General features: G+C 40.5%; 4 protein-coding genes across 8 annotated transcripts in view; 3 read left to right on the forward strand and 1 right to left on the reverse strand.

Moving 5' to 3' along the window:
- Positions 1–2,984: 2,984 nt before the first annotated feature.
- Positions 2,985–19,096, forward strand: podxl2 (podocalyxin-like 2). 2 transcript variants are annotated; one of them, XM_062050666.1, is made up of 13 exons: positions 2,985–3,094; positions 5,548–5,708; positions 5,771–5,993; positions 6,214–6,269; positions 6,344–6,473; positions 6,541–6,698; positions 9,758–9,832; positions 9,906–10,062; positions 10,130–10,191; positions 10,938–11,117; positions 11,185–11,343; positions 12,417–12,470; positions 17,663–19,096. In XM_062050666.1, exons 1-13 carry the CDS (start codon positions 3,031–3,033, stop codon positions 17,717–17,719), a joined length of 1,536 nt encoding a protein of 511 aa, XP_061906650.1. In that variant the 5' UTR covers positions 2,985–3,030; the 3' UTR covers positions 17,720–19,096. The 2 variants fall into 2 exon arrangements, with proteins under 2 accessions (XP_061906650.1, XP_061906658.1); XM_062050674.1 differs by lacking the exon at positions 12,417–12,470.
- A 51-nt stretch (positions 19,097–19,147) lies between these two features.
- blcap (bladder cancer associated protein) lies at positions 19,148–21,878 on the forward strand. The gene is made up of 2 exons (XM_062050696.1): positions 19,148–19,304; positions 21,169–21,878. Exon 2 carries the CDS (start codon positions 21,249–21,251, stop codon positions 21,510–21,512), a length of 264 nt encoding a protein of 87 aa, XP_061906680.1. The 5' UTR covers positions 19,148–19,304; positions 21,169–21,248; the 3' UTR covers positions 21,513–21,878.
- Positions 21,879–26,192: 4,314 nt separating this feature from the next.
- ripor3 (RIPOR family member 3) lies at positions 26,193–75,400 on the reverse strand. The gene is given in 25 exon segments (XM_062050709.1): positions 26,193–29,304; positions 29,379–29,469; positions 29,539–29,622; positions 34,295–34,497; positions 34,647–34,814; positions 34,894–35,064; positions 38,176–38,305; positions 38,388–38,534; positions 38,537–38,692; positions 38,781–38,993; positions 39,064–39,154; positions 39,285–39,464; positions 39,541–39,686; positions 39,850–39,976; positions 40,052–40,197; positions 40,276–40,401; positions 40,486–40,529; positions 40,591–40,654; positions 46,205–46,354; positions 46,432–46,485; positions 46,566–46,589; positions 49,410–49,488; positions 49,784–49,939; positions 50,060–50,158; positions 75,068–75,400. Coding segments are annotated over 24 exon segments (2,949 nt in total). The 5' UTR covers position 50,158; positions 75,068–75,400; the 3' UTR covers positions 26,193–29,203.
- Positions 75,401–97,718: 22,318 nt separating this feature from the next.
- The window catches only part of chd6 (chromodomain helicase DNA binding protein 6), a 135,119-nt gene continuing 88,658 nt past the window's right edge, over positions 97,719–144,179 (forward strand). For 3 of the 4 annotated variants that reach the window (XM_062050739.1, XM_062050719.1, XM_062050725.1), the window contains exons 1-2: positions 97,719–98,122; positions 138,287–138,336. In XM_062050739.1, the coding sequence (XP_061906723.1) occupies positions 138,307–138,336 (30 nt within the window). In that variant the 5' untranslated portion in view covers positions 97,719–98,122; positions 138,287–138,306. Of the gene's footprint in view, positions 98,123–138,286; positions 138,337–139,985; positions 139,995–144,179 lie in introns of those variants that run through there. The other variant, XM_062050731.1, reaches the window with a different exon arrangement.

The raw sequence follows: 144,179 nt of genomic DNA on the forward strand, positions 1-144,179 counted from the left end.
TTTTAAATAACTTATAATCAATGTGTTTTTAGGCTGAAGGAGTGATGGTTCATCGGCTGCACCGGGAGATGACCAGCCTGGTGAAAAGAATAATGGGAAGATTTCTCCCTGCCGGCCTTATTGCTGATGTCCCACTGAAGGACATCAAGTTCAAGGATGCCAGCCTACAGTTGCCAGACAACGAACTCTTTCTTGGAGAAGCTGAACAAAATTTCTTGGAGGACAACATGGATGAACTTTCCTCCTCTGTCCCAATGATGATGAAGTAAACATGATTATTGTGTTATCCAAAGCTAACTAACTGATATCCCATCATACAATGGCTGTAATTTTTGATCTGATCATGTGTCACAGGGCAGTGAGAGACTTTTTTGTAGCTGTGACCACAAAGATGATGACTGCATTCCCCCTCGACAACATCATCCTCCAAAACCTGATTGTGTTGGACCCAGAGTCACGGCATCAATTTTCCACAAACTCAGGTGCATCCCCTTTTTTAATTGATGGCAGTAGTTGTTTAATAATCAACTTCAGAAGTTATAGAGCAGGGGTAGGGAACCTATGGCTCTAGAGCCAGATGTGGCTCTTTTGATGACTGCATCTGACTCTCAGATAAATCCTAGCTGACATTGCTTAACACGATAAGTAATGGACCCCGACTTAAACAAGTTGAAAGGACCCCGACTTAAACAAGTTGAAAAACTTATTCGGGTGTTACCATTTAGTGGTCAATTGTACGGAATATGTACTTCACTGTGCAACCTACTAATAAAAGTCTCAATCAATCAATCAATCAAGTAATTCCGCTGGTCATCACAGTGTTAAAAATAACCACGTATCAACCAGACTACAAAACCATGCAGCATTAATGGTAAGGAGTATTTAATTTATTATTGGTTACCTTCAGAATAACAATGTTATTAAAAAGAAAAAGAGACTTATTGTACTCTAAAAATGTTGGTCTTACTTAAAAATGCACGCACTTAGTTGTATTCAGAGTTAAAGAATATTATATGGCTCTCACGAAAATACATTTTAAAATATTTGGCTTTCATGGCTCTCATGGCTCTCTCAGCCAAAAAGGTTCCCGACCCCTGTTATAGAGGATAAGACTAGAGAAAGCAATTATATCCCAAGCTCACTTGTGCTTAATTTGCTCATTTTCATTTGCAGTTATGGAGCTAGGAAAAAGTCTGCCGCAGCTGCGATTGGACCTGACCAGCCTCCGGGTACAAGTACTGGAGTACCAATTGCTTGCCAGGGAAGATCTTCCCCAGGAAGCAAGGATTGACCGGTTTTGGGCCATGCTAGGGAGAGATGGAAGATTCCCCACACTCGTGCATTTGATGAAAGCACTTTTGTGCGTGCCACACAGCAATGCATCATCAGAGAGGGTGTTCAGTATGGTTCGAAAAATAGTGACAGAGAATAGAAAGAGGATGGACAATTCAACCCTTAACTCACTCCTTTCCTGCAAAATAAATTTCACAGATGCTGCCCACAGCTATATTCCTTCAAAGGCTGTGCTTCTGGCTGCAAAGCATTGTACTTTCAAGTACAACAATGAGTAGATGAGTGTCGTGTGTGTGTGTATATATGTGTATATAAATGAACACTAAAATTCAAGTATTTCTTTTATTTATATATATATATAATAAAATAAATATATATATATATAGCTAGAATTCACTGAAAGTCAAGTATTTATATATATATATATATATATATATATATATATATATATATATATATATATATATATATATATATATATATATATATATATATATATATATTGAAATACTTGAGTTGGTGAATTCTAGCTGTAAAATACTCTCCTCTTAACCACGCCCCAACCACGCCCCCCCACCCCACCTCCCGATATTGGAGGTCTCAAGGTTGGCAAGTATGCCGTGAGTACAGCTTTGGCTTCCAAACATTTGATCGCTTGCCCGTACGTGCGTGCCGCTATGTGCATGTCACGTACGTAACTTTGTGGAAATATATGTGCTGTATGAACTTTGCGGAGGTGAACGGTACTTTGGGCTGTGGGATTGAGTGTGTTGTGCGGGTGTTTGAGTTGTATTGGTGGGTTATATGGACGGGAGGGGGGAGGTGTTCGTTATGCGGATTAATTTGTGGCATATTAAATATAAGCCTGGTTGTGTTGTGGCTAATAGAGTATATATATGTCTTGTGTTTATTTACTGTTTTAGTCATTCCCAGCTGAATATCAGGTCCCACCCGCCTCTCACAGCATCTTCCCTATCTGAATCGCTTCCACTGCCCTCTAATCCTTCACTCTCACTTTCCTCATCCACGAATCTTTCATCCTCGCTCAAATTAATGGGGTAATCGCCGCTTTCTCGGTCCGAATCGCTCTCGCTGCTGGTGGCCATGATTGTAAACAATGTGCAGATGTGAGGCGCTCCACAACCTGTGACGTCACGCTACTTCCGATACAGGCAAGGCTTTTTTATCAGCGACCAAAAGTTGGGAAATTTATCGTCGATGTTCTCTACTAAATCCTTTCAGCAAAAATATGGCAATATCACGAAATGATCAAGTATGACACATAGAATGGACCTGCTATCCCCGTTTAAATAAGAACATTTCATTTCAGTAGGCCTTTAACTTTGAAGTGGCGTTAATGCAGCATCGTCCTAACAGTTGTGAAAACGAGCCGCACTTGAACGCCATCAGTGGCGCCCTCTAGCGGCGCCCTCTAGCGGCAAAAAGACGTTTAGGCCACTACTTTCTTGACTGCAACTTGAATGGCTGTCAATCTTAAATTTGTAACAACACACACTCGAAAAAAATTAAAACACTTTAAACGCCATAAAAGAATGAGAAAAGCCAAAGCTCGTGCTCGTGAGCGTGTATGCTTGTGGAAAAGCTCAAATAAACGGGGCACCTTTGAACGCAGCCCTCTAGTGGCCGCCAGTGTAACGACACACGGCGACCACGCGCATAGGCGGAGTCTCGCCTGTGCGCGTGACACCATTGCCATCCTGCTGTGTCCACGGGAGGATGAAGATGACGACTGCAGCGGACATGACGGGGTTGCGCCTCTTCATCTTCATCACGCTGATCGGTCAGGCTTCTCGCACGCACACACACACATGCACACACACCACTTAGGCGGGACAATATGACACCCCTCCACCCAACCATCCCCCCACCACCCCACAATGTTGTCTGATATTAATGCTGTTTATGTGTGCACGCACGCGTGGGAGGCGCGCTGCAGCGTCGTGCGCGCGCACACGTGTTTTAATGAAGTGATATATTCATGTTGCGTCATGATTTGAATGCTTGCGTGATGATATGTTTGACTTTATCATCAAACCCTGAACGTATCACTTAAGGGACACTTTATTAGGCACATCATTCAATACCAATGTAATAATGATTGACAGTCACAGACATGAAATGTTCATCATTGTGTTATTATTTCAACTGTTCCTAATATGAAAACGTGTATATAAAGTATCAGTATGATGATGTTTCCTAGTCATGGGGTGGAGGGGGGGGGGGGGGGGGGTTGTGAAGTCAGCAGATTTGAAGTGAGACATCATGCAGCTCATTTAAAGGAGCCATATGTAGTAATGTGGCCAGAAAAGGTACTGCAATTACGGTCAAAATTCTCTAGTGCCCTCCCACTCTCCATGACTGAGGTTGCCAGATACGCAGCCGAATCCGAATTCTACTCTAAGGAACTTCAAATGGCAATGAAAAGTCCTACTCTGTAGGTTTCTCTTGTTTATGCTTCTTGCAAGATGGTTTACTAAGTAATTATGCCACATTTTACTGATGTCGACTAGCCAAATGTATTTGTAAAGTTACGCAGCAATATTTTAGTCGGGAGTCGGGACAGATTGTTGGCATTACCCTGCTAAAATGTCTAGTTTGACCGCACGGACCACCATCAAAATAACTACATATAATAATATATAATATATTACGCACATCACCTTCTTTTAGTGCAGAGTGCAATTCTATGAGCCAACCCACGTTACGCATAAATCATATAGCCTACTACCATGTCAATACACAAAGTAGAAAATCATTACATGTAATGCATTATATTGTGTCAAGCTAATACCACCCCATATGTGTTTGATGCATATACAGTGCCAGAAACCGCAATTAGCCGTGCTAATGTTGGAACGCATTTCCTCAGCGTATCAGCATATTGAGAAGGAAATAGGCACTGACACTACCCATATCCACATAGGTTTTATTCGTCAAAAATATATTTTGCCCTGTCAGTTGGATGACACATCAACATACAGGCTAACGGTATATATTTACCCCGTTAACCTATATGTCAATGTGTCATTAGCATGCTAAGCATTACACTAGGAGCTGAGCATCACACTAAGCATTCGTTGACGGACATACTACCTTTGTTAGACAAGATCATAGACTGTATTGAACAATATTGTTTACATATGAAATGTCCATTGCCATTTATTACAACTAATAAGTAAATGTAAATGGCTTACTTACCTATCAAGGAAGGAATTAGCAAGTTTGGCGTCAGATGAAAAAATATTTTCCACCTTCAATCGTCTCCATCTTTTAAAGGCATCCCGATACAAATCCTCGTTTTGTTCCTGGCTTTGTCATGAATAAGTTGAGAAACGTAACGAGGCCTTTTAGATTTACTAAGGTCTGACATGTTTATTAACTTTACTAGTGGCAGTAGCTCGACGAAGATGGTGGTGCGTAACTGGCAACCTGGATGTGACACACTCACTGACTTTCTAATTGGTCAAACGATGGAGGGCGGGACAGCGAAATAAAAACAATAACAATATTTCATTTTTTTGAAATGAGCATATCCTGGCTGAACTACTGTTATCAGTTATAGAAGTATTGGGAAACAACATGATTTATTAATGCCTTTTGACATATCAGGGCCATTTAATTATGACTTGACATGACATTTCTACATATGGCACCTTTAACATCAGTAATCAATGTAGATCACAATCGGCTTATTGACTTTGAGTCTAGGTTGGTACAATCCATCTATTTATTTAGAGTCAGAATTAGGATTAGTACAGTCCATTTATTAATTTTGAGACCTGATCAATACAGTCTATCTATTCATTTTGAGACCGGATTGGTGTTGTACATCCATCCATCCATTTTCTATCGCTTGTCCCTTTCGGGGTTGCGGCGGAACTGGAGCCTATTCCAGCTGCACTCGGGCGAAAGGCAGGGTACACCCAATCATTCACATCTATTGATTTAGAATTAGATCAATGCAGTCCGTCTATAGATAGATTATACATTTTGGAGTCACGATTAGTAAGTCCATCCTTTGATTTTAAATCAGCACTGGGAGAAACCATCTATTGATTTTGAGTCAGGGTTGGTACAGTCCATCTATTGATTTTGAGACAGGGTTTGTGTATATCTATTGATTTTGTGATTTTAAATCAGATGGGTGCAGTCCATTGATTGATTTTGTTATCATCCATGTTGTTTTAGTGGCGCCTGGGTGGGGGCTCTCACGGATGTATTTTTCCTCTGTAGTGTTCCAGCCGTCTTTCACGATGACTTCGCCACATCCTCAGGACCAACATCCAAGACCACTTCAGGACTTAGTCTCACTCAGATCCCAGCTGGTCCAAAGGAGTCCAGAACAGATCCAGCAGAAATCTGGGACCAAGATGGACGGCCGGCAGGATCCACTGGTAAGAACATTGATCCTCCCGGGAAGGCTGTCCAACTTCTGCTCCTTCTCTTCTGTCCTCAGGACCCAGAGGGGAACTGGACACGTCCATCTGACCTTAAGACCCCCCAAGTAGTCGCCACCGAGGAATCTTCCATGGAGGCTTCTGGCGTCTTTGGATTGGACGCAGATGAGCGAGATGGAGGTGAGGAGGGCGGATTGGCCCGAGACAGAAGAGACGAGTGGACGGACCTCCATCCTATCTTCAAGAGGACAAGTGCTACACTGGACCTGGACACCATGATTGGTTGGTGGAGATGACGTCATTGTGCGTTCACTGGCCACTTCATTAGGCACGCCTTGGAATGACATCATTATGTTGATTCGGGATAGACCAAAAATTGACACTGGAACAGATACATTGATTGTGAAAGGAGAACAAATGTGTACCTAATGAAGTGGCTGTCAGTGTCCTAACCTGCTGGTGTTTTTAAACATGTGATTGTGACATGGATGGCGCTCTGCAGGCTACAGTCCCTCCTCACCCGCCCTCGATGCTGGGCCTCGGCAGCACCGTGAGCAGGTGATGACAGCTAACTGGCTAACTAACTAGTAACCAGTTAGCTAACTAAGTCAGGCCCTGTTTATTGACGCCAGTTATGGGAGGCAGATTCTCACTCCAGCGGTTTTGGTGCCCTCCGCACCTCCACGGCTTCTGGCATCGTCACGGCAACGCCTCCCCCCGAGTCCGACACAGGCACAGATTTTGGACTATTGGGGGTCAAAGGTAAAGCACGCTTTTAAGGATTTTTTGCTCAACTCCTTCCATTGACCTTGTTTTCGTGTCCGTGCAGGCGAGGACGAAAGACGCCTCAACGTCCCCGTGGACCGTGTCGACAAAGACGAAGACGGCAGGAAGCAGACCAGGAGACCTCCCACCCATGTTTCACCCAGCGGACACTTGGCTGAGGCCACCTGGGACTGGCTGGCCACGCCCCCTCAGCAAGCACAGGTGCATTTTTTTTAAACAAAATACTAGCAGGGAATCTACTGTCTGCACACGAGGGATGCGATTCTTACAACAATTCAATATTTAAATTGATTCCAATATTTTAATTTAATTGATTAACTTGAATGTTTTTATTTATATAATTATATCTAATACATTTGTATTTTTTTAAATTTATTTTTTGTAAATAATTCCATTATGATGTTTTTTAAAGGCCTACTGAAACCCACTACTACCGACCACACAGTCTAAAAGTTTATATATCAATGATGAAATCTTAACATTGCAACACATGCCAATACGGCCGGGTTAACTTATAAAGTGCAATTTTAAAATTCCTGCCACACTTCCGGTTGAAAAACTCCTTTGGATATGATTTATGCGCTTGACGTCACAAAATCCACGGAAGTGGTTGGACCCCATCGAACCCGATACAGAAACCTCTTGTTTTCTTCGACAAAATTCCACAGTATTCTGGATATCTGTGTTGGTGAATCTTTTGCAATTTGTTTAATGAACAATGGAGGCTGCAAAGAAGAACGTTGTAGGTGGGATCGATCGGTGTATTAGCGGCTAAGTACAATACTTACAGCAACACAACAAGGACTACTTACTACGCCTAGCCGATGCTTGCCGCCAAACCCACGGATGAAGTCCTTCGTCGCGCCGTTGATCGCTGGAACGCAGGTGAGCACGGCTGTTGATGGGAAGATGAGGGCTGGCTGGCGTAGGTGGAGCGCTAATGTTTTTAGCATAGTTCTGTGAGGTCCGGTTGCTAAGTTGCTAAATTAGCCTTAGCGTCGTTAGCAACAGCATTGTTAAGCCTTACCAGGCTGAGAATTTTTAACCGTGTAGTTACATGTACATGGTTTAATAGTATTGTTGATCTTCTGTCTATCCTTCCAGTCAGGGGTTTATTTATTTTGTTTCTATCTTCATTTGAGCACGATGCTATCACGTTAACTCAGTAGCTAAGTGTGTCACCGATGTATTGTCATGGAGATAAAAGTCACTTTAAATGTCCATTTCGCATTCTCGACTCTCATTTTCAAGAGGATATAGTATCCGAGGTGGTTTAAAATACAAATCCGTGATCCACAATAGAAAAAGGAGAGAGTGTGGAATCCAATGAGCCAGCTTGTACCTAAGTTACGGTCAGAGCGAAAAAAGTTACGTCCATCACTGCCTCTCTAGTCCTTCGCTGTAACGTTCCTCATATACGAATCTTTCATCCTCGCTCAAATTAATGGGGTAATTGTCGCTTTGTCGCTCCGAATCTCTAGCTCCATTGTAAACAACGGGGAATTGTGAGGAATACTAGCTCCTGTGACGTCACGCTACTTCCGGTACAGGCAAGGCTTTTTTTATCAGCGAGCAAAAGTTGCAAACTTTATCGTCGATTTTCTCTACTAAATCCTTTCAGCAAAAATATGGCAATATCGTGAAATGATCAAGTATGATACATAGAATGGATCTGCTATTCCCGTTTAAATAAAAAAAATTCATTTCCATAGGCCTTTAAAATAAATAAACGCATATTTTTTTATTAATTAAGAAAATTTGTATTATTGTATTATCGATTAAGAACATGTCACATTTTCTAATATATATTTTAAATCATGATTAAAAAAAAATATATATATATATATATTTGTAATATTAAAAATAAATATTTAATGTATTGTTTTATGTATTTTTATTAATTAACACATGTTTTATGTATGTGTTTTGGGGGGTGGTAAAGTGTACATTAATGAACAATAGTATAAGATTGTTGAGACATTTTTTTATTTGATCTTATTATTCCCAAACATATATTTTACTTTAGTTTGAAATTATATGATAAAGTGTGTTTTATGTTTTTGCGCTTATGTTTTCCTACATTTTGACTTGTTTGTTGGGGATAGGTTGATTGACAACACTAAATTGGCCCTAGTGTGTGAATGTGAGTGTGAATGTTGTCTGTCTATCTGTGTTGGCTCTGCGATGAGGTGGCGACTTGTCCAGGGTGTACCCCGCCTACCGCCCGAATGAAGCTGAGATAGGCTCCAGCACCCCCCGCGACCCCAAAAGGGACAAGCGGAAGTAAATGGATGGATGGATGTTGTCTACAGCTCTTTAACCAAAGAAGCCAAATCATATCATTATTACCAAATTAATTATTTTAAATACATTCTAAAATTAAATATAATTTCATTCTTTAGAATAAATTTTAAAATCAAATATATATATTTTTTAAATATTATTTTTAATTAAATCAAATTTTTTGTTGATTTAACTGAATCATTTATTAATTAACATATTTTTTAATTTATGTACAGTATATATATTTTACTTTAATTTGAAATTATATGATAAAGTGTGTTTTATGTTTTTGCTCTTATGTTTTTCTATATTTTGACATGTTTGTTGTCTATAGCTCTTTAACCAAATGAGCCAAATCATATCATCATTACCAAATTAATAATTTTGAATACATTCTAAAATTAAAAATATAATTGAATTCCTCAGAATAAATTCTAAAATTAAATATAATTTAAAAAAAATTAAACATTATTTTTAATTAAATCAAATTACATTGATTTAATTGAATTATTAATTAATAAAATAATTTTTATTTATGTATTTTTTTGGGGTGAATTGTACATTAATGAACAATAGTATAAGATTATTGAGACATTTCTTTTAATTTGATTTTATTATTCCCAAACATATATTTTACTTTAGTTTGAAATTATATCATAAAGTGTGTTTTATGTTTTTGCTCTTATGTTTTCCTATATTTTGACTTGTTGTCTACAGCTCTTTAACCAAATGAGCCAAATCATATCATCATTACCAAATAATTATTTTAAATACATCCTAAAATTAAGTTTAATTTAATTCTTCAAAATAAATTCTAAAAACAAATATAATTAGATTTTTTTAAATATTATTTTTAATTAAATCAAATTACATTGATTTCATTGAATTATTTTTTTAAACATTCTAAAATTATTGTAATTTACAATTTTACAAACTAACTATGTTATGTTTGTGATGAACATGTCTGCATGTGTCAGGTAACATGTGTGGACTGGACGCAACCTGCTGGACACGGCTACGTCATCCTCAACATGACGCACAACCTCAACTGTGTAAGTACACTTTATGCCTCCCCCCACCCCCTCATGTACTCACCTCAGTGTCTAACGAGTGTGTGTGTGACAGGAGGAGTTCCGTGTGGATGGCGGTGTGCTCCTGCTGAAGACGATGGAGCGCCTGTTTGCCCGCAGGATGAAGAGCCCAGAGGGATCATGGCGACTTTACCTGAGCAAGCCGACACACCAACAACGGCAGATGCTCATGCACGTGGCATCTGAGCAAGGCACGCGCACACTAAAATCTTCCTTGTGTGAGAGGATTGATATGATATGTTGTGATGTGTCCTCCAGGAGTGATCCCCACCAAAGACCTTCTGAGCATGCTGACAGAAATGAGGATAAGTTTGAACAAGGTAACTTTCTGCTGTTTTTGATAGAGAGAATTGGAACAAGCCTTGTATTGATTTTGATTTATGATCAGTGCAGACCTATTGATTTTGAATCAGGATCAGTGCAGACCCTCTATTGATTTTAAGTCAGGATCAGTGCAGACTTTCTCTCGATTTTGAACCAGGATCAGTGCAAACCCTCTATTGATTATGAATCAAAATCAGTAAAGATCTTCTATTGATTGTGAATAAGGATCAGTAAAGATCTTTGTGGAGGGAGGTGTGGCCAGCGCTGCCTGCAGGAGCAAAGGTCACCGCCTCTGTCTATGGTGTTGAGGGCAGAGCACCATCAGATAGGGGCGGGACAAGTGCATACGGCGAGACACAGCTGACATAAGTGGCCGGGAACAGGAGAGGAGAGAGGTTACGGAGGTGACTGAAAAGTCACGTCCTGCTGGAGAAACTTTGAGAAATTCTATGTACATTAAAACCTTGCTAAAAACTGCACGCTTGGCTCCTGTGCCATGTCTAACAGTGGAACTGCTAGGAAGCAATTTCTACAATCTTCTATTGATTGTGAATCAGGATCAGTAAAGATCTTCTATTGATTCTGAATCGGGATTAGTAAAGATCTTCTATTGATTCTGAATCAGGATTAGTAAAGATCTTCTATTGATTGTGAATCATGATCAGTGTGGTCCATTCATCTAGGATAAATTTAAATAAATTAACTTTCTGGAACTTTCGCCCTTCCACTGCCGTACCCTCAGGTGGGCGTCCAGGGCTACGGCAAGCCCAGCCCATGTCCGCCTCGGCCGAGTCAGACGCGCAGCGACTACAGCAAACTCTTTGTGGTCCTGGTCATCATCGGCTCGGTCTGCATGGTCATCATCGCGTCAGGCTTCATCTACATCTGCTGGCAGAGACGCCCGCCAGTCACCAAGAGCACGGTAAGCTAGCCGGGGAGCGACTCTTAACAAGCGTACTAAAAAGACAAATGCGTCCGTGCCGTGGCAGTTCCGCGCCGAGGAGCTTCACTTCGTGGAGAACGGTTGCCACGACAACCCCACACTGGACGTGGCCGGCGATAGCCGTCCTGTGACGCGGGAGAAGACCAGCGCCAACGGGCTGGCGGGTGCAGGCGAGGCGGGCGGAGACGAGAGCAGTCGCTGGCAGGTGAGTTGGCTGCCATGTTGCTTTTTTTTTTTACTCTTCCTGGCAGTTACTGCCTTTTTCACGCAGTTTTGGCACAGGGACCCCATCAAGTCATAAAAATGGGGTCCCACTTTTTTGTAACCGTTTTGAAAACAAATGATAAATGTATGCATTATCCTGTTATACATTATATTGCCAAAAATATTTGGCCACCCATCCAAATGATCAGAATCAGGTGTCCTAATCACTTGGCCCGGCCACAGGTGTATAAAATCAAGCACTTAGACATGGAGACTGTTTCTACAAATATTTGTGAATAAATGGGCCGCTCTCAGGAGCTCAGTGATTTCCAGCGTGGAACTGTCATAGGATGCCACCTGTGCAACAAATCCAGTCATGAAATTTCCTTGCTCCTAAACATTCCAAAGTCAACTGTCGGCTTTATTATAAGAAAATGGAAGGGTTTGGGAACAACACTCAGATTCCCCTCACTTCATAGCGTAAGGTAGAGAGCCCCCTTAGTGCGTCGGTATCCAATCCATTCCACTTGTTCATATAGAAAATGCCCACATCACTCAAAATCCAGTCCACATTTTCGCTGCGACCTTGCTTGCGGTCCTGGCTTTGAAGCACATAGCGCTGCAGAACAAGAATGTGAACGGATGCAAAATGGACATAAGAAACTTTTTCAAAAAAGTAAGTTTTCATCACTGCTTGTAGTAAAATGTATTAGCTCCACTTTACACCAGGTCTGTGTTTGACAAATAAAAACCTGTCTAGCACACTATAGACAGCCTCTATGCACGTCGTACATTTGTTGTTTTGCAGGCAAAAGTTACATTCCCGCTCTAAAACAATGCTGCTATTTAGTTAGCTAGTTAGCCTGAAATGCATCATGAAGGTCCTGGTTATTTATCAAGTTAAATGTGCACTATTTTTTACCATTTGCTATCTTTGGGTTTTACTTTCTTCTGGGGCATCAGCTGTGTTTCTCACTTTACACATGGAGGAGAATAGGAACTGAGCTCATTCACATATGACTATCATCAGTAGATAATAATAATAATCACTCCACAATCCCTATTGACCTCTAGGAGTCAGGGCAGAGGAGCACAGAAAGTGAGAGGGGAGAGGCCTCTACTGGAAAGGTGAGTAGGAGAATAATGATACATATAAATAAATATTAAAAACATTTTTTTTTTAAATGACTTATCGATAAGCCATTTCTTTTATTTATTTCTGGGTGGATCATGTTGACTATTGGTCCTCCTAATTGTCAATCATTCTGGTGATGTTACGTAAGGACTTTTATTTATTACAATGCCAAAATAGGCCTAACAACCCCCTTAGTTGTAATTCTGTAGCACATTGAGATTTGGAATCAAATGTAAAGTAGATAAATAAATAAAATAATATATATATATATATATATATATATATATATATAATATATATATATATGTTAGGCCTATTTTGGCGTTATATATATAATATAATATATATAATATATATATATATATATATATATATATATATATATATATATATATATATATATATATATATATATATATATATATATATATAATTTTATTTATTTATCTACATTTGATTCCAAATCTCAATGTGCTACAGAATTACAACTATTGGCGTTGTTAGGCCTATTTTGGCGTTGTAATAAATAAAAAATGGCTTATCAATAAGCCATTTGTTTTATTTGATATATATATATATATATATATATATATATATATATATATATATATATATATATATATATATATATATATATATATATATATATATATATATATATATATATATATATATGTCCTTACGTAACATCACCAGAATGATTGACAATTAGGAGGACCAATAGTCAACATGATCCACAACATCCTCTAGTATATCTTTAAGTCTTTCATATATATACAGTATATATATATATATACACTACCGTTCAAAAGTTTGGGGTCACCCAAAGAATTTTGTGGAATAGCCTTCATTTCTAAGAACAAGAATAGACTGTCGAGTTTCAGATGAAGGTTCTCTTTTTCAGGCCATTTTGAGCGTTTAATTGACCCCACAAATGTGATGCTCCAGAAACTCAATCTGCTCCAAGGAAGGTCAGTTTTGTAGCTTCTGTAACGAGCTAAACTGTTTTCAGATGTGTGAACATGATTGCACAAGGGTTTTCTAATAATCAATTAGCCTTCTGAGCCAATGAGCAAACACATTATACCATTAGAACACTGGAGTGATAGTTGCTGGAAATGGGCCTCTATTCACCTATGTAGATATTGCACCGAAAACCAGACATTTGCAGCTAGAACAGTAATTTACCACATTAGCAATGTATAGAGTGTATTTCTTTAAAGTTAAGACTAGTTTAAAGTTATCTTCATTGAAAAGTACAGTGCTTTTCTTTAAAAAATAAGGACATTTCAATGTGACCCCAAACTTTTGAACGGTAGTGTATATATATATGTATGAAAGACTTAATATGTATATATATATATATATATATATATATATATATATATATATATATATATATATATATATATATATATATATATATATATATATATATATAAGAATTAGCCCACGTACAGTACACAGAGAGCTTCATGGAATGGGTTTCCATGGCCGAGCAGCTGACTCTAAGCCATACATCACCAAATTCAATGCAAAGCGTCGGATGCAGTCGAAAATTCCTATAAACACACTCCGCATCCTTGTGGACAGCCTTCCCAGAAGAGTTGAAGCTGTAATAGCTGCAAAAGGTGGACCGACATCATATTGAACCCTATGTATTAGGAATGGGATGGCACTTCAAGTTCATACCTGAGTCAAGGCAGGTGGCCAAATACTTTTGGCAATATAGTGTATCTCACATTCTATATTGTGTTTTAGAAAAAGGTTGTCATAAACGTTACTTAATTCTTTAAAAATAATACAAAGGAAAACAAATGTTTATGCATATGTAAATGTATTCAGTCATAAACATTCATTCACTTTCTTCTTTCCTTCATGGATCTAAACTTTACCTCTGCCGGTATTTTTTCTTCTATATTTTCATTTAATAAGTTGTATGTGTATTTATTTCAGTATAAAAGTGTAAAAAGTTTTTTGCTTCGGTCATGAAATGATGATAGTGTGCCAGGGCATACATTCATATGACAAATTTAATTGATTATTCTCTGTTACGTGTACAGGGAAGAAGACGGCACAGACAGCAGGGATGTCGTTTAGCTATATATTTATTATTAAACAATACTAATAAACAAAGGAATGGAATGTGACTAATCCAAAAGGTGTATGGGTGTGATTATGTGTAGCGAGTATCTGTAGTGTGTTACCAGAAGTGTTGAGCAAGTCCAAGAGGGGGCAAGGCAGGCTCGGAGGTCTGTGGGCAGGCGTGAGGTCAAGTGCAGGAGCGAGGCATCAAAATCCGTGTCCAGGCGGGAGGTCGAGTTCCAAGAGGGGCAACCAGGGAACCAGAGGGGAACAAGGGGAGACGAGACACAGATCGTAACACGAGCACAGAGGAATGGTACTGGAAGACGCAAAGAGGACACGAGACCAATGAACATGGAGGGGGAGAAACACAGAGAGAGAGAGAGAGTGTGCATATAGCATAGAGATTTTCAGCTTACTGTACAGCAGTGGTTCTCAAACTTTTTTTGTCACCCCCCACTTTGGACAAGGGGGAGTTTTCAAGCCCCACCTGCCCCCATCGCCCCAACAGAACGCTAATGCCAAGCTTAACATTTTCAAATTTATCGAACATCAAGTAACATCAAGTTTTATACATTCAAACTCAATAACATAAAATAAAATCAAGTTCAATAATAAATAAAATAACTGTGCAGCTGTGGTATAACTTGCATCAAGTTCAATATCAAATAAAATAACTTGCATCAATTCAATAATAAATAAAACAAAAGTGTTATAACTTGCATCAAGTTCAATAATAAATAAAAAAAAGTGTTATAACTTGCATCAAGTTCAATAATAAATCAAAAAAGTGTTATAACTTGCATCAAGTTCAATAATAAATCAAATAAAAGTGTTATAACTTGCATCAAGTTCAATAATAAATCAAATAACTTGCATCAAGTTCAATAATAAATAAAACAAAAGTGTTATAACTTGCATCAAGTTCAATAATAAATGAAACAAAAGTGTTATAACTTGCATTAAGTTTAATAATAAATCAAAAAAAGTGTTATAACTTGCATCAAGTTCAATAATAAAACAAATAAAAGTGTTATAACTTGCATCAAGTTCAATAATAAATCAAATAACTTGCATCAAGTTCAATAATAAATGAAAATAAAAGTGCCACTTTGCAATCTTTGCCAAAAAAAGGAGGACAGGGCAAGAGAACATGAGTTTTACAGTACTCCAGCATTAGTGGCTGCAATGAGCCTGTTTTGCACTGCACAGCTTTTCAAATCGGGGCTGCAGGCTTGACACTGCCACTGTTAAAACCTCATTGAATTCGGGGCTGAGCTGCCTTGACGCGAGTGTTTCCCGGTGAATGACACATTGTGTCCAATGCGCATTTGGCGCAACCCTCTTTATTAGAGCCTGCAGCCCGTTTCTTGACTTTGCCATGCGCGCCATCAGAGCAAAAGCCCACACAGTTTTCCCATTTAAGGTCGTGTTCTTTGAGGAAACTGTCCATTATCTTGAACAGCTCATCAGCAGTGGCTCTATTTTTTATGTATTTGCAAAACAGCAAATCCTCGCACAGTGACTCGCCATTCACAAAGCTTCCGCTTAGCCCCGCCCCCATTAGTTACTGTTGCTGTCTGTCAAACTTTCGCTCCTACCTAGAAATGTAAAGCATACAGGAAAAATAAGTAATTTACATTTATCTATATAGCGGATTTCACAGACAGAATCACAAAGTGATTTCCAGTGTGTATAGAAAATGAAAGCATAGTAAAAAAAAAAATCAAAGAATATAATAATAAAAAATAAAATAAAATCAAAGTGAAATTTCCTCCCGTTCCTCGCGCCCCACCTGTCATGTCTCTATTCCCCACCAGTGGGGCGCGCCCCACACTTTGAGAAACGCTGCTGTACAGGAACAGGTCGTTAGATAGAACTTTATTGATTCCTTACGTTCTTGCCCGGAACGCAGGTTTGCACAGGCTTAAGAAGGCGAGGAAGCTCATCAGCGACATGTGTGTAGAGTGCTGATTGAGCCGATTGAATGCAGCCGCCTGCTGTAGCTGGAGTGGCGCACCCGGGCCGTGACATTCTCACCTGTATATAGATCATCAGTCGTTTAAAAACTGCCACATCTACACTTTCATGGCAAATAATGCCAACAAACTTAGAATTTTGCAAGTTAGTTTCAATGTCATTTAATACAGTGGCACTCAATGCCTCTAGCATTTCATCTCTAGCTTCGTGATGGCCATAAGCTGTGTGTTCCCCTTTAAGAATGGCGGTATGTGGGGTGAGTGACGTGTGTAAGTGAGTGGGCAAGTTAGGAGAGGGAGCGCTAGCATGTTCAGGAGTGTTAATAGCATGGTGGATGTCTTTGTGGAAAACATAAGTAAAGAGTTGTAACAAATCGACGGCCTCGTCATTCCCTGCGCTCCTCGACCACGGTCTGGGAGCAGACAAGCAGGAAAGGTGTAACATGATGTTTCTTGGTGCCTGGTGAGGCTGCATCTTTGAAAATCAGTGCACCCGGTCGTAAAGGAGTTCTTTTTATTAGCCCGTTTACACGGCGTGCAAAACATCTTTCCATCGTCATAATTGATTGATTTTTGATTGAAACTTTTATTAGTAGATTGCACAGTCCAGTACATATTCCGTACAATTGACCACTAAATGGTAACACCCGAATAAGTTTTTCAACTTGTTTAAGTCGGGGTCCACGTTAATCAATTCATGGTAATCAAAGAGGGGCAGCCATTTGCTGAAAAGTGGCTCCTGAAGCTTCAATTCTTGGGTTTATTGCTCGCCATGACGAAAACAATAACACACGGGAGTCCTGATACCGGAAATGCAATATTTGTGATCGATAAAACTTTCGGCGAATCCAAATTTAAGAAATTCTACCGGAAAGTGCATTACTTTCAAGTCGACCAATAATTAATAATCAATCATTTGACCCGGCAAATAAAAACAAAACAAAACACCGGCGGAAAGCGATAATCGATTAAAAAAAAATAAAACAAGCAAACCGGGTTGGTAAAAAAATAAATAAATCTGCGTCCGGGGGACACGCGGACTTCCGGAAAACTTCCTTTCTGATTTCAATGCGTAAAAAGACACAAAAAGTGTGTTAACCCCAACACTGTCCCACCTACAGGTGTTTGTCAATCAAGCAGCGGCGGAAGAGGAGGAAGAGCAGGACACACACCTCTGATGGCATCATCGCAAGGACTTCATCGCTTTGATGTCAAAGTCGGATGGAAATGAAGCACTTTAACGCTACTTGTACGCCAAACATTCATGTATTTCAGTGCTACCGTTAGTTTAGCACGCGGCCTTGTGCGTATGTGTGTGTTAGCGGTGTGCTACGCTAACTCGCAGTAATGTATGTGAAATAATTAAATACGTGTAGGAAAATATGAATTTTGCGTCGACCAACCGAGATATGATATACAGTACAAGATGGCCATTATTAACGATTTTTTACATTTTTTTTAAATGCTGTTGTTTCGACATGTGTACAGCAACACTAATGGACATTGGAGTGTTACTTTCAAAGTATTGCTAGAAACATAATTTTATATGGGACTTTATTGTATTATATGTATAGTACATGTTCCGAAAAGAAAAAAGCATAAAACACCACCAGAATTAGAGATATTACAAGTCAAAGTGATGAAGCTTAGTGTTACGCTCATGACTTGGTGTAACTAAACATTACCCTATAAGATGACGCAATTGCATTTTATTGATATTTGAAATGTATTCAATGTTTATAAATGAATATTTAAATATACTAAATGTAAAAAATGGAATAAATATTCTAAATAAGATCATTAAATGAAATCTAGTTTGGTTACGCCATCATGAGAGCAACACAAGGTTGTAAAAGTTTCAACTACAATTCTAAATAAGATGTCAAAAGCAAACTGAAATCAAATACACACAGCTTAAAGATTGATCAATACCTATTTAAATTTAGTAATACATAAATATGATTGATCAAAATATAAAAGAAATAGAACAGAACGCTCATGATGGTTACACCAAAAAGTAACGCTATGAATCACGTTTTTCCAAGTTTTTGGGGCATTTTTATGCTATTTCCAAGCATCTCCTTTTTATTATCGTTGATTTTAAATGGTCAAACTAATGCATATTATATATGCATGCCCTAGTAAACAAAAAAAAAGTCATATTTATTTGGATTGTTACATTTTGAAGTACATTTGTGCAGGTGGGTGCGAATGTACCCATTACCAGAGCTGTACACACACATGGGAGTTGAGGCTTGAAGAAGGATGTAAAAGGGCTTGAAGCAGAAATGTGCATGACAACAAAGCTAATTAGACTACAAGCTAATACTGGACTGCAAATAGTCTTATAGAGGCCTCTTCATCCTAAAGGTCATTGTTGTCAATGCTGTCCAGTGTCCAAGGAGCATGTTGCTGCAACAAATAAACAAAATAACGTCAATAATTGTTAATTTATTAATTGTTTGGTAGCTTTGTCAACGCACGTCAAACATGTATGCAGTGTGGCTCACTTGTTTACTTGGAATCATTAAAAAGTGTGGAATAAAATAAAATGTCCAAACTATTTTTGTTGTTGATTTTTGTGTTCAGGCGCTAAAGCCCAATGTGGTATTCTTGTTCAGGCACATTCACAAGCACCTCTCGGGGTCCTTATTATTCGCTAGCCTACGAGCTGCCAAACACGTACGCAGTCGCTCGCTCAATAGAAACAAAACATGACTTTTGTGGCTCTTCTACCCAGAGAAGGATGATAAAAGATGTCAGGTTTGTCCACACGTTTGCTACCTCAACTGTTGCCGTCGGCGCGATACGTCCGCCGCGCTGCTTTTATTAAGTGTTGGCGTGATTTAGCGCTAGCCTCGCTAAGCTAGCTTACCAGCGAGCCATGTTTGCCCGGCCTCAATAGCAGCCACCACTACTGCCAGTGTCACCATATTAAACATTTATTAAATAGTGTATTACCGTTTGAAACCAAATTATGACGCGTCGCATCGTGTCGCACGTAACAGTTGCAGTCGTTGCGAATTCCGCTAGTTTACGTGGCGCTTTGGTCAGTGGAATCGATCTGAAGGCTCGAAATGACCTAATGTGCGTTTGAGCTCATAAAGTCTCATTTAATAATCCTCGCAAGCGGTGGGACCTCAAAGTAGACACTTGTTTTAAACGGAGTTTTGTTTCAAAAGATGCTTTTTGTATGCTTTATGACGAAGATGTACCACTTTATTGTATACAACAACAGGATGTAAGTGTATGTCAAGTTATTGTTATTCTTTTGGGGCTCTGCAATCATTTGGAAGCTATTTAGCTAAGATGATGCTAATTTACAACCAGGAAATAACTCTGTGGCACACCTGTACAGGCAATGCCGAAGAACAAGTTTAGTGCCTCAATGTAGTAATTAATTCAATGGAATCTTGCAGGCAATGTTCTCTCTAATTTTTCATGTGTGTGAGCAAACGCAAAAACTCCCTGAGCATTCTGTGGAGCCCATGTGAGCAACATCAGACGTGCACACTGTGGCTACACCAGCAGCACACCTGTCCCAAACCTGACTAAATAACAAGTTCAATCTCCATCCATCCAGCCATCCATTTTCTACGGCTTGTCCCTTTCGGGGTCGCGGGGGGTGCTGGAGCCTATCTCAGCTGCATTCGGGCGGAAGGCGGGGTACATCCTGGACATGTCCCCACCTCATCGCAGGGCCAACACAGATAGACAACATTCTCTTATTATTATAATCAAATGACAGCAGTCATTTCCATGAGGTTATTTTCTAATATAAGTGTTTAAGCCCACTTACAATGACAATAACAAAAAATATTGTTTTTCATGAACTGTGTACTTGTATTGTTTGTCTGGGTGGAGGTCCTGCTTTGGAAATAATTTGTACCCCTTTCAGACATTGCATTTAGTTCCCATTAAAACATTCACATGTTGCACAATGAGATGTAAGCAGGGGATCATGTGTACATTCCTGCAACTTCCTGTTGGTAAAAAATACATTTTTATTAGTTTTTATTTAATATACTAACAGCATTTCATGATTAATATTTATAAATTAAGATTCCTAATAAATGACACTAGAATAAGCACATATTTGATTGGTAAATCATAGTGTAACGACCTGGAATTACACTTTATGTGTGGTGTTGGAGTTGTCCGACTTTTTGTGTGGCTGTAAACGCATCACTGGCTAAGTGCCATATGTGCATGTGTTGGCGCAAGTGAGAAAGAGCGAGCGGCTGCTGTTGATATAACAAAGTTGCTTTTGGTCTGGTTTGTACTGCAGAAAATGACCAGTTTTGCTAGATATAATTTTTTTTACTAATGTTTTGGTGATGTGTTTATGACCGACAATAAAGAGTTTTGCTAAGTAAAGTGATGGATGGAATTTATGTCCTCAAAGCGTCTCGACAGACGTTAGAATATTTGAACAATGATGACGAAAACTGTTTTCTCTGTCGTGTCGAAAATTGTTATGTGCTTATTTTTTTATTTGATTTTGTGCGTGGCATAGATTTGCCGTGCGCAGAGGACGCTTGAGCAGTGCGCAATTGCACAGGCGCGCACCTTAGAGGGAACGTTGCTTGCAGGTTGATTTTCTCAAGGTAGTGTGTCTTCTCTGCAGGGATGAGCTGACCGCAGCGACTTTTGGCCTCTTCTTCCACTTCCTGGCGAGCGCAAGCCTCCGCTGAGACAAGCGCGACCATGTATTGCCTGCAGTGGCTGCTGCCTGTGCTGCTCATCCCCAAGCCGCTGAACCCGGCGCTGTGGTTCAACCACTCCATGTTCATGGGCTTCTACCTGCTCAGCTTCCTGCTGGAGAGGAAGCCCTGCACCATCTGTGCCTTGATCTTTCTGGCCGCCCTCTTTCTCATCTGCTACAGCTGCTGGGGCAACTGTTTCCTGTACCACTGTCAGGACGCCGCCCTGCCCCACGCCGCCCACGACCCGGCCATCGTGGGCACCTAGAAGGGGCGGGATGACGCTACCGATGCCGCCGCCGTGCTGGATGGACTACAGGTTGGCGGCAGGGTGGCGACGCACGCTTTGGGAACGGCGAGTTATGCTGTAAAGACACAATTGAACTTGAGACGAAGGGGGCACGCAAATGGCGGAAGTATTTGTGAAGCTGCACGTGACCACCATATTTCCTCGTCTTTCAATTTTTCTCACGCTCCTCCCTCCAATCACAGGACAATCCTCCCTCTTCCTCTCTTCATCTCAAGCTTTTTAATCAACTTTACACCAAAAGAAGACAACTTGTTTTTCAGTCTTGTTGAGCTTTTTGTGTGTGCTTTACAGCTTTTTAAATTAAATAAATTTTGTTTTCCTCTCCATCTATGGGGTTATTTCATCAAGCATCACCAAGCAAACACTTAGTGAGGAAGATCTTTTATGAAAAAATAATTGATGTCTGCATAATTTTACAATAAAACATTGATAGACGACAATCAAGGGTCACTTATATAGCCCTTAGTCACAAATGTCTCAAAGGGCTGCACAAGCCACAACGACATCCTCGGCTCAGATCCCACGTCGGGGCAAGAAATAACTCAACCCAATGGGAACAACGTGAAACCCTGGAAGGGACCGTAGATGTGCCCCCACGCCCCGGGTGACTGGTGCAATGGATGCTGAGTGGATACAGTTAATGTGAGAGTCCAGTCCATAGTGGGGTCAGCAGGGGATCATCTTGCATGGAGACACATCAGAGCGCATAGACGTTACCGACTGATGCATAGGGAGTGGTCACCCCGGGTCCTGAATTTATGTGCAAGTCCAGTCCATTGGGAGACCAGCAGGGGATCATCTTGAATGAAGACAACACAGCAGCGCAGAGACGTCACCAACTGATGCAAAGAGTGGCCCATCCTGGGTTCCGACTTTGAACAGCTAACGCGTCATCCGTGGAGGCTGAACTGTGGTCATCTGATAACCTCGCCACACAGGAGAGAGAAGCAGAGCAGAAAAGAGAGACAGCAGATCAATTGTTCTAAAAAGGGGTCTATTTCTAAGGCTAAAATGTTTCTACTGAGGTAGCATCACTAACTGTTACCGGGAGGGCATTCCAGAGCACTGGAGCCCGAACAGAAAACGCTCTAAAGCCTGCAGACTTTTTTTGGGGCTCTGGGAATCACTAATAAGCCGTAGTTCTTTGAACGCAGATTTCTGGCCGGGACATATGGTACAATACAATCAGCAAGATAGGATGGAGCTAGACCGTGTAGTATTTTATACATAAGTAGTAAAACCCTAAAGTTGCATCTTAAGTGCACAGGAAGCCAGTGCAGGTGAGCCAGTATAGGCGTAATATGATCAAACTTTCTTGTTCTTGTTAAAAGTCTAGCAGCCGCATTTTGTACCAACTGTAATCTTTTAATGCTAGACATAGGGAGACCCGAAAATAATACGATACAGTAATCGAGACGTAACGAACGCATGAATAATCTCAGTGGCGGTGGTGGACAAAATGAGACAAATTTTAGCGATATTACGGAGATAAAAGAAAGCTGTTTGAGTAGCACTCTTAATGTGTGACTCAAATGAGAGAGTTGGGTCGAAGATAATACCCAGATTCTTTACCGAGTCGCTTTGTGTAATTGTTTTGTTGTCAAATGTTAAGGTGGTTTTATTAAATAGGTGCCGGTGTCTAGCAGGACCGATAATCAATATTTCCGTTTTCTTAGCGTTCAGATGCAAAAAGTTGCTGGACATCCATTGTTTAATTTTATTTAGACACGCCTCCAGCTGACTACAATCTGGCGTGTTGGTCAGCTTTAGGAGTTGGTGTCATCAGCATAACAGTGAAAGCTAACACCGCATTTGCATATGATGTCACTTAGCGGCAGCATGTAGATGCTGAAGAGTGCAGGGCCAGGAACTGAATACTGTGGAACTCCACACGTTACCTTAACACCTCCGAGGTCACATTGTTATGGGAGACGCACTGCATCCTGGCAGTAAGATAGGAGTTAAACCAAGACAAGGCTAAGTCTGACACACCAATACGTGTTTTGACACGTTCTAATAGAATGTTATGATCGATGGTATTGAAAGCAGCGCTAAGATCAAGTAGCAACAACATGGATGACACATCAGCATCCATAGTTAGCAATAGATCAATAGTCATTTTTGCGAGGGCTGTCTTGATTGATTTGCCCTTAAACTGGACTGAAAGGGTTTGTTTAGCTGCTGAACAACAATTTTTTCGAGGATTTATGAGATAAAGGGAAGGTGGCACACCGGCCGGTAGTTTACCATGAGGTCAGGATCATGGTTAGGTCTTTTGAGCAAAGGATGAATAACCACTTTTTTAAATGCTAGGGGAACAGTACCAGAGGAAAGTGATAAGTTAATAATATTTAGCACTGATGGTCCTAATGTTACAAACAGCTCCTTGGTAAGTTTAGCAGTAAGTGGTCAAGTAAACGTGTTTGTTTTGTCCCATTTACAAGTCACAGGAGTTCCTCTAATTTTATTTCTTCAAAAAGAGAGAGATTATTTTGGAGGGCAATATCCGTCGTACATACATTTGTATCTGCATTAATAGACAAAGAATGTTTTTCATTTTGGTTCAGTTCCTGACCAACATAAATAAAAATGTACAAATGTGGTACGTACGTGGACCCCGACTTAAACAAGTTGAAAAACGTATTCGGGTGTTACCATTTAGTGGTCAATTGTACGGAATATGAACTGAATTGTGCAATCTACTAATAAAAGTTTCAATCAATCAATCAAACATTAATTAATATTGGTGAAATGTTTAAAGTTGTTCCCAAATCCTCAGCTTTTTACATATTTTTTAAAGAATTTCCTTTAGTGTAGGTTTCAGACTCCCTGTCCTTTTGTCACAATACAGCTGTCACACCGTGGTGAGGGAAGTCCTGTTTTGGGGTTGTCTGGCACATTTCCTGTTTTATTTTGAAAGTTCTAATCCTCCTCTCGTTTCAGGCCACTTGCCCTTCCTCCTGTGTCACTGGTCTGATGTCTCTCCTGATTGCCTGATTGTGCCCACCTGTGTCACCCTCCCTCATGTGTATATAGTCCTCGTCTTCCCCTGTCTTGTTGCCAGAGTATATCGTCTCGCTACGTACCTCCAGCCTTGTCCACAGCCTTGTTCACAGCCACCAACCAAGTTTGATAAGTATTGTCTCGCTTTGTTTATTGATTCCTTTGTTCCCTCTGAGAGAGTGATTTTCTTTTGCTAAGTTTTTTTGGTCAAGTCTAGTGATGGGTTGATGAGGCCTCATGAAGCGTTTCGACACATTGCAAAACTGTATTGATACTGTGTCGATACTGTGTCACTAAATACTGCCATCTGCTGGACATTAAAAATCCCTACAGGCAACCTATGGACCGACTCAACTGACACTGATATTATGACCTAGTATATACAATAATATAAACCAAGTCATTGTATTTCATTTAGGATTATTTCATATCTTCATTTAAATAAAAATATATTTTTTAGATACTGTCAAATAATGTGAACATGTATCATGACTAGGATGGTAGAAGGTGGGGATTGAACCCCAGTAACCAATTGCTGGCACAGCCACGCTACCAACTTCGCCACGCCGTCATTCCTGTACTTTCTCTAGTAACAGTAGTGATGGGTCGTCACAGATGCATCGGCGCATGCGTCGAGCTCATAGAGCGAAACCCTGTGTCGGTGCGCGTACCGCTTTTAGAAAGTCACGTGACCGATCATGAGCTGCTTTGGTCACGTGACCGATACGCGAACTGTATCGCACTGACGCCTCCTCTGTGCCCTGTGAGCAACGTTCCCTCTAAGGTGCGCGCCTGCGCAATCGCGCAGTGCTCAAGTGTCCTCCGCGCACACCGTGCGCCGCACAGCCAATATATGCCGCGCACCAAATCAAACCCATCTGAATTCTAAACAAAATAAACACATTTATTCTGTGTAATTTTGAAATGCAACTTTGAGTGACAGTGACAACAAGCGGCCCTAACGGTGTTCGTCAACAACACGCATTGCGCCGCTTCCTAATAAACACAGTTTGGCGCGCAGGCGTCAGTGCGATACAGTTCATGAGCGGTCACGTGACCAGAACAGCTCATGAGCGGTCACGTGACCAAAACAGCTCGTGTTCGGTCACGTGACTTTCTAAAAGCGATACGCGCACCGACACAGGGTATCGCTCTATGAGCTCGACGCATGCGCCGATGCATCGGTGTTGCCGGACCCATCACTAGTCAAGTCTTTTTGTATCAATTTTCATAGTGCCTTGTCTTCCTTTTTTTCCCTCCTTCTGGAGCGCTTTTAGTTTTCAGGCTTCTCAAATACTTTATACATACTTTCTGTTTATAGCGTCTCAACTTTTTAGCATGAGAGAATTTCCTTTTTGTAGATCATTATAGATTGTTGGTTTTTTTGTGTATTCGACTCATAGAACTTTTTGGCTATTGCCCGTTCCTCCTTATGGAGTGATTTTCTGTTTATTGCCTTATGTCCTATGCTAATACCCTATAGGTGCTTGAATATATCTTAGATAGATTTTGTAGCCACTTTCTTTAATCACTCTGTCCTAGAGATAGCAAGGAATTATTTAAATAAAGGTCTGAGTCAATTGTCACTCCTCTGCATCTGAGTCCTCATTTACGCCTAGACATAACAGTGGACAGACTTAGCCGTTCAATAAAAAAAACGTTGTTTTTTATACTGATACATAACATGTAAGTGTGTCTATTATTTGATACTACACAATAATACAGGAAAAGTGCCTAGTAGCAACACATGGTAACACTTAGCTTGTTAGCTAGCTTTTTACGTTTTATAAAGAATCACTTATTTTAAGTTGAAATGTAAAAAAAAAAAATCATGTGGCACCTATTTTTTTTCATGAATGGAAATTGATAAAAAATCAAAACGATTGGTTAATTTGAATTTTATTTTAAAATATAATTTTTCTTTAGAACAAATCCTTTTTTTCAGAGTCGAAAACAATAACTTGTAAAAAACGGTTTTATTTTCATTTTATAAATTTCACACAACAAAATAAGAAGTCAGCAGTAACAAAAATAAACTTAATTTCCCCTCTGAGATTATTAAAGTATTTCTAATTCTGAAACAGACCAAAAACAAATGACACACCCCGAGTGTTCATTCATATCATAACAATGGAACTCGAAGTTGCTATTTGCAGACCGCGGACTGGCCTGTAGAGAAAAGTTCTTCGATGTTCTTCAACACTGTAGTTTTTTTCACGTGCCACACATTTGGCTTCAAATAGTAACTTCCGGTGTCAGGGTCATGAGAACTCATCTATTTTTTGACTTTTTGTTGACTTATATGATGTTCATTTTTGTTAAAAATAAGATTTTTTTAAAAATGATTATTTTAGGATGAAAATGAGGTTGGAGGTGTTTAACCTTCAATTAATATTTTTGCGCTTAAAAAAAGCGTCCAAAACCGTTTTTTTGTTTTTCACTTACCATTCATGAAAATGAAATGTAATGACCCAAACGGTCCGTGTACCTTCCGTTCATTCTAGTTCCAATTCTTAAATGCAAATCAAAAAACACATTTCGGGCCATTTCTCTATTTTCCTTTCTGAAACAAAAGTTGGACAACTATTTAATGACACTTTTTTAAAACGACAATAGGACTATTGCCGAACAAAGATGTTACCATCCATCCATTTTCTACCGCTTGTCCCTTTCGGGGTCGCGGGGGTGCTTGAGCCTATCTCAGCTACATTTCGCCGTTATGCTAAAAATATGCTAAACGCAAAGGAAAAGCTAAAATTCTGCTTCCGGTTTAATTTGTCATCACACAGATAACCACGCATTTTTGCATTTTGGATGAACATATAATCGATGTTTGTGTTTATCTGGAAAAATTAAAATCCATAAAAGGAAAACAGCACAAAATCCAATTTTATGGCAATATTTTAATGAAAATCAACTCTTTTTTTGTTTGTCTTAAAATCTGCCATATATAATAAAAATTGAAAAACAGCTCTAATTTAGTTTTTTGATTTGGGTTTTAGAATTGGAAATCGAATGACCACGGACCATTTTCATTAAAATATTGCCATAAAATTGGATTTTGTGCTGTTTTCCTTTTATGGATGTGTATTTTTCCAGATAAACACAAAAATCCAATATACGTTCATCCAAAATGCAAAAATGCGTGGTTATCTGTGTGATAATTTAAACCGGAAGCAGTATTTTAGCTTTGCCTTTGCGTTTAGCATGTTTTTAGCACAACGGTTACATCTTTGGTCCGTGTACCTTCCGTTCATTCTATTTCCAATTCTGAAACGCAAATCAAAAAATAAAATTAGGGCCGTTTTTTGCTTTTTATTATATATGGCAGATTTTAAAACAAACTAAAAAGGGTTGATTTTCATTAAAATATTGCCATAAAATTGGATTTTCTGCTGTTTTCCTTTTATGTATTGAACATTTTCCAGATAAACACAAAAATCTAAAAAAAAATGTTCATCCAAAATGTGTTTATCTGTGTGATGACAAATTGAACCGGAAGCAGTACTTTATCTTTTCCTTCGCGTTTAGCATGTTTTTAGCATAACGGTAACATCTTTGTTCAGCAGGAGTCCTATTGTCGTTTTAAAAAAAGTGTCCTTAAATAACTTTTGTTTCAGAAATGAAAATAGAAAAAATGGTCCGAAATGTGTTTTTTGATTTGCATTTAAGAATTGGAAATAGAATGAACAGACCGAAAATCAACCCTTTTTTGTTTGTTTTAAAACCTGCCATATACAATAGAAATCAAAAAACGGCCCTAATTTAGTTTTTTGATTTGCGTTTCAGAATTGGAAATAGAATGAACGGAATGTACACGGACCATTTTAGCTTTTCCTTTGCGTTTAGCATGTTTTTAGCATAACGGTAACATATTTTTTCAGCAGGAGTCCTGAATTCTGAAACGCAAATCAAAAAATAAAATTATAGCTGTTTGTCGATTTTAAAAAAAAATTATATATGGCAGATTTTCATTAAAATAGTGCCATAAAATTAGATTTTGTGCTGTTTTTCTTTCATGGAGTTTAATTTTTCCAGAAAAAGACAAAAAAAAATAAAAATGTTCATCCAAAATGCAAAATGCGTGGTTAACTGTGCGATGACAAATTGAACCGAAAGCAGTATTTTAGCTTTTTGTTTGCGTTTAGCATGTTTTTATCATAACGGTAACATCTTTGTTCAGCAGGAGTCCTATTGTCGTTTTAAAAAAGTGTCCTCAAATAACTTTTGTTTCAGAAATGAAAATAGAAAAAAATGGTCCGAAATGTGTTTTTTGATTAGCATTTAAGAATTGGGAATAGAATGAACGGAAGGTACACGGACCCCAAACACACACCTACCCATCCATCCCATCCATTTTCTACCGCTTGTCCCCGTAGCTTCCACATTCAACGTGACTAAGTAACTTTCGACAGTTATTTTCTGTATCTCTGCGATGTCAAAACCCAAGTGTTCCTTTTTGTCAGGCTTTCAAAATACACTTTGGGTTTAACAAGAAGTGTCAAAATAAAAAGCCTATAAATAGTGTTTGACAAAAAAAATAGCATGCTGTTAATCATCTTTAAAAATGCATCCTTTTTGCTCTCATGTGCTTGTTGTTCTTTGTCAGTCCACACAAACACAGAGGAAACACAAGAAAGTTGTTCCTATAGGACGGTGATCTCGGTCTCCAGGTTCTGGTAGAACTCCTCCTGCATTAACATGTCCATATGCTCCAACCTCTGGAAGGCCTCGTGACCTTTGCCACCTGCCACAAACACACCAACACATGACGTCATGCTTTAAACAGCCAGCCAGACAATTCAGGGACGCGCCCCATACCAAAAGACAGAATTGCCTCCTTGACGGCGCTACGGACGTCATCATCAGCTGACCTCCACAGCTCTGCGATGTGGTCCACGCTCTCTGTGGCCTGGCAACACACGCACACGCACAGTGAGGGTGAAGCAACAGAGCACTGATGTTGATGCCGCTCACTCACCATCAAACGTTTGAGCGCCAAACAGGAGCTTAGCTGGATTTGAACGTCGGTGCTCCTCAAACTCTCCGTGTAGTAAACCACCGCCTGGACACAAAGGTCAAAGTGCTCAAAACATTTCTTTATTCCTCTTTTAGGAATGTTTCACTTTACACTCACCACTCGCCAAAACTGATACCAGACTGATACTTTTGTATTTGAAATGTCATTAGAATTTTGTCACTACAGTAGTGTAAAAATCATGACCAAAAAAATAACAATAAAAACATGACACACAACCTACAAAAATATGAATGTTTATTCGGGTGAATATTAATTCTTAACATAGTTTATGGTTCACGGTTTGTGAAACATTTCAACAATGTGAAAAATTAGAGCTGTCAAATTTAATGCATAGGATTCAACACAAAAATGATCACATGTATAAACACAAATGAATCATGCAGTATATTTTGAGCACGCATAAATTGAAAAAACAAACAAAAAACGCTACCACTGTTATTTTTAGAGTAAAATTCTGACGACTGAGCTGTCAGTTTAGTGTTTTCTTTTTACCAGAAAAAATATATAGTTGTTGTTGTTTTTACAGTGCATTACTGTAAATAAAAAATGGCAGGCCTACCACTTTTTTTTTTTAACGGTGAAATTATGGAGACTCAGATACCAGTTTTTTTTTGTTTTTACCATATATTTTTTTTATGATATAAATGATGTGCATTCAAGTAAAACATTTAGTTTTTTCCTGTATGATATTGACTATAACATTTAATTTGTGTCAAAATATGGTGATGAATTACATTTTTTAAGTTGAAGTAATTAAGTTGTAAAATATTTGCACACAAGTAATTTACTGCGATTAATCAGATTGAAAAATGTAATTGCTTGGCAGCTATAGTAAAAAAAAGTCACATTAAACCCTTTTTTCACCATGAAGACCACATTATTCAGGTGCAGATTGAAAACTACTGTACTTAAAGTTCTCAAATCTAAAAGAGATTATCCAACAGACACTGAAGAAGAAAAAAACAAATTGTGATTAAAGAAACTCTTTGAAATTAATGGGATTATTTTTTTTTAAATACAGCTGGCTTGCTCTGGGATGCATTGTCAGACGCGTGTAACTGGAATTTGTGTTATTGGTATGATCACTGGCACTGCATGAAAAGAGACATGTGATTGATCAGGTTATTATGAATACAATAATATAATTTAAATATATTTTAAATATATATATATATATATTAGGGATGTCCGATAATGGCTTTTTGCCGATATTCGATATTCCAATATTGTCCAACTCCTTAATTACCGATACCAATATCAACCGATACCGATATCAACCGATACCGATATATACAGTCGTGGAATTAACACATTATTATGCCTAATTTGGACAACCAGGTATGGTGAAGATAAGGTCCTTTTTAAAAAAATGTATAAAATAAAATAAGATAAATAAATTAAAAACATTTTCTTGAATAAAAAAGAAAGTAAAACAATATAAAAACAGTTACATAGAAACTAGTAATTAATGAAAATGAGTAAAATTAACTGTTAAATGTTAGTACTATTAGTGGACCAGCAGCACGCACAATCATGTGTGCTTACGGACTGTATCCCTTGCAGACTGTATTGATATATATTGATATATAATGTAGGAACCAGAATATTAATAACAGAAAGAAACAACCCTTTTGTGTGAATGAGTGTGAATGAGTGTAAATGGGGGAGGGAGGTTTTTCGGGTTGGTGCACTAATTGTAAGTGTATCTTGTGTTTTTTATGTTGATTTAAGAAAAAACAACAACAAAGAAACAAAAAAAAAACATACCGATAATAAAAAAAACGATACCGATAATTTCCGATATTACATTTTAAAGCATTTATCGGCCGATAAATAAGATAGATAAGATAAGGCCAATATTATCGGACATCTCTAATATATATACATATATATATATATATATATATATATATATATATATATATATATATATATATATATATATATATATATATATATATATATATATATATATATATATATATATATATAGTACAGCTTGGACACACCTTCTCATGCATTGCGTTTTCTTTATTTTCATGACTATTTCCATTGTAGATTGTCACTGAAGGCATCAAAACTATGAATGAACACATGTGGAGTTATGTACTTAAATGTAATTAAAATATGTCTTGTCAACAAATTAAAACAATTATGTTTTTGTTGTTATTTTTGCACTACAGTAGTGACACAATCATTCAATGATAATGACATTTCAAGTAAAAAGCATCAGTCTGGTATCGTCTGTCACTGTCGGCCACCATTCGAAACAGGAATCTTTACTAAAAGTTCAGATTTTTGTGTTCCTGCTTCACACAGAATTGAATTTGAATACGAACGCACAGATTTGTTTATTCCTTATACACACACAAAGCACAACATGGACGCACATATTTTTTTTACACTCATAAATTAGAACACACAGATTGAGATAAGCATTTGCAAATAGTTTTTCTGCAATTAAATTTTTCAGTCCCAAAACTTCTGTACCAACACTTTTTTTTTAATTAATTTGAAAACATTTTATGATTAATTTTCTAATCAAGCTTGAATTGAATTTCATGCATGTTTGGTACTAACACCAATGAATAAGAAATAAATAGTTAAATTGTTAACAGTCATGGATTTGGGACAGCACTGCCCTGTCAAAATGTGCACACTTACAGTAGATAAGGTTGTATTTTTGCCTCATTCTTGTGAGAATCCTGCATCTGAGTAAAATATTAAGGAGTGGGACTTTCCAAGACTAGCTTTAGTGTACTTAAACAACTGCTGGTTAGCATCTGTGAGCAGATCATACTGTGTCATCTCATTTTCTTTCAGACTTATCATGTCCAGTGGTTAGAGTGTCCGCCCTGAGATCGGTAGGTTGTGAGTTCAAACCCCGGCCGAGTCATACCAAAGACTATAAAAATGAGACCCATTACCTCCCTGCTTGACACTCAGCATCAAGGGTTGGAATTGGGGTTGAATCACCCAAAATTATTCCCGGGCGTAGCCACCGCTGCTGCTCACTGCTCCCCTCACCTCCCAGGGGGTGATCAAGGGTGATGGGCCAAATGCAGAGAATAATTTCACCACACCTAGTGTGTGTGTGACAATCATTGGTACTTTAACTTTAACTTATCAGGTGGGCAGTGTATTCTTTACACTTTTTTCACTCATACTTTAAGTGACGAATGAGGCAAAAACTAACCCAGACCCACTGTAGGTACTAAGTGCAAAGTGTCCACAGCCTTTTTACCAACATCGCTCAATAAAATACCGTATTTTCCGGGCTATAAGGCGCACTTAAAATCCTTTTTTCCCCCCGCAAAACTCGACAATGCGCCTTATAACACGGTGCACCTACTGTACGGAATAATTCTGGTTTTGCTTACCGACCTCGAAGCAATTTTAATTGGAATATGGTGTAAAAATAAGTGTGACCAGTAGATGGCAGTCAAACATAAGAGATACGTGTAGACGGCACTATAATGGTAATATGATTGAAGTAAACAACGCCAACATTTTATATGTTCCATTGAAAATATAGAAAACTACACACGGCGCTCAAAAATCTATCAAAATGTTTTAGTACGACTTTGGTAAGCTATGAAGCAGCATCGCTTGATGAATTGTTGGCGCATTAAGCATACAAGTATTATTATGGTGTGTGTATAAGGTAAGACATGTTATCTGGCGTTTTGTTTCGCAATATTATACAAAAGCAACTTTTTTTAATCTTCTGGTACCTGCTGATCTGTATTTGGGATCTGCATAAATCCTGAAAAATAGAGCGCATCCGCCTTTGTAGTCCGTGCTGACACCGAAGTCGATAAGCTTCTTCTCATTCTCTATCTTCTTGTTATGGGACATTCATCCTCCGTTATTGCCATTTCTAATATGTAAATTTCTTACTTATATCTGTCAGTAAACTCGCCATGAAAGCGCTAAAACATACCAGTGTAATGAGATTACATTATTCACCCAAGGAACTTTAGTTATTAGAGAGTTCCGGTTAGACGGTTTTTCACGAAACACATTTCCTGTGTTGTCGTTTCCGGATGAGGAGATGCTGCTCGGTTATTGATTGAAGTAAAGTCTGAATGTCATTAAAACAGTTAGCTCCATCTTTTGACACTTCTTCCACTCCCGTCCTTGCACGCTACACCGCTACAACAAAGATGACGGGGAGAAGACGCTGCCCAAGGTGAGCCACGTAAATAAGACCGCCCACAAAACGGCGCATCCGGAAGCGACTGTCAGAAAGCGGCTTGAAGATGATCTGTAAAACATAATCTATGCAACATTTTGACCAAAGAACCACCATCACATGTTATGTAGACCACAAGGAAGTGTTTTCCATTTAGAAAAAAAAATAAAACTAGTATGACTCCTTTAATGCGCCCTATAATCCGGTGCGCCTTATGTATGAAAAAAGATTGAAAATATTCATTCATCGGCAGTGCGCCCAATGGTCCGGAAAATACGGTATACATTTTCTTGCTAATTGATTGAACAATATTGTAAAAATACCTGGTTATTACTTATTCTCGTTTGTGTGTCGTCCCTGCTTAGAATGAGACAAATGTTACATTATTGCTTTATGTATGTAATCCCTCCCCTTCACTATCGCACACTCACGATCCTGAGTGCAACATTTGAGTACCGACAGTGCACTGCATTTTTACGTAATAAACACAAAGTCGCGTACCTTAGAGCGGAACGCGCCGCAGCCGGCGCCCCGTCGCAGGCACTCCGCTGCAGCTTTGCACACTTTGTTGTTGGCGTCCAGCTGCAGCCCTGCAAGCGTCTGCAGTGTGCGTCCCAGTGGGAGGAGCTCTGCGATGCCACGCCCCCTCATCCTGTTTAACGCTCGCCTCCGCTTGGGTCCCCTCATGGCGGACAGAAAGTACTCTGAAACATCGTGGATGAGGCCATGTTGGATGATGCGATTGACAGAAAACAGAGTATTTGTTGTGTTTAAGGCTGCTGGTGAATTAGAAATAGCTCTCAAATACTCAAAAGTAAACAAAAAAACATGGCTGGCGTGCTCATTCATTCACCTTCCTTGGAGAGGCGGGTCACATGTTCTCCCAGCGTGCTGATGTTGCAGCGTCGCAGGTAAAGAGACAGCTGGAAAACGCTCACCTTGTCCGAGCTGCACAGCAGCTGGGGAGGCCACAGCGCCGCCCTGCTGGCCGCCTGTACCTCCTGCACCAGCCCACTGAACACTGCACACACACGTTAATATACTTCCAGGTACACTTCAAGAATGCGTGTATTTTTATTGAGGTTTTTTTTTTTCTTTACCTCTTTCCGAGTGTCCTGGCTGCTTGACCCTGACCTTGGACTTGACTTTGTGAGAGTAGTTCTTCTTGAGCGCTGTGACAAAGTCGTCCGAGCGGCAGCAGAATGGCGATGTGGTGTCACTAAGGCAGTCCTCCCAGAAGTGCAGCAACCCCCTGTCAGCCTCCAGCAGCACTGAAGATGAGATGCTTGTGTTACCTCTGCCAAGGCCAAATGTCATTTCATCAACTTTGACTGTACATGCTAATGTGCTACATGCTAAAGTGCTACAGGCTACACATCCTACATGTCACGTATTGAGGCATGCTACATGTGCTACATGTTGATACATGTTACATGTCCTACATGCGACATATTGATGTAAGCTACATGTGCTACGTGTTTGTACATGTTGATATAGGTGAGGGCGGACCTACGTCACTTCCACCTACCAATCCCCTAGCAACCGGGAATTCGTTGAAAACAAACCAGCTCACAGCGAACACAGCATTGACAGAAAAAGCATTTAACGAGCGTTGTGGCTTGGAAGTCGGCGTTAAATCCTTCATTTACGCATTTTTACTTATTCGCATATCGTGTGAAAAAACGAAAATGTATTATTTGCGTCAGACTCGTCTCAGGCTTAGCTTAGCTTGCTAGTTAGCGTAGCCTGCGCGCTACTAAGAAAGAGACGCGGATGTTATCAACAACAAGATCAAGTGTTAGTGTATAAAATATTGAGAGATTTGAGGGCTACATGTATTGTTTAAGTACAACAAAGGAGAGTTTAAACAGAGAAGGGGGAGGTGGCAAAATAACCTAATAAGGAAAGTAATACCAAGATTACGAGTAAATAATACTGGAATGTCCGGCAAAAAACCCCAAAAGAAAGCAGACTGACCCCTAGTAGCCCGGTCCTTGTAAGTTGTAGCCTAATGAAGGCACAGTACAGCAGGTGAATAATGTACAAAATATATGTCTTTGTATTGAAAAGTCTTGCAGACAGCATTTTGCGACTGTCTTGAAAAGTTGATTAAATGGCAACATGAAAATTATAGGGTTTATTGGTTTTTAAAAACCCAACTGTTAAGTGCAAATTTAAACGAAACCGGTTTTCGAAAATAGATAGCTAGGCTATAGACTATATAGTATATACCGCATGTTATTTTTGTACAACAACAACTTCAGCTGTCGAACGTTATAAGGTACAAATTCAACAAGTACAACGTTAGCACGGACGGTATAGCCAAGTTGTGGTTAAGAAGGTGGATTTTTGTTCCTTATATTTACCAGAAACGAAGTGATCCGAACACACGACCCGGGACTTTGGGGGACTCCAGTGAGAACCGTCCTCGTTTTCCCGGTGTAAAGCTGCGAGCCATTTGTCTCGTCTCTGAGGGATTTTTTCACGCTTTGGCAGAACAAAATACAACCTTTGTTTTCCCTGTTTCCAGTTGTGGTTAGCACAACCAAAAACAACACAGTTTTTCGGCATTTTGGAGGCAGAATGACGGGTTTAACCAGCGTAGGTCGACAGGTTAAAGAGTAATGGCAACGGTTTGTTTTCAACGCCAGTCTGGTTGCTATGGCTCGAAGAACCCGTAAGTAGCTCAGTTGCCCGGATGTCGGCCCTCACCTATATACTACATGTTAATATATACTACATGTTAATACATGCTACATGTGCTACGTGCTACATCTTGATGCATGTTACGTGTAACCACATATTACGTGTTAATATACCTGTATGCTACATGTTAATACATGCTACATGTTAATACATGTTGACACTCCTATTGGCTACACGTCTTACATGCTTCTTATTGATGCATGCTACATGTGATACATTTTGATAAACGTTACACTTTCTAATGCTACATATTGATTCATACTACATGTGATACATATTGATACACTGATATATTGTTAATAATAATAATGTTACATGTTAATACATGCTACATGCTGAGCTGATGCATCTTACATGTATACTTGCCAACCTTGAGACTTTCAAATTCGGGAGATTTGGGGGCGGGGGAGTTTGGTGGTAGCGGGGGTGTATATTGTAGCCCGGAAGAGTTAGGGATGCAAGGGATTCTGGGTATTTGTTCCGTTGTGTTTATGTTGTGTTACGGTGCGGATGTTCTCCCGAAATGTGTTTGTCATTCTTGTTTGGTGTGGGTTCGCAGTGTGGCGCATATTTGTAACAGTGTTAAAGTTGTTTATACGGCTACCCTCAGTGTGACCTGTATGGCTGTTGATCAAGTATGTCTTGCAGTCACTTTCGTGTGTATGCAGAAGCCGCATACAACGTGTGACTGGGCCGGTACGCTGTTTGTATTGTGAAAAAGCGGACGTGTCGACAGGTAGTAGAGGACGCTCAAGGCAGTGCCATCACGGCACGCCCTTAATATTGTTGACCGGGTGAAAATCGGGAGAAATTCGGGAGAATGGTTGCCCCGGGAGATTTTCGGGAGGGACACTGAAATTCGTGAGTCTCCCGGAAAAATCGGGAGGGTTGGTAAGTATGCTTACATGTGCTACATGGTAACACATGTTGATACATGCTACATGTTGATGCATGTTACATGTACCACATATTACGTGTTAATTTATGCTACATGTGCTACATGTTGATGTATGTTAAGTGTACCACATATTACGTGTTCATTTATGCTACATGTGCTACATGTTGATGCATGTTAAGTGTACCACATATTACGTGTTAATTTATGCTACATGTGCTACATGTTGATGCATGTTAAGTGTACCACATATTACGTGTTAATTTATGCTACATGTGCTACATGTTGATGCATGTTAAGTGTACCACATATTACGTGTTAATTTATGCTACATGTGCTACATGTTGATGCATGTTAAGTGTACCGCATGTTACATGTTAATACATGCTACATGTTAATACATGCAGCATGTTAATACATGCTACATGTTGATGCATGTTACGTGTACCACATGTCACATGTTACGTGTTAATATATGCTACATGTTGATACATGTTACATGTTGATACACGTGTTACATGCTACATGTTGATACATTATACAAATATTACATTTTACCGTACGTTTGTTTAATGTTAGAAGTGTTATATGTTGATAACTGCTATGTGTGCCACATACTACATCAAAGGCATCTTTCCCTCTGCGACCTGCTTAGAACCCTGTAGCCAATTGGGGGCCCCCAGACACTAAAATCATTATCGTCATCAAGAGGCCAAATTACTAAAACTGCTACTGTGTGTTCTACATGCTACAATGAATAGGAGACGTTTATGAAACTAACACTCTCTTGTAGAGATATCGTCTTTCTTCTCCAGCAGCAAACAGCTGATTTGCTGCACAATGTCGGCCTGAAGAGACACGTCCTCTAGTAGATCTCTCCTGGCGGCACTTAAGTGGCTCCTCTGGAGCGTCTGAGGAGTTAAGAACATCAGAGGAGCCTTACAGGAGGTGCCTGTTGCACCAGTGTGCAATCCCAGCAGGCAGGAGATGTACCTGAAGTAAGATGCAGCAGGTGTCCAGGTGAATCTCCAGAGCCTGATCTAGACCACAGTTCCCACAAGTCAGAGGAGCAATGAGCAACTCTTCCTCACAAGCCCTACTTAGACAAGTCACAATGTTTGAGGAGAAAAAGGTTTGCTGCGTGTTTGTTGCTTTTTAATGCCTCCTTGCGCAGCAACTCACCCAGAAGTTTCATCGTCCGCGTTGACGTCATGTGACAGGAAGTCAAAGCTGCAGAGAACTTCCGCAACAGCCAAGGTGTCTTCTGATGACGAGCTTCTCATCAGAGACAGGTCATTCTGAAGGAGACATTATTCGGACTTGGACCTACATCAGATCTCACACCCCAGGACTTGGTAAGGTAAAGTAAGGTAAGGCAAGGCTCACCCTCAGTATGGTGGCCAGGTGAACTATCTGCTGGTTCAGGACTCTTAGCTCCTTCTCATAGCTGGACTGGTTCTGCAAGGTTCCCTCAAGGTCCGCAATCAGCAATCCCAGTCGCAGTGCCTGCTCCTGGGTTTTGCTCTGACCCTCCCACTCAGGCGCCTCAGCAGCTGCCGGGGGGTGCGTGGCAGCCGGGGGCGCGGCGGGGGAGGCGTCCTGCACATCATGTGACGTGTTACGACAAAGTGATAATTGTTAAACATAGAGAAGATTGACAAACATTGACCTGCTCGCCGACAGAACTCTGATGAGGCTCGGAGCCCTCGGTCTCCAGCTCTGGATCTGTGTTGGCTTTGAGGATGTCGGGGGTGCTGCACCTAAAGATGGACATGTCATGACTCAGCGTTTCCTTATCTCCCCTAAGATGAAGCTATGGACATTTACAGCAGCTATAGTGCATACTGCTGGTAAAGATGTTCTAGTTCAAGAGGAGACGGTTCTTCTCACCTCTGCAGGTACATCCCAGAAGCTCTTGTACGCTGAGCAGCATACTCCCCAGTCCATGTCTTCTCCCCATCCTCCCCCTCCTCACCGAGACTCTTCCTCTTCTCCGTTTCCTTCAGGGCGTCCTCCCCTTCCTCCTCCAGCGAAACATGAGTCCGACTACCTCCCAGACTGGTGTCACGGCTGTGGAGTCAGTTGTGTGAGTGAGTGTTAGATAGCTTACATTCTGGAATATTCATCCATGTTCTGAACCGCCTACCTGAGGAGAGCTGGACTTGGTTGGCTGAAATTTGACGCGATGGACGACTGGGAGAGGTAGCTCAGCAGGGACATGTCTCCCCTGTCTTTCTTAGACATGGGGAACGGGACAGAAGCACCGCCATCCTGCATCTCACGGACCATGGACTGCAGAGAGTACCAATTATTAGAAAATAACTGGACACAATTGGATCTTAAAGGCCTTTATGTGGACTGCTTGTAGAACCATGTCAGTAGAGTACGGTGGGGCGGGGGGCAAATACTTTCGACTTGACCGAGTCAGAGATGTGATGATGGTGAGACTACTCACCAGGAAGTACTTTTCAGAGAAGGAGGGCGTGCTCGGTGCAGTCCAACTCTGCACAGAAGTTTTCCTGCTGGACCCCAACTGTTTGCTGATGGACAAAGGACCCAGCCTCTCAGCGCTGTCCAACGGACTGCAAGCACACATCGTTTGTTGTTTGTTAGCGCGGTCTGTTGTTGTCGTTATGAAGTGTGTATTTCATTCTTACTTCCAGGTGACCTCCAGCTGCAGTTTGATGGTTCCCAGCTCGGTGATGTCCACCAACATCAGCTGAGGACTAGCCACAAAGAAATGAGCGCTGGCACAGGTTACCGTACCAACCAGTAGCCAGCCCAAACCCTTGGCCTCTGATACCTGGGTATGTTCATGGCTGAGAGGTCACGCGATGCAGGAGACGTCAATACAAAACATGAACAAAGGACAGAGGACCACCTTAATCTCAAAGTTGTGGTTGATGTGCGGGAGGAAGACCATCTCCTCTTCGTCCCAAGACTGGACATCGTCACTTTCAATCTTGCCTCGGATCTTCCAGCGCTGGCGGCCCAATTGCAGCAGAACCTGCTCACAATTAGCTCGGAATCAATCGCCAAGAATCATCGTCTTCAGGATGGTGATGACAAAGGTCCCGCAGGAGACGCTCACCTCATACTGGTCGCCGGGGCAGAGTCGAGCAAAGCCGATCAGACCTGCATGTGAAAAGACGTTAATGCCAAGTTCATGTCAAGTGGAAAACTGTTGCTGGTCAACCTTTCATTTTGACGTGCAGCTCTCCCAGTAGGACCTCCAGCTCGCTCTCCATGGCTGACATGTCCTGTAGGGACGGAAATCGAGGACTTTGTCAACTGTGACGGCGAGAGTTCCATCACAGCGCGGAATGAAACCATTCCACAGGAAACAAAGGATGGAGGATATTCTGGAAGTGAGCGTTCCGTGTCCACCAAGGATAGGTGCTAGCCATAGGTAACTTTGACATTTGAATTGATACGGTACTTGGTAATCGATACCGGTATTCAACATTTTGGTACTTTTGTGTGTGTTCAAATCTCAAACCATCTTATTTAACAATAAACACTAAACTTTGTTGTCCAGTTGTTATCTTAATTTCTTACACTTCTGTGTCTCATTTACAAGTACTGTACTGTATTATATAGGAGACTTTGCATGCAGTTGCAATTCCAAGACATTAGATGGCAGTCTTGTATCCACTACATGTGCTGCCTTAATCAGGAAGTAGCCTTTGCCATTCAATTGAATGTGCCAGTCTTTTCTTTTGATGTCGAAACAAAGAGTTTATACTGTGTATATTGTACTTCTTACACCCATCCATCCATCCATCCATTTTCTACCGGGGGGTGCTGAAGCCTATCTCAGCTGCATTTGGGCAGAAGGCGGGGTACAACCCTGGACAAGTCGCCACCTCATCGCAAGGCCAACACAAATAGACAACATTCACACTCACAGCCGTTTAATTGTAACATGCACATTAGTTGTTGTTTTCATTACCACATTTGGAGGTATTGAAATTGCCATGTAAAATCCCTACTGCTAATTTTTAACATGTCTACGGCAAATCCAATGAGCATCGAGTTGGTGCATTTTTGACAGAGGTGGGACCAAGTCATTGTTTTGCAAGTCACAAGTAAGTCTCAAGTCTTTGCCCTCAAGTCTCGAGTCAAGTCCCGAGTCAAGACAGGCAAGTCCAGAGTCAAGTCCAAAGTCAAGACTGGAAAGTCTCAAGTCAAGTCCCAAGTCCTGCACTTTGAGTTTCGAGTCCTTTCAAGTCCTTTTAACCACAGACTAATATATTTACACAGATTGTGTATGCTTTTAAAACGCTGTATTTATTTATTAAACAAGTGCATTTGAAATTGCAGGAAAAAAAAATAGTGCTGACATTGCACTTCATAACAGCACTATTAACCAGTCATTTTAAACATTTAACTCATTCCCTTACAGAATAAACACATTTGAAAAAACAAGTGCAACTGTACTTATTTGCACAAAAGTGTTAACATTGTATTTCCATGGCATATTGCATTGTAACTAGTTCCACAGCAGTTTCTTTTCTGTTATTACCTTATCTCATTGATCTCATCTCATACTGTTTGTGTGTTTATGTGTGCGTACACATGGAAAACATAACAAATACATGAACATAACAATGAACAGAGTTGTACTTTTTAGATGTCAGGGGCCTATGCAATATGTACACATATTCTTTATATAGTATACATTTTAACTGACCTTTATTTGACTCTGTTTGTCTTTTTGTAGGTGGCTAAAATACGAGGTGCTGCTGACCGCCGTCTAACGTTACGTTACTGTGTGTGATACATTGACTAACGTAACGTTATGTCTAGGTACCTCATGCAACCCTGCTTAAAAAAAATCACTTGACAAAAAGTATGAATAAGGTAGCGAACTGCAGTGGACGAAACAGATTGCCGTGTTTGCAATGACGTTATAACCACAGACATCTTATAATAATAATAATAATAATACCTGGGATTTATATAGCGCTTTTCTAAGTACCCAAAGTCGCTTTACATGTTAAAAACCCATCATTCATTTACACCTGGTGGTGGTAAGCTACTTTCGTAGCCACAGCTGCCCTGGGGTAGACTGACGGAAGCGTGGCTGCTAATTTGCGCCTACGGCCCTTCCGACCACCACCTATCATTCATTCAACATTCATTCACCGGTGTGAGCGGCACCGGGGGCAAGGGTGAAGTGTCCTGCCCAAGGACACAACGGCATGGTAAGAGGCGGGGAGCGAACCTGCAACCCTCAGGTTTCTGACACGGGCGCTCTACCCACTACGCCATGCTGCCCCATAAGTAGACGCAGCATTGGCTGCTGTGACACAAGCAATTTGGCCGCCATCTTGAAGTGGTGATGAGGAGCCGGCGAGCAGCCTAAACTGACAGTTGACAGGTAGAAAACAAAGATGGTGTTCAGCGTTTTCCTGCTCAAATGAGCGGAATGTTGAAAATAGGAATTGGGGGATTACTTTTCACAAGTAAGATTTAACATTAACTTAACATTAATTGGTTGTATTTTGTGAAAATAATATTACCACAGAGTTGAGAAGGAGCAAAGATCTTCAATATGTGTATGTGAAAATCACAAAGAAATCTTCTGGGGGAGGATGACGCCCCTACAGGGGTTTGGTTTACAAACTTTCTGCCCCACCTAAAACAAAATTCACCAGCCGCCACTGATTATGATGCATTCTCATTTTAGGCAAAGTATAAGACAATACTTTCTTAACAGTATAATTGTAACCAGGAATAAGTCTTCAAATAACAATATTCAAATACTAACATTGTTGGGTAAGATATCATTTAGTTTTATTCTGAATCCAGTGAAACAGATTGGTGGTTTTAGCTGATATAAAGACTTTCAGGTGTTTATATATGTTTATGTTAAAGTATTTGGCAGACCCTTTTATCCAAAGCCCATCCATCCATCCATTTTCTACCGCTTATCCCTTTTGGGGTCGCGGGGGGCGCTGGAGCCTATCTCAGCTACAATCGGGCGGAAGGCGGGGTACACCCTGGACAAGTCGCCACCTCATCGCAGGGCCAACACAGATAGACAGACAACATTCACACTCACATTCACACACTAGGGCCAATTTAGTGTTGCCAATCAACCTATCCCCAGGTGCATGTCTTTGGAGGTGGGAGGAAGCCGGAGTACCCGGAGGGAACCCACGCATTCACGGGGAGAACATGCAAACTCCACACAGAAAGATCCCGAGCCCGGGATTGAACCCAGGACTACTCAGGACCTTCGTATTGTGAGGCAGACGCACTAACCCCTCTGCCACCGAGCGACATACATAAAAAATAGATATAAAACAATCACTGTAAACATTATCATTTAAGGGAAGAATGTAATACAAAATATCAATACAAAGTGTCAAAACAAAATAAACTCTCTGCTGCTGCAGCAACAGAGATACAGTCTATAAGATATATAGATATCTAATGTATTCATACATTGTTTATGTAGGATATACACATGTATATATAACCTAATCATATTGTTACTTGAACTTAAAAATAGCTGACCGTTTTTTCCCCCTTCTCTGGGATTATATTCCCAGTTTTGATCTCGGACGTCTGGTCACTTATAGCATATAAGAATATTGTATTACTGTTAAGCAAACTATGAATAATAAAACATGTGTCCTTTATCATAGCTACACGTATGACAAAAAAGCGCGTGGAAATCAGTGGTATTCAGTGAGGTAAAATGAATTAAATGCGCTGACAGTTCATTGCTCCTGCCAAATGAATTGCACTGAGTGGAGCGGATCACCACTCCAAGATGGCGGCCCCGCGTCTCGTCAGCGCCAGTAGGTAGTAGCGCTCGATGCTGCGTACCCTTAGAACAGGGGTGTCCAAAGTGCGGCCCGGGGGCCATTTGCGGCCCGCAGCTAATTGTTTACCGGCCCGCCACACATTCTGCAAAAATTGCAAAATTGATTGTATTGCAAAAATTAAAAAAAAACATTTAAAAAAGCGAAATGAGGTGAAATCTAACGAGAAAAAGTGGCAATGTTGACAAAAAGCTGCCATGCAAGCTGTTTTTTATTCTTTTGTCTTTCTTTATTTTTCTTTTTTTTGCCATTGCTCAAAAAAAATAAAAAATCGATGTTATAATGAATTTTTGACCTATTCAAGACTCCAATTACTTAAAAAATGTCACTTTAAAATGTTTTATGTGGAAAAAATATTGCATATATTGTGTGGTTGCCATATAAAAACATCAAAGTTTTCTTTGACAAAAGAGTATAAAAACAAACAAAACAATAGTTCAAACGTAAATTCGACAGATATATCTGAAATTGATCTCGTAACTTAAGTGTTGAAAGTAAAAAAAAACTAATAAAAATGTATCACTTTATGAGTGGGAGACCTTTTGGATCCCAAATATATTTAGTGGGATTTTATTAATATTTTCACTGTGATTACTCAAAAATATTAAATAATTAAAATCAACGGTGTCCTGCATTATTGATCTTTTAGAGCTCTAATTACTAAATACTGCATATTTCCAGTTTTACTATAAAAAACAAAGTTGTTTTTGACAGAAAAGCCATAAAACCTTTTTTTTTTTTTTTTTTAGTTTTTATCAACCTGAAGTTGATATAGAGATTTACTGTAAGCGTTAAATAAAACATAATAATAATAATTTGACTTATTTTCAACATTTTAATGACTGAGACCCTTTATTGTCCCCGGGAGCCCTAAAGAATTAAAAAAAAAAAATCCATATATTTTGTTATGGTTTGAAAATGAAAAATATCAAAATGGCCCCCACATGCTTAAATTTTTCCGTGTGCGGCCCTCAGTGGAAAAAGTTTGGACACCCCTGCCTTATAAGATGTCTATGGTTATTAACGTTAGCAGTGAGTTTACAGCCTCATGGATTTAACTACACAGCAAATAAAAGTTACGTTACTTAGCCAATAAACATTCAAAATGTACCCTTCTTTGTGCAACTTCAAATGTCGAACGAAGTTGGAAGTTGTTGCGTTTCCGTCTGTAATATTCGAACTGCATGTTTTGCATACGGCAATTCGTTTTTTGTTGACCAAGTCGTAGTTTTTATACCCGAACGAAACCAACTTTGGCACATTTTTTTTTTACTGGTGCATTGTTGGACAATTCTTCTTCGTTGGTTTTCCTGCAATTTGATTGGATGAGTGCTGTGGGACGAAAACAACGTAGAACTAATTTGATTGGCTGTTGTACTGAGAGCACACATGCTTGACAGGGAGCACAACAAGCTGACAGACAAGTACAAAATTAAAGATACGGAGCGCTCCTGAATAACTTTTTAATCTTTGGGTTTTGGGGAAAGTAGCAAGTCATGTCAAGTCAAAAGGCTCAAGTCCAAGTGAAGTCACAAGTCATTGATGTTAAAGTCTAAGTCGAGTTGCAAGTCTCTTTATATTTTGTCAAGTCGAGTCTAAAGTCATCACATTTATGACTCGAGTCTGACTCGAGTCCAAGTCATGTGACTCGAGTCCACACCTCTGATTTTTGAAAAGTGGAGTCTTACTGTACTTTTAAGCGCCTTTTTGCTTTGTTGGCATGAAAAATTGTAACATGACTTAGACGCGTCTGGTTGGGTCTGCTCTCAGTGCTTGACTATTCGTTTCCCGACTAAGTGTTTGAGCCGGTGCTGAGTTTGCAAGCAGACGTGACGAGTGTGCTAGGTATCAGGCTAATTGCTCAATCTGTCAACTCCTTGACCAGCACAACTTCTTAAGGCGTCAGGTTCACCAACATACTCTGCCACATGTCCTACACTGGCTGTCCTATGTTACAGGAAGAGAGGTTCCAACCTGCACACTGTGTCTGTGGTTGCGCCCCAGCTCCAAAAGACTCTCTCTGGACGCCCTGGAGGACGGCGAGAGCGAGAAAGCTCGTTTCATGTTGACAACTCCCTGACACAGGCGCCACTGGACGCAGTAGTTCTCGTAGAGCTCGTCCACCTGTGGACATAGACAGACATGAAGCGATACGGACGCCAGAGAGCCCACAGCGGTATGGACGCCATCGACATGCTTACCTTGCTGATTTGGAATTCCAGCCTTCGTACGTGTCTTTCCTGGGCTCGTATCTCCTGGAAGAGCAAAGGCAGGTGAAGATTATAATAGGCATGTGAGGGACGTGCTGAGAGAAAGCCAACAAAATGGACTTCACCTTGTCCAGGTCGTAGAGAAAGGCCTGCAAAGATATTAGAAGACATGTCAAAGTCTTTCAAGACCTACTTAATGTACGTTATACTTTCCTAAGTGTTTCCAGGTCTGATATTGATATCGGTCAAATATTACCGAAAAACAAGTAACGGATGATTAGGGATGATGTTCGTTAAGAAATTATCGAGTTCGAGCCCGTTATCGAATCCTCTTATCGAACCGATTCCTTATCGAATCTCTTATCGAATTCAGATAGGTTGTTGTGTGTACACTGAGTTCCAAAAGCCATAGATGTTATATGACTGGGCCGGCACGCTGTTTATATGGAGGAAAAGCGTACGTGACTGAGGACAGCATGCGGCCGTTATAGGGTGAAGGTATTAGGTGAGAGAGGACGCTAAAGGCATGCCCCCAGTGAGCATATAGTGCTGCTATGTGCGTTGTAAAAAAAAAAATTGCAGACAAACACATCACCAACATGGACGAAGTGCCGCTCACTTTCGACATCCCGGTGAAGCACACTGGAGAAGAAGGGGACCAGCACGGTAGCGAATCCATTCGCACAACAGGGCAAGAGAAGTCTGCTTTTACTGTTGTGCTAGCTTGCTATGCTAATGGGCAACGAGACTGACTTTTTGAAAATGACGAGAGGGAATCTGGTTTGATGGAGAACTTGCCTAGCTGTTCATTTCGGACACAGAAGATGAGGACTTTGATGGATTTGTGGATGAGGATTGATTAGAAAATAATGTGAGTACATTGATAAATACTTCAATAAAGTACAACCGAACTCAGCTTTGCTCCTGCTGCCTTTTAAGAAAAGCATCCATGCATGCTAGCGTATGTTTTAAGATAGCGTATGTTTAACCATGCCTGCGCCCCAAAATATGCTGCGCCTTATTTATGCGTTAAATACAGAAATAGCACCCGTAACTGACACAGCGCCTTTTAATACGTTGCGCCCTATGGTCGCGAAAATACGGTATAGTGCAGTGGTCGGCAACCTTTACCACTCAAAGAGCCATTTTGGCAAGTTTCACAAATTAAAGAAAAAAATGGGAGCCACAAAAAAAATTTAAAATTTAAAATGAAAAACACCGCATACAAAGCTTAAATTGCTTTGTGCTATGTTAACCAGGGGTCTCAGACACACGCACCGGCACACACTTTAATATGGAAATTTGATGTTAGTGCGGCCCGCAAGTTTTGAAAGCGTCATACCTGCCAACACTCTACAGTCTGCCCAAACAGTATACCTGCTGGACCACATGTAGATTGCAGTTTTAGCTTGCTCACATAAGTGACAGCAAGGCGTACTACCTCAGCAGCCACACATCTTACACTGACGGTACCAATACCCAGAATCCCATGCAGCCCTAACTCTTCCGCTCAACCAACGCACGGGGGGGTTGATGTGTGGGGGGATTTGGTGGTAGCGGGGGTGTATAATGTAGACCGGAAGAGTTAGGGCTGCATGGGATTCTGGGTATTGGTTGTGTTGTGTTTATGTTGTGTTACGGTGGGATGTTCTCCAGAAATGTGTTTTTCATTCTTTTTTGGTGTGGGTTCACAGTGTGGCGCATATTTGTAACGTAACAATGTTAAAGTTGTTTGATACGGCTACCGTCAGTGTAAGCTGTGTGGCTGATGAGTAAGTATGCTTTGCTGTCTCCTATGTGTGCAAGTAAAAGCAACATACAACATGTGGCCGGGCTGGCATGCTGTTTGTAAATGCTATAGAGGACAATTACTACAGTGCAATTAGGGCACTCCCTTATTCAGCAATTAGAGTGTTAATATCCCTTATTCAGCAATTAGAGTGTAAATAGGATTATATTTTCCCTGGGAGTTATCTATGAGAGACACTAAGATCCATAAGTCTCCTGGGAAAATCGGGGGGGTCGGCAAGTATGTAGCTGAGCCGCATCAGAGTGGTCAAAGAGCTGCATGCGGCTCCGGAGCCGCGGGTTGCCGACCCCTGGTATAGTGGCTTCGATAACGGGAACCGGTTCTCAAAAAGGGATTCGAACCCATGGAATCGGTTCTTTTCTTATCGAACAATCGGGAGAACCAGTTTCGAGCATCATCCATACGGATGATATCGGCTTTCATCTAAAATGTGTAATATACGCTCTATTACAAGCAGTCCGCCAGTGTGTTTACTTGTGCAATGCTGGACAGCCAGTTAACATCTAAATGTCCTCCTATAGCACACAAGGTTGGTCTTTTCTTCTATTTTAGTCAAGTCATTTACAAAAGGTAAACATAGAAGGCTATAGGCTACTAGGAGCTAGCAGCTACATAACAACTATACAACTATTCACACATTAGCACACAAGCTAGATATACATAATTAAGTAAACAATATTGCAGTCTAAAACAGCACATTTGTCAACGTGATAGTTGCATATTACTAACACATACCAAGTCTCCAAGGCAATAGGGTATTAGAAAGTATACAGTAACAAACGTGTCCGCATCATTCAACTTACTGCATCATAAACTTCACCTACTGGATTAGTGTGACAACTAGGTGTTGCCAAAAACAATTACCAAGTGATCAAGTTACAGACAGCATAAGTTCATTCTAGATGGTTAATAATAAATAGGTTAGTGTTTTTCTACCATTGTTCTCTGTTTGACTAATTTCTCTAGATCAAACCTTTTCTAAGTAGTGTTTTGTCTTCACAAAAGTACTCAAATAAAAGTAAAACGTATGTTGCTTTAAAACTACTTTGACAAGTATTTATTCAAAAAGTTATTTGAGTAAATGTAGCGCATTACCTCCCACCTGTGGCTGTAACACAAAACGTATCACAAGGATTGTCTGTTCAAGGTATAAACTCACCAATCTGGAGTTTCTTTTACTCTCTCTCTGGCGTGAAGACAGGAAGTCTATCTCAGCCTGGTGGCACTGCACATGCTCTCTGCACACACACACACACACACACACACACACACACACACACACACACACACACACACACACACACACACACACACACACACACACACACACACACACACACACACACACACACACACACACACACACACACACACACACACACACACACACCACAACTATTAGTTACTGTGGACCAACAAGATCCCTGATTAGGAGACCTGAAACCTCGTACTTAAGGCCTCCATAGACCGCAGGTCTCAGACCTAAATTCTATGTGGGCACAAGATGTCAGGGTCACCCCTCAGTAAACACACCTGAGGCCTTTGCAGAGCGCCTGGAAGACTTGGTCCACCTCTTCTGGCTGCAGGGACCAGATGGATCCAAATCCTCTTCTGGGAGACAAAGAAGCTCGTGGAGTTTTTCCCCCAGACACGACTTTGGAGCGCAGAGAGTTCCGCACGGAGGAAGGCCTTAAAAGAGGATAGTTCAATGAAAAACCTACAAGGAGTGTTTGATGTTGTCGGAGTGCATTATCGTTCCGTGTCAGAAGTTTTCCTCCTTAGTGTGGCGCTAACAATGCTAACACTCACCGCCGTCGTCCCGTCAGAGAGTTGAACCCAGTGAAGGAGCGACTCCGCTGGACTGAACTTCCATAGGCGGGCGAGTCGAATCGCAGCTTTACTGACATCCTGAAAGCACGGAAAGTTGTTATCAAATCTCCTGTTTCCTATTCCAGACCCAAGAACGCATGTGCCATCTGACTGACGACAAAGACCACCTGCTTAATCTGCGTAGCCTATCCCGGCTGCACTCGGGCGAAAGGCAGGGTACACTATTACAATACTTATATTTTTTTAACCTTTAGGGCTCCCCTCAAGTTTGATCCCGAGGAAATGGAACGTTCTCAGTCATGGAAATTATCATTATTATTTTCTAACCAATGACAGTTTAAAAAAAGTATCAGGGATCCAAAAGGGTCCCACTCATAAAAGTGTTAAAAATAAGTCATACATTATTGTGTGAATGCTCCAAAGCATTCACACATATGGTTTTCTACACCGAAATTCATCTATTTATTCAACTTCTTCTTCTCCAGATTTTGGCGTGCTGTACCTTCCACATTTTTCACCCGATTCAAACCGTTCCAACTTCAAACTGTTCAGCCTATTCGGGAATCGTGGGCTTTCCCTTGAAAAATTCAAAAAATTCCCAGAGTTCCAGGTTTTTCGGGACATTTTTTCAAAATTCCACCATTTCCACATTTTTCAACCGATTCCAACCATTCCACCTTCAACACTTTCCAACATCTTGGAAATTCAAACTACCTTTTTTCCAAGTTCAAAGAAATTCCAGGATTTTCGAGAATTCCTGGTTTTCCAAAGCCCTATTTCCACTCTTTTTTCTGGCAACTACTCCTTTCACATTTTTCAACGCATTTCAACCGTTACACCGTCAAAACATTCCTCTTAATCAGGACAAAAAATAAAGTTGTTTTTTGAACTGGAAAAATTCCCAGTTTTCCCGAAATTCTAGGAATTCCGTACACTCAATTCAACAAGTTACTACTTCAACATTTCTTGACCGATTTGAACAATACCAACACCAACCATTTCAGCTCATTCAGACCATTTAAGTTTTTCCCATTTTCAAAAAAATTCCCGCTTTTCCCGAAATTCCCTAATTTTGGGGAAATTCCCATTAAAATAAATGGGACATTCTTCAAAGTTCCACAACTCCTACATTTTTCATCTCATTCAAACTATTCCAACTTCAAAATATTCAGCCTGTTTTTGGAATTGCATGCTCTACTTTACCAATTCTAAAAAATTCCAGGATTTCAGTTCAACTTCAGTATTGGAGCATTCACACGCAATTCCTTCAGGAATTGCCTCATCTAGTTATAAATTTTTTATTTTTTTACTTTCAACGCTTAAATGTCTTGATCAACTTCATATCTATCTGTCGATTATAAGTATTCATTTTTTAATAGTTTTTTTAATTAATTTTTTTCTTGCCCTTCTTGTAAATTTTTTTCAACACTTACATTTCTAGCTCATCTTCGGATCTGTTGATTTATAGTTAGATTTGTTTGTGTGTTTTATGCCCTTTTTTTATGGCAAAAACACAAATTATGCAATATTTTCCCCAAATATATATTTCAAAGTGGAATATATTTGATGTGAAGTAATTGGAGCCATCAATGAGCTAGTAAAACATATACCACTGATTTTAATTGCATGGCTGTCATGATCTGGTAGCTCTGCTCTCACCTGTCTACTTCTTGTTGCAGTGCCTAGTTTCTGGGTCAAGGAGCTGAGCCACCTGAGCAAACACCTGATACACATTTCCTCCTGGCGACTTAAAGGCCTACTGAAAGCCACTACTACCGACCACGCAGTCTGATAGTTTATATATCAATGATGAAATCTTAACATTGCAACACATGCCAATACGGCCGGGTTAACTTATAAAGTGACATTTAAAACTTCCCGGGAAATATCCGGCTGAAACATCGCGGTATGATGACGTATGCGCGTGACGAAGTCCGAGTAACGGAAGTTATGGTACCCCGTAGAATCCTATACAAAAAGCTCTGTTTTCATTTCATAATTCCACAGTATTCTGGACATCTTTTGCAATTTTTTTAATGAACAATGAAGGCTACAAAGAAGACAGTTGTAGGTGGGATCAGTGTATTAGCAGCGGACTACAGCAACACAACCAGGAGGACTTTGTTGGAGCGCTAGCCGCGCTAGCCGCCGACCTCACCTTGACTTCCTACGTCTCCGGGCCGCCAAACGCATCGGGTGAAGTCCTTCATCCTTCTGCCGATCGCTGGAACGCAGGTGAGCACGGGTGTTGATGAGCAAATGAGGGCTGGCTGGCGTAGGTGGAGAGCTAATGTTTTTAGCATAGCTCTGTGCAGTCCGGTTGCTAAGTTAGCTTCAATGGCGTCGTTAGCACAGCATTGTTAACCTTCGCCAACCTGGAAAGCATTAACCGTGTATTTACGTGTCCACGGTTTAATAGTATTGTTGATTTTCTATCTATCCTTCCAGTCAGGGGTTTATTTCTTTTGTTTCTATATGCAGTTAAAGCAAGATGCTATCACGTTAGCTCGTAGCTAAAGCATTTCGCCGATGTATTGTCGTGGAGATAAAAGGCACTGAATGTCCATTTCGCGTTCTCGACTCTCATTTTCAAGAGGATATAGTATTCGAGGTGGTTTAAAATACAAATCTGTGATCTACAATAGAAAAAGGAGAGTGTGGAATCCAATGAGCCAGCTTGTACCTAAGTTACGGTCAGAGCGAAAAAAGATACGTCCATCGCTGCCTCTCAAGTCATTCACTGTAACGTTCCTCATCTACGAATCTTTCATCCTCGCTCAAATTAATGGGGTAATCATCACTTTCTCGGTCCGAATCTCTCTCGCTCCATTGTAAACAACGGGGAATTGTGAGGAATCCTAGCTCCTGTGACGTCACGCTACTTCCGGTACAGGCAAGGCTTTTTTTTATCATCGAGCAAAAGTTGCGAACTTTATCGTCGATTTTCTCTACTAAAGCCTTTCAGCAAAAATATGGCAATATCGCGAAATGATCAAGTATGACACATAGAATGGATCTGCTATTCCCGTTTAAATTAAAAAAAATCATTTCAGTAGGCCTTTAAGCTCTGCAGTCTATTCACTCAGCGTTAGTAGGTTCCTGAAGGGTCACCGCCTCTGCTTTGGCTCTAATCAGGCTTCTTGTTTCCTGTTGCTCTTACTCAGCGTTGTTGTGTAGTGTTACCTGTTTCCTCTTGAAGTGAATTAATGAACTCCTATTATGTTTTGCATATGGCGAATGTTTATATTCATCTTGGAGAAAGCAAACCACCAACTTTAAGTAAATAGTGGTATTTCAGTTTGAGTACATAATAAGATAAGGCCTCTTAGTTTGACATTCGCAGTTGGTTTTGATCACTTCTCGTAGGAAAGAGGCCCTAATTGGGACTTCGGAATGCAAAAGTGATAACCATATCCTTGAGAGGAGACTACCTGTCTAGCTCAACGCCAACATTTAAGTTATGACTTAAAGCAGTTGTTTTCCAGACACTTACACACAAACATGTTCTTTTATGGTCAGGATGTGCTCTCCTGACTTAGCACACACACAAAGACAGGAAGGAGGAATATAAAACCGATGGTTTGGCTTCTCCAAGTTAGGATTGCCTCATTTTCTTGACCTGACCTCCTCTAGGATCTGCAGTCCTGTATAATGATGCTCGCTTGTAATAAAGCAACTTTTGGTTCAGTAAAGCATCTCCGATGTGTCTTTTAATCCAGCCGCACTGCCATGTCACCCCTCTGTCCGGACGAGGATGACAAGACCAGAAATACACATCACTCTCTACACTTTTTGTGTGTAATTTCTGTTTCTCCAGCCTCTTTGTGATTTTGCAGCCGCCTTCCAGACGCTGTTGGCTAATGTTGGCATCCTCAGTCAGCGTGTCAGTCAGATGAGGACTGTGACTCACCCAAAAGGAGGTCACACCGGGACAGGAACCTTCCTACCTTTACCAGCGGCTATTCCTCTCACTCCTCGGAAGCCCATGTGACTGCCCCTGTTCACTACAGAAATAATGAAAGTGTTTGATCACACCCTTAATGGCAGAGAAGCGGACAGCCGCCACCTGCTGGACTTTAAGCAAAGCAATCTGACTGTGTCCGCATGCTCCATTGACTTCCGTATCCTTGCGGAGAGAGCGGATTTGGTGACGCTGCTTTATGCAAAATTTTTCGCAAATAATTAAATTGTCTCATCAAGAATGAACTTCCTACCCATCACCAAACTGCCACCCTTGACACACTTATTTGGGTAAGCATTCATCTAAATGAGAGAATTTGCACGTGCAATAGAGAGGACATCAAGGAGGATAGTCGATAATGTCCCTCTTTGCCTAAGGGAGCAATATCAACAGTGGTACTCATTCCTGCCATAAACACCACTCGTCAGCTTAATTACACTACTGAAGGGCCAATGCAGCTTTGAGCATAAGTCACCGCTGCGCAGCAAGCTTGTCGACGAAGATTGCGCCTTTGCCGTTACTGTGGAAGCCCGGACCAACATATCTGAAAGTGCACCATTCACCCTCCCAGACAGATGGCGCTCGCATGCCTCGCTCCTAAAGCTTCTTCTCCTCCAGCGGGGTTCAACCAACAGCCTGCTACTAATGGATTGTGTGAGTACCCAGAGGCTAGTAGTCCCGGAGAGAGACCTGAACTTTCCGGAACTTTGTCAGGGGGGGAAGCAGTGTCAAGATTGTTGCATTTATTGACTCGAGTGCAGACGATTGCTTCATGGACTCAAACTTTGTGGACTTGCATAAGATTGCTACAATTATACTTTGCTCCCCTAAGGCCGTTTACTGGCGAGGGTGACGCCCCAAACTGAGACTTTAGTTTTACAGCTATCGGGTAATCACCACTAGGTGATACGTTTCTTTATTTTTTCATGTCAGTCAACACCTATTGTGTCAGGTCTACCATGGCTTAACATGTGAAAGAGGCTACTCATTGTAAGGGACACACTCTGGACCTGATTATCACAAAAGGTCTCAATGTTTCTGATGTTCTTGTGATTGATCCTTCATTGTCTGATCATTTCTGTGTTTTTTTTAAATATTTCTGTAATTCCGGACACACAAACAGAATCAAAGAATGTCAAAAAGCGGTACATAGATGAACATGCTAATGTACTCTTTAAAAACGCCATCTTCTCACTACCACCTCTAAACCCATGTCATGCTGATGATCTTGTAAGCAACTTTAATTCCAAAATTGTGAATATCATAGATATCATTGCACCTGTTACAGTTAAAACGATTTCTGGCAAGCAAAAGGCACCCTGGAGAAAATCTGCTGCTGTAACAGCCCAGAGAAGAGAGTGCAGGAAGGCTGAACGAATCTGGCGGAATACAAAACTTCATATTCACCATGACATCTATAAAGAGAGCCTCCAGGCCTACAATTTAGTCTTAAAAAGTGCTAGAGAAACATTCTTCTCCAATATCATAAACAGCAACACAAAAAAGGCCAAAACCCTATTCGCAACCGTTGACAGACTGACTAAACCCCCAACACAAATACCAGCCGAACTCCATTCCACGCAGAAATGCAATGAGTTTGCATTCTTTTATACTGATAAAATTGAAGGCATCAGACGCACCATCAATATCTCAAGTAAAAAAGTTGGATCACCAACCCATTTAGGCAAAAGTAACACAGCAATGATGGCAAGCTTTAATGCCATAGACTCTAAAACTCTAGTGGAAACGGTGACAGCTCTAAAGTCATCCACCTGCTGCCTTGATGTTTTACCTACCAACTTCTTTAAGAATGTTTTTGACTGCCTATCAACAGACATCTTGCAAATAGTTAATAATTCTATTCAATCGGGCAATTTCCCAAAGGCTTTCAAAACTGCAGTCATTAAACCTCTTCTAAAAAAGCAGAGCCTAGATGCCTCTGTTATCAACAACTACAGACCAATTTCAAATTCACCATTCATAAGTAAAATAATTGAGAAAGTTGTCCTCCAACAACTAAATCACTTCTTGGCTTCTACTGGCTGCCACAACAACTTCCAGTCAGGATTTCGACCTCTTCATAGCACAGAGACGGACCTTCTTAAAGTTATAAATGACATCCGTCTAAACACAGACTCTGGCAAAACTTCAGTATTAATGCTTTTGGACCTCAGTGCTGCATTTGACACTGTCGACCACTCAATACTTTTGGACAGGTTGGAAAACTGGGTGGGGATCTCAGGCACAGTTTTAAGCTGGTTCAAGTCATATCTACAAGATAGGAACTATTTTGTTTCCATTGGTAACTTTGTATCAGAACCAACCAACGTAACGTGTGGAGTCCCCCAAGGTTCAATCTTGGGGCCGCCTTAATTTAACATCTATATGCTCCCACTAGGACAAATCATGCAAAATAATAACATTGACCATCATTGCTATGCCGATGACACCCAAATCTATGTAGCGCTATCACCAAATGACTATCGCCCCATAGATCTTCTGTGCCAGTGCATTGAGCAAGTCAAACACTGGATGTGCCAAAATTTCCTACAACTAAATGAAGATAAAACTGAGATAATTGTTTTTGATGCTAAAAAAGAAAGGTTTAAAGTCGTCCAACACCTTCAATCACTGTCCCTGAAAACCTCAAATAAAGCCAGAAATCTTGGGGTTATTTTAGATTCTGATTTACATTTCGACAGTCACATCAAATCAGTAACAAAATCGGCCTACTATCACCTCAAAAATGTAAAAAGACTTAGAGGGCTCATGTCAGCTCAAGACTTTGAAAAACTTGTACATGCCTTTATTACCAGTAGGCTAGACTATTGTAATGGTCTCCTTGTAGGTCTTCCCAAAAAAACTGTCAGGCAGCTACAGCTTGTTCAGAACGCTGCTGCTAGAGTTCTAACAAAGACCAAAAAATGTGAGCACATTACACCAATTCTTAAATTCTTACATTGGCTCCCTGTACATCAGAGAATTGATTTCAAAATCCTCCTGCTCACATATAAATCACTACATGGTCTAGGGCCGAAGTATATTACAGATATGCTCCCACTATATAAGCCCTCTAGATCACTAAGATCTTCTGAGACCAATCTGTTAGCGGTTCCAAGAGTAAACTCAAATCAAGGGAGAACATCATTCAGTCACTATGCAACAAATAGCTGGAATAAACTTCCTGAAGATGTCAGACTTTCCCCAACTCTGACTACTTTTAAAACTAGACTGAAGACTTTTATGTTCACCTTAGCTTTCAGCTAAATCTTTTAATATTTTAACTTTTAACGTCTGCACTGTTTTTATTTTTATTGTCTGCATTTTAATTTTGCTTTTATTTTCTTTCATTTCACTTTGTTGTCTGTGAAGCACTTTGAGTCTGCCTTGTGTATGAAAAGCGCTATACAAATAAAGTTGCCTTGCCTTGTCTTGCCTCGCTTAATCTGCATGATCCCAGTATTGATTGGGGTAGGTCTACGGCAGGGGTGGGCAATTAATTTTCACCGGGGGCCGCATAAGCAACCCGAGCACTGCTGGAGGGCCACATGACAATATTTCAATTAAATTTTGCTCAATATTATTTTTGATATACCGTAAGATAAATAATAATGATGATAATAATAATAATAATTAATAATAATAATAATAATTTAATTTAACCTCACTTAACTTTATACAAAAGCAGATTGCTTTTGATGGTCACTTTATCCTGCATTGTCCAACATTTTTCCCCATCAGATTTGGACAACCATCTGTTGTTAAAAATAGTTTTTAATCATATTTATTTTATATTGTTTTTTATATTGGTTTTATATGTAATTGTTTTTTCTTTTTATTCAGTCATTGGTGGAGCTAAGGATAATATTTGAATATTGTTTTTAATATTGTTGTGCAGCACTTTGGAAACATTTTGTTGTTTAAATGTGCTATATAAATAAAGTGGATTGGATTGGATTGGATTGTCACACCTGCCAGCTTGTCCCATTTCAGTCCTAACATGTCCAAACACGCATTTACCTATGTGAACAAGTCATTACCTGTGGTTGTCTCTTTAATTGACTGCATGGCTGCCACCTACTCCGTGATTTGAAAGTCTGCAGTTATCCCACGTAAGAAGAAGAGCAGCTGGAGGTGTCACGTACATCACAGATCTCATCCAAAGTTAGCGAAAAACAGTCTAAGTCTCCGGGCATACAGCGCAACAGAGTCCAATAAGCACTCCTTAATAAACTCTCCGTCAGAAAACGCCTTACTTTTTCTGGCGCTTTTGTGAGAAATGACGAAACTTGTCCTGACGGCTGCATCTCTGGGGGTGTGAAATATGGCACAAAGTCCTTGTTGGGTTTCCAGTTTTACCATCAACGCATCAGCCTCCCTTGCGCGCGCTTCATCAGACACATTCCGGTATTTTCCCTCGTGTTTCTTCGTGTAGTGGCGATTAAAATGATATTCTTTAAACACAGCAAGCTGTGTACCACAAATTAAGCACACGGCTTTACCATTAATTTATGTAAAGAAATACTTGCCAGTCCAAAACACGCCATTCGTCATCAACTTTTCTTTTTTTAGCGTCTCATCACTTGTCGCTGTGCACCTGCACTCACAGGTTCCCCCCGGACATATGGCATGAATAACACATTTCAAAATAAAAGCAGCACAGTTGTATTGCGCGCACGACATAGATGTTTTTTAAACTTTATTTTGTAATTTGTTATTGCGCCGTTCAATTCACTCACAATCGCACATGCGCATACGTCCACACGGAAGTAATACAAATAACGCTTTTCAAAACAAAAGCAGCACCGTTGTATTGCACACTCGACATAGATACTTTTTGAAATTTATTTTGAAATTTTTGATTGGCCTCACGCGGGCCGGACAGGGATGCGCAAAGGGCCGGATGCGGCCCGCGGGCCGTACAATGCCCAGGTCTGGTCTACGGTTTTGAATTGGAGCATTTTTTGTCATGCTAATTTCTTGCATTCCTCTGTTCCCTCAACGCCCATGCCTAGCCATGTCAATGAGACCAATAATTTGTCAGGGATACCTACCAAATATCATGATCTTAAACAGGTATTTAGTAAAGACTGGGGTTAGTCCCTTCCCCCACATTGTCTTTACGACTGTTCCATCAAACTCCTCCTGGGGGCATCGTTACCAGACCAACGTTAGACTTTTTAGGTCCTGAACAGTCATTAAAGGCCTACTGAAATGATTTTTTTTTATTTAAACGGGAATAGCAGATCCATTCTATGTGTCATACTTGATAATTTCGCGATATTGCCATATTTTTGCTGAAAGGATTTAGTAGAGAAAATTGACGATAAAGTTCGCAACTTTTGCTCGCTGATAAAAAAAAAGCCTTGCCTGTACCGGAAGTAGCGTGACGTCACAGGAGCTAGTATTCCTCACAATTGCCCATTGTTTACAATGGAGCGAGAGAGATTCGGACCGAGAAAGTGACGATTACCTCATTAATTTGAGCGAGGATGAAAGATTCGTAGATGAGGAACGTTACAGTGAAGGACTTGAGAGGCAGTGATGGACGTATCTTTTTTCGCTCTGACCGTAACTTAGGTACAAGCTGGCTCATTGGATTCCACACTCTCCTTTTTCTATTGTGGATCACGGATTTGTATTTTAAACCACCTCAGATACTATATCCTCTTGAAAATGAGAGTCGAGAACGCGAAATGGACATTCAGTGCCTTTTATCTCCACGACAATACATCGGCGAAATGCTTTAGCTACGAGCTAACGTGATAGCATCGTGCTTTAACTGCATATAGAAACAAAAAAATAAACCCCTGACTGGAAGGATAGATAGAAAATCAACAATACTATTAAACCGTGGACATGTAAATACACGGTTAATGCTTTCCAGGCTGGCGAAGGTTAATAATGCTGTGCTAACGACGCCATTGAAGCTAACTTAGCAACTTAGCAACCGGACCTCACAGAACTATGTACTCTCTCCTTTTTCTATTGTGGATCACGGATTTGTATTTTAAACCACCTCGGATACTATAACCTCTTGAAAATGAGAGTCGAGCACGCAAAATGGACATTAAAAGTGACTTATCTCCAAGACAATACCTCTTGAAAATGAGAGTCGAGCACGCGAAATGGACATTTAAAGTGACTTATCTCCAAGACAATACATCGGTGACACACTTAGCTACTGAGGTAGCACGATAGCATCGTTCTCAAATGAAGATAGAAACCCATCAACAGCCGTGCTCACCTGCATTCCAGCGATCAACGGCACGACGAAGGACTTCATCCGTGGGTTTGGCGGCAAGCATCGGCTAGGCGTAGTAAGTAGTCCTTGTTGTGTTGCTGTAAGTATTGTAATGCCCCGCAGTGGAGAAGGAGTCACACAGACGAGGAAGCGCTGCTCAATCGCTTTATTAACAACTCACGCTCACACACACTCAAGTTCTCCGCCAACTCACTCGCGCATGCGCATTCCCCAAACCCTTAAAGACACAGTACACTAATGCAAATATCACAGATATTACAGTATTGTACTTAGCCGCTAAGACACCGATCGATCCCACCTACAACGTTCTTCTTTGCAGTCTCCATTGTTCATTAAACGAATAGCAAAAGATTCACCAACACAGATGTCCAGAATACTGTGGAATTTTGTCGAAGAAAACAAGAGGCTTTTCTATCGGGTCCGATGGGGTCCAACCACTTCCATTGCTTTTGTGACGTCACGCGCATAAATCATATCCAAAGGAGTTTTTCAACCGGAAGTGTGGCGGGAATTTTAAAATTGCACTTTATAAGTTAACCCGGCCGTATTGGCATGTGTTGCAATGTTAAGATTTCATCATTGATATATAAACTATCAGACTGCGTGGTTGGTAGTAGTGGGTTTCAGTAGGCCTTTAAGGGACTATATTTTCTCGTCTCTTTGTCAGGTTGTCCCTGACAGTTTAGTTATGTTTTGGTTTTTCCTCTGTCATTTCCTGTCAGCACTCTTATTTTGGTTATTTCCTGATTGTCTCCCTGAGTGCTGCTTCCCCTCAGCTGCGGCTGATTGGCACCTGGGCACACCTGGTGTCAATCAGCCAGCTGCTATTTAAACCTGCCTTCCCCTCCAGTCAGTGCTGGATTATTGTCATTTCTACTTGTCGATGTCAGTGTAGCTGGATGCGGTAGCGGTAAGCTATATTCTGTAGCTGTTTGTAGCTTGCTGTCTTTTTGTTCCTCGTCTTCCAGTTCCTGTTTCCCTGGCATCCTGTTTCCTGTTCCTGGTTTGTGTTTTTTCTTTATATTTTTGGACATTAAATAATGTTTTCCCGCTCAATGCCTATCGTCATCTCTGCATCTTGGGGTTCGTCACCAACACAATGTGACACTCTTGCGGTGGGTCTCATTCGCCCATCTTTCTTTCCATTGGGGGCCGTTTTTTCCCCCCGTTGAGACAAAAAATTATTTTTTACGGCCCTGTATTGACTATCGTGGTCTAAATCAGTGTTTCTTAAAGGCCTACTGAAACCCACTACCACCGACCACGCAGTCTGATAGTTTATATATCAATGATGAAATCTTAACATTGCAACACATGCCAATACGGCCGGGTTAACTTATAAAGTGCAATTTAAAATTTCCCGGGAAATATCCGGCTGAAACGTCTCGGTATGATGACGTATGCGCGTGACGTAGTCAGTTAAACGGAAGTATTGGTACCCCGTGGAATTGTGTCAGTACCTGTGCAAGGTGACTCTCGTAGAGGGGGCGTGTCTGCTCATCTGCCAGTCTGCTGTGATTAAGTGAGCGCTTATCGTCACATAGTTTCCCTGGACGTGCACCAGTCTGTCGTGAGCGCAACTGGTGATGCTCGGGATAGTTCATCCACAACTTTTTTCTTCTCATGCTCATAAAGATCTGGCACAATCTTAGCGCTGAAGTGGGTGCGCGACGGGATGTCGTAACGTGGCTCAAGCACGTTCAGCATGTGTTTAAAACCCTCGTTTTGCACAACGGAGTCTGCTCCTATAAACACACCGATTGAATGGAGCGGGTCGTTCAAGCTCTTCCGTTACTCCGCTCGCCATGACCACGCTGTGTGTGGACTGAACGTGCATGCGAACAACCTTTTTGTTTTGTTTTATATATCAAACCGCGGATCACGTGTGTGCCTCCCCTCCCCACACCCAGACACACGTCTCTTTTCTTCTCTACGGCGTGTGACAGGGGAAGATTTAGAAGAAAGACACCGCAGCGCATCTGTTTCCAGCCGATACTACATAAAAAATAACGTAAAATAACGCAGTAACGCATCATGTAGTAACGGTAACTGAGTTACTGAATATGAAAAAATAACGCGTTAGATTACTAGTTACCGCCGAAACTAACGGCGTTACTTTGTAACGCGTTAGTCCCAACACTGTAAAGGAATACATTGTCTCCAGACTTCCCCCCACATTCGACCCATACCAGTTTGCTTATCGACCTAACCGCTCCACAGAGGACGCCATCTCCTCTGCACTGCACCTGAGCTTAGAACATCTGGAAGGAAAGGACACACATCTGCGGATGTTGTTTCTCGACTTCAGCTCGGCGTTCAACACCATCATCCCGCAGCACTTGGTGAGCAAACTGGCCCCCCTTGAATTCAGTACCCTCCTATGCAACTGGCTGCTTGACTTCCTCACAGAAAGACCCCAGTCTGTGAGAGTGGGCGACAACACCTCCAGTGCCATCTCCCTGAGCACCGGCTCCCCCCAGGGCTGCGTACTGAGTCTGTTGCTGTTCACGCTGATGACCCATGACTGCTGCGCCAGGTCCACTACTAACCACATTGTGAAGTATGCGGACGACACAACAGTAGTGGGCCTCATCCGTGACAACAACGACATGGACTACATCCGTGACAACAACGACATGGACTACAGAAACATCTGGTTGACTGGTGCAGAACCAACAACCTGGTCCTGAACGACGACAAGACCAAGGAGATCATCGTCGACTTCAGGAAGCACCAGTCCAGCCACACTCCACTCTTCATCAACAGCACAGCGGAGGAGATGGTAAGCAGCACCAAGTTCCTGGGGGTGCAGATAACTGACAATATGACCTGGTCCCTACACACCGGAGCTCTTGTAAAAAGAGATTAGCAGCGCATGCACTTTTTGCGCCGGATGAAAAGAGCACAGCTCCCTCCCCCCCCCGTTCTCACCACATTCCACAGAGGCACTATAGAGAGCCTACTGACCAACAGCATCTCTGTCTGGACTGGAGCCTGCAGTGCCTCAGACTGGAAGTCTCTGCAGAGAGTGGTGAGGACGGCGGAAAAGATCATCAGGACTCCTCTTCCTCCTATCCAGGAGATCACAAAAAGGCGCTGCCTGACCAGGGCTCAGAAAATCTGCAGAAACTCCTCCCACCCCCACAAAGGACTGTTTTCACTGCTGGACTCTAGAAAGAGATTCTGCAGCCTCCGTAGCCGAACATCCAGGTTCTGTAACAGCTTCTTCCCTCAGGCCGTAAGACTTTTGAACGCATTAAAATAATCCCCTCAATTCCCCCCAAAAATGGATTAACTCGCTGGAATAAAAAGACAATATAACATACATCCATAAACGTGGATGCATATGCAAAAATGCAATATATTTATCTGTACAGTAATCTATTTATTTATATCTGCACCTTATTGCTTTTTATCCTGCACTACCATGAGCTAATGCAACAACATTTCATCTTATCTGTACTGTAAAGTTCAAATTTGAATGACAAGAAAAAGGAAGTGTAAGTCTAAGTCTAAGTCTAAGAATAGCTATTCTTTGCCACTTATTGATTCGGCATTTACTTAATTATCTTCTGCTGCTGTTTTCACTAAATTAGACCTACACAATGCAACCAGGTGAGAATTAAGGAGGGGAATGAGTGGAAGTGTGACGATCTGTCACTTCATGTCTGGTAATGTTTCCGGTGCTACTCGCGTCCGCCTCCTCTTCTGTGGTCGTCTGCCTCGCCAGCTGCAGCGGCGTTCAATGCGTCGCCGCCACCTGACTCTCCGTTGCTGGTTAAGGGGACACGACCTTGGCGACCCGCCGCCAACTATGCCCTCCACCCTCCCGTGACTTTTAAACCTTGTTTTTTTGTTGGGACATCTACAATATGTTCCTAAAGGGGGGTGGGGGGGGGAGGGGGGGCACACCTGGTTGCAGTTGCAAATCAGGCTGCTATTTATGCCTGCCTCGCCCTCCAGTCAGGGCTCGAGGATTGATTATGCTACAAACTTTTTGCTGCATGCTGTGTGCATGACTCATCCTCGCTTGTGTTGAGTATAATAAAAGACGTTGTCCTCCTGTCTCCTGCATCTTGGGGTCACAACTACCGCAGCCATGCGAGTTCCTCGAGCCAGAAAGTGACCTCGCGGAAACACCTGTCGGCGACGTGAAGCCGTCATTCTGGGCCGCACATTTCCTGGAGGACATGAAGGCCAAGTTTGTATGGTCCCAACCCACGGCAGGCTCACTCCTTCTCCCTCCGACTCGGCCGCCGGACCCAGCGCTGCGCGCTGCTCAACCTCCTCTGCCTGCTGCGCTACGCCCGCCGCAGCCTCATCTGCCTGCTGCGCTCTGTCGGCTTGGCCGCCGGCCCCCACTCTTCCTGTGGGACCTTCGACGCCTCTTCCTGCTAGTCTGGTGATGGTTCCTTTGAATCCCACCACGCTGTCCATTCTGGCGTCCTGTTGGGACTTAGCATGGGACGTGTCGCTGTCCCTCCTCCTGGCCCCCTTCCACCCTTCCCTGGCTTTTACAGCGGGGGACGCCGCCAACCAAGAGCTCCTTCCCCCGATAAAAGATAGCGTCTGGCATCCGCTTCGTGAGGGGGGGGGGGGCTACTACTAGCAGCGATGCTGTGAAAGACACGCCGCTGTGTCATCTTCTTTCCTGCAGCACAGGTGGTCATCAGGCACCCACACACCTCCTCATCAGCCAAGAAAGTGGCCAATCCAGGCACACTCTTTGCGTCATGGGCAGCGATACCTGGGATCCGGGTGTGGACCTTCATGGAGGCTGAGAAGCTGTCCTCTAAGTCAACCTCGTCAGTGACCACGAATGTGGCCATTTTATGGACTCCCTCCTGTCTGAGACCTGGGGTCTCCCTCCAGCAATGTGCAGGTCTCGGACATGGACCTTTACGGCTGCTGGTGCGCATGTGCCACTCGCGTCCACTCCTCGTCGGTGGTCGTCCGCCTCGCCAGCTGCAGCAGTGTTCAACGTGTCGCAGCCACCTGACTCTCCCTGCGGCTGAGGGGACACGGGGATTGGCGACCCACCACCAACGCCGCCCTCCACCCTCCTGTGACTTTTGAACCTTGTTTTTTTGTTGGGACATCTAGACTCCGTTCCTAAAGGGGGGGTACAGCCATGCTAGTTCCTGACAGGAAGACTGCTTTTAACAACCCTATGGGGCATTTCTAATATCAAGTTATGCCTTTTGGCCACACTCACACGCCTGCAGTCTTCCAAAATCTAATTAATGATGTCTGCCATGCCCGTCTTGTCTTACAGCGGTTATTGGAGAATCTGCGATATGTCACAGCTGTGAAGTGCAAATTTCACTCGCAATTTGTGTCGTTTCTGGAGTTTATCATGAAGAAAGGTCATCTAAAACCTGAACCTGCCAAAATCCAGGCTTTGGTCGAGTGGCCATCTTCTACATCAAGCAAGCACTTGCAAAAGTTCTTTGGTTTTGCTAACTTCTATAGGTGATTCATCCGCAACTTTAGCAGCAAAGCTGAACCCTTGACAAGGCTCACATCCACTAAGGTAACTTTCCGGTGGACCCCAGAAGCCGAGGTCACCCTTACCTTTACTAAAGCACCAATTCATATGCACATTGATCCTGCTTTACAACTTTTTGTCGAGGTTAATGCATCGGATACAGGAGTTGGAGCTGTTCTGTCCCAGTGTTCCCCGGTCGACCAGAGGCATCACCCTTGTACCTTCTTCTCACGTCACCTCACAGTGGCTGAAACATGCAACACCAAACCGATGCGCTCTGAAGAGTTTACGGACCTGTCGCTGAGGAAACCACTACGGAGACCATCATACCTGTGGCTCAAGTGATCGTAGCACTCCAATGGGAGGTGGAGAGAAGGGTGTCCGATGCTGTCTCCAAGACCAAAGCTCCAGACTATGATCGTGCAGGCAAGCTATTTGTTCCAAATGAACTGAGATCTGAAGTCCTAGAGTGTGTCACCCTAGAATGAGGCGGGCTCGTTTTTAGTCTCACAGAGATTCTGTTGGCCGGCGATGGGAAGCAACATCAAGGACTTTGTGAACGCCTGCTCCGTCTGCGCCAGAGACAAGGCCTATCATCGCTCTCCAGAGGTGTAATATTATTCCTTTTCCAAAATGCACCTCTGCAAGGGGCAGGGGGACGGGGGATCAACTTCTGACTGCAGAAGTTTGCAGGGGAGATGAGGACGAATAGAAAATGCTCTATAGCCTGCAGACTTTTTTTTGGCTCTGGGAATCACTAAAGCCGGAGTTCTTTGAACGCAGATTTCTGGTTGGGACATATGGTATAATACAATCAGCAAGATAGGATGGCGCTAGACCGTTTAGTATTTAAGTAGTAAAAACTTAAAGTCGCATCTTAAGTGCACAGGAAGCCAGTACAGGTGAGTCAATATAGGCGTAATATGATCAAACTTTGTTGTTCTTGTCAAAAGTCGAGCAGCCACATTTTCTACCAACTGTAATCTTTTAATGCTAGACATAGGGACACCCGAAAATAATACGTTACAGTAATCGAGACAAGACGTAACGAACGCATCAATAATGATCTCAGCATAGGTGGTGGACAAAATGGAACACATTTTGGCAATATTATGGAGATGAAAGAAGGCTGTTTTTGTAACAATCTTAATGTGTGACTCAAATGAGAGAGTTGCGTTGAAGATAATACAGAGATTCTTTACCAAGTCACTTTGTGTAATTGTTTGGTTGTCAAATGTTAAGGTAGTATTATTAAATAGGTGCCGGTGTCTGGCAGGACCAATAATCAGCATTTCCGTTTTCTTAGCGTTGAGTTGCTAAAAGTAAGTAGACATTCATTGTTTAATTTCATTCAAACACGCCTCCAGGTGCCTACAATCTGGCGTGTTGGTCAGCTTTAGGGGCATGTAAAGTTGGCTGTCATCAGCATAACAGTGAAAGCTAACACCATATTTGAGTATGATGTCCCCTAGCGGCAGCATGTAGATGCTGAAGAGTGCAGGGCCAAGAGCCGAACCCTGTGGAACTCCACACGTTACTTTAACATGCTCCGAGGTCACATTGTTATGGGAAACGCACTGCATCCTGTCAGTAAGATAGGAGTTAAACCAAGAAAAGGTTATGTCTATCATACCAACACGTGTTTTGATACGTTCTAACAAAATGTTACGATTGTTGGATTTCATAGGCATAATAGTGGAGCTCCCATTGGCTCAGTTGTAAACAGACTTTTATTTATGTTTGTTTAATATTTATTTAATATTTAGAAAGCATAAAAAAAAAACTCCGTCCGTCGTCATGTCTTTCATAATGATTGTGAAAAATAGGCAACATGTAAAAAAAAAAAAGTGCAGTTCCCCTTTAAAGATCCCCTCTAATGCTGACAACATTGGCACTTATTTCATAGTTTTGGACCTAAAAAAGTCTACAGGTAAAATTCTCACCAAAATAGACACTGTAGGGATTTTAGACTTATTTTCTAACCTGTTTAAGTACATTTTGAAACGTCCACTTTTAGCTTCAAAATTTGAGAGGGCGCTGCGTCAGCCTGCTGACGTCACCTACAGAAGACCGTATTGCGTAGTAAGTGTTTTGGTAGCATCTTCATCCCGAATCATGTAATTTTCACTCAGAATTTGAAGGAATGATACAATATGGCTGCCAGATGCAAAATGAGACGGACCAAGCAAGAGAAGTTTAGTTTCTAAAAAATAGTTTGTTTCTGTTCTGCAGAAAAAGTATTACATAGATGTGTGCTGCTAGTTTTCCAACATCGCACACAGGTTGGAGAGCACAATAACATAAATGTGGAGGGCACATTATGCCAGTTGTACATGCAAAAACCTAATTTGAATAGGGCAATCTGCACCAGTTATCAATTGAACACACAGTCTTAGTAGATCACACGCATCACGACCACTCATAGTACACACAATTTTACAAATTGCACACGCTGTTTAGCGCGTGTTATTTGGATCCTAGTAGATCAGGCCCTAAGTCTTTTGAGTGAATAAGTTGGTTCACGCTTTGCACCCTCAATAATCCCCATCTTGACTACGAAGGAGAAGGGGAGTAATAACAAATGCATTTTTAATTCTTGCACAATCGAGAAGTTGGCAAAAGAAATCTGTCTGATATTTCGTTAGGCAATCCAAACGCTAGCGTCGAATGGTTGCCATTCACCAATGAATAGGGGAGAAGAGGAAGAAGAGATGGATAAATATTGTTATTTCCAATCAGCGCTGACTTGCCTAAACTTGAGAGAAATAAAACATGTTACTTGAGATAAACCTTCTCCCAAGAGACATTTTGCCTCTTTCCAAATCAACATTTATCTTTCTTCTTTTGGCTCAGCGCCACCTTAAACAAATCTGGCTCATTGCAGGGGGGTCAGAGGTCAAGCATGACTCAAGTTCTCCAGGGAGAACAACTATGCTGTTCAGGACATACACATACACACGCACACACACGCATTCGAGAGCATCAACATGCTGCACTCATGTGGACACACCAAAGTCACTAATTGGAAGCAAAAAGCGAGAGAAGTGCATGGATGCAGCACTTTATCAGTTAATAAAGGGATGAGAGGTTGGACTTAGTTGCCCCTCAGTCACACTTGCAGAGCAAAGCTCTGACAAGTAACTTCCCGTCTTTTACCCGCAGCGTTAATATGCCTTCTTCTCCCTGCAAAGACGCAAACACGCCAGGATGCTACAGCAATGTGTGCACTAGCATAAGCATCGTTAGCGCGTACAATGTCCAGGATGTCTCGTGGACTAGTGTCCTTTTTAAAAAGCAAATATGGATGCTTGGTGACATCAAGGCAGCGTGTTGCTGCACGAAGCGTTATCTTCTATCAGCAGCCAACAGACGAGAGACGCCTGCTTCGAGACGACAACGCGTAAACATACACTGTACTGCCCATGTGCATGGGGGCTCACAGCTCTATGCTCCCCTGTTTGAGTCCAGCCTGTAACACAACTTTGGGGGGGCGGGAGAGGTTTGATGCTCTTTTGATGCCACACAGACAGAACAAACACACCTTGATCATCTTTCACCAACCAGCCAGTATACATACAGCAATGTTAATATTTGGTTACATGTCCCTTGGCAAGTTTCACTGCAATAAGGCGCTTTTGGTAGCCATCCACAAGCTTTTGGCAAGCTTCTGGTTGAATTTTTGACCATTGGTTTTGACAAAATTGGTGCAGTTCAGCTAAATTTGTTGCTTTTCTGCCATGGACTTGTTTCTTCAGCATCGTCCACACGTTTAAGTCAGGACTTTGGGAAGGCCATTCTAAAACCTTCATTCTAGCCTAATTTAGCAATTCCTTTACCTGACTTAAATGTGTAGACAATGCTGAAGAAACAAGTCCATGTCAGAAAATCAACACATTTAGCTGAACTGCACCAATTTTGTCAAGAGGAGTGGTCAAAAATTCAACCAGAAGCTTGCCAGAAGTTTGTGGATGGCTACCAAAAGCCCCTTATTGCAGTGAAACTTGCCAAGGGACATGTAACCAAATATGTATACTTTTGACCCAGCAGATTTGGTCACATTTTCAGTAGAGCCATAACAAATTCATAAAAGAACCAAACTTCATGGATGTTTTTTGTGAGCAACAAGTATGTGCTCCAATCACTCTATCACAAAAAAATAAGAGTTGTAGAAATGATTGGAAACTCAAGAAAGCCATGACATTATGTTCTTTACAAGTGTATGTAAACTTTTGACCACAACTGTATATATATATATATATAATTAATTTTAAAAAATTAAACTATATAAAATAGTATAATGAAGTATGCATTAGTCAAACCTCGGATTCAGAAGGAGCAGTGTGGTTTTCGTCCTGGTAGTGGAACTTTGGAAATGGCATTCGACTGATTGTGGCGGTTCTTTCCCTGTATGATCAGTGTCAGAGCTTGGACCTCATTGCCGGAAGTAAGTCGGACTAGTTTCCAGTGAGGGTTGGATTCCACTAGAGCTGCCCTTTGTCACAGATTCTGTTCATAATTTTTATGGACAGAATTAGGGATGTCCGATAATGGCTTTTTGCCGATATCCGATATTGTCCAACTCTTTAATTACTGATACCGATATCAACCGATACCGATAGATACAGTTGTGGAATTAACACATTATTATGCCTAATTTAGACAACCAGGTATGGGGAAGATAAGGTCCTTTTTAAAAAAATGTATAAAATAAAATTAGATAAATACATTTAAAACATTTTCTTGAATAAAAAAGAAAATTAAAACAATATAAAAACAGTTACATAGAAACTAATAATTAATGAAAATGAGTAAAATTAACTGTTAAAGGTTAGTACTATTAGTGGACCAGCAGCACGCACAATCATGTGTGCTTACGGACTGTATCCCTTGCAGACTGTATTGATATATATTGATATATAATGTAGGAACCAGAATATTAATAACAGAAGGAAACAACCCTTTTGTGTGAATGAGCGTAAATGGGGGAGGGAGGTTTTTTGGGTTGGTGCACTAATTGTAAGTGTATCTTGTGTTTTTATGTTGATTTAATAAAAATAAAAAAAAATAAAAAATTAAAACCGATACTGATAATAAAAAAACGATACTGATAATTTCCGATATTACATTTTAAAGCATTTATCGGCCGATAATATCGGCAGGTCGATATTATCGGACATCTCTAGACAGAATTTATAGGCGCAGTCAGGGCGTTGAGGGGATCCAGTTTGGTGGCTGCAGGAATAGGTCTCGGCTTTTTGCAGATAATGTGGTCTTGCTGGCTTCATCTGACCAGGATCTTCAACTCTCACTAGATCGGTTCGCAGTTGAGTGTGAAGCGACTGGGATGAGAATCAGCACCTCCAAGTCCTCCCAGGTTAGGGAGGAGACTTTGCACCAAGTGGAAGAGTTTAATTACCTCAGAGTCTTGTTCACGAGTGAGGGAAGATTGGGTCGTGATATCGACAGTGGCATCTGCAGTGTATCGATCTGTCAAGAGGAAGAAGGAGCAGAGCCAGAAGGCAAAGCTCTCAATTTATCGGTCAATCTAAGTTCCTATCCTCACCTATGGTCATGAGCTTTGGGTTGTGACCGAAAGGACAAGATCACGGGTACAAGCGTCCGAAATTAGTTTCCTCCGTCGGGTGGCGGGGCTCTCCCTTACAGATAGGGTGGGAAGCTCTGTCATTTGGAAGGAGCTCAGAATAAAGCCACTGCTCCTCCACATCTAGAGGAGCCAGATGAGGTGGTTTGGGCATCTGGTCAGGATGCCCCCCGAACGCCTCCCTAGTAGGAGACCACCGGGAAGACCAAGGACAAGTTGGGGGGACTATGTCTCACAGCTGGCCTGGGAACGCCTCGGAATCCCCTGGGAGGAGCTGGACGAGGTGGCTGGGGAGAGGAGAGTCTGGGCTTCTCTGCTTAGCCTATTGCCCCCACGACACAACCTCGGATAAGCGGAAGGAGATGGATGGACGGATGGATGATAGTATGAATACAAATATATTAAAATAAATGTAATTAAAAAATAAACATTCATATTATACAATCTATTTATGTTATGTACATATACACATGTATATATATATATATATATATATATATATATATATATATATATATATATATATATATATATATATATATATATATATATATATATATATATATATATATGGGGACGGCGTGGCGAAGTTGGTAGAGTGGCCGTGCCAGCAATCGGAGTGTTGCTGGTTACTGGGGTTCAATCCCCACCTTCCACCATCCTAGTCACGTCCGTTGTGTCCTTGGGCAAGACACTTCACCCTTGCTCCTGATGGCTGCTGGTTAGCGCCTTGCATGGCAGCTCCCGCCATCAGTGTGTGAATGTGCGTGTGAATGGGTGAATGTGGAAATACTGTCAAAGCGCTATACAAGTATAACCCATTTATCATTTATATATACATATATATATAAATATGACATAAAACATTAAATTTAACATACATTTACATATATTTTTTTATAATTGTAAAATGTTTCCATACTTTTGTACATAGTTTAGTTTGACACTGAACAATAGTGTGTTTCATTCAACCACAGACATACACACACACGTGCACACGCACGCATGCACAAGCACAAGCACACAGTAGGTTCACAGGTCATTTTTATACGTCCATAAATACCAGAGACTTTATTGACAAGCAGAATTTAGAGCCAAAGTAGGGATGAAATTAATGAGCATTGTTCAGCACACACACACACACACACACACACACACACACACACACACACACACACACACACACACACACACACACACACACAGACACAAAGAAGTTCATTAAAAGTTGTTTTAATGGGGATAGGGGGCACGGGGGGGTTGTCAAAGAGGCAGACTGGGGTCGCTTAGCTTCATGCTGGGTTAACATCGACAGAACACTAAATCTTGCACTAACATTGCTTCTCTCACAAACTATATTCCCAAAGTGTACTTCCTCCATTACACTCTTTTATTGGCCGTTATTATGACTAGTCTGAGTGGAGGTACACAAGGTACTTCATTCTAGTGACACACATAGCAGTGATGTTGAAAACACAATTTAGGCGTTCAAACGTGGTCACGTGACAATAGAACATTGTTACTGAAGGTGGACAGAGCCGGACAACAAAAGTGCTTCGGAAATGAGACAGGAAGTCCAGCCCAGGCTCTTTTTGCGTCACAGCGTTTACGGGAGCAACAAGTCAGTCAGTTTATTCTGAAATCTTAATGATCACCCCTTCATTTGGACTATCTAGCTCTGCCCCTATAGAGACCCTACCACAGTTCTTGGTACCACAACTCAGGGTCAGGATCTGACATTTTGGTAGCCAACAAAGTACATAATTTTTATTTTCATTTATTTTTTGTCCTGTCCAGCTTCTCAGGCAAATCATATTGTTGATGTAGATGCCCATATCGGCTATACAAATTTACTTTACAAAAAAGAAGTGTGGGATACTTATCTTGTTGCCTTATTTGTATTTGACATCATTAAATGTGTTTATATTATCATTTGGTGCAGCTGGGCAGGTGGGGATAGAAAGAGAAAAAAAAGACAGAGGGGGAAATTGTGGGGACAAGAGGGGGATAAGACAGAGAGACAAAAACAACAACAGCAAACACAACAACAACAATAGAACAAATGCGATATGTACAAATATGATATTAAAAGGGATAGCAAAGAAGCAGTTAGAGAAATAAATAATAATACAGAAATGACAATGAACATTATTACACTACAAATGGAGCAATAGAAATACCAATAGAAATAGCACTAATGTACAAAGTAAATCAAGTCAAGCTGTGCTGATTGGATGGAACAGGGATTGTCACCTGGCTGGACCACAAGAGCATAAAACAATGTCACAGCAGCAACAAGAATCATGCTAGTTTGCACAATAGTCTAAAGCAGGGGTCACCAACGTGGTGCCCGTGGGCACCAGGTAGCCCGTAAGGACCAGATGAGTAGCCCGCTGGCCTGTTCTAAAAATAGCTCAAATAGCAGCACTTACCAGTGAGCTGCCTCTATTTTTTTAATTTTATTTATTTACTAGAAAGCTGGTCTCGCTTTGCCCGACATTTTTAATTCCAAGAGAGACAAAACTCAAATAGAATTTGAAAATCCAAGAAAATATTTTAAAGACTTGGTCTTCACTTGTTTAAATCAATTCATTAATTTTTTTACTTTGCTTCTTATAACTTTCAGAAAGACAATTTTAGAGAAAAAATACAACCTTAAAAATGATTTTAGGATTTTTAAACACATATACCTTTTTACCTTTTAAATTCCTTCCTCTTCTTTCCTGACAATTTAAATCAATGTTCAAGTAAATTTATTTTTTTTATTGTAAAGAATAATAAATACATTTTAATTTAATTCTTCATTTTAGCTTCTGTTTTTTCAACGAAGAATATTTGTGAAATATTTCTTCAAACTTATTATGATTAAAATTCAAAAAAAATATTCTGGCAAATCTAGAAAATCTGTAGAATCAAATTTAAATCTTATTTCAAAGTCTTTTGAATTTCTTTTAAAAATTTTGTTCTGGAAAATCTAGAAGAAATAATGATTTGTCTTTGTTAGAAATATAGCTTGGTCCAATTTTTTATATATTCTAACAAAGTGTAGATTGGATTATAACCTATTTAAAATATGTCATCAAAATTGTAAAAGTAATCTTTATCAGGAAAAATTACTAATGATGTTCCATAAATTCTTTTTTTAATTTTTTCAAAAAGATTCGAATTAGCTAGTTTTTCTTTTCTTTTTTTCGGTTGAATTTTGAATTTTAAAGAGTCGAAATTGAAGATAAACTATGTTTCAAAATTTAATTGTCATTTTTTTCGTGTTTTCTCCTCTTTTTTACCGTTCAATTAAGTGTAAATATCATTAATTATTAATAATAACATAGAGTTAAAGGTAAATTGAGCAAATTGGCTATTTCTGGCAATTTATTTAAGTGTGTATCAAACTGGTAGCCCTTCGCATTAATCAGTACCCAAGAAGTAGCTCTTGGTTTCAAAAAGGTTGGTGACCCCTGGTCTATAGTAACATTATGTTAGTAAATAAGTTGCTGTCACAGATGGCCCTCAAACATTCCAGCAAGCATCAACAGAGTGAATCATGTGTGGAAAAGCATGCAGTTCAACAGCTGCTTCCAATAGTCTTTTTGTTTGACAGTTCTCTGTTGTGACAACAGTGCTGACAAAGACACAACAACAACAACAACAACAAACGACATATCCCTTACCTGTGTGCATGGAGAAGAAGAAAAAGAAGAAATTAGTCCCACATCCAACACTTCCTCAGCTCAGAAGTCTCATCTTGGACTGTCGAGGAGCTCTTGGGCCAGTGCGTTGTAATCATAGCGTGTGTGTATGTCTGCTATGTGCTGATAGCAGAAGCGAAAGACGCTTCACTTTTGTCCACTCTCAGCTGTGCTTCCTCGCCACTTTCTGTTCCACCTCATCCCTCCCACTCTTCCTCTTCCTCCTCTCCCATATCGACCACTCCTACTTTTTGGAATCTTTCCTCCTCTTCTGTCAACTTCTTTCCATCTTTTTTTTGTTGGACTTTGCGTCTCTTCACCCTGTCCTCTTTGAAACGTTAGGGAAACAATGTTCAACACTTCTGTGAGACTTTTCTGACTTTTCCTCGCAGTTTATTTCTTTCCATTCCACACAACAATTCAAGTCCATTTCCTCCCTGTGACTCACACTTTATTCCGCTTCACTTCCTCCTCCTCTTTCCTTCCACTCTGCCCTTCCCCCGGCCGCTTTGCTGGAAACCCTGACAATTGACAGACCATCATTTATACTCACCAATCTATGTACACCACGACTACATACTGTATATAAACCACTACACACAGTATACAGTATATACCACTACTACACTAGTGTGCCGTGAGATACAGTCTGATGTGCCGTGGGAGATTATATAATTTCACCTATTTGGGTTAAAAATATTTTTTGCAAACCAGTAATTATAGTCTGCAAATGATGGGTTGTTGTTGAGTGTCGGTGCTGTCTAGAGCTCGGCAAAGTAACCGTGTAATACTCTTCCATATCAGTAGGTGGCAGCCGGTAGCTAATTGCTTTGTAGATGTCGGAAACAGCGGGAGGCAGCGTGCAGGTAAAAAGGTGTCTAATGCTTAAATCAAAAATAAACAAAAGGTGAGTGCACCTAAGAAAAGGCATTGAAGCTTAGGGATGGCTATGCAGAACGGAACTAAAACTGAACAGGCTACAAAGTAAACAAAAACAGAATGCTGGACGACAGCAAAGACTTACTGTGGAGCAAAGACAGCGTCCACAATGTAATTCCGAACATGACATGACAATCAACAATGTCCCCACAAATAAGTATAAAAAAACAACTGATATATTCTTGATCGCTAAAACAAAGTAGATGCGGGAAATATCGCTCAAAGGAAGACATGAACCTGCTACAGGAAAATACCAAAAATAGGAGCGCAAGACAAGAGCTAAAACACTACACACAGGAAAACAGCAAAAAACTCAAAATTAGTCAGATGTGACAGGTCATGACAGTAGACCTACTTTGAGACAAGAGCTATATTGATGCATGGTTGGTTATGGTTTAAAGTCATATCCAACAATTGCGACAACGACTTTTTACTGTCAGCTGAGTTTCGTTTTTTAATGATTTCTGCTGGTGGTGTGCCTCCGGATTTTTTCAACGCAAAAAATGTATTGGCTCAAAAAAGGTTGAAAAACACTGTATTAGGCAACTCGCTGCTCTATAGCCGCATGCGGGTCTTTAGTGCCACCCTAGTGGCTCCCTGTAGCATTTAAAAAAAAGTATGAAAATTTAAAAAAAGATGAAGAAAAAATTATATTTTTGTTTTAATATGGTTTCTGTAGAAGGACAAACATGACACAAACCTTCCTAATTGTTAGAAATCCCACTGTTTATATTAAACATGCTTCACTGATGAGAGTATTTGGCAGCGACGTTTTGTCCTACTAATTTTGGCGGTCCTTGAACTCACCATAATTTGTTAACATGTGCAACTTTCTCTGACGCTGCCAGAGAAAGACATATTTTATGCCCCTCCTTCTTTGTCTCATTTTGTCCACCAAACTTGTTATGATGTGCGTGAATGCACAAACGTGAGCTTTGTAGATGTTATTGACTTGTTGGAGTGCTAATCAGGCATATTTGGTCAGTGCTAACATGCTATTTAGGCTAGCTTTATGTATATATTGCATCATTATGCCTCGTTTGTAGGTATATTTGAGCCCATTTAATGTTCTTTACTTATGTCCACTGTGTATTTAATTTATATTTGAATGTCTTATGGCACATTATCTGTATGTAATACTGGCTGCATTTCTGATAGTTGTTAGTGTGCTATGTTGTTCCAGATGACAGCAAACGTTGCAAAGATTAAAGATTGTAATAAATCCATTAGAAGAAGACAGCCTGGCGTTTCCTTTAAATTGGAGACACAAATCTATACCTTTGGCCATTATAAACCAGTAATTTCCAGGAATGATCTCACCCTCCGTTTTACTAATGTTTTCCAATCTTGTAAGAATGTGTACAATAAATATTATATTTCAACATTTCTGTCAACGAAGATTTGCGTCAGCCTGCGACATATAGTCATTTTGATAGTAGGCTATTATAGCTAATATCATTTCTTTTTTTTTTTCATTTCCTTTTATTCCTTTCATGAAAATGCATATATACAAGCCATATACAGTTGACACTTTCATTGTTTTTTTGTTTCTTATACATTTCCATGATCAGATCAATATAAACACTTACATCATGTATTACCTTAATTGTAAGACTTGCAGATCCAGACAGATTTTTTTTTGTACTTTTGGTTCAATATGGCTCTTTTAACATTTTGGGTTAGAGCGATATAGCCAAAAAATAAGATCACTGACTTTTTTCACAAAAAATTCCATTCACGATTTTTTTCCTTATACTTTTTAAAGAAGCTAAATTAATACAAATGATAGAGATAATTTAAAAAACAAGTCTGGCTTTTATTTGATCAAAAACTAGGAGTTTGACACTGCATTGTACGCTTAGGAAAATATTGTTTTTCAATTAAGTGGGTTCTTTTTAGAACAGATATAAATTGGGCTTTGTAGAAAATAATTTTCAAATAACTAAACAGGTGAAATTGATTAATTTTAGCTAATTCGGGCATACTTACTGTGACACTTTTGCTCATAAAATATGTGGATCAATATGCATTGTGCTAATTTAATACAATTATTCAATATAGAGCTTCCTATGGAAGGCAAAACCTATAACTTCTGTAAACAAAAATGAAGTATATCATTGCATGGAAATACATAAACTCCAACTTTGTGATTAATAAAGTACAAACTTAAATCTTCAGTTTTGAATAAAATACTTATACTGTATATAAATCACTACATACACTACCACATACACCATTACATACTGTATATACTGTATACCACTACATACAGTACATCTATGTTTACCACAACACACTGTATATTTACCACTACATTCAATACATACACCACTACATACTGTCTATAAACCACTACATATACCACAACATACTGTATATACACAATTACATACAGTAGGGAAGCGATTCATATGGCCCCCATTCCTGGGTGGATCTTGCGTGAGAGGAAGGAATGCAGTCTGAATACATGACATACACCACTACATACATGTACATACACCACTGCATGCAATCACATAAATAGACCTACATGTATACTTAGGGCTTTGTTTGTCGCTTTTATAAAACAATTAAACACAAAATGGACACAAACACTCACACGCGCACACACTCAAGCACGCACGCACGCACACACACACACACACACACACACACACACACACACACACACACACACACACACGCAAACAAAATAAAAATAGTGTCGTTAAAGAAAGTACATATATGTATACCACTACATACAGTATGTGCACCTGGCACCTGTGCAACTACATCCATGTACAATCATACTGTACATCACTACATACAGTGCACCCAGAAAGTATTCACAGCACTTTTTTATGTTACAGTCTTATTCCAAAATGGAATAAATTCAATATTTATCCTCAAAATTTTACAGAAAAACCCCCATGATAACAATCAATCAGTCAATCAATCAATCAATGTTTATTTATATAGCCCTAAATCCCAAGTGTCTCAAAGGGCTGTACAAGCCACAACGACATCCTCGGTACAGAGCCCACATACGGGCAAGGAAAACTCACCCCAGTGGGACGTCAATGTGAATGACTATGAGAAACCTTGGAGAGGACCGCATATGTGGGTAACCCCCCCCTCTCTAAGGGAGACCGAAAGCAATGGATGTCGAGTGGGTCTGACATAATATTGTGAAAGTCTAACACATCAGCGAGAGTCCAGTCCATAGTGGGGCAAGCAGGAACCATCCCGAGTGGAGACGGGTCAGCAGCGTAGAGATGTCCCCATCTGATGAACAGGCTAGCGGTCCACCCCGGGTTTGGAGCTGAGTAGAAAAGAAAAGAAAAGAAACGGCAGATCAACTGGTCTAAACAGGGAGTCTATTTAAAGGCTAGAGTATACAAATGAGTTTTAAGATGAGACTTAAATGCTTCTACTGAGGTAGCATCTCTAACTTTTACCGGGAGGGCATTCCATAGTATTGGAGCCCGAATAGAAAACGCTCTATAGCCCGCAGACTTTTTTTGGGCTCTGGGAATCACTAATAAGCCGGAGTTCTTTGAACGCAGATTTCTTGCCGGGACATATGGTACAATACAATCGGCAAGATAGGCAGGAGCTTGACCGTGTAGTATTTTATACGTAAGTAGTAAAACCTTAAAGTCGCATCTTAGGTGCACAGGAAGCCAGTGCAAGTGAGCCAGTATAGGCGTAATATGATCAAACTTTCTTGTTTTTGTCAAAAGTCTAGCAGCCGCATTTTGTACCATCTGTAATCTTTTAATGCTAGACATAGGGAGGCCCGAAAATAAAACGTTACAGTAATCGAGACGAGATGTAACGAACGCATGGATAATGATCTCAGCATCGCTTGTGGACAAAATGGGACGAATTTTAGCGATATTACGGAGATGAAAGAAGGCCGTTTTAGTAACACTTTTAATGTGCGACTCAAACGAGAGAGTTGGGTCGAAGATAATACCCAGATTCTTTACAGAGTCACCTTGTTTAATTGTTTGGTTGTCAAATGTTAAGGTGGTATTTTTAAATAGATGTCGGTGTTGAGCAGGACCAATCAGCATTTCCGTTTTCTTAGCGTTGAGTTGCAAAAAGTTAGCGGACATCCATTGTTTAATTTCATTAAGACACGCCTCCAGCTGACTACAATCCGGCGTGTTGGTCAGCTTTAGGGGCATGTAGAGTTGGGTGTCATCAGCATAACAGTGAAAGCTAACACCGTATTTGCGTATGATGTCACCTAGCGGCAGCATGTAAATACTAAAGAGTGCAGGGCCAAGAACCGAACCCTGGGGAACTCCGCACGTTACCTTAACATAGTCCGAGGTCACATTGTTATGGGAGACACACTGCATCCTGTCAGTAAGATAAGAGTTAAACCAAGACAAGGCTAAGTCTGTCATCCCAATACGCGTTTTGATACGCTCTAATAAAATATTATGATCAACAGTATCGAAAGCGGCGCTAAGATCAAGAAGCAGCAACATAGATGAAGCATCAGAATCCATCGTTAGCAATAGATCATTAGTCATTTTTGCGAGGGCTGTCTCCGTAGAGTGATTTGCCCTGAAACCGGATTGAAAAGGTTCACAGAGATTGTTAGACGCTAAGTGTTCATTTAGCTGCTGTGCTACAATTTTTTCGAGGATTTTCGAGATAAACGGAAGGTGGGGCACCGGCCGGTAGTTTACCAGGAGATCAGGATCGAGGTTAGGTCTTTTGAGTAGAGGATGAATAACCGCTTTTTTGAATGCTAGGGGAACAGTGCCAGAGGAAAGTGATACGTTTATAATATTTAATACTGATGGACCTAATAATACAAAAAGCTCCTTGATAAGTTTCCCAGGAATTGGGTCAAGTAAACATGTTGTTTGTTTTGTCCCATTTACACATTTTGACAATTCCTCCAATGTTATTTCATCAAAGAGAGAGAAACTATTTTGGAGGGCAGTGTCCGTCGTATATACAGTCGTATTTGTGTTAATAGAACCCAGTTGTAGCTGAGATGCATTGTCTTTAATCTCTTTTCTAATGACTTCAATTTTCTTATTAAAGAAATTCATAAAGTCATCTGCTGAGTGAGTGGAGCTACTGGGAGAAGTCCCTTGTTGGGTTAGCGATGCTACCGTACTAAACAGAAATTTAGGATCATTTTTGTTGAGGTGGATGAGATTTGAGTAATATTTAGCTTTAGCTGAGGTAAGCATGCGTTTATAAGTTATTAAACTATCACACCATGCTTGATGGATAACCTCAAGTTTAGTCGCACGCCATTTGCGTTCCAGCTTTCTACATGATAATTTCTGGGCTTTAGTTTCTTCTGTAAACCATGGGGTACGCCTTTTAGGGGCCCTTTTTAGCTTTAGCGGTGCTACAATATCAATGGTGTCGCGCAGGGCGTCATTAAAGTTGTTAGTGAGGTTATCAATAGAGCCCACATAATTTGGGAATGGTGCCATTACCGAAGGCAGTAGGTCAGTAAGAGTCGTCGTTGTGGCAGCATTAATGTTGCAGGTGCTATAGTAGTTATTATTATTATTACTAGTTTGTTGACAATGAGTCAGAACTTCAAATTTTATAAGGTAATGGTCGGACATTACTTTAGTGTACGGGAGTATCGTAACTTTAGAGGTGGTGACACCCCTGACAAGCACTAGATCTATCGTATTACCGTTGCGATGCGTGGGTTCATTTATTATTTGTGTAAGACCACAGCTATCAATTATAGTCTGGAGCGCCACGCATGGAGGGTCCGATGGGGTATTCATATGGATATTAAAGTCCCCCATTATGATTATATTGTCGGCGTGCGTCACTAGATCGGCAACAAACTCTGAGAATTCACTGATGAAGTCAGAATAGGGCCCAGGGGGGCGGTAGATAACAGCCAGGTGGAGAGGCAGCGGTGTGACAAACCTCAAAGTGAGCACCTCAAACGAGTTATATTTATTATTTAGGTTAGGTGTAAGATTATAGTTTTCATTGTATATTAGTGCGACACCCCCTCCCCTTTTAAGAGGTCTGGCAACATGTGTATTGGTATAGCCAGGAGGAGATGCTTCATTTAGCGCAAAAAAATCGTCTGGTTTGAGCCAGGTCTCGGCGAGACCAACGACGTCAAGTTTGTTGTCTCTAATGACTTCATTAACTAATAACGTTTTGGAAGATAATGATCTTATGTTTAAAAAGCCCATATTATAGGTAGTGGGCTGTTTTGAGGATTGTTTGTTGAAATTATCCAAAGTAGCAATATTAATAATGTTGCGTTTATTATGCGTATTGCACTTTAAATAGTTTCGACCATATCTAGGAATTGATACGACGGGGATATTCAGATTGTTTGCTTGATGTTGCGATAAACTGAACGCATCATAGTTAGCTACCTCAGTACAATGTATGTCTGCCTCTGACACGGTCACAAAAGAAAAAACATTATGTGAGTTGTGTTTTATTCTAAGAGAATTGCTATGTGTGCAGGGATTATCCAGCCTGACTCCGGCTAGTTCTAGTTTAAATGGCTTCTTACCCGGAGACTCCACGTTTCTTTGGTTAGCTTTTCTCTTTGTTGTTAGCCCAGCTCGGCATCCCCGCTTCTGCTTCCGCTCGCACCGCCTATGTCGTCTCCATTGGCGGTCACCGCTAGTACTTGACTCCGCTGCTACAAAGGCCGCTCGATGTAGCCCACGAAGTATTCCCATGCTAGCGAGGAGGTGCACCGTACATGCATCTTTCAGTCTATAACGACCCGATCCATCCACATCCAGAATTGTCTGTCGGTCATATGTGATCACAGAGTGTTCACGCTTTGAGCCAGCCATGAAATTGACAGAAATGACGGGTGTTTTTTGCCAAATCGCTCTACACTCCCAAGAGCATTAGTGAGCCGCAGCATTTCTCATGCGCCGCCATAACAATGAAAATATTTTTTATTTATTTAGCTAATTTATTAAAAATTTAAAAATCACATCTACATAAGTATTCACAGCCTTTGCTTACATTTTTTAAAAAGTTTTTTTACAGTCGCTAGGACACATTTCCCAATACTTGGGTCACTTTTTCAAAACTTTTCACACAGTGAGCACAACAGAAGTATAAATGGGCTAAACTGAGGATCAATTATCATTGCTTTGGCACAAAATGCATTCAATGACTACATCTTTCAAATGACATGAATTATTTTCTCACTTCGACACAACAACCAGCAAAACTCTGTGTACATACAGGCCAATTTGCACATGCTTACATACTGTTTTCAAAACTATTCAACTTAAGTTCAAAGCAATAACATGATACAAACTTGAATAAGACAGCAATTTGCTACAATTCTACAGTAATATTTTAATGAAATATATTAAAAAAAATCTTAAAATTACATGCTATAAAAACAATTGGACAATTCCACCATCCACATGATCAAATGTCCCTCCTGGAGGCAATACATAAATGCTGGATGCCTGAACATATCAGCAGAAGATTGCCAGTGATGGATCAGGCATGCCAGAAGATTATTTCCGAGGTGTATTGCCCTAGATGACATACAGTAAGATGTGATGTGGATGAGAACCTGTGGCCAAATGGAGAAGACTGAGTAGATTAGCATATCAGTGGATAGTGTGTATACAAATTATTGTATTTTGGAATTACTCAGTGCAAAAAAAAAAATAAAAGACACCAAATATATTGAAGCATTCTGCATCATGTCTGATTCATTCCAGTAACATATATATTATAAACAGAGATGTCCTTGTTTTACACAAGAAAACATTGTAAAATGCTACCTGTTGTTAGTGTTTTTTAGGTCATTGTTTTGTGGGTGAAAAATCAATCAATCAATCAATCAATGTTTATTTATATAGCCCTAAATCACAAGTGTCTCAAAGGGCTGCACAAGCCACAACGTCATCCTTGGTTCAGAGCCCACATAAGGGCAAGGAAAAACTCACAACCCAGTGGGATGTCAATGTGAATGACTATGAGAAACCTTGGAGACGACCGCAGATGTGGGTAACCCCCCCCCACTCTAGGGGAGACCGGATGCAATGGACGTCGAGTGGGTCTAGCATAATATTGTGAAAGTCCAGTCCATAGTGGATCTAACATAATAGAGAGAGTCCAGTCCATAGTGCATCTAACGTAATAGAGAGAGTCCAGTCCATAGTGGATCTAACATAATAGTGAGAGTCCAGTCCATAGTGGGGCCAGCAGGAAACCATCCCGAGCGGAGACGGGTCAGCAGCGCAGAGATGTCCCCAACCGATGTACAGGCGAGTGGTCCCCCCCGGGTCCCGACTCTGGACAGCCAGCACTTCATCCATGGCCACCGGACCTGTGCCCCCCCTCCACAAGGGAGAGGGGGGCAGAGGAGAAAAGAAAAGAAACGGCAGATCTAAAAAGGGGGTTTTAAGATGGGACTTAAATGCTTCTACTGAGGTAGCATCTATAACTGTTACCGGGAGGGCATTCTATAGTACTGGAGCCCGAATAGAAAACACTCTATATAGCCCGCAGACTTTTTTTGAGTGTGTTTTGTTGTCTGTCAACCTTTGTTAGTGTTCTCGAAGAATGAGTTGATTTGAAACATGTATGAAGTGATTTGCTAGTTTTAGTGCATTTTGAAAGTGAAATGAACTAATGTGACAAACTGAAAGTTGGTTTGGAGAACTGTATGAAGAGTTTTGAAAAAGTGACCTAAGTATTGGGAAATGTGTCCTAGTGACTGTAAAAAAACTGGAATACTTTATTGATGCACCTTTGGCAGAAATTACAGCCTCGAGTGTTTTTGAATACGATGCCACAAGCTTGGCACATCTATCTTTGGGAAGTTTCGCCCATTCCTCTTTGCAGCACCTCTCAAGCTCCATTGGGTTAAATGGGAAACATTGGTTTTCATCCAGAATGTCTTTGTACATTGCTGCATTAATCTTTCCCTCTATCCTGATTAGTTTCCCAGTTCCTGCCGCTGAAAAACATCCCCACAGCATGATGCTGCCACCACCATACTTCATTGTAGTAATGGTATTGGCCTGGTGATGAGCGGTGCCTGGTTTTCTTCAAACATGATGCCTGGCAGTCAAGCCAAAAAGTTTAAGCTTTGTCTCATCAGAACAGATAATTTTGTTTCTCATGGTCTGAGAGTCTTTCAGATACATTTTTGCAAACTTTTTACTGAGAAATGGCTTCCGTCTGGCCACTATACCATACAGGCCTGATTGGGGGATTGCTGCAGGGATGGTTTTCGTTCCTGAAGGTTCTTCTCTTTCCACAGAGGAATGCTGTAGCTCTGACAGAGTGACCATCGGGGTCTCGGTCACCTCCCTGACTAGACTAAGATGAATGCAGCAATGTACACAGACATCTTGGATGGAAACCAACACTTCCCATCCAACCTGCTTAAACTCTTTGGCTTGAAGGAAATCAGACACCGCTCATCACCAGACCAATACCATCACTACAATGAAGCAGGGTGGTGGCAGCATCATGCTGTGGGGATGTTTTTCAACGGCAGGAACTGGGAGACTAACCAGGATAGAGGGAAAGATGAATGCAGCAATGTACAAAGACATCCTGGATGAAAACCAATGTTTCCCATTCAACCCGATGGAGCTTGAGAGGTGCTGCAAAGAGGAATGGGCAAAAGTGGCCAAACACAGGTGTGCCAAGCTTGTGGCATCGTATTAAAAAAGACTTGAGGCTGTAATTTCTGCCAAAGGTGCATCAACAAAGTATTGAGCAAAGGCTGTGAATACTTATGTAAATGTGATTTATTTGTTTTTTATTTTTAATAAAGTTGTAAAAAATATTAAAAAAAAAACATTTTTACATTGTTATTATAGAGTATTGTCTGTAGAATTTTGAAGACAAAAATTAATTTATTTAATTTTGCAATAACAAACATACATAACATAACAAAATGTGAAAAAAGTGAAGCGCTGTGAATACTTTCCGGGTGCACTGTACAATACACAAACCACTACATATTGTACACCACAGTAGGCTACATAGACCACTACTAATAGTATACACTAAAGTATTAAATACTGTACATACTGTAAGTACACGCCGGCTGAATTCCCTGTCCACATACTGTATGTCCAAGAAGGTGACTACACATACTGTCAACTGTATATTTTCTCTTATAGCATTCATATTGTTTATTTTCCTAAATTTACTGTATTACTTTTATCTTTCTTGTACTCCATTTTTATTTTAGTCCGGTTTAGAGAAAGTACTATGTGTATATTGTATACTCTAAAACTGAAACACACTGCACATTTTGTGTTAAACTTTCTGGAATGTGCTATGCAGGGTTAATTAAAATCAGCTCTGAGGCCTGCAAAATTACACTCAAGACCTTCTACTTTTAATGAGGCTGCAAATGGAGTGTTTGTGACAAAGTCCAGAGCGGACCGCTGGGATCAAGTGTGACGTGGACAAGCATTAAACACATGTATTATTATAAGCATTATTATTATGAGTATGTCACAATTTAGGGTTCATGAAGCTGGACTGATGCCTTTTCTAGAATGATCTGCAGAAACTTTACCTCGCTGTGTCAAAATGGTTAGTACTGCATGAGGGAAAAGGGTGCCACATATAGGTCTCCCAAAATAATAAAATATCAAAATAGCCATAAATATATGAGAATATGAAAGCAGTGGCAAAGAGCATATTTAAACAAATTGTATGACTTAGTTTACTGTAATCGTAGTATGACGCCCCCTACTGTCATCTTGTGTTGTTATCATCCAGCTCTGTCAGCAGCATACTGATTAGAACCCTGGTGTGTGTGTGTGTGCGTGTGTGTGAGTGTACAAACAATATAAGAGCATTTCCATTAAATCTCTGACTGTTATTGTGTGTTTAAAACAAATGCAGCTGCTTTCTGTTACTGCCATTGTCAAACACACACACACACACACACACACACACACACACACACACACACACACACACACACACACACACACACACACACACACACACAGCGGCTTTTCTCTGCTGCAGAAACGTGGTCCCCCCCACCCCCCCACCCCCCACCCCTCCACACTGGTGCCAGGGCGACGTGCCCAAAACAGGAGCTCAGCATCAGTTGCCATGGTAACAGCCTCAGACCGGCTTGTCTATGCCAACATGGCCGCCCAAGGTGAGGCTCTCAGTGGGTGTGTGTGCAGCTAATGAGCACATCTTGGGTTGTGCAAGGTCAGACGACTTGTTCGTTCACAGGATCAATTGCACACAATTTAGCGGTAGGATGAAGCATGGGCCGTTACAGTCCGCTTGCGTCGGGGCCGAATGGGGCAGTGACTTTGCAAATGCAGCAGATGGAGCTGTGGTTAAAAAAACAAAACATCTAATATGCTCCTGCTGCCGTGAGGAATACAGTGGAACTTCATGACTCTTCACTCAAACGAGACGGATGGAAATGTTTGGGCTTTCCGCAGATGTACAACGTTCTAGGTTTCATGCGACTAAACTAAACACCCATTTCAACACACATGATGTAACAACTCAAGAACACCAGCACCCTTCCTTCCCTACTTTGAGGAAGGAGGGTGATGATGAGGGGCATGGGGGAGGGAGGCAGGAAACAGCAGTAGGATGTGAGCTGGGCCACATGGATCAGACGCAGAGTTAACTCTTTGTGGAGCACAACATTGTTCAGGGCACACATACGCGCACACACACACACACACACACACACACACACACACACACACACACACACACACACACACACACACACACACACACACACACACACACACACACACACACACAAAGAAGGGATGTTCTCGTGTTCGACACTTGCAAGAGTTAAAATGAGGACTTTTTGATGGCCACCGTTTGACATTGGAACAGATTATTGTTTTTTTCATTTACATTACTGTATTTCTTATATATGATGGATCGTGTTGCGAAAAGACGTCCACCCCCTCATTGGCAGCTCAGAGTGTCCGTAAAGTAGGGACAAAAAAAACATATACAAATCCCGTTTCCATATGAGTTGGGAAATTGTGTTAGATGTAAATATAAACGGAATACAATGATTTGCAAATCATTTTCAACCCATATTCAGTTGAATGCACTACGAAGACAAGATATTTGATGTTCAAAATCATAAACTTCATTTTTTTTTTGCAAATAATAATTAACTTAGAATTTCATGGCTGCAACACGTGTAAAAGTAGTTGGGAAAGGGCATGCTCACCTCTGTGTTACATGGCCTTTCCTTTTAACAACACTCAGTAAACGTTTGGGAACTGAGGAGACACATTTTTTAAGCTTCTCGGGTGGAATTCTTTCCCATTCTTGCTTGATGTATAGCTTAAGTTGTTCAACAGTCCGGGGGTCTTGGCTGTGGTATTTTAGGCTTCATAATGCGCCACACATTTTCAATGGAAGACAGGTCTGGACTACCGGCAGGCCAGTCTAGTACCCGCACTCTTTTACTATGAAGCCACGTTGATGTAACACGTGGCTTGGCATTGTCTTGCTGAAATAAGCAGGGGCGTCCATGGTAACGTTGCTTGGATGGCAACATATGTTGCTCCAAAACCTGTATGTACCCTTCAGCATTAATGGCGGCTTCACAGATGTGTAAGTTACCCATGTCTTGGGCACTAATACACCCCCATACCATCACAGATGCTGGCTTTTCAACTTTGCGCCTATAACAATCCGGATGGTTCTTTTCCTCTTTGGTCCGGAGGACACGACGTCCACAGTTTCCAAAAACAATTTGAAATGTGGACTCGTCAGACCACAGAACACTTTTCCACTTTGTATCAGTCCATCTTAGATGAGTTTAGGCCCAGCGAAGCCGACTGTGTTTCTGGGTGTTGTTGATAAACGGTTTTTGCCTTGCATAGGAGAGTTTTAACTTTCACTTACAGATGTAGCGACCAACTGTAGTTACTGACAGTGGGTTTCTGAAGTGTTCCTGAGCCCATTTGGTGATATCCTTTACACACTGATGTCGCTTGTTGATGCAGTACAGCCTGAGGGATCGAAGGTCACGGGCTTAGCTGCTAACGTGCAGTGATTTCTCCAGATTCTCTGAACCCTTTGATGATATTACGGACCGTAGATGGTGAAATCCCTAAATTCCTTGCAATAGCTGGTTGAGAAAGGTTTTTCTTAAACTGTTCAACTATTTGCTCATGCATTTGTTGACAAAGTGGTGACCCTCGCCCCATCCTTGTTTGTGAATGACTGAGCATTTCATGGACTCTACTTTTATACCCAATCATGGCACCAAACCTGTTCCCAATATGCCTGTTCACCTGTGGGATGTCCCAAATAAGTGTTTGATGAGCATTCCTCAACTTTATCAGTATTTATTGCCACCTTTCCCAACTTCTTTGTTAGGTGTTGCTGGCATCAAATTCTAAAGTTAATGATTATTTGCAAAAAAAAAAAAAGTTTATCAGTTTCAACATCAAATATGTTGTCTTTGTAGCATATTCAACTGAATATGGGTTGAAAATGATTTGCAAATCATTGTATTCCGTTTATATTTACATCTAACACAATTTCCCAACTCATATGGAAACGGGGTTTGTATATTTCAGTACACATACAGAGGCAGATTTTTGCTTTGGGCAATAATGTGGGCGACCGTCCAGGGCACAATCCATGTGTGGGCGCACAAGGAAAAAACAAAACCAAAAAAAAAGCACCTTGCCCTAGACTTCTCTTCTAGAACTAGACTACTGCTCATTTCCACGTCAAGTTAGTGGAGTGGGCGCTATGAGTTGTCCCTCACACGTCAACTTGCTGCTGAGAGGTTGTGTGTCACTGTTATGGTGTTTACATATTGTATAGCTTGTATTCCGGGCAGCACGGTGGCACAGGGGTTAGTGCAGTGTTTTTCAACCACTAGTGTACTGTGAGATATTGTCTGGTGTGCTGTGGGAGATTATGTAATTTCACCTAATTAGGTTAAAAATATTTTTTGCAAACCAGTAATTATAACAATTATAATCCGCAAATGTGCCGTTGTTGAGTGTCTGTGCTGTCTAGAGTAACTGTATAATACTTTTCCATATCAGTAGGTGGCAGCAGGTAGCTAATTGCTTTGTAGATGTCGGGAACATGGTTTGTCGTGATCACAATATGCAGACAACAGCGGGAGGCAGCGTGCAGGTAAAAAGCTCTCTAATGCTTAAACCAAAAATAAACAAAAAGCAAGTGCCGCTAAGAAAAGGCATTGAAGCTTAGGGAAGGCTATGCAAAACGAAGTTAAAACTGAACTGGCTGCAAAGTAAACAAAAACAGAATGCTGGACGACAGCAAAGACTTACAGCGTGTGGAGCAGCAGACGGCGTCCACAAAGTACATCCGTACATGACATGACAATCAACAACAAAATAGGAGTGCAAGACAAGAACTAAAACACTACACACAGGAAAACACCAAAAAACTCCAAATAAGTCACGGTGTGATGTGACAGGTCGTGACAGTACACCTACTTTGAGACAAAAGCTATATTGATGCATGGTTTGAATTCATATCCAACAATTGCGAGAATTACTTTTTACTCTCAATATCGGTTGTTTCATTTTTTTATATTTTCTGCTGGTGGTGTGCCTCGAGATTTTTTCAATGAAAAAAATGTGCCTTGGCTCAGAAAAGGTTGAAAAACACTGGGTTAGTGCATCAGCCCCACAATACAAAGGTTCTGGGTTTGATCCCCGGGCTCGGGGTCTTTCTGTATGGAGTTTGCATGTTCTCCCCGTGACTGCGTGGGTTCCCTCCAGGTACTCCGGCTTCCTCCCACCTCCAAAGACATGCACCTGGGGATAGGTTGATTGGCAACACTAAATTGGCCCTAGTGTGTGAATGTGAGTGTGGATGTTGTCTGTCTATCTGTGTTGGCCCTGCGAGGAGGTGGCGACTTGTCCAGGGTGTACCCCGCCTTCAGCCCGAATGCAGCTGAGATGGGCTCCAGCACCCCCCGCGACAACGAATGGGACAAGCGGTAGAAAATGGATGAATGGATAGCTTGTATTCCGTTACATGACTTCTTCACGGAAGTAAAAACCAGTGGTGGTCAACCAGGCCAAGATGGCAAACTATCTGAGTACAAAATAAGGTTAAGTATTCCTGCAAAAAGCAGATACGAGCAAAAAATTAAACTATGTAATGGAATAGATCCCTATACTTCATCAAAAAAAGATTTGTCGAGTGATATCAAGGATTATTTGTCGGTCGTGTACCCAGACATACCAAACTATTGTGCTACAGACGCCATTCTACATGACAAAACAAATGGAAACTTGGAATAGCATGGAAGTCTACAACTCTTTTGTGTGTGACTGGGTCAAGGAGATTGGTATCAAGACTCGCTCGGATAAATATGCATTGTTTTTGCTCGGGTAAGGATGCATTTCATGATTTAACTTTGCATCTAATTAAGCCATGTTTGTTGTTTTGTTACAGTTACGAATAGGCGTGTCTTTATCAAAATATAACTATAAATGTCAACATTGTGTATGTGCTGAAAGATGATTGTTGCCTTTGGTAAAAGCTTACTTAACTCTTTTAGGCTTTGCTCACATTTGCCTTCTTTTATTTAGATTCGGCGAGTTGGCGCTTTTCAAAATGCTCGTAGCAAAAATGTGTTTTAGGAAATACAAATAATATCAAGACAATACTTAAAAGGGAAATAATAACCGTTAAAAGAATATCAAACAAACCTGTAACGAAGTGATCACTGCAAACTTTTGCATTATTCGACTCTGCTCCCTTAGACTGGAGTGTGTGCTACTTTTTTGGTCGTAGTTTCATAAAATCTTGCACTATTCCACACATTTGATTACCTCTGGATGAACTCTAAAGAAACGTTTATCCTCTTTGCAATTTGAACGGTTCGTACAGCCGAAAACAACACAAGCAGGAGACCACACTCCGAGCGGAGACAGGTCAGCAGTGCAGAGACGTCCCCAACCGATGCACAGACGAGCAGTCCACCCCGGGTCCTGACTTTGGACAGCCAGTGCTTCATCCGTGGCCACCGAACCTGTGCCCCCCCCCTCCCCCTCCACGAAGGAGAGGGGGGCAGATCAACTGGTCTAAAAGGGGGGTCTATTTAAAGGCTAGAGTATACAAATGAGTTTTAAGATGGGACTTAAATGCTTCTACTGAGGTAGCATCTCTAACGGTTACCAGGAGGGCATTTCAGAGTCCTGGAGCCCGAATGGAAAACGCTCTATAGCCCGCAGACTTTTTTTGGAAAGAACCCAAAGCCTGGGGATCGAACCCAGGACCTTCGTATTCTGAGGCACATGCACTAACCCCCCTGCTCCACCGTGCTGCTGCTGTATGTATCACACATTATGTATAATTCAAACTGATCTTTCTTTTTTGTAACGTGGTAAGTGAATAAGTGTACCTTTGTTGTTATTTCCCCAGATTTCTGCACAATAACTCAGATATGGTTACACTAGCGAGCAGTAAAAAAATATGAAGTGATTTTTGGTCTAAAACATATTTTGCTTAATTCAATATTGACATATTCCTTGCCACCTTATGTTGTTTATTTTTTATGAAATTTGCAGTTCATTTCATTATCGATTATTAAACCCAAAATTTGGTTTCTTTTACTCTTGCAATGTCGACTCCGTCTATTGTATTTGTGTTTGAATTTCTCTGCTACTGTTACCAAATTGCATTATTTGAGTTTCACTGAGATTCAATGACAGTTTGCTTCTGTAAAACCATCTCTTTAATTTATTTTGTTATTAGTTGTATTAGCTTTTTTGTGTTCTCTCCTGAACAAAACTCAGGTGTTTTGTTGTGTTTACATCTCTCCAGAAAGACACTGTAGTGTGGTTCTCCACTGTTTGACGGCAAACATTTACTTCCCAAACTTGTCTTACTTCCGGGTTGTTGGGAAAGCGACGTAAAAGCTTTCCACAATTCTCACGGGTGGAGCAGCCCCATGCTGCACAACAGGGCATTTTTACACGGCGGAAAACTAATGAGGAAGCGCTGGAAATACACGGCATCAGCTCAAAGTTGGTAGTATTCATGGCGCCCTGTAGTCATTGAGGGTCTTTATACACAACTCTGGATAGGATCCCTCAATTGCACCCCCAGTGGTCAGAAGAAAATAAATGAATAAACTAGACCAAAATAAAGATTTAATGGCTCCAGCATATACCATTTTTTTTATAGATATTATTTATTTATATTATGGAATACACCTAATTGAAAGTTTGTTATTCTTTATATTTGTATATATGGTATATGCATTTTTGTGTCCCGACTTTAGCTATAGCCTGTGTGTAGACCAAAGTCATCCAAGCCTCTTCCACTGAGGGCCACATACTGCAAAATTAAAGGATGAGCAGGGCCTTTTTAATAGTTATTTTCTTGTATATACAGAAAACACAAATCTTTTTGTTAACATAAGCTATGAGTATCAACTGATAATAAATGATAAATGGGTTATACTTGTATAGCGCTTTTCTACCTTTAAGGTACTCAAAGCGCTTTGACAGTATTTCCACATTCACCCATTCACACACACATTCACACACTGATGGCGGGAGCTGAGGGTGCTGAAACAAATTATTCACATCTGAATTGTGATTCTTATTCATTTCGTTTGTATATCGATTCATGATTTTCAAAAATCGAGATGTAAGAATTAAGATCTAACTATCATTTTCTGAAAATATGTTTTTTAAGGCCACCTCTGCGCTTACTCGCTGCACTTATACACGCCAGCATTTAAATGGTAAATGGGTTATACTTGTATAGCGCTTTTCAACCTTCAAGGTACTCAAAGCGCTTTGACACTATTTCCACATTCACCCATTCACACACACATTCACACACTGATGGTGGGAGCTGCCATGCAAGGCCCTAACCACGACCCATCAGGAGTAAGGGTGAAGTGTCTTGCTCAAGGACACAACGGACGTGACGAGGTTGGTAGAAGGTGGGAATCTAACCAGGAACCCTCAGGTTGCTGGCACGGCCACTCTCCCAACTTCGCCACTCCGTCCCCGTTAAGACTGTAACCCATTTCGAAAGTGTCTTATTAAAATTTGTATACCAAATAATATTTACCAGAATCGGTTTGAAACGAGAATCGTGTTGAATCGAGAATCATTCTGAATCAAATCGTCACACCAAGAATCGGATTAGAAGCGAATCAAGAGTTGTAGTAAGATTCACATCTCTAGTATCAACATTCCAAGAGCATCACTGCCACTCCACTGTGGTGGAGCAAATGTCACAGTGAACACCATAAGATCCATCACCAAACATCTGGTCTTCCTCGCTAGCATTAGCTTATAGCTAAAAAACGAAAAAACTTTGTTTTTCAAACACGGGACGGAGGAAATTGAGTGTGAAGGACAGTGCTGAGAAAAAAATTTGGATTCAATTAAAGGAAGAAATCATCAAAAACACGAAAGAGCCAGAGTGTATCGCTGCTAGTCTGCACCATACTGAAACAGAAGGAGTCGATAACGCCAGCCAATGACGTTAAAATAATATCTAAACGGTGGACATTATCCATGAAAATATTGTATAAGCTGCAGATGGTATGTATGACGGAGAAACCGTAGCTGTCCACTCTCCAAGGTAAATACTGTACATTATTATTACATTACTTAAAAAAACTACTGTACTTGTTTCTACTAATTGTATTGTTTTTACTAGGGTTGTATGGTATACCGGTATTAGTACAGTACCGCGAATGAATAATGAATCATTTTCAGTACTATACCGCCTCTGAAAAATACCGGTCCGCCACACCCCACCTCCCCACACACACACACACACACACCCCCGCGCCCCGTCGTCGTCACGTCGTCGTCACGTCGTGTCATTGCTGGTTTACGAGCAGACGAGCATGTTCGGCAGTGCACAATCACAGAGTACTTACAAACAGACACAGTGTGTAGACAGAAAAGGGAGAACGGACGCATTTTGGCTTAAAATCTAACGATAAAGGTTAAGTTATAACACTGAAACACCCTCAAGAAGAGGTGCTTTAAGACATGGCTAGCGGCTAAAGTCCAGCCCCAGTCGGCAGTGTTTTAGCTACTTCTAAATCACTAATCCTCGCCTCCATGGCGACAAACAAAGTAAGTTTCTTACAAGTATCATCCCTGCAGGACGAGGAATAGCTAAACATGTTTCACTACACACCGTAGCTCACCGGCGTCAAAATGTAAACAAACGCCATTGATGGATCTACACTTTACATCCACTGTAATGATACCAAGTACAGTAGCGTATCTAGTCGATACTACTATGATTAAATCAATATTTTTTGGCATCACAACATCTTCTTTCATTTAAAAAAAATGTATATTATGTTTATAAACTCAGGAAATATGTCCCTGGACACATGAGGACTCTGAATATGACAAATGTATGATGCTGTAACGACTTGGTATCCGATTGATACCCAAATTTGTGGTATCATCCAAAACTAATGTAAAGTATCAAACAACAGAAGAATAAGTGATTATTTCATTTTAACAAAAGTATAGAGAGAACATGTTAAAAGAGAAAGTAAGCAGACATTAACAGTAAATGAACAAGTAGATTAACAATTAATTTTCTACCACTTGTCCTTGTTAATTTTGACAAAATAATAGAATGGAAAATGACACAATAGCAGCTAAATTAGGAATTTTTGTTGAGATAGGCTCCAGCGACCCCCCGCGACCCCAAAAGGGATAAGCGGTAGAAAATGGATGGATGTTTGTTTACTTACTACTAAAAGACAAGTTGTCTTGTATGTTCACTATTTTATTTAAGGACAAACTTGCAATAAGAAACATATGTTTAATGTACCGTAAGATTTTTTGTTAAAATAAAGCCAATAATGCGATGAGGTGGCGACTTGTCCAGGGTGTACCCCGCCTTCCGCCCGAATGCAGCTGAGGTAGGCTCCAGCACCCCCCGCTACCCCAAAAAGGGACAAGCGGTCGAAAATGGATGGATGGATGCAATTTTTTGTGGTCCCGTTTATTTAGAAAAGTACCGAAAAGTATCAAAATAATTTTAAAACAACACTAGTTTTAACACAATATGTTTTATTTAAAGGTTGTTTTTTAATTCTTAAAAGGTATGTTACATGTTCACTTTGTACTGTTTTGGAGGGACAAAATAAATGGATTTGAATAATTTCAATGGGCGACATTGATTTGAGATATGAGTGTTTAGAGTTAAGATCCAATTAAGCTTGTAAGTTGAGGCATACTGTATTACGAAGTGGACGTGTTTGGTTACCATGTTCAAAAGTCTCTCTAAGGGACCAAGAACGCTCTTTATTTTGAATGACTGCTGATCATTCTCCTGCACAAGATGAGCTCAGGTCAAAGTTCAAATGCAAGTCAAGAGTGAAAGCCGGTGCCTCCCCCCTGCAGCCAGTTGACGGCGGTAAATAATGATTATAAGAATAGGTTTGAAACTAGAATCGTGTTGAATCAAAAATTATTCTGAATCAAATCGTCACACCAAGAATGGGATTAGAAGCGAATCAAGAGTTGTAGTAAGATTCACATCGCTAGTATCAACATTCCAAGAGCATCCCTGCCATTAGTTGATGGAGCAAATGTCACATGAGTGAACCCCGTAAGATCCATCACCGAACATCCGGTGAGTATTGAGCATACTTGCCAACCTTGAGACCTCCAAATTCTGGAAATTGGGGGGCGGGGCCAGGGGGTGGGGTTAATGGGGAGGAGTATATTAATAGCTAGAATTAACTTAAATTCAAGTATTTCTTATATATATATATATACAGTATATATATATATAAATAAAATAAATATAATACTTGACTTTCAGTGAATCTAGCTATATATAAATATGTATTTTATTATATATATATATATACATATAAATAAAATAAATACTTGAATTTCAGTGTTCATTTATTTACACGTATACACACATAACACTCCTCTCTACTCATTGTTGTATTTGAAAGTGCAATGCTTTGCAGCCAGTAGCACAGCCTTTGAAGGAGCGTAGGTATGTGCAGTGTAATATTCTGGGTTGGAGTCAATAACCAGGCGAGGTGATGAATTTACGTCTCTTTACTTCATATTTCAGAACCGACTCCCACACTTGGGCAGCAAGTATGAGCAGTATGGACAGCAAGTATGAGCAGACGTGACTAGAGGCAGTCCTCACTCAGGTCCGCACAGACCTGGAGGGGGCGTGCCTTAAGTCCGGCTGGAAATCGGGAGAAATTCGGGAGAATGGTTGTCCCAGGAGATTTTCGGGAGAGGCACTGAAATTCGAGAGTCTCCCGGAAAATTCGGGAGGGTTGGCAAGTATGGCATTGAGAAGAAAAGGTGGATGAAATTAAAGAAAGAAATAATCAAAAACACGAAAGAGCCAGAGCGTATCGCTGCTAGTCTGCAACATACTGAAACAGAGTGAGTCTACGTCAGCGAAGGGCGTTAAAATAATATCTAAACAGTGGACATTTATCCATGAAAATATTGTAGAAGCTGCGGATGGTATGTATGACGGTCAAAGTTCAAACGCAAGTCAAGAGTGAAAGCCGGTGCCTCCCCCCTGCAGCCAGTTGACGGCGGTTCCCCCTTTCCTATTAAGAAAACAACAACAACAACAACAACAACAACAACAACAACACAATGACGCGCACAGCCAACCGCGGCGTGCACGTTGCCGGCTGCAGTCAATGGAGGCTGCATGCTAGCTCGCTGGGCTACCTGCAGCACACACGCACGCACACAGCTGCTAAAGTTCCCTCACATCCAGGGCCGTTGCTGCTGTTTTTGGATTTGCGGGGGCCATTTTGGGGAAGAGGCTAGCTTCGGGTCGGGGATGCGGTCCAGGACAGAGACATCCTGGCTAACCGAACCCTCTCTGGTTCCGTCGGGTTTTTCCGGGGGGGCTCCGGCTGATGCATTCCTCCTCCCCGTCGTCCCCCTCCTCCCCTCCGCATCTGCCCTCCCCACCCCGCCTGCTAATTTTTTATGCATTTTTCTAAACTGTCATGGCGATTTTGTGTCCTTGGAAATAAAAAGCGGCGGCGTTTTTTCGGGCTCACCGGGGGGATGTCTCGCCGCTGAGAGCGTCGGTCCGGTGCGGGAGCAGGTGAGCTGTGCGCCGGGGAGGGTTTTTTCGGCGGAGAGGCTTCCCCGATAAGGACTTTTATCGGTTGTCCACATGTGTAAGGAGGCGGCTGCAAACGATGTATTTACACCCGCGATGCGGTGGCATGACGGAGCTAGCCCAGGCTGCTAGCCCGTTAGCCACACCAGCTAACATGGACCAGGGCACAGTCTCTCGTTTCCCCCCTCAGCAGGAGTGTGTTGTGTCCTATTCTCGTCATCCATGCTAACTTCTCCCTCTTCTCCTTCAACTTGTGGCCACCTAACTGGCTTGGTTCGTTAGCCCCTCGCGTACGCTAGCATTCTCCCCCGAGTCCCCCGAACGATGTTTAAGCTAGTAGCTAGCTAGCAGCCAGCTAGCCGGCTAAGCTAGATGTTATACATTTGCACGAGTTTAACAACAACTGTCAGGTAATGTGCTCGTGTGCAGGTAATTAGTCACCCCCCCCCCATCCTTTCACTTTGCCAGGTGTTTAGGGAAAAAGGTGGCACTTTTAATGCCAGCATAAACATCCTCCTAAGAAGTGGTGAATGTATAGAACACATAAGAATGCTTTCAAGTACATTGTAATGTCAGCTGCAGCTAGCTCGGGTGTTGCAGGCCAAAGAGGGCCATCATCCTCATTAGGATTAATCAGCTGATTGACATGCACCATCACTTTGTTTTTGGGACGCCACATGCTGCATTCCACTAAAGTGGGAAATGCAGCAAGGAGAAGTGCATTGAAATTAGGATGCTCCAGTAGGAGGTTAATCAAAAAGGTCAACCAACGAACGAGATTTCTCTGTAGAATCTCCTCTCTGGTCAACAAAAGAACCATGAAGATTCTGGCGGGAACTGAACTCTCGTTCAACCCTTTTTCGATTACGCATGCACCTCCTGGTACCCTAGCACCTCCAAAACCCTCAGATCTAGACTCCAAACATCCCAGAACAAGCTAGTCAGGTTACCTTTAGACCTCCACCCCAGATCACAACTCACCCCAACCCACTTCTCCAAAGTGGGCTGGCTCAGGGTGGAGGACAGAGTACAACAACTTGCACTGAGCCTAGTCTATAAAATCCGCTACACCTCCCTGATACCGAAGTACATGTCAAACTACTTCCTTAACGTAAATTACCACCATAACACCAGAGGGAGCTTCACTAACCACGTTAAACCCAGATTCCGATCTAACAAAGGTCTTAACTCATTCTCTTTCTATGCCACACCAATGTTGAATGAACTCCCAACAGGTGTAAAAGAAAGGGCATCTCTATCCTCCTTCAAAGCCGCACTAAAAGAACACCTCCAGGCAACTTCAACCCTAAACTAACACCCTCCCTTCCACATCATACCTCTTTGGATTGTAAATAATCAAATGTAGACACTTTTTTTTATACTTTCTGATCTCTCTCTCTGTGTCCACTACCTGCTGTACATATCCTACCAAGTCAGTCCTACACAGTTCCAATGTCCATTTCTCTGATGATGCAATTGTTAATGACTGAAGTGTTGATACCAACCAATCCTAAACCCCCCCCCCCCCCCCCCCCGCCCCCCATATCCCACACCCGGATTGTAAATAATGTAAATAATTCATTGTATATACTCTGATGATTATCTTGTGTAGTGATGGGTTGATGAGGCGTCATGAAGCGTTTCGACACATTGCAAAACTGTATTGATACTGTGTCGATACTGTGTCACTAAATACTGACGTCATTAAAAATCCCTACAGGCAACCATATGGACCGACTCAACTGACACTGATTTTATGACCTAGTACAGGGGTCGGCAACCCAAAATGTTGAAAGAGCCATATTGGAGCAAAAATACAAAAACAAATTTGTCTGGAGCCGCAACAAATTAAAAGCCATATTACATACAAATAGTGTGTCATGAGATATACATTGAATTGAGATGACTTAAAGGAAACTAAATGAGCTCAAATATAGCTACAAATGAGGCATAATGATGCAATATATACATATAGCTAGCCTAAATAGCATGTTAGCATCGACTAGCTTGCAGTCATGCAGTGACCAAATATGTCTGATTAGCACTCCACACAAGTCAATAACATCAACAAAACTCACCTTTGTGCATTCACGCACAACGTTAAAAGTTTGGTGGACAAAATGAGACAGAAAAAGAAGTGGCATAATAACACGTCCTAGAAAGTCGAAGAAAGTTATACATGTAAACAAACTAAGGTGAGTTCAAGGACCGCCAAAATTAGTAGGACAAAACGGCGCTTGCCAAATACTCGAATCAGTGAAGCATGTTTAATACAAACAGTGTGCTTTATAACAATTAGGGATGTTTGTGTCATGTTTGTCCTCCTACAGAAACCATATTAAAACAAAAAATATATTTTTTTCCCCTCATCTTTTTCCATTTTTCATACATTTTTTAAAAAGCTTCAGAGAGCCACTAGGGCGGCGCTAAAGAGCCGCATGCGGCTCTAGAGCCGCGCGTTGCCGACCCCTGACCTAGTATATACAATAATATAAACCAAGTCATTGTATTTCATTTAGGATTATTTCATATCTTCATTTAAATAAAAATATATTTGTATCTTTTTTAGATACAGTCAATAAATAATTTGAACATGTATCGTGACTAGGATGGTAGAAGGTGGGGATTGAACCCTAGTAACCAGCAACCCTCCAATTACTGGCACGGCCACTCTACCAACTTCGCCACGCCGTCATTCCTGTAATCTTTCTCTACTAACAGTATTCCATGATTAATATCAATAAATTAACATTAATAATAAATTACAGAAAAATAAGCGCACGTATGACTGAGGAGTCATAGTGTAACTTTGTGTGGTGTTTGAGTTGTCCGACTTTTTGTGTGGCCATAAACGCACCAGTGGTTTAGTGGTATGCGTGTTGTTGACGAACACCGTTAAGGCCGCTTGTTGTCACTGTCACTCAAAGTTGCATTTCAAAATTACACAGAATAAATGTGTTTATTTTGTTTAGAATTCAGATGGGTTTGATTTGGTGCGCGGCATATATTTGCTGTGCGGCGCACAGTGTGCACAAGGACGCTTGAGCAGTGCGCAATTGCGCAGGCGCGCACCTTAAAGGGAACGTTGCTCACAGGGCACATAGGAGGCGTCAGTGCGATACAGTTTGCGTATCGGTCACGTGACCAAAGCAGCTCATGATCGGTCACGTGACTTTCTAAAAGCGGTACGCGCACCGACACAGGGTATCACTCTATGAGCTCGACGCATGCGCCGATGCATCTGTGTTGCCGGACCCATCACTAATCTTGTGTGATGACTGTATTATGAAAATAGTATATATCTGTATCATGAATCAATTTAAGTGGACCCCGACTTAAACAAGTTGAAAAACTTATTCAGGTGTTACCATTTAGTGGTCAATTGTATGGAATATGTACTTCACTGTGCAATCTACTAATAAAAGTTTCAATCAATCAAAAGGCCCCGTTTACACTAAGCCGGATAAGGTTATCCAGGGTAAATCCCACCTAACCTTATCCGTGTCCACAAACAACAATGCCACCGTTTAAGACCCCCTGCCCCGCTCCGTCCGCCGGCGCAACGCGACCTAGTACGCGTGCGCGGAAAATGCGCACGTCATAGTCACCTCCAGTGTTGCTTTGTGTGCAAGTTCTTAAATTTAACTTATCTGAACAATATCCAGTGTTGTGGTATTTCAATTAACTGGAATCCAGTGTGCTGTGGGGCCCCATTGTAGTGAATCACACCTGAGCCATCATAAATGACTCAAATCTTAAATAAACACGTACAAGTACACAATGGGACAAAGAAAATTTTCCAACAATCAATCTCGGGATCTAGACATCTGGTCAGGACACTCCTCACTCTTTTGCCTTCACCTTCATTGTCCATTATTTTTTGGTGACTTTATATACTCTGGACCTAGACGTTGAGTCCGCGACATGCATAGCGGACAATAACTGATACAGTCTGCTTTGCCAGTCCAAAAGCATTCGCCGTTTTCCGTAGTCTTCCCTCGACGGCCAGGTAATACAAAGCACACGCTACCTTTTTTTTTACATCCACGGGAGCTCGCATTCTCGTTGTCTCTCCTTCGAAAAATGGACAAAGTTTTTCTGTAAGTAGAATCCCAGCTGACCTGGACATTCAAAAGTTCTCTTGCCGTCTGAGAAGTATCCGAAATAGCTGCAATCACTTTCTCTTAAGGTATTCATGTGTGATTTCCACAAGCGTCTGTACAGACGGAAGGAGAAACACGGGCATGTCTGGATGACTCGCCTTCATATTTCCAGTGGTTAGCTCCAAGTTACGAAACCGCTTTATTATGAAGCTGGCTGTGGCGCGTTCTTTCTGACGTCACTTCTTGTGTGGGGCGTGGTCTTTCTGGCGTCAATTCCTCTCTGAACTCAGTTTGTAAACGATCAATAAGTCCATACAAAGCTAAGAGTCGAAGATTCAAGAATTACACGGCGCACTTACCCGTGTAAAAAATTATCCAAGGAGGGGGACATTAAACGACAGTTTAGTGTGGCTAAAACGAGACTTAGGCTAAGTAATTATTCGTTTAAGGGGTTATCCAGCTTAGTGTAGACATAGCCTGAGATGGATGAAAACCTCATTTGTGTCCTTTGTTGATTCAAAAACACAAGATGCGTTCAATCGCTCTCGTGGTACAGTGTTAATTTTGTTGACCAATAAGTTTCTTCTTAGTTGTTGTCAACAACCTAAATTCCCCTGACGAAAATAAGACAATAACGATTTAAAACAAACTGCACTTTGACTAAAACATATCTGACATTTTCGTCGACTAATAAAAACAGGGCGAAAATGTTGAATGAAACAAAATCCAATCATATTTATTATCGTCTTGTAGATGGGTGGGACAAGTTGGGGGTATATCCAATCACAGTTCTTTAACAGCGCACGTATGAAAGAGATGTGTGGGTTAGTTACAAAAGAGAGCCAATTCGATGCTTTTCCTTGTGAGTTGAGAAAGTTGGATTTCTCACTTGTCAAAAGACAAATGTGTGGATTTAACGTTTCCCACATCGAAATATGTGAACACCTGGAAGAAAGTGAAGAAGACACATTTTATTTTTGACACAATATGATGCCATCAGCAGGCGAGTCATCGATTGTGACATCTACTCAACTGTAAGTTAAAGCTTTGTGTATTTGCTGGTTCCGATTCTACCGCGCTCGTAAACAAATGATGATGAAGGCACGCATCATAACTCAGTTTCACAAGACACATTCATACCTGCTTTGCCAGAAATGTAGCATATAACATAGAAAAAGTGCCTAAAATATATTTATTGGCATTTATCCGTGCAGCAATGACTAACTATATCATTCCTGACCATAAGGTCATGCTACATTTGTGTTAAAGGCCTACCGAAACCCACTACTACCGACCACGCAGTCTGATAGTTTATATATCAATGATTCAATCTTAACATTGCAACACATGCCAATACGGCCGGGTTAACTTATAAAGTGCAATTTTAAATTTCCCGCTAAACTTCCGGTTGAAAACTTCTTTTGGATATGACGTATGCGCGTGACGTAGCCAGTAGAACAGAGGTATGGCTCACCCATTGAGGCCAATACAAAAAGCTCTGTTTTCATTACATAATTCCACAGTATTCTGGACATCTGTGTTGGTGAATCTTTTGCAATTTGTTTAATGAACAATGGAGATTGCAAAGAAGAAAGTTGTAGGTGGGATCAGTGTATTAGCGGCTGGCTGTAGCAACACAACAAGGAGGACTTACTTGGATAGCAGACGCGCTAGCCGATGCTAGCCGCCAACCGCATCTGTGATCGGGTGAAGTCCTTCGTCGCGCCGTCGATCGCTGGAACGCAGGTGAGCACGGGTGTTGATGAGCAAATGAGGGCTGGCTGGCATAGGTGGAGCGCTAATGTTTTTATCATAGCTCTGTGAGGTCCGGTTGCTAAGTTAGCTTCAGCGTCGTTAGCAACAGCATTGTTAAGCTTTGCCAGGCTGAGAATTATTAACCGTGTAGTTACATGTCCATGGTTTAATAGTATTGTTGATCTTCTGTCTATCCTTCCAGTCAGGGATTTATTTATTTTGTTTTTATCTGCCTTTGAGCCAGATGCTATCACGTTAGCTCAGTAGCTAAAGAGCTTCGCCGATGTATTGTCGTGGAGATAAAAGTCACTGTGAATGTCCATTTCGCGTTCTCGACTCTCATTTTCAAGAGGATATAGTATCCGAGGTGGTTTAAAATACAAATCCGTGATCCACAATAGAAAAAGGACAGAGTGTGGAATCCAATGAGCCAGCTTGTACCTATGTTACGGTCAGAGCGAAAAAAGATATGTCTTTCACTGCATTCTAGTCCGTCACTCTAACATTCCTCATCCACGAATCTTTCATCCTCGCTCAAATTAATGGGGTAATCATCGCTTTCTCGGTCCGAATCGCTCAAGCTGCGTTGAAAACTATAGGAAAATATGAGGAGGTGAACAACTGACTACGTCACGCTACTTCCAGTAGGGGCAAGGCTTTTTTTTTATCAGAGACCAAAAGTTGCGAACTTTATCGTCGTTGTTCTATACTAAATCTTTTCAGCAAAAATATGGCAATGTCGCGAAATTATCAAGTATGACACATAGAATGGATCTGCTATCCCCGTTTTAAATAAAAAAAATTCATTTCAGTAGGCCTTTAAACAATTGCTTTCCAGATAGTCTAAATAAAGGTGCTTTAAAATAAACTTGAAAGAGGTTTTATCTGTTATACATTTTATTTTAGTCGACTAAAATGTTGTAATTTCATTGACTAAAACTAGACTAAAACTAAATAAATTTGGATGACTAAAATTAGCCTAAAACTAAAATAAATTTTTGTCAAAAGACTATATCGAAAACTAAATTAACTGCCGTCAAAATTAACACTGTTGTGCCTCACTGCCAACTTGAAGATTCCATCCACTGTAGACCCACTCTTGACCTTTCACCTCTTTGGCTTGTGATTTTTCAAGGTGCAAGGGGATTTTTCAACCAAGGATGACGTGAGTGTGTCTCAGGCATCTCTCCGGACACCCGTTTTCCTTTCCTGGCTATATTAAAAAGTCAAGTTTGTTGGCCGCAAGTGGGCGGAGCCAGTGTTGGTGTAGTTTCCAGGACTATTAATATTTTGGTTGATTTATTGTTGTCACTGTTTTTGTTGTTACTGGTTCCAATCTGGTTGTAATAGTACTATTGTGCAATACTAGTGCTAATAGTACTATTATGTAGGGCTGCACAAAAACATCTCGATTCACAATAACATGCCATCTTTCTAAATGACAAATATTTTTAATTGCGTGCACATTTGTATGTATTAAAAAATTGTCTTAGAAAATCTCATTTCAAATTTTAAGAAAATTGTGATTCATATTTTTTTGCGGACTCGTGCAGCCTCACAAATGCTGGGTTGCAATCACGTGACGTAGAGTCCCTTTAAGCTACTGTTTATTTACCTGCATCAGTGCAAATTTGGCCGTATTTTGAAAGGTTTATAGGCAAATATTAGGGGTGTGGGAAAAAATCGATTCAAATTCGAATCGCGATTCTCACGTTGTGCGATTCAGAATCGATTCGCATTTTTAAAAAATCGATTAATTTTTTAATTTTTTTAATTAATCAATCCAACAAAACAATACACAGCAATACCATAACAATGCAATCCAATTCCAAAACCAAACCCGACCCAGCAACACTCAGAACTGCAATAAACAGAGCAATTGAGAGGAGACACAAACACGACACAGAACAAACCAAAAGTAGTGAAACAAAAATGAATATTATCAACAACAGTATCAATATTAGTTACAATTTCAACATAGCAGTGATTAAAAATCCCTCATTGACATTATCATTAGACATTTATAAAAAAATTCAAAAAAAAGAACAATAGTGTCACAATGGCTTACACTTGCATCGCATCTCATAAGCTTGACAACACACTGTGTCCAATATTTTCACAAAGATAAAATAAGTCAAATTTTTGGTTCATTTAATAGTTAAAACAAATTTACATTGCAATCAGTTGATAAAACATTGTCCTTTACAATTATAAAAGCTTTTTTTTACAAAAATCTACTACTCTGCTTGCATGTCAGCAGACTGGGGTAGATCCTGCTGAAATCCTATGTATTGAATGAATAGAGAATCCTTTTGAGTCTTGGCAAAAATCTTAGCCACACGATTATCAAATGTAATAGGAAAATTAATTCATACTGACCAAACTGGCTTCATGGAAGGTCGACAATCTTCAGACAATACAAGAAAATTGTTTAATGTTATTTACTATGCTAGAAGTGTCCCTTATCCCACAGCAGTATGTACTGTTGATGCGGAAAAGGCATTCAACCGCATAAACTGCTCATTTATGTTTTGCACATTACGTAAATTTGGATTTGGAGATAATTTTATACAATGGATTAAGATGCTTTATACAAGGCCCATGGCATCAGTCAAAACCAATAATCATATTTCAGAACCTTTTTCGTTAAAAAGAGGAGTAAAACAGGGATGTCCTGCATCTGGATTATTATTTAATTTGGTTATTGAACCCTTAGCTGCAAAAATAAGAAGTGAAAATAATATTCATGTTATAAAAATTGGCTCTCGGTATAATAAGCTATCGATGTATTGTGACGACATTATTCTCTACCTGTCACGTTAACTCCTCTCTACACTATATCAATAATGTCATCACTGAATATGGCTGTTTATCAGGGTATAAAGTCAATTGGGACAAATGTGAAATATTACCACTTAACACTGCAAGAAATCACAAGTTCAGAACCCCAAAATTGGGTTTGGTTTTGAAAATGTATTGCATTATTATGGTATTATTGTGTATTGTTTTCATTTAAAAAAAAATAAAAAAATAAATCGTTTTTGAATCGAGAATCGTGTTGAATTGAAAAAAAAAATCGATTTTGAATCGAATCGTGACCCCAAGAATTGATTCTGAATCGAATCGTGGGACACCCAAAGATTCCCAGCCCTAGCAAATATATAAGTGATCATGAAAAAATATTTAAAATTGGATGGAGTGGATTCATACACTCTTAAGAAAAATAATTTTTGAAGGATTTAAACCATTCATCATCACCAAGATGTTACAGCTCACTACGATCTCACTTCCTTTGAAACTCACAAAGATTTAAAGAAGAAAATATTGGAGGCACATCATGTCTTCACATCTGGAGGGGTCCACAAATTAAACAATCAGTGGAAGACAACGTTGGACTTTTTCGTGCACCGCTAAGTATGGTATTTGATTGACATACAGAGTGTCGTGCTGCTGTGAGCGTGACGCTGAGGAGAAAAAGGATGTTTGTTTGCAGTTGATTTCATGCTACAAATATTAGTCTGCCATCTACATTTCATAACTGCAGTTTTTTTTTATAGTGTAAAGATCCTATTTTGTCTAATTTTTTAGCTATAGATGTCTCAGCAATGTTTGCTAGCGATTCCTGTTGAGCCTATGACAGATTTATTTATTTAGTTTATTCATACTATTAAGGATATTTTCCTAATGCTAACAAATGGCACAAAAGACGGTATAATGTGGTTATATGTGTGGAAAAAGCACTTGGCTTTCCTGCACAAAAACTAAGCTTGTAGTTTCTGTAATGAAAATCAACAACAAAAATACGGTAGATTGGACCAATAATTACAATATTTAATTACTAGGACATAACCTGACGTTAGTTTATTTGCACAACCAGGTCTTCATAGCTTATATTTAGGCATAGCAACCACAAAATAACACAAACTATTGCGATCTCTTAATTGTCCTTTCTTTACATTTAATTCTGTTCTCAAACACTAGCATCAAGGAAAGTTTCTCAACCAAGTCAAATGTTCAAACAAACATTTCTACAAAATGATTGTTGCAGACACGAGCATGGTCTGGCTGTATTTCACAAGATGATGAAAGTGATATTTATAAGAGCATTTGACACACTTTAGTTTTTTCCCCTGACTTAATTACCTTTTATTAACCACTTCTTTCCTTCTTTGAAAGCTCTTTCCTATCTCAGAGATAGGAAAGAGCTTTCATAGAGTCCTGAAAGAAGATAGAAAGTATCTCTTTATTTGAAGATTTGGAAAAACCCAAGACCACAACAGCAGTACAGCATTTTCAGATCAAACTCTACTGTCACTTTCAGTTGTTTTAATGCTACGCTCAACCTGCTTTACTATCATGCAGAGGTGGGACCAAGTCATTGCTTTGCAAGTCACAAGTAAGTCTCAAGTCTTTGCCCTCAAGTCTCGAGTCAAGTCCCGAGTCAAGACAGGCAAGTCCCGAGTCAAGTCCAAAGTCAAGACTAGAAAGTCTCAAGTCAAGTCCCAAGTCCTGCATTTTGAGTTTCGAGTCCTTTCAAGTCCTTTTAACCACAGACTAATATTTTTACACAGATTGTGTATGCTTTTAAAACGCTGTATTTATCTATGAAAACAAGTGCATTTGAAATTGCAGGAAAAAAAAATAGTGCTGACATTGCAATTCATAATAGCACTATTAACCAGTCATTTTTATAGTTTAAACAATTTTAAACATTTAACTTATTCCTTTACAGAATAAACACATTTGCAAAAACAAACATTAACATACTATTGGTTGTATTTTATGAAAATAACATTACCACAAAGTTGAGAAGGAGCAAAGATTTTCAATATTTGTATGTGAGAATCACAAAGAAATCTTCTGGGGGAGGATGACACCCCTACAGGGGTTTGGTTTACAAACTTTCAGCCCCACCTAAAACAAAATTCACCAGCCGCCACTGATTATGATGCATTCTCATTTTAGGCAAAGTATAAGACAATACTTTCTTAACAGTATAATTGTAACCAGGAATAAGTCTTCAAGTAACAATATTCAAATACTAACGTTGTTGGGTAAGACATAATTTGGTTTTATTCTGAATCCAGTGAAACAGATTGGTGGTTTTAGCTGATATAAAGACTTTCAGGTGTTTATATATGTTTAAGTATTTGGCAGACACTTTTATCCAAAGCGACATACATAAAAAATAGATATAAAACAATCACTGTAAACATTATCATTTAAGGGAAGAATGTAATACAAAATATCAATACAAAGTGTCAAGACAGAATAAACTCTCTGCTGCTGCAGCAACAGTTACAGTCTATAGGTCCCTAAAATATATAGATATCTAATGTATTCATACATTGTTTATGTAGGATATACGCATGTATATATAATCTAATCATATTGTTTCTTCAACTTAAAAATAGCTGACCGTTTTTTTCCCCCTTCTCTGGGCTTATATTCCCAGTTTTGATCTCGGACGTCTGGTCACTTATAGCATATAAGAATATTATATTACTGTTAAGCAAACTATGAATAATAAAAACGCCAAAACATGTGTCCGTTATCATAGCTACACGTATGACAAAAAAAACGCGTGAAAATCAGTGGTATTCAGTGAGGTAAGATGAATTAAATGCTCTGACAGTTCATTGCTCCTGCCAAATGAATTGCACTGAGTGGAGTGGATCACCACTCCAAGATGGCGGCTCCGCGTCTCGTCTGCGCCAGTAGGCAGTAGCGCTCAATGTTGCGTACCCTTATAAGATGTCTATGGTTATAACGTTAGCAGTGAGTTTACAGCCTCACTGATTTAACTACACAGCAAATAAAAGTCATGTTACTTAGCCAATAAACGTTATCTTACATTCAAAACTTACCCTTCTTTGTGCAACTTTAAATGTCGAACGAAGTTGGAAGTTGTTGCGTCTCCGTCTGTAATATTCGAACTGCGTGATTTGCATACAGCAATTCGTTTTTTGTTGACCAAGTCGTAGTTTTTATACCCGAACGAAACCAACTTTGGCATAATTGTTTCTCACTGCCGCATTGTTTGACAACTCATGTTCGGTGGTTGTCCTACAATTGGATTGGATGAGAGCTGTGTGATGAAAACAACGTAGATCTAATTTGATTGGCTGTTGTACTGACAGCACACACGCTGACAAGCAGCACACACGCTTATAGACACAGACGTATAAAATGAAAGATACGGAGCGCTCCCAAATAACTTTTTAAGGTTTGGGTTTTGGGGAAAGTAGCAAGTCATGTCAAGTCAAAAGGCTCAAGTCCAAGTGAAGTCACAAGTCATTGATGTTAAAGTCTAAGTCGAGTTGCAAGTCTCTTTACATTTTGTCAAGTCGAGTCTAAAGTCATCAAATTCATGACTCGAGTCTGACTCGAGTCCAAGTCATGTGACTCGAGTCCACACCTCTGCTATCATGTGAATTAAACCGTGAAGAAAAAAACAGATGTGATGTCTCATGCAACCGAGCATTTGTGTACTGTGTGTAGTGCTTACTGTAATATTGTTATTCTGTAGTACTTATTGTAATAGTGCTATTATGTGGTACTTATTGTGATAGTCTTATTGTGTAGTACTGATTACCGTATTTTTCGGACTATAAGGCGCACTTAAAATATTTTTTATTTTCTCAAAAATCGACACTGTGCCGAATGTAGTTATAATTTCTGGTTGTACTTACCGACCTCGAAACATTTTTATTTGTTACATGGTGTAATGATAAGTCTGACCAGTAGATAGTAGTCATGCCAGAGTTGTGTATAAAGACAGTATGAACAACTAAACTTGAGGCGCCATGTTTGATACCTCTGATGTGTACGGTTGTGCCTGGAAGCATGCAATTGAGTCGTTCTGACATTAGTTTCCCTGTCGAAATAAACCAAAATAATAAGTCTAAATATAGTAATTATATTGCAGCTCATAAATGTACAATACAACATGCTTTTATTTCGTCAAAGTAGTTTATACAATAATAATTTTGTGGCCGTTTTTGATGCACCTCACTGCTATATTCATGCAGTGTTTAGAGACCAGCCGCTCTCTAACACGTTCCCTCCCGAAATGTACGTCAGAAAATAAACTACCAAAAATAAATGTTTTACCCTCATTTTGCCAAAACCCTATTTAGCTTTAGACCAACAATTACAGAGAAATTATGACTACGTTTACACTGCAGGCCAAAGTGGCCCAAATTGGATTTTTAAAAAATCAGATTTTTTTCATCTGACCGTTTACACTGCAAGTAAAATGTGATTTTTTTTTTATCAGACTCCAGTATAAACGTGCATGTGGCCCCAATGTTGCCTCAACGTCACTTACATGCGCAGTGCGATAAAGTGAAAACAAAGGAAGTTGACCGGGCGAAAGTTGCTATTACTACTTAAATAGAATAAAAGTCACCACACCTTTAAAAATGAGCGTGTTTTAAGTAGTATAATTTATGAAAGGATGTATATAGTGTAATATATTTGGGAGGGTTCTAATCGTTTATTGGCTGTTTAGTGGAGGAGACACAGACATCAGCGTGGATCTATTTATATGGATTTTTAAACTCACAAGTAAGCAAATGCGCCAAGGCGTCAGTTCCAGTCCTTCAACAATCGCTATTTCTTCGGAATCAAAGTATATACAGTCGTGGTCAAAAGTTTACATACACTTGTAAAGAACGTAATGCCATGGCTGTCTTGAGTTTCCAATAATTTCTACAACTCTTATTTTTTTGTGATAGAGTGATTGGAGCACATACTTGTTGGTCACAAAAAACTTTCATGAAGTTTGGTTCTTTTATGAATTAATTATGGGTCTACTGAAAATGTGATCAAATTTGCTGGGTCAAAAGTATACATACAGCAGTGTTAATATTTGGTTACATGTCCAAATAAGGCGCTTTTGGTAGCCATCCACAAGCTTCTAGCAAGCTTCTGGTTGAATTTTTACAAACTTGGTGCAGTTCAGCTAAATTTGTTGGTTTTCTGACATGGACTTGTTTCTTCAGCATTGTCCACACGTTTAAGTCAGGACTTTGGAAAGGCCATTCTAAAACCTTAATTCTAGCCTGGTTTAGCCATTCCTTTACCACTTTTGACGTGTGTTTGGGGTTATTGTCCTGTTGGAACACCCAACTGCGCCCAAGACCCAACCTCCGGGCTGATGATTTTAGGTTGTCCTGAAGAATTTGGAGGTAATCATCCTTTTTCATTGTACCATTTACTCTCTGTAAAGCTTAAGTTCTATTGGCAGCAAATCAGGCCCAGAGCATAATACTACCACCACCATGCTTTACAGTAGGAATTGGTGTTCCTGGGATTAAAGGCCTCACCTTTTCTCCTCCAAACATATTGTTGGGTATTGTGGCCAAACAGCTAAATTTTTGTTGCATCTGACCACAGAACTTTCCTCCAGAAGGTCTTATCTTTGTCCATGTGGTGTCAGATGAAACAAAAACATCATGTTCTTTACCAGTGTATGTAAACTTTTGACCACGACTGCTGTATTACATATAGCCTATTATTCGAGCACTATTAACAAGTGATGCACCGAAAATTTGGTCGTCTTAAATAGACTTTTCTCACCGAAACTGGATGAAATATCCACTACTGCTGGCGACCGCGTCACTCTCTACTGGTGACGTAGCTCGCCCAAAGCTGAAGAAAATTCTCATTCAGGTCGCATTGCGTTTAGACTGAAGTCACATTGGAAAAGATCAGATTCCAATCGAATTCAGGACTACCTTCTGATGTGACCTGACTCTGACGTCAAAAGATCAGATTTAAAGCACTTTGAAGTGTATAGACTGGCAAAAAAATCAGATCTGTGTCACTGAGGGCAAAAAAAATCCGATTTGGTTGTGCAGTGTAAATGGGGCCTATGACTTTTGTGTGACGTTTGTCAACTGTGGTGTCTGCCTCCAATGTATTGTTTCTAATCCCTGAGCTATATACAGTATGTTTGTGCTTTTACTTTTGCTTTTGAAAAATATTTTTCATAGGTTTTGCTGTGGCCAGTCATGGCTTCCTGATTTCATTATCACTGACCAATTAACTAATGCTGTTTTTAACTGCAATATTTACTAGTTTAGTTTGGATTATTTGTGACACATGCAGAAAAGATGCAATGTTGAATGAAACTTTTGTCAGGCAAAATGTATTAATTATCTGTTACTGAGAGTGCGATATATCACTTTTCCCACGTGTATGTATGATTGCTTACCTCGCACAAGAAGCTTTGTTATTGGCTCTCAAGCCTTCTTGGCGAACCTTCACTTCTCATATTTTTCTCCTTTCTTGGTTGCGGGAAACGTATGCAATTGCTTCCCGCATTTTTTGCGAGTGGTGCATCCCCAATACTGCACAACAGAGCATGTTTACGCCTCAAACACTCTTCAATTAAAATAAATGTAATATGAGGAAGTGAGCTGCGGCTTCAAACTGGTACGTAACATGGGGCCCTGTAGTCTGTAGCCTTTTGACCAATCATTGAGGAGATCGCTTGAAACCAGGTTGTCCATACACTCTCTATACACGACTGAGAGATACCAGAGTTTTTGTATAGAGAGAGTATGGCCAACCTGATTTCAGGCAATCTCCTCAATGATTAGTCAAAAGGCACTCACGTGACTACAGGGCGCCATGTTTGCTGTAAACTTTGAGCTGATGCTATGTGTTTGCGGCACTTCCTCGTTAGTTTTTCGATGTATAAAAATACCTTGTTGTGCAGCGTGGGGGTGCTCCACCTGTGGGAATTGTGGTAAGCTTTTATGTCGCGTTCCCCACAACCCGGAAGGAAAACGAGTATGGAAAGTGAAGGTTCGCCGTCAAACACTAGAGAGCCACCAACTACAGTGTCTTGTGCTAGGTAAACACACGACACAACGCCTGTTTTCTTCAGGAGAGAACACATTGAAGCAAAAAGTAATAACAGAAGAAAGTAATACATTTTAGAGACAAAAACAGACTATTCTTGAATCTCTGTAAAACCACCCATCTATCCATCCATCCATCCATCAATCCATTTTCTACCGCTTGGCCCTCAATTCAAAAACAGGAAAAGAGTAAGTCAAACACAAATACAAATAGACAGAATAGCTATTGAAGGAGTGAAATAAACAACTTTTTTGTGTGTAGTATTAGATGATAAAATAAAATGGGAATTTAATATAAAAAATATACAACATAAAGTGGCAACAAATACGTCAATAATGAATAAAGCAAAATATAGTCTGGACCAAAAATCACTCGATAATCTCTACTGCTCAGCAGTATTACAATATCTCAGTTATTGTGCAGAAATATGGGGAAATTACTACAAAAGTACACCTTTTAATTACCATGTTACAAAAACGAAGACAGAAAAATACATACTGGAAATCACAACTAAGTCAATGTACCAAAACTGTATTTATTAAACTGTTATTAAGCAGTGGCACAAACATTCATGTCATTTCCAAAACAGAAAGTGCAAGATTGTCAGAGACATTTTAAAACAAGCTATTAGTGCACTTTTGTGCATGGTGTCACTAAGATGACTTATCAAAACAACACTAAATTAAAGTGCACTTTTTGTACAGAACGCCACTGCAATAGTTTAAAAACATGATGTCACACAAGATATTTCAATAAGTGTCAAATAAAAATGAGCTACATAATAGGAAATCAAATAGTGTTCGTCCTTCGCTATGTGGTAGGTTCCTGCGGACATTTTCTTCTTTTGTTGTCGACTCTTTTTTTCATACGGTGTTGATATGGAAATGTTTGCCTCTGCATTTTGATGGTGTGGCACCGGCCGGAGATGTTGACATGCGGAGTAAGCACTCTTCATTCTCTAGCAGGTGACTTTTCAAATGATGCTACATATTAGCAGTAACGCTACTTTTTGTAGAAACGCTTTTGCCCCACACTTGACAAATTACGGTTGTCTGTTCGATATATTCCCACTTGAAGCCAAACCACCGCCAGACGATGGACCCGCTGCTGTTTTTCTTGGGAATTAATTCTTCCTTCATTTGTTACCAGATTCGCACCTTCTTTCTCTCGTATTACCACTCGCACCACAGCTAACGTTACCCATGCTGCTACCTCTCTGCTCCGCGAAGACGTATACGTATGTGACGTATGTGACAGTATGTGACGTATGTAAAAGGTGCGCTTGCTGTCTGTGAGAAGGAGACACAAGAAGGAGTGGGAAGAGCCTGTAGTGTAATGCCAGCAGCTAAAAGCAACTGCGTGAGAACGTATACTCGAATATCACGATATAGTAATTTTCTATATCGCACAGAGACAAACCCGCGATATATCGCATAGCCCTAAGTGTAGCCCTTTATGTATAATAGTGTTATTTGTTGTGCTTTTTGAATTAGTTCTACTGTGCTACACTGGTTTTAATAGTGCTATTGTGAAGTAGGCCTACTGGGTCTATTAGTACTGTCTAGCACTGGTGGTAATACTGTAGTAATATTGTGTAGTTCTGTTTGTAATAGTGCTAATATGTGGTACTTTTGTTATTGTAAGTGTTGATTATAATTAATTTATTTGTGGTGTCTTGTCCACCTTTGCTCTTCTACTAAAAGTCTGCTAAAGCTCGCTGCTAAAGCTCGCTGCTTCTGCCGCAAAAAACCTAAGTAGGATCTTTCCATTTGTGTGCTTCGAATTGTTTTACAGCTTTCTTTATTCCTTCACAAACATAATTAGTAGTCTTATCAAACCTGCAAAGCACCCACTCTCTGTCTCACCGCGCCTCACTCAGCTAGCTAGCTGCTAAGCTAACAAAGCTAAGCTAGTCGCGGCTCAAAGCAACTATGCTCCGAAGGCGTTTGCTACTCTTCGCCTATTGCTCCGAAGAGAGCAAGAACTCGACTCGGTGAAAGAAATAACCTAGATAGCTGCTAAACTATTGAAGCTAAGCTTGTCGCGGTCGAAAGCAACTACGCGCCTAAGGCGTCTTTTTCCCTCACGGTGCCACCACTTCTCAGAATACAGCAAGAACTCGACTCAGTGAAAGAAACAACATGAGTATGGCTCCCTGCTCTTCGTGCACCGTTCTCATGGACAGGTTGGCATTAGTAGAGGACCGTGTCCGCCAGTTAGAGCAGAGTAATTTCATAACTTTAGACGCTGCGGACACATTTGCTAGCGTTAGCTGTAGCAAGCTGACTAGCCCAGCTTGTAACAACCCGAAGTGGCCTACAAGCCACGGTGAACCGGTTGAGACGCATAATAGATTTAGCCCTTTAGCTAGTCATACACCCCAGTCTACCAGACACCACACCTTAGTCATAGGGGACTCCATCACCCGGAACATACAGCTTAGCAAACCAGCCATCATTAAGTGTATTCCCAGGGGCAGAGCACCTGACATTGAAGCTCGTCTTAGGGAGCTGATTCGCAACAGGCCTAGTAAACCCTAGACAGGCTAATCGCACCACTAGCTACTTGAATAAATAGTTGTACACGTTAATGACACTAGGATGAGACGGTCAGAGCTTACAAAGAGGAACGTAGCTAGAAAGATGTCCCGGCATCGAATACTTGTCTCTGGCCCCGCGAGAGGCAATGATGAGAGGTATAGCAGATTAGTCTCGCTTAACAAGTGGCTTGTTAGTCCCTGTTCTCTACAAAAACTAACGTTTATTGATAATTGGCCCTCTTTCTGTGGCAAACCGGGCTTACTGAGGAGGTACGGCCTTCACCCTAAATAGGAAGGCGCCATCACTCTCTCCAGAAATATAGACCACTATTTGAGTGAAGCTTAACTAACTACACTTGAGCAAGCTCGGACAGAGGCAATTACAGTGTCTGTTAGTCCGGGTAAGGAGTCAGTTAGAACTAACCAGCGCGAGGCTGGAAAATTCCTGCACACATAGCATTTCTCATAGAATAATACAGAACTCACCTAATGTTTTTTCTGTAGTGACTGTGCCAGAGGTGAACATACATTCTACTGAGGTGGAAAACTATGACGTGTTCAATCTATCGCAGCACCAAGCAAATAATCTCAAGATCCCCATCATATCAATTCCTAGATGTGATCAAAATTATTTAAGGCGCACTACACAAAATAAACGTATTGTTATTAATATCAGTACTACGGATACTAGGGGTGTGGGAAAAAATCGATTCGAATTCAAATCGCCATTCTCACGTTGTACGATTCAGTATCGATTGTCATTTTTTGAAAATCGAGTTTTACATTTTTTTTTTTTTTTAAATGTATTTATTTATTTTTAAATTAATCAATCCAACGAAACAATACTAAGGCTGCAGCTAACGATTATTTTTCTATCGGTTCATCTATAGATTATTTTTTTCGATTAATCTATAGATTATTTTTCCTTTTACCGATTATTTTTTTTATTAAAAATGAAGATGAAAAAATAAATGTAGGCCAGTTTTTTCAAAAGGCATGGCTTTTATTTACAAAAAAAAAGAAGTATGGCCACTCAGTCAACATTGACAAGAACATGACAAAATATTCTGTAACAATGTAAACAACAAAATTAAAAGTAGCTTATTTGCTTTTTAATGTGCAAATATAAAAGTCAACATCCAGTGCAAATCTTAATATTCTGTAATAGTATAAGTATTTCAAAAGTAAAAGTATTGCTTATTTTGCTTTAAAATGTGCAAAAATAAAGATAAACATCCAATACAAAAAAGTGCAAAACGAAATATTCTGTAACAACAGTGTAAACATTTCAACAAGAGTGAAAGTATTGCTTATTTGCTAAAATGTGCAAAAATAAAGATAAACATCCAATACAAAAAAGTGGCAATCTAAATATTCTGGAGCACTGTAAACATTAAGTATTGCTTTTAAAATGTGCAAAATAAACATCCAGTTCAACACAGTACACAGTAACCAATTCTACTCATTCCAGTGAGTGTCTAACAGTTTTAATGAAGAAAGGTTAGCATGTCTACATGCTCTGGTTCTTTTCTTGTTTACAATATTCCCAGCAGCTGAAAATAGGCGCTCAGAAGGGGTCGATGTGGCTGGAACTGAGAGGTAATTAGCCTTCACCTCAAGCCAGGACTGCGAGTGAGCTGAGCTACAGTTTATATTCCTAGAAGGTCAACGGGCTCATAGTGATGTTACTAGTAGTTGACTGGGAGGTGTTTATTATCATTTGGGGAGAGTCCGCTGCCTGATGCTCACCTGCTAAACACCTATCTGCTCGACGCTGAAGCGCTGACTACATGCGCTCTGAATACGCACTGCTGATTGGCTGGTAACGTTTTGAATACACACTGCTGATTGGCTGATAATGCTTTGTGTGTACCAATCAGATGGTTGTGTGGGTGGGACAATGCTGCGTGCTGAGACAGAGGCAGTAGGAGCAAAGCAGCTTGTTAAGACTTTAGCTTTAGCTTAGAAACTCGTTCGGTACACCCCCGTACCGAACCGAAAGCCCCGTACCGAAACGGTTCAATACAAAACACGTACCGTTACACCCCTAGCAGATACAAATGACACATTCATGTTTTTGTGTAATGATGACAACGTATACTCGCGCGGACGATTGACTAGTTGATGGTTTTCTTTTCAAATGTTCGTTCATAGCCGTTGTGCTGCTATGATAGGCCATTTCCGCTCGACACAGTGTGCATACAACAACATTATTAGGCCGTGTATTGAAATACTCCCACACTTTTGACGACTTTTGGCGTGCTTTTTCTCCCTCGCTCGCACCGCTCGCATCGTCTGCTTTGATCGTCTGCTTTGCGCTTCGCCATGACTGTAGTGTGACGTAAATATGCGACGCGTCGACGCACAAAAACGGCGTCGACGTATTTACGTAACCGATGACGTCGACTACGTCGACGCGTCGTTTCAGCCTTAAACAATACACAGCAATACCATAACAATGCAATCCAATTCCAAAACCAAACCCGACCCAGCAACACTCAGAACTGCAATCAACAGAGCAATTGAGAGGACACACAAACACGACACAGAACAATCCAAAAGTAGTGAAAAAAAAAGAAAGAATATTATCAACAACAGTATCAATATTAGTAACAATTTCAACATAGCAGTGATTAAAAATCCCTCATTGACATTATCATTAGACATTTATAAAAAAAATAAAAATAAAAATGAACAATAGTGTCACAGTGGCTTAAACTTGCATCGCATCTCATAAGCTTGACAACACACTGTGTTCAATATTTTCACAAAGATAAAATAAGTCATATTTTTGGTTCATTTAATAGTTAAAACAAATTTACATTATTGCAATCAGTTGATAAAACATTGTCCTTTACAATTATACAAGATTTTTACAAAAATCTACTACTCCGCTTGCATGTCAGCAGACTGGGGTGGATCCTGCTGAAATCCTATGTATTGAATGAATAGAGAATCGTTTTGAATCGAAAAAATATCGTTTTTGAATCGAGAATCAATTTATAAACGAATCGTGACCCCAAAAATCGATATTGAATCTAATCGTGGGACACCCAAAGATTCGCAGCCCTAACGGATATCATTAACAAAACATCCTCAAAACAGCCCACTACCTATAATATGGGCTTTTTAAACATCAGATCATTGTCTCCCAAAACGTTATTAGTTAATGAGGTCATTAGTGACAACAATCTTAACGTCATTGGTCTCAGCAAAACCTGGCTAAAACCAGATGAATTTTTCCCATTTAACGAGGCATCTCCTCCTAACTATACGCACGTTGCCCGTCCCATTAAAAGAGGTGGAGGGGTCACACTAATGTCTAATGAAAACCTTAACCTTACCCCTAACCTAAGTAATAAATATAAATCATTTGAGGTGCTTACTATGAGGTCTGTCACACCGCTACCTCTCTCTCTGGCTGTTATCTATAGGCCTCCTGGGCCCTATTCAGACTTTATCAGTGAATTTTCAGTTTGTCACTGATCTAGTGACGCGCGCAGATAATATAGTTATAATGGGGGATTTTAATATCCATATGAATACCATGTCAGACCCTCCGTGCATGGCGCCCCAGACTATAATTGATAGCTGTGGTCCTAATAATAAATGTACCCACGCACCGCAACGGTATACGATAGACCTATTCCTTGTCCGGGGTGTCACCACCTCCAAAGTTATGGTACTCCCGTACACTAAAGTAAGTAAGTAAAATTTGAAGTTCTGACTCATTGTCAACAAGCTACTAATAACCACTGCTTTAGCAGCCGCAACAACAATGCTGTCACAACTACGACTCTTGTTGGCCTACTGCCTTCGGTAATGGCACCATTCCCAAATTATGTGGGCTCTATCGATAACCTCACTAATAACTTTAATGATACCCTGCACAATGTCATTGATAGTATAGCACAGCTAAAGCTAAAAAAGCCCCCTAAAAAGGCGTACCCCCTGGTTTACGGAAGAAACCAGAGCTCCTAAACTATCATGTAGAAAGCTGGAACGCAAAAATGGTGTGCGACTAAACTTGAGGTTTTCCATCAAGCATGGAGTGATAGTTTAATAACTTATAAACGCACACTTACCTTAGCTAAAACTAATTACTACTCCAATCTCATCCGCCTCAATAAAAATGATCCTAAATATTTGTTCAGTACAGTAGCATCGCTAACCCAACAAGGGACTCCTCTCAGTAGCTCCACCCACTCAGCTGAGGACTTTATGAATGTCTTTAGAATAGAATAGAATAGAATATAATGCCTTTTATTGTCACTATACACAGGTACAATGAGATTAAAAGCAACTCCAGTATCAGTGTGACAGTCTATAAATATTTAATAATAAAATGTAAATCATTAGAAAGGAGATTAAAGATAGGAGGGGCCATAGAGGTCGGGTGTGATGTGAGCTGGGCGGAAGCCGAAGTCAGGGCACTTGGCGGTCCGATCCTCGGCTACATAAGCTAGCTCTTGGGACGTAGAACGTCACCTCGCTGGGAGGGAAGGAGCCTGAGCCTGAGCTGGTGCGTGAGGTGGAGAAGTTCCGGCTGGATATAGTCAGACTCACTTCAACGCACAGCAAGAGCTCTGGAACCAGTTCTCTCGAGAGGGGCTGGACTCTCTTCCACTCTGGCGTTGCATGCAGTGAGAGGCGACGGGCTAGGGTGGCAATTCTTGTTGTTCCCGGCTCAAAGCCTGCACGTTGGACTTTAACCCAGTAGACGAGAGGTTAGCTTCCATCTGCCTTCGGGTGGGACTGACTGTTGTTTGTGCTTACGCACCAAACAGCAGCTCAGAGTACCCACTCTTTTTGGATTCCCTTGAAGGAGTACTGGAGAGTGCTCCCTCGGGTGATTCCCTTGTTCTGCTGGGGGCCTTCGCTCATGTTGGCAACGACAGTGAAACCTGGAGAGGCGTGATTGGGAAGAATGGCCACCCGGATCTAAACCCGAGTGGTGTTTTGTTATTGGACTTTTGTGCTCGTCACGGATTGTCCATAACAAACACAATGTTCAAACATAAGGGTGTCCATTTGTGCACTTGGCACCAGGACACCCTCGGCCGCAGTTCCATGATGGACTTTGTAGTTGTGTCATTGGATTTACAGTCTTATGTTTTGGACACTCGGGTGAAGAGAGGGGCAGAGCTTTCTACCGATCACCACCTGGTGGTGAGCTGGCTCCGATGGTGGGGGAGGGTGCCGGACAGACCTGGCAGGCCCAAACGCATTGTGAGGGTCTGCTGGGAACGTCTAGCAGAGTCTCTTGTCAGAGAGAGTTTCAGTTCCAACCTCCGGAACAACTTTGAACATGTCTCGAGGGAGGCACTGGATATTGAGTCCGAGTGGACCATGTTCCGTGCCTCTATTGTCGAGGTGGCTGATTGGAGCTGTGGCCGCAAGGTGGTAGGTGCCTGTCGTGGCGGTAATCCTAGAACCCGCTGGTGGACACCAGCAGTAAGGGATGCCGTCAAGCTGAAGAAAGAATCCTATCGGGTCCTTTTGGCTCATGGGACTCTAGAGGCAGCTGACAGACCAAGCGGTGTCCAGCTTCAGCGGTCGCGGAGGCAAAAACTCAGACATGGGAGGAGTTCGGGGAAGTCATGGAAAACGACTTCCGGGCGGCTTCGAAATGATTCTGGACCACCATTCGCCGCCTCAGAGGGGGAAGCAGTGCACTGTCAACACCGTGTATGGTGGGGATGATGTGCTGCAGGGCCCCAGGGGTGGATGAGATCCGCCCGGAGTTCCTTAAGGCTCTAGGGCTGTCTTGGTTGACAAGACTCTGCAACATTGCATGGACATCGGGGGCGGTACCTCTGGATTAGCAGACCGGGGTGGTGGTTCCTCTCTTTAAGAAGGGGAACCGGAGGGTGTGTTCCAACTATCGTGGGATCACACTCCTCAGCCTTCCCGATAAGGTCTATTCAGGTGTACTGGAGAGGAGGCTACGCCGGATAGTCGAACCTCGGATTCAGGACGAACAGTGTGGTTTTCGTCCTGGTCGTGGAATGGTAGACCAGCTCTATACTCTCTGCAGGGTCCTTGAGGGTGCATGGGAGTTTGCCCAACCAGTCTACATGTGCTTTGTGGACTTGAAGAATGCATTTGACCGTGTCCCTCGGGAAGTCCTGTGGGGTGTGCTCAGAGAGTATGAGGTATCGGACTGTCTGATTGTGGCGGTCCGCTCCCTGTATGATCAGTGTCAGAGCTTGGTCCGTATTGCCGGCAGTAAGGCAAACCCGTTTCCAGTGAGTGTTGGACTCCGCCAAGGCTGCCCTTTGTCACCAATTCTGTTCATAACTTTTATGGACATAATTTCTAGGCGCAGTCAAGGCGTTGAGGGGATCTGGTTTGGTGGCTGCAGGATTAGGTCTCTGCTTTTTGCGGAAGATGTGTCCTGATGGCTTCATCTGGCCAGGATCTTCAACTCTCACTGGATCGGTTCGCAGCCGAGTGTGAAGCGACTGGGATGAGAATCAGCACCGCCAAGTCTGAGTCCATGGTTCTCGCCCGGGAAAGGGTCGAGTGCCATATCCAAGTTGGGGAGGAGATCTTGCCCCATGTGGAGGAGTTAAAGTACCTCGGAGTCTGGCTCATGAGTGAGGGAATAGTTGATCGTGAGATCGACAGGCGGATCGTGAGATCGACAGGCGGATCGGTACGGCGTCTTCAGTAATGTGTACGCTGTATCGATCTGTTATGGTGAAGAAGGAGCTGAGCCGAAAGGCATAGCTCTCAATTTACCGGTCGATCTACGTTCCCATCCTCACCTATGGTCATGAGCTTTGGGTTATGACTGAAAGGACAAGATCACGGGTACAAGCGTCCGAAATTAGTTTCCTCCGCTGGGTGGCGGGGCTTTCCCTTAGAGATAGGGTGAGAAGCTCTGTCATCCGGGAGAAGCTCAAAGTAAAGCCGCTGCTCCTCCACATCAAGAGGAGCCAGATGAGGTGGTTTGGGCATCTGGTCAGGATGCCACCCGAACGCCTCCCTAGGGAGGTATTTAGGGCACGTCTGACCGGCAGAAGGCCACGGTGAAGACCCAGGACACGTTGGGAAGACTATGTCTCCTGGTTGGCCTGGGAACGCCTCGGGATCCCCTGGGAGGAGCTGGACGAAGTGGCTGGGGTGAGGGAAGTCTGGGCTTCTTTGCTTTGGCTGCTGCTCCCACGACCCAACCTCGGATAAGCGGTAGAAGATGGATGGATGGATGGATGGCGCGATCGCAAGCTCTTGGAGTGACTGGATAAAGAATATAGACAGGAAGTTACGTGCAAAATCAACATGTTGTACAATAAATAGTGATGTGTTTCTTTTGCCACTTGTATGACACTAAATGTTAAAATTGTGACTTAAAACGCCTAATAAAGCTTGTATGACGACCACAGCTTGACCAGGGAACAGATTGTTTCTATTTTCATTTGTTCATATTGAACTGAGGACTCAGTTCCACCTTAAGAGTTTGCAGTGTAGTCCTCTGTACAACAACAGACATCCTGCTGAAGTTGTCCTGTAGTATTTGGTAAATATTATGCTGCAGGTGACAGTCCAAATAGTCAACAGTCGGTGGGAAAAGAAGGCAAAACGACCGTGTGTGTTAGACCTGGAAAATCACCCAAATGAGTGTTCTAGCTGTTGCACCAAGAGTCATGTCCCTCACCAAAGGCAAATTTATTTTCTCTGAGTTTGTTGAGGATGGGAACATACAAACCCCGTTTCCATATGAGTTGGGAAATTGTGTTAGATGTAAATATAAACGGAATACAATGATTTGCAAATCATTTTCAACCCATATTCAGTTGAATATGCTACAAAGACAACATATTTGATGTTCAAACTGATGAACTTTTTTTTTTTGCAAACAATCGTTAACTTTACAATTTGATGCCAGCAACGCGTGATAAAGAAGTTGGGAAAGGTGGCAATAAATACTGATAAAGTTGAGGACTGCTCATCAAACACTTATTTGGAACATCCCAAAGGTGAACAGGCAAATTGGGAACAGGTGGGTGCCATGATTAGGTATAAAAGTAGATTCCATGAAATGCTCAGTCATTCACAAACAAGGATGGGGTGAGGGTCACCACTTTGTCAACAATTGCGTGAGCAAATTGTTGAACAGTTTAAGAAAACCTTTCTCAACCAGCTATTGCAAGGAATTTAGGGATTTCACCATCTACGGTCCGTAATATCATCAAAGGGTTCAGAGAATCTGGAGAAATCACTGCACGTAAGCAGCTAAGCCTGTGACCTTCGATCCCTCAGGCTGTACTGCATCAACAAGCGGCATCAGTGTGTAAAGGATATCACCACATGGGCTCAGGAACATTTCAGAAACCCACTGTCAGTAACTACAGTTGGTCGCTACATCTGTATGTGCAAGTTAAAACTCTCCTATGCAAGGCGAAAACCGTTTATCAACAACACCCAGAAACGCCGTCGGCTTCGCTGGGCCTGAGCTCATCTAAGATGGACTGATACAAAGTGTAAAAGTGTTCTGTGGTCTGACGAGTCCACATTTCAAATTGTTTTTGGAAACTGTGGACGTCGTGTCCTCCGGACCAAAGAGGAAAAGAACCATCCGGATTGTTATAGGCGCAAAGTTGAAAAGCCAGCATCTGTGATGGTATGGGGGTGTATCAGTGCCCAAGACATGGGTAACTTACACATCTGTGAAGGCACCATTAATGCTGAAAGGTACATACAGGTTTTGGAGCAACATATGTTGTCATCCAAGCAACGTTACCATGGACGCCCCTGCTTATTTCAGCAAGACAATGCCAAGCCACGTGTTACATCAACATTGAAAATGTGTGGCGCATTATGAAGCCTAAAATACCACAACGGAGACCCCCGGACTGTTGAACAACTTAAGCTGGGGACGGCGTGGCGAAGTTGGTAGAGTGGCCGTGCCAGCAATCGGAGGGTTGCTGGTTACTGGGGTTCAATCCCCACCTTCTACCATCCTAGTCACGGCCGTTGTGTCCTTGGGCAAGACACTTCACCCTTGCTCCTGATGGGTGATGGTTAGCGCCTAGCATGGCAGCTCACGCCATCAGTGTGTGAATGTGTGTGTGAATGGGTGAATGTGGAAATACTGTCAAAGCGCTTTGAGTACCTTGAAGGTAGAAAAGTGCTACACAAGTATAACCCATTTATCATTTATTTGTTATCAAGCAAGAATGGGATATAATTCCACCTGAGAAGCTTAAAAAATGTGTCTCCTCAGTTCCCAAACGTTTACTGAGTGTTGTTGAAAGGAAAGGCCATGTAACACAGTGGTGAACATGCCCTTTCCCAACTACTTTGGCACGTGTTGCAGCCATGAAATTCTAAGTTAATTATTATTTGCAAAAAAAAAAAAAAAGTTTGAGTTTGAACATCAAATATCTTGTCTTAGTAGTGCATTCAATTAAATATGGGTTGAAAAGGATTTGCAAATCATTGTATTCCGTTTATATTTACATCTAACACAATTTCCCAACTCATATGGAAACAGGGTTTGTAGATCGACCGGTAAATTGAGAGCTTTGCCTTCCGGCTCAGCTCCTTCATCACCACAACGGATCAATACAGCGTCTGCATTACTGAAGATGCCGCACCGATCCGCCTGTCGATCTCACGATCCACCCTCACTCGTGAACAAGACTCCGAGGTACTTGAACTCCTCCACTTGGGGCAGGGTCTCCTCCGCATCCCGTAGATGGCACTCTACCCTTTTCCGGGCGAGAACCATGGACTCGGACTTGGAGGTGCTGATTCTCATCCCAGTCGCTTCACACTCCGCTGCAAACCGATCCAGTGAGAGCTGAAGATCCTGGCCAGATGAAGCCATCAGGACCACATCATCTGCAAAAAGCAGAGACCTAATCCTGCAGCCACCAAACCAGATCCCCTCAACGCCTTGACTGCGCCTAGAAATTATGTCCATAAAAGTTATGAACAGAATCGGTGACAAAGGGCAGCCTTGGCGGAGTCCAACCCTCACTGGAAACGTGTCCGACTTACTGCTGGCAATGCGGACCAAGCTCTGACACTGATCATACAGGGAGCGGACCGCCACAATCAGACAGTCCGATACCCCATACTCTCTAAGCACTCGGACTTCCCGAGGGACACGGTGGAATGCCTTCTCCAAGTCCACAAAGCACATGTAGACTGGTTGGGCAAACTCCCATGCACCCTCAAGGACCCTGCCAAGAGTATAGAGCTGGTCCACACGATCGCGCCAATTCACGCAAATTCAATTAAGCAATTATTTATGCACGGCCTTGTAACTCTGTCTAATGCCTGCAACTTCTTTGCACATTTTAGCCAATCAGCGCCACTTTTGCCAATCAAAGTTGTCTCTGGGCGGCTTTCAAAAGCGCACGTAAACTGTCTTAATTAAAACCTATGTTTGTTTCTTGCGTAGACGAAGAAGAAACAACAACGTGTAACAATATATCAACTCTTTACTGCTCAAACAGCACAATTGTTGTCCTACCTCATAGCTCAGACCTACCTTCTGTTCCTGTCTCCTGCACTCAGCCTTCCGGGTAATTGACTATATATATGTGTGTAACGGTGTAGAAACAGACGTTCATTATGCTTGATTAAATTATGAATGAAGTGTTGCAACAGCGCCTGTTGCTGGCGAGAAGTGGTATGTACTTTACCTGCGAGAAGTGCTCAGAACTGTGTCTTCCAACTGATAATACCGTGACCCAAGTGGACTCACAATCTCACAATTTGCACTGTTTTGCAGGACAATGTAATAAAATAAATTCATAATCCACCTGGTGCCAGTGATATGTTGAAGCGACAGCAGTGTGGAGCTGCATTTTGCCACATACAGTTGTGGACCGTCACATATATATATATATATATATATATCTATATATATATATCTATATAGATATATATATATATATCTATATATATATATCTATATAGATATATATATATAGATATATATATATATAGATATATATAGCTAGAATTCACTGAAAGTCAAGTATTTATATATATATATAGCTAGAATTCACTGAAAGTCAAGTATTTATATATATATATATATATATATATATATATATATATATATATATATATATATATATATATATATATATATATATATATGAAATACTTGAGTTGGTGAATTCTACCTGTAAATATACTCTCCTCTTAACCACGCCCCTAACCACGCCCCCGCCCCAACCACGCCCCCACCCCTGACCAAGGCCCACCCCCACCCCCCCCTCCCGATATTGGAGGTCTCAAGGTTGGCAAGTATGCCTTTCGGTCATAACCCAAAGCTCATGACCATAGGTGAGGATGGGAACGTAGATCGACCGGTAAATTGAGAGCTTTGCCTTCCGGCTCAGCTCCTTCTTCACCACAACAGACATCTCATATAAAAAATATACAACACAAGGTGGCAAAAAATATTTATATAAGGAACAAAGTAAAATATGTTCTTGACCAATAATTACTGCATATTCTTCACTACTTGCTAGTGTGAGCACATCTGAGTTATTGTGCAGTAATTTGGGGAAATAATTACAAAGGTACGCTTCATTCACTAACAATGAAACAAAAATGGTCAGTTACAATAATACATAATGTTGGACATAGAGAACATACAAACCCTTTATTTATTGAATCCAAAGTATTGAAATGTATTTACACACACACACACACACACACACACACACACACACACACACACACACACACACACACACACACACACACACACACACACACACACACACACACACACACACACACACACACACACACACACACACGCACACACATTTAGCATATCAGTATGTAAAATTCAATTATGGAATGGATTAAGCAAATAAATCAAACAATGTACTAACTTGATGCTGTTTGAGGTTGTTTAACAGTGTTTACAATGTATAAGAACTATTTATTGTAAATAAGATATGATTAATCTCTTAATGTGAATTGCAAACTGACATAACTATTTATGAAGAGAACTGTGGTATTTAGAACACATTGATATAACTGTGCTACAAATTGAAAACCGGAAGTAAACATACAGTATATGTGTAAAACAACTGGAAAAGGGATAGAATTAAATGAGGTTTGCTTCTTCCTACTCCTTTTTGAGCATGTTGTAAAGAGAAATGGAAAATACTGTATGTTATGTATCATGTGATGTAAATCCAATCCAATCAAATCAAATGTAGTATATAAACATTTAGCAACACACTTCACTTCCGAGTTTATGTATTTAACTATTTCTATATATTTTCACCTTTATTTTTCCAGGGTAAGAACAGATTGTCCTTTGCTATGCTGACCTCGCAAAGAGGCAGCGTTTACATGTTAGAAATGCTCAAGTGTGATGATAATCTCTCATTGTCTCTCATTAACCAACACAAAATAGCGCTGTACAGTAGTTCTATCTCAACAGTTCACAAATACTCTTAACATGCAGGTTTTTTTTTTTGGAAGTAGTGCTGGGCGATTATATGATCGTGATCGTTGATCGCGATTAATTTGAGTTTGATCACGATGATCAGCTGTTAGCATATTTCTTCGATCAAACATGGCGGAACTGTCTGTTAAAAGTTACTACAGTAGTAAACAGTAGGGAAGTAACGATGCTTGGTATAATTCTGCATGGAACAACCCACCTTTTATGGAATGCGATCCTGTGTGTGTTTGTGTACATTTGCATGTGTTTTTGTGAAAGTGTTTGTGTCCGTGTGTGTGCGCGACCTCCCGTTCCACCGTGCAAAAATCAGGCTCGTCATGACGTAATAAAAATTTTAATCAGCATTGTGCCTCTTCCTCTTACACAGCTCGGAAGTGCAGCCCAGAATAAAAAAATAAAAAAATATGACTAACACTAGCAGAGAAGTTGAAACAACATTTAGGAGGAGCGTCTTTAGTGAGAGACTTTAGTTTCACTATCTCCTATAGCGCGCCAGTAATCCTGCCATGAATGCAGACTTGCTTAGTCCTGAATGGGAGGATAAACACACCCACTATTTTAATCAGAAAAAGGCATTTTTATATCTAAACATTTTTCAATCAGACTTTTTGTTTATGTGTGCAAAAGATTAAACTCCTCTTTATACCATGTACTAAAACAGATAAAACCTTGTTCAGACCATTTTGGATAAAAAAACATTTTGTTCCTGAAATAATAATTAAACTTGTTTTATGTGTTGGTACACATTATTTTACATTATCTCAAGTTCAAACTGCATTTTAATGTAATGTTATTCAATATATTCTACAGTATTTGAGTTTTAATTTGGGTCACCGCTTGTTGTTTGCCAAAAAACTGGTGAGAAGCACTTAGTACGTGTCCATGCACTAAATTAGTCCGACTTCTCAAATAATTTGACTCTAAATAAGCCTTCTTAGTATCACGCATGCGCCAGTCTCAACGCACGGGATATAACCCGGAAGCAGATACCTTCAATAAAAACATAGCAACAATTGTAATGAAGAGGAGACTGTTTATTTACTTCACAAATTAAAGGAACCAAACATTTTAAAGTGGATCGATGGTAGAAAAAACAAAACAGATTTATTTTAGGAGGTAGCTAAAAAAATGTGGGATGCCTGCTTAATTCAGATTCCCGAACAAAATATGAATGAGATGAAAAATAATTAAACAGGTATATTAAAGGTGAATAATAAAGCATACATAAACCCCTTACTTACTAAATCACTTTCGGCACGACTGGCAAGATATTTCAGAACAGTAGCAACCTTCCTCTGGATATCAGTCGGGGCACAAACCTTTCCTTCGGATTTAAAACTTCTTCCATCAATCCACAGAGCCGTTTGGATGAACTTTAAGACATTCAAAAGTTTTGTTTCCATGATTTTTGTCTGAAAATTCCTTCAAAAAAACTCTTCGTCGGTCTTTCATTGCATCCGCCCTGATACAGTCTTGGTATTAACGTCTTGTTCGTAGCGCAATCCAAGATTATTTCTTGATGCTGTCTGCTATTTAACATCCGCATAGCCATTAGAGACGTAATATTTGTAACGTGCCAATATTACAGCCGACATCAGTTAAAACAAGTTGTAAGGATCCGCAAATTGCTTGGGGAATGTCATAGGTCAACCGGAAAAGGAATTCACAGGAGGCACATGGCGTATGACCAATAGTTGCATTAGAGAGAGTGCATAGACACTTGGACTTCACACGTAGGTGTTTATGGAAATACAAAAAAACAAACAATTTGAAAAATCAGACCAATTTAGTGGATGGAATTGTAGTGAATGATGTATGCAAGTAATAAAAAATAAAATAAAAATCACCATTTGAAAGTGTTGTTTACTAAATGTTAACTTGACGTAAAAGTCTTGTAGTATTTAGTAAACCACTGATACTTTGTTTATTGCAGAATGCACTTTTGGATGACAAGCAAAATAACAAAATAACTTTGAGAGAAAAAAAGTTTTACTCCCATAAAATGTACTGAAAAAGAAGCAAAACTGTGGCCTTAAAACCGAGGTACGGAGTGGAGCATGAGTTACCTGTACCGTTCCATCTCTAGTAAGCACAATTACATATATGAACAAAATGACAGTTGTCAGCTGTGAGCATACATTCCCTCGATCAAACATGGCGGAAATGCCTGTTACTAGGTACTGCAGTAGTAAACAGGAGGGATGCAACGTTACTCGCTATAATCCTGCAAAGGGCAATCCAACTTAAAAAAAAAAAATTATAAAAAGAATCATATTACTCGAGATCGGATGATATGAAAAAAATACTTGTGATCTTTTTTTGTTGTTGCCATATTGCCCAGCCATAGTTGGAACATAACTGAATGTTTACAATGGACAAACTTTTTAAGCATAAAACGTACACGGAGAATGTCTGCAACTTGTGGACAACAGAGCAGACAGCGGACAATGAGGTAGCCTTTGGTGGCGTTTTTTTCCTGCAATTATAATTCATTATTAAGGCTGTAAATCTTTGGGCACCACACGATTCGATTCTTGGTTCAGAATCAATTCTCAATTTAAACGATTCTGGATTCAAAATCTATACTTTTTTTTAATAACAATGGATGCCAGTTCTATAAATAACTACATGCCTCCATAAAATAGATAAAGAGCTCTGATCAATTTCTATGTTACTTAAATGAAAAATGTTTTTGTTTAATAAAATGTTTCCCAAACATTTAATAAAGTCAAACACAAGTAAGGCAAATAAGTATACAACACTTCTTTTCTAAAGTAAATCTGTACGGCAAATATGGGCATCTACATCAACATTATGATTTGCCTGAGTGGCTGGACAGGACTGATTGAAAAAAAAAAAAAAGTATCGATTAAGAATCGTTACAAATAAGAATTGCGATTAATCTTTAAATCATTTTTACTCCCCTATTAATTATTACTGTTATCAATTAGAATTAATTAAAACAGGACAGTATTTTGACAATGAGCTCTGAGTATGTGCTTTTACTGCCATCTTGTGTTTACTTTTAAGTCTGTTTGGTATAAAACGAGTACAACATCAATACAGTATGTGTTTTTCCATTTTTGTTAAAAAACATCAACAACTATGCATCAAAACTAGAGATGTCCGATAATATCGGCCTGCCGATCTTATCGGCCGATAAATGCTTTAAAATGTAATATCGGAAATTATCTGTATCGTTTTTTAAATTATCGGTATCGTATTTTTTATTAAATCAACATAAATAACACAAGATACACTTACAATTAGTGCACCAACCCAACAAACCTCCCTCCCCCATTTACACTCATTCACACAAAAGGGTTGTTTCTTTCTGTTATTAATATTCTGGTTCCTACATTATATATCAATACAGTCTGCAAGGGATACAGTTCGTAAGCACACATGATTGTGCGTGCTGCTGGTCCACTAATAGTACTAATCTTTAACAGTTAATTTTACTCATTTTCATTAATTACTAGTTTCTATGTAACTGTTTTTATATTGTTTTACTTTCTTTTTTTATTCAAGAAAATGTTTTTAATTTATTTCTCTTATTTTATTTTATTGTATCAATTTAAAAAAAAAAAAGGACCTTTTCTTCACCATACCTGGTTGTCCAAATTAGGCATAGTAATGTGTTAATTCCACGACTGTATGTATTGGTATCAGTTGATATCTGCATCGGACAATATCGGGATATCAGATATCGGCAAAAAAGCCATTATCGGACATCCCTAATCAAAACATCTCACTTTTTTGCCAAAACCTTCCGAAAAAGCTGTCGCAAATTCAGGTATTTTAGGCTGCGACAATCATAAATAAAAGCCATGCTCATTTTCTTTTATTCCCCCCTTCTTCGTCTTGTTGAGGGTTATCCTTCCTTTGAAAGAAATCAAAGAAAAAGCAAAACACTGCTTCAGTACCCCCCGAATCTTGTTTGATTTATAGTTCTTCTGTGAGGTGTGGTGCCAGACTTGTAATTCTCTTCCAAAACACTAAGGGGCAGTGTCTCCAGAAGGAGCACAGTTCCAGAAGGAGCAACTGCAGCTGTTGATGACTAGTTACTGTGTTTCCTTCCTGTGCTGAGTGAGGTCAACCACAGAAGCACAACATCACTACATCGTAGTGTACTGGGGGGGGGCAGTATATCTAAGAAGGACAGCTCCAGACTGGAGAAACTGATCAGGCGGGCCGGTTCTACGATCGGACTAAAACTGGACTCACTGGTGACGGTGGCAGAGAAGAGGACTGTGGAAAAACTAGTGAGCATCCTGGATGATGCCAGTAACCCTCTGCATACCGTTGTCAGTAGCCAGAGGAGCCTGTTCAGTGCTAGACTGCTTCATCCCAAGTGCAGGACTAATAGACTAAAAAACTCCTTTGTCCCACACACCATTAGACTGTACAACTCCTCTCTGGGGTACTAGGTACTAGGATGACGGGGATGCAAAACAATAACAGTGTAATACGTTTTCCTAACATGGTCACTAATGCCTAGTTTCTCTTGTTATATTCCTATTTTTTTGTTATATTTGTATTCTCATTGATGCTTTTTGTTTTTATTCTATTGTAATATTTTTCTATTTTGTTTCCATTTATACCCCCATTATTTACTTTTTTTTAAAAATTCGATCTCAATTCTGTACACTGCTGCTGGAATTTTAATTTTCCTGAGGGAACTCTCCTGAAGGAATCAATAAAGTACTATCTATCTATCTATCTATCTATCTATCTATCAACGTCGTTGTCTACACTGGAACTAATCATTCACAATCATCAGTTTACTTTTAATTGACATTTTACATATAAACCAGAGAAAAATACTTTGTTGAATATGGACTGTGCAACTTCTGAACAAGTCGCTGCAGACAAAGTTATAATTATTTGCAACAATATTCAGCCGTTTAGGACATGGGACAAGAGAGATCCAACATGTAATAGTAGAAAACCCAAAACCAGTGAAGTTGGCACGTTGTGTAATTCGTAAATAAAAACAGAATACAATGATTTGCAAATCCTTTTCAACTTATATTCAATTGAATAGACTGTAAAGACAATATTTAATGTTCGAACTGAGAAACTTTTTTTTTGTGTGCAAATAATCATTAACTTAGAATTTAATGGCAGCAACACATTGCAAAAAAGTTGGCACAGGGGCATTTTTACCACTGTGTTACATCGCCTTTCCTTTTAACAACACTCAGTAAACGTTTGAGAACTGAGGAGACCAATTTTTGAAACTTTTCAGGTGGAATTCTTTCCCATTCTTGCTTGATTTACAGCTTAAGTTGTTCAACAGTCCGGGGTCTCCGTTGTGGTATTTTAGGTTTCATATTGCGCCACACATTTTCAATGGGAGACAGGTCTGGACTACAGGCAGGCCAGTCTAGTACCCCGCACTCTTTTACTATGAATCCACACTGTTGTAACATGTGGCTTGGCATTGTCTTGCTGAAATAAGCAGGGGCGTCCATGATAACGTTGCTTGGATGGCAACATATGTTGCTCCAAAACCTGTATTCAGCATTAATGGGGCCTTCACAGATTTGTAAGTTACCCATGCCTTGGGCACTGATACACCCCCTCCCCCATACCATCACAGATGCTGGCTTTTGAACTTTGTGCCTATAACAATCCGGATGGTTCTTTTCCTCTTTGTTCCGGAGGACACGACGTCCACAGTTTCCAAAAACAATTTGCAATGTGGAGTCGTCAGACCACAGAACACTTTTCCACTTTGCTTCAGTCCATCTTAGATGAGCTTGGACCCAGCGAAGCCGGCGGCGTTTCTGGGTGTTGTTGATAAATGGCTTTCGCTTTGCATAGTAGAGTTTTAACTTGCACTTATAGACGAACTGTAGTTACTGACAGTGGTTTTCTGAAGTGTTCCTGAGCCCATGTGGTGATATACTTTACACACTGATGTCGCTTTTTAATGCAGTACCGCCTGAGGGATCGAAGGTCCGTAATATCGCTTACGTGCAGTGATTTCTCCAGATTCTCTGAACCTTCTCATGATATTACGGACCGTAGAGGGTGAAATCCCTAAATTCCTTGCAATAGCTCGTTAAGAAATGTTGTTGTTAATTTGTTCGACAATTTGCTCACGCATTTGTTCACAAAGTGGTGACCCTCGCCCCATCCTTGTTTGTGAATGACTGAGCATTTCATGGAAGCTGCTTTTATACCCAATCATGGCACTTTAAAACATGTTGCAGGAATCAAATTCCAAATAAAGTTAAAGTTAAAGTACCAATGATTGTCACACACACAGTAGGTGTGATGAGATTATCCTCTGCATTTGACCCATCACCCTCACCCCCTGGGAGGTGAGGGTGCAGTGAACATCAGCGGTGGCCTCGGCCGGGAATCGTTTTGGTGATTTAACTCCCTATTCCAACGCTTGATGCTGAGTGCCAAGCAGGGAGGTAACTGGTCCCATTTTTTTTTATAGTCTTTGGTATGACTCGGCTGGGGTTTGAACTCCCAACCTACCGATCTCAGGGCGGACACTCTAACCACTAGGCCACTGAGCAGGTCAAATGAGCTAATATTTGCCAAAAATAACAAAGTTTTCCAGTTCCAACGTTAAGTATCTTGTCTTTGCAGTCTATTCAATTGAATATAGGTTGAAAAGGATTTGCAAATCATTGTATTCTGTTTTTGATTACGATTTACACAACGTGCAAACTTCACTGGTTTTGTAAATAAATAAAACTGTTTAACTATTATAAATTAACCACAAGCTGGTGTTAATATGTATGGTTAGTTCAGAGTTCACAAATGTTTCTAAGTATACTCTGCCTGAAAGTAGGGCTGGGCGATATGGCCTTTTTTTAATATCGCGATATTTTAAGGCCATATCGCGATACACGATATATATCTCGATATTTTGCCTTAGCCTTGAATGAACACTTGATGCATATAATCACAGCAGTATGATGATTATATGTGTCTACATTAAAACATTCTTCTTCATACTGCATTAATATATGCTACTTTAAAACTTTCACAAGGAAATCACAACTAAAAAAAATCACTATTTTTTTCATACGGTGTTGATCTGGAAATGTTTGCCTTGGCATTTTGATGGTGTGGGCGTGTGGCACCGAACGGAGATGTTGACATGCGGAGTAAGCACTCTTCGTTCTCTAGCAGGTGACTTTTCAAATGATGCTACATATTAGCAGTAATGCTACTTTTCATAGCAACGCTTTTGCCCCACACTTGATAAATTACGGTTGTCTGTTCGACATATTCCCACTTGAAGCCAAACCACCGCCAGACGATGGACCCCCTGCTGTTTTTTGGGGAATTTATTATTCCTTCATTTGTTGCCAGATTCGCACCTTCTCTCTCTCGTATTACCACTCGCACGGCTGCGCTAGCATCACAGCTAACGTTACCCATGCTGCTACCTCTTTGCTGCGCGAGGGCCTATACGTATGTGACGTATGACGTGACAGTATGTGACGTGTGTAAGAAGATGCGCTTGTCTGTCTGTGAGAAGGAGACAGGAAAGAGCGAGGAGAGCCTGTAGTGCAGGGGTGCTCACACTTTTTCTGCAGGCGAGCTACTTTTCAATTGATCAAGTCGTGGGGATCTACCTCATTCATATATATAATTTATATTTACTTATTTATGAAATATATGTTTTGTTAACAAGTTAATGGTGTTTAATGATAATGCAAGCATGTTTAACACATATAGTTAATATTGTTAATAAATTAAAGGTGTTTAATGATAAAACAAGAATGTTTAATACATATAGTTAATATTGTTAACTTGTTAAAGGTGTTTAGAGATAATGCAAGCATGTTTAACACATATACTTGATATTGTTAACAAGTTAAAGGTGTTTAATGATAATACAAGCATGTTTAACACATATAGTTAATATTATTAACAAGTTAAAGGTGTTTAAAGATAATACAAGCATGTTTAACACATATAGTTAATATTGTTAACAAGTTAAAGGTGTTTAATGATAATACATGCATGTTTAACACATATAGATTCCTTTCTTTCATGAAGACAAGAATATAAGTTGGTGTATTACCTGATTCTGATGACTTGCTTTGATTGGAATCAGACAGTGGTGCTGATAACGTCCGCATTTTCAAATGGAGGAGAAAAAAAGTCCTCCTTTTTGTCCAATACCACATGAAAGTGGTTGGTTTTTGTCATCTTATTTGTCCAGCTTCCATACTCCTTTGCATACACTTTACAAGAAATACATTGGCGGCAAACTCCGTAGCTTGCTTGCTTGTGCACGCCAGCTTTCTGAGACTCTTAGCGCAGGCAGGATGAAGCAGAGCTTTTATTGTGAAGGCAGGAACTGTGCAGTCGGTCTTTGGAGTTTTGACGACAGGTACGGCGCCAGAGTCTGTTGAAATAAAAAGTGTTTCTCGCCTTCCTGTCTGTAATTTTTTCTTAATAATGAGCTGGCAGCAGCCAGGGTCATCTCAGAAGACCCTCGGGTGCCGTGAATGTCAATCAAGTGACGAAAGTGACGTCATAGTGAAGATTTATGATCGCTCATTTTTAGGACTATTTTTTTAATGCCTGGCTGGCGAACGACTGACACAACCTCCGCGATCGACCGGTAGATCGCGATCGACCGGTAGATCGCGATCGACGTAATGAGCACCCCTGCTGTAGTGTAATGCCAGCAGCTAAAAGCAACTGCGTGAGAACGTATACTCGAATATCATGATATAGTCATTTTCTATATCGCACAGAGACAAACCTGCAATATATCGCGTATATCGATATATCGCCCAGCCCTACCTGAAAGATTATTGATGGAGAACAAGAAGTGTTGTGTGTAAGAGAAAAAGACGTGTACGCACAAGAAATATGTGTCTGACATGAACCTGTTGTTAGCACAAGATTAACAATAAAAGTTAAAAAGAGTGTTGTACTTTGTAACTTCTTCTGGACCCAACAACAACACAATACGTTAAAAAAAGACACATTCAGTCATTTTTTTTTTTTAGAACACCCCAAGAAATTAAGTGTGTGCGTGCGTGCGTGCCTGTGTGGCGTCTTGCTCTACTTTAAACCTCCTTTGAGGCCCCACCCACTCTGAGGCGGTTGAGTAAGGTCATGTGTCTATTCTGGCCACAAGAGGTCGCACTGTGCACTGCCCAAGGTTGTTTTAATGTTTTTGTGCATCATCATTGATACATGACCAGTGGCTTTGCTTGCTTCCTCATAACATGGACGTTCACTTCACAAACAATGTTGACGTGCCACTAAGCAAGGCACCAACTCATAAGCATTATCTTCATGTTCAATGAAACAGGCTTATGGAAACGAATCAATGAAGCTCATGTTTTTTTTTTTTATCTTGGAGAATGTCAAAAAGTTTGCTTCTTGTGTGCTTGAAATCGAATTAAAGTTATTTTTGTCCACAGATGCAGTTAAGGCGTAGAAGATGAAAATACACAAGAAGGACAAGCAACAGGTTAGTTGAAAGTGCATGCACCCCTACAGTACAATAGAGGTGGTAATTTGTGCCTCATATCAATTATATTTATTTATAAAAGCAAAAATAATGTATTGTTTTGACAAGCGACAGCCGGTAAGACTCAGTGTTTTCATACATTCATTCAAATTGACTGTTTGCCCTCATACGCACCTGTTCGGCCAGAGAATAAGAAGATGTAGCAGGGAGAATCTGTATTGCCAACTTAGCAGTATTGTCGTTATTGTTAACAAGTAATCACAGCCTCCTAGATAAATTTTTTCAAAACAATGACCAGCAAAGAAGCTGAGAAGAGGTTTTTTAAGGCTAGGGGCTCTTAAAAGTGTGAGCTGTTTCCTGGGCAAAGAAAGATATTTTCCATCCATCCATTTTTCTACTGCTTGTCCCTTTTCGGGGTTGCGGTGGTGCAAAAAACATGGCAGTTTATGTCCTATTTAGTGAAATTATTAGGCTGTGGCATCGTCAGAAAAAGTTATGTATCGTATTTTCCGGACTATAAGGTGCACTTAAAATCCTTCTTTTTTTTTTTTTTCAAAACTCGACAGTGCGCCTTATAACCCGGTGCGCCTAATGTACGGAATAATTCTGGTTTTGCCTACTGGCCTCAAAGTAAATTTATTTGGTAGATGTATGGATAAGTGTTAAAGTTAAGTTAAGTTAAAGTACCTATAATTGTCACGCACACACTCGTTGTGGTGATATTTGTCTTCTGCATTTGACCCATCCCCTTGTTCACCCCCTGGGAGGTAAGGGGAGCAGTGGGCAGCAGCGGTGGCCTCGGCCAGGAATCATTTTGGTGACTATTTTTTATAGTCTTTGGTATGACTCGGCCGGGGTTTGGACTCACAACCTACCGATCTCAGGGCGGACACTCTAACCACTAGGCCACTGAGTAGGTGTGAGTAAGTGTGACCAGTGGATGGCAGTCAAACATAAGAGATACGTGTAGACTGCACTATGATGGCAATAAGACTCAATTAAACAACAACAACATTTTATATGTTCCATTGAAAATATAGAACATTACACACGGCGCTCAAAAGTCTATCAAAATGTTGTGGTACGACTTTGATAAGTTATGAAGCCGCACCGCTTGATGTGCTTACACATATTAGTGTGTATAAGGTAAGACATATTATCTGGCGTTTTGTTTCACAATATTATGCAAAATCAACTTTTGATCTGTATTTGGGATCTGCATAATCCTGAAAAATTGCGCGCGTCCGCCTTTTGTAGTCCGTGCCGACACCGTAGTCGATAAGCTTCTTCTTTTGCTCTATCTTCTTGTTATGGGACATTCATCCTGCAATGTTGCCATTTCTAATATAAAATAGTGTAAAGTTCTGACTTGTATCTGTCAGTAAACTCGCCATAAAAGCGCTAAAACATAGCGGTATAGTGAGTTTACATTATTCACTCAAGGAACTTTAGTTACTAGAGAGTCACGGTCGGACGGTTTTTCATGGGACACATTTACGGTGTTGCTTCCGAATGAGGAGATGCTGCTCAGTTATTGATTTAAGTAAAGTCTGAATGTCATTAAAACAGTTAGCTCCATCTTTTGACACTTCTTCCACTCCCGTCCTTGCACACTACACAGCTACAACAAAGATGACGGGGAGAAGACGCTGCCCAAGGTGAGCCACGTAAATAATACCGCTCACAAAAAGGCGCATCTGGAAACGACTATCAGAAAGCGGCTTGAAGATGATCTGTAAAACATAATCTATGCAACATTTTGACCAAAGAACCACCATTACAACCACAAGGAAGTGTTTTCCATTTATATATAAAAAAAAGACTCCTTTAATGTGCCCTATAATCCGGTGTGCCTTATATATGAAAAAAGATCAAAAGTAGACCATTCATTGGCGGGGCGCCTTATTATCCGGTGTGCCCTATGGTCCGGAAAATACGGTATATTTTTCACTGTTGCGGCTTGTAGCACATGACTTTTGAACAAATCGCAAAGTCTTAGTGCTTGATGAAAAATGTCAATAAAAAATTAAAAAGGGTTTTTAAGCAAAAACTCTGCTGCTGCTCAAATTGGACTTTCCCTTTTTAAATGCCGCCACTGGCCTAATATTTGCACCTTTTGTAGATGGCTGTCCGCGGGTATATTTGGGATATATTGAAATTACGTCAACATTGCAGAAATTCTGACAACGCTCCAGACCATGGCATGCATTTTGTTTACATCTCTATTCGGCAGCATAGAGCGCAAGGGGCTGTTTGCAACATTCACACAGATGCCTAGAGGGCGCCAACTTTCCAATGTATTTTACACAGTATATCCTGCCCTCTCATGGCTTCTCGTATGTAATAACGTAATTACGTAATTACGTACGTACGTAACACATGCACGCGCATTAGCTTTAGGTGTTGTTAGCTAATAATAGCAATTTGGATAGCTAGCGTTAGCTGTCATTGAATGTATATTCTATTATAACAACAACATGACTGCAAAATATTTGTTGCTTCTTTTGGACTGCTTGCTTGCATGTGTATGTGTTGACGAGATCAATCATTTTATTCGGGCCGGTAACATTTTTTGTTACATCAATCAATGTTTATTTATATAGCATATGTATATAAGTGTCTCAAAGGGCTGCACAAGCCACAACGACATCCTCGGTACAGAGCCCACATACATAAACTTTGTAATTGTAAAAAATTATGTTAAACCACTAATGGTAACATAAGCGAGCCAGTGGTGTTCTTGTTTTATTTTTTGTTTTAAAAAATGTTACTGTGAAGAAGTTGCAAACAGCGCCTTTAATATTGTGGGTAGTTTCTAAACAAGAAAGAGGTTTAGCACATCAACATTGGATCAACAGCAGTTCTTTGCAATCTCATTAATACCATAAAAATGGCCAACTATTTCATTTTTAGGACAAAAATCGACAAAGGCTTGATTAATTTCAAACACATATTGTCACAATAACCACAAATATAAGTGTTTATCTTACATGTAATAGTCAGTTGTGGACAGACAAAGCCCCAGCAGCGAAGGTTTAGCGAGCGATGCACACTCACACGGTGGTTGGGAATAACAGATTTAATTTACAGTTGTGATGTCACGAAATATGACTCGCCCGCTGATGACATCATAGCAGTAAAATCAAATGTGTCCACTTCACTTCACCCCAGTTGTACACATATTACGATGTGGGACAATGTTAAAGCCACACATTTTGATTTTGTTTTTGGTGGGGACTACTGACTTCCTCATCTGAAAAGGAAAAACATTTGATTGGCTGTCCTTCATAACTTACCCACAACCCTCTTTCAACGTTCGCCGTTATAGAGCTGTGATTGGATATACTCCGAACTTGTCCCACCCATCGACGAGACAAAATTAAATATGATTGGATTTAGTTTCTGTCAACATTTTTTTATCTTTAACTAAACTGTCAGTTAACTGTGTTATCGTCTAAGTCAACTTGCCTTTGTTTTGATTAAATATTAAGGGTGTGGGAAAAAATCGATTCGAATTCGAATCGCGATTCTCACGTTGTGCGATTCAGAATCGATTCTCATTTAAAAAAATTTTTTTTTTAAAAAAATCTTTTTTTATTTTAATTGTTTTTTTTTTAAATTAATCAATCCAACAAAACAATACACAGCAATACCATAACAATGCAATCCAATTCCAAAACCAAACCCGACCCAACAACACTCAGAACTGCAATAAACAGCAATTGAGAGGAGACACAAACACGACACAGAACAAACCAAGAGTAGTGGGCTCTGTACCGAGGATGTCGTTGTGGCTTGTGCAGCCCTTGGAGACACTTGTGATTTAGGGCTATATAAATAAACATTGATTGATTGATTGATTGATTGATTGATTGATAGTGAAACAAAAATAAATATTATCAACAACAGTATCAATATTAGTTACAATTTCAACATAGCAGTGATTAAAAATCCCTCATTGACATTATCATTAGACATTTATAAAAAATGTCACAGTGGCTTACACTTGCATCGCACCTCATAAGCTTGACAACACACTGTGTGCAATATTTTCACAAAGATAAAATAAGTCATATTTTTGGTTCATTTAATAGTTAAAACAAATTTACATTATTGCAATCAGTTGATAAAACATTGTCCTTTACAATTATAAAAGCTTTTTACAAAAATGTACTACTCTGCTTGCATGTCAGCAGACTGGGGTTGATCCTGCTGAAATCCTATGTATTGAATGAATAGAGCAGGGGTCACCAACCTTTTTGAAACCAAGGGCTACTTCTTGGGTACTGATTACTGCGAAGGGCTACCAGTTAGATACACACTTAAATAAATTGCCAGAAGTAGCCAATTTGCTCAATTTACCTTTAACTCTGTTATTATTAATAATTAATGATATTTATCTTTGTGGAAACACTAATCATCTTAATGATTTCTCACAATAAATATATATAGAAACAGATAAATATCAATATGCAACACTTTATTTTTATATTTTCTCTAAGTGCACATTTTTCAAATTGAACATTTTCAAATGATCACTTCTAAGACAGTCTTGTGAAATCACAATATCCCATTTTAACTAGCTAGCCACTAACATTTTTTTTAACAAATCATGAATTACTTTGCACCATGTTTGTACAAATAATAACTCATGTAAAATACAAAAGTAAACTCTCACATTTTTAAATCATGTCACACTTTGAACTGGATACCAAATCTGTTATCTGTTTCTTTGTCAGTTAGTGGGAAGCCTGGCATTGCATGCTGTTAACTAGTGTGTTGTACTCTGGTGTGTAACTTGACACTGCAACTCTGAGTGAGTCTTGCAGATGTGCATCAGTGAGGCGTGTTCTGTGTTTGTTCTTGATGAAGTTCGTGTCAGAAAAGGCCGATTCACAAAGATAAGATTTTTCCTCATTGTTTGCGGAACCTTCTTAATCTTTTGGACATATTTTCACAGCAATCTGGCCTTAAGCTTAATTATGATCAATGTAAAATGTTAAGGATCGGAAATCTAAAGGGAACGTCCTTTCAAATGGAATGCAAAGTGCCTGTTTTGTGGACAGATGGACCAGTTAACATACTTGGTGTTGTTGTCCCAGAAAATCTGGAAGATCTAGGCTCAGTAAATTATGATAATCGACTAAGAAAGCTGGACAAAATTATGCAATTATGGAAAGGGAGATCCCTAACCTTGTATGGTAAAATGTCTATTGCCAACTCGTTAATTATTCCTCAATTTATTTGTTTGTTTTTGTCATTACCAGCTCCATCACAAAACTTTTTTAAGATTTATGAGCGGAGGGTCTTCGATTTTGCCTGGAACGGCAAACCAGAAAAGATTAAAAGAAAGGTTTTGTACAAAGAGTATGAATATGGGGGCCTGAAACTTCTCAACCTTGAAGCTATGTGTCTGTCTTTAAAAGCATCAATTGTTCCAAAGATGTATTTAAACATTGAGTGGTACACAAATGTCCTGTTGGACAAAGAACATGTACTGTATCAAAAGAAATTGTATCCTTTTTTACAAGTGATCCCCTCCCAGAGAGTCTGCTGGGAAACATGGCGGGGTTCATAAAGGAAACAATCCACTCATAGTGGTGTTTTCAATTTTATGTGCCAGAAAAAAGAGACGATATTTTGCAGCAGTTAATATGGATGAACTCTAATATTGTAAAGCCTTTCTTTTGGAAAAATATGTTTGAAAGAGGAATCATTTTTGTCAATGATATTATCAATGAGAATGGTAAAATTATGAAGTATGATGAATTTAGAGCTATGTATGGTGATGCTTGCTCAAGCTTTTCATTTTATCAACTGGAGTAATTGGGAAAAGATGGAAA

This window comes from Entelurus aequoreus, linkage group LG01, assembly GCF_033978785.1.
Source record: "Entelurus aequoreus isolate RoL-2023_Sb linkage group LG01, RoL_Eaeq_v1.1, whole genome shotgun sequence".
NCBI lineage: Eukaryota > Metazoa > Chordata > Actinopteri > Syngnathiformes > Syngnathidae > Entelurus > Entelurus aequoreus.

What these genes read in the sequence shown, in the direction of transcription:
- podxl2 (XM_062050666.1), top strand. Translation starts at nt 3,031, where the DNA reads ATGAAGATGACGACTGCAGCGGACATGACGGGGTTGCGCCTCTTCATC. An exon ending in GGACCTGGACACCATGATTG is followed by an intron (nt 5,994 to 6,213) that starts GTTGGTGGAGAT and finishes GGCGCTCTGCAG; the next exon opens with GCTACAGTCCCTCCTCACCC. An exon ending in TGAGGATAAGTTTGAACAAG is followed by an intron (nt 10,192 to 10,937) that starts GTAACTTTCTGC and finishes CCGTACCCTCAG; the next exon opens with GTGGGCGTCCAGGGCTACGG.
- blcap (XM_062050696.1), top strand. Translation starts at nt 21,249, where the DNA reads ATGTATTGCCTGCAGTGGCTGCTGCCTGTGCTGCTCATCCCCAAGCCG.